This window comes from Aquarana catesbeiana, linkage group LG08 (genome assembly GCF_042186555.1).
Source record: "Aquarana catesbeiana isolate 2022-GZ linkage group LG08, ASM4218655v1, whole genome shotgun sequence".
Taxonomy (NCBI): domain Eukaryota; kingdom Metazoa; phylum Chordata; class Amphibia; order Anura; family Ranidae; genus Aquarana; species Aquarana catesbeiana.
This window is the reverse complement of record NC_133331.1, coordinates 261839270-261980303: the sequence shown is the minus strand read 5'-3', so window position 1 is coordinate 261980303 and position 141034 is coordinate 261839270. Positions and strand designations below refer to the sequence as shown.

General features: G+C 42.9%; 1 protein-coding gene across 1 annotated transcript; it reads left to right on the top strand.

Annotated features, from left to right (window-relative positions):
* The first annotated feature begins 21214 nt into the window (after positions 1 to 21214).
* Positions 21215 to 140220, top strand: LOC141105371 (membrane-spanning 4-domains subfamily A member 4A-like). Its single transcript, XM_073595238.1, has 7 exons — positions 21215 to 21263; positions 73863 to 73942; positions 83689 to 83799; positions 86340 to 86396; positions 113112 to 113243; positions 121161 to 121283; positions 140113 to 140220. Exons 2-7 carry the CDS (start codon positions 73871 to 73873, stop codon positions 140176 to 140178), a joined length of 561 nt encoding a protein of 186 aa, XP_073451339.1. The 5' UTR covers positions 21215 to 21263; positions 73863 to 73870; the 3' UTR covers positions 140179 to 140220.
* Positions 140221 to 141034: the final 814 nt, after the last annotated feature.

Genomic DNA, 141034 nt, shown 5'->3' with positions numbered 1-141034 from the left:
GTGGAGATATATTTAACCCCACTATACAAAACAGAAGTAGGTCCCTATCTAGGAACTCTAGACATTTACAACGCTCTCGGAAGAGTAGGACAGGCTTCTCTTCAGATAGTGACCTGGATAAAGATAATTCACAGAAATCAGTCACTTTTTTAGAAGAGCTTGAGGGCAAGACGGTTGTGGAGGACCCAAAACAATTAGTGGACAAGAGGTGTGTAAAGGAAGGAGGCAAAGGAAACACAGAAGGTAGAGGAAAACACAGGGACACGACTCAGAGTTGAAGGAGTGGGAGACTAAGGAGCCAGAGGAGGTGCTGAATGAGTGGTCCAGTGCTTCTTCTGTGGACCTTAGTATTGTCAGCTTAAAGACAACCACATTAAACTTCTAAAGAAAGGACTCTCTTTCTCTCCCACTTCTCCCATGATCGAGTTTGAAGTCTTTAAAGACATCAGCCTCTTTTTGAGGAAAGTTCTTTTCAAACTGTGGCACTCCAGAGGTCCAGACAACCAACTATCCCCAGAATCTAATCTAGATAGGGACGAAAGGGAGGCCATTGATAATCTCTTGTCTTTATTGGATGAGAACGAGGGCAGCGATTCTGAAGTGGAAACAAATTATCCACTTAGAAGGAAATCTAATCTTAAAATCAGATCTACAAAAATGCCAACCCTATCTAAACACAAATGGCTCCAATTGTTTTTGGATCAGGTTAAACAGGACCTGGGGAGGGTGAACTGGGATTGGATTGGACCTAATAATCTAACCAATGATGAGAGAAAGGCTCTATGGGAATTAGAACAGGCACCTAACTTTGTGATTAAAAAAAGTGATAAAGGTGGCAATGTGGTCTTATTAAATGAAAAACTTTATGAGGATGAAACACTAAGGTTACTTAGTGACAATTCTACCTACAAAAAACTCACTCAGACCCCATTTCTCACCTTTGTCAATATCTTAAACACCAAACTTAAGTTTGGTATGGAAGCAGGCCTTCTCACCAAAAAGGAGTACATTTTCTTAGAGCTGAGGACATCACTATTCCAACTTTTTACATAATACCCAAATTGCAAAAATCCCTAACACGCCCCCCCTGGAAGGCCGATTGTTTCTGCTATTAAAGGCTCTTTGGAGAAAGTTGGCAAAGATGTAGATTCAATGATTAAAGACCTGGTGAATACTCTGCTATCTTTTGTTCGTGACAGCAGAGATGTACTTTCTAAATTATCGCAATTCTCCCTCCCGTCTGATGCCCTACTTGTCGGGATTGATGTGGAAAGTTTTATATACATCGATCCCTCACCAGTGGGGTATCACCGCTACTAAGTTCTTTTTGGATGATCACTATCCCATGCTGGGGGCCCACAATGAATTTATTGTTGAGTTACTTTGAATTCATGTTAAACAATATTTTTTTCAATTCTTGGGCAAATATTACAAACAGGTGAGAGGCACCAGTATGGGTGCACCTTGGGCCCCTTCCTATGCGTGCCTTCACCTGGGCCTCTGGGAAGAGGAGGTTGTTTACAAGTCCTCAATGTACCTCAGCCACTGTTGTCTGTGGCTGAGGTACATCGATGATCTCCTCATGGTATGGGAGGGTTCAGCTGAACAACTTGTGGAATTTATGTCTCAACTGAATATCAATGAAAGAAACATACGACTGACCTTCTACTGATTTGCAGGTCAAGGAATAAAAGTGTGTTGACATGGCAGGAGATCTGGAAATAGGATCACAGCCAGTAGGGATGAGCCGAACACCCCCCTGTTCGGTTCGCACCAGAACATGCGAACAGGAAAAAAGTTCGTTCGAACATGCGAACACCGTTAAAGTCTATGGGACACGAACATGAATAATCAAAAGTGCTAATTTTAAAGGCTTATATGAAAGTTATTGTCATAAAAAGTGTTTGGGGACCTGGGTCCTGCCCCAGGGGACATGGATCAATGCAAAAAAAAGTTTTAAAAACGGCCGTTTTTTCAGGAGCAGTGATTTTAATAATGCTTAAAGTCAAACAATAAAAGTGTAATATCCCTTTAAATTTCGTACCTGGGGGGTGTCTATAGTATGCCTGTAAAGGGGCGCATGTTTCCTGTGTTTAGAACAGTCTGACAGCAAAATGACATTTTGAAGGAAAAAACTCATTTAAAACTACTCGCGGCTATTGCATTGCCGACAATACACATAGAAGTTCATTGATAAAAACGGCATGGGAATTCCCCAAAGGGAAACCCCGAACCAAAATTAAAAAAAAAAAATGACGTGGGAGTCCTCCTAAATTCCATACCAGGCCCTTCAGGTCTGGTATGGATATTAAGGGGAACCCCGCGCCAAAAAAAAAAAAAAAAAACGGCGTGGGGTCCCCCCAAAAATCCATACCAGACCCTTATCCGAGCACGCAACCTGGCAGGCCGCAGGAAAAGAGGGGGGGACGACAGTGCGGCCCCCCCTCCCTCCTGAACCGTACCAGGCCACATGCCCTCAACATTGGGAGGGTGCTTTGGGGTAGCCCCCCAAAACACCTTGTCCCCATGTTGATGAGGACAAGGGCCTCATCCCCACAACCCTGGCCGGTGGTTGTGGGGGTCTGCGGGCGGGGGGCTTATCGGAATCTGGAAGCCCCCTTTAACAAGGTGACCCCCAGATCCCGGCCCCCCCCCTGTGTGAAATGGTAAGGGGGTACATAAGTACCCCTACCATTTCACGAAGAAAGTGTTAAAAATGTTAAAAATGACAAGAGACAGTTTTTGACAATTCCTTTATTTAAATGCTTCTTCTTTCTTCTATCTTCCTTCATCTTCTGGTTCTTCTGGTTCTTCTGGCTCTTCTGGTTCTTCCTCCGGCGTTCTCGTCGAGCATCTCCTCCGCGGCGTCTTCTGTCTTCTTCTCCTCGGGCCGCTCCGCACCCATGGCATGGGGGGGAGGCTCCCGCTCTTCTCTTCTTCTTTTCTTCTCTTCTTCTCTTCTTCATTTTCTTCTCCGGGCCGCTCCGCAATCCATGCTGGCATGGAGGGAGGCTCCCGCTGTGTGACGGCGCTCCTCGTCTGACAGTTCTTAAATAACGGGGGGCGGGGCCACCCGGTGACCCCGCCCCCCTCTGACGCACGGTGACTTGACGGGACTTCCCTGTGGCATTCCCCGTGACGTCACAGGGAAGTCCCGTCAAGTCACCGTGCGTCAGAGGGGGGCGGGGTCACCGGGTGGCCCCGCCCCCGTTATTTAAGAACTGTCAGACGAGGAGCGCCGTCACACAGCGGGAGCCTCCCTCCATGCCAGCATGGATTGCGGAGCGGCCTGGAGAAGAAAAGAAGAAGAGAAGAAGAGAAGAAAAGAAGAAGAGAAGAGCGGGAGCCTCCCCCCCATGCCATGGGTGCGGAGCGGCCCGAGGAGAAGAAGATAGAAGACGCCGCGGAGGAGATGCTGGACGAGAACGCCGGAGGAAGAACCAGAAGAGCCAGAAGAACCAGAAGAACCAGAAGATGAAGGAAGATAGAAGAAAGAAGAAGCATTTAAATAAAGGAATTGTCAAAAACTGTCTCTTGTCATTTTTAACATTTTTGACACTTTCTTCGTGAAATGGTAGGGGTACTTATGTACCCCCTTACCATTTCACACAGGGGGGGGGCCGGGATCTGGGGGTCACCTTGTTAAAGGGGGCTTCCAGATTCCGATAAGCCCTCCGCCCGCAGACCCCCACAACCACCGGCCAGGGTTGTGGGGATGAGGCCCTTGTCCTCATCAACATGGGGACAAGGTGTTTTGGGGGGCTACCCCAAAGCACCCTCCCAATGTTGAGGGCATGTGGCCTGGTACGGTTCAGGAGGGAGTGGGGGCCGCACTCTCGTCCCCCCCTCTTTTCCTGCAGCCTGCCAGGTTGCGTGCTCGGATAAGGGTCTGGTATGGATTTTTGGGGGGACCCCACGCCGTTTTTTTTTTTTTTTTTTGGCGCGGGGTTCCCCTTAAAATCCATACCAGACCTGAAGGGCCTGGTATGGAATTTAGGGGGACTCCCAGGTCATTTTTTTTTTAAATTTTGGTTCGGGGTTCCCCTTTGGGGAATTCCCATGCCGTTTTTATCAATGAACTTCTATGTGTATTGTCGGCAATGCAATAGCCGCGAGTAGTTTTAAATGAGTTTTTTCCTTCAAAATGTCATTTTGCTGTCAGACTGTTCTAAACACAGGAAACATGCACACTATAGACACCCCCCAGGTACGAAATTTAAAGGGATATTACACTTTTATTGATTGACTTTAAGCATTATTAAAATCACTGCTCCTGAAAAAACGGCCGTTTTTAAAACTTTTTTTTGCATTGATCCATGTCCCCTGGGGCAGGACCCAGGTCCCCAAACACTTTTTATGACAATAACTTGCATATTAGCCTTTAAAATTTAGAGCAAAAGAAGTTCCCCTAGCGGACTTTAAAGGCACATTTTTTAAGAAAATATTTTAAAAAAAAGGGTATGTAAAGTAGATAACAGTTTATTAGTTACAAAAAATAATCAAGTGAATCACATAGTTACAAAGTTAAAAACAAGGAATGCATTTCCATAAATATAGAAGTTGATACCAATACATGTGCACCCGACGCGTTTCGGAGTTACTTATGCCTCCTTCTTCAGGGGTGATTGTAGGGTTTGCAACAAGAATTTTATTGGTATCTACGGATATAGGTTGTGCATTCCAGGACGAATTAAAAGAAACATAGATATGTTGACGTACTGCCCATCGGACACGCTCCCTGGTCGTGGTGTGTAGAACTTTAGTGAAGTATAGCAGGAGTATTCACATAGCCACTGTCAAGGTGGAAGTAGAGACGTATAAATATATAGGGTGGTTTTATTCTTCCTTCCAGTAGGAAGAAAGGCCCAAGGTTAGCGGGCATATGACAGTTTAGATCTGAGGTCACACTGGGGCCAAATGTGTATCCTGGTCCGCCTACAATAATGGGGGGCAGTAACTGGTGGTAAATATGGATCAGATGTGGTTCAGAAAGCAAGTGTCACAGCACCTCGCACCAAGAGCGTCCTGTCTGCAGCAGATTATTTTGTTTTAGCCTTTAAAATTAGCACTTTTGATTTCTCCCATAGACTTTTAAAGGGTGTTCCGCGGCATTCAAATTTGCCGCGAACACCCCAAATTGTTCGCTGTTCGGTGAACTTGCGAACAGCCAATGTTCGAGTCGAACATGAGTTCGACTCGAACTCGAAGCTCATCCCTAACAGCCAGTACTTTTCGCAAAGAGACAGCAGCGAATACACAGAGCCACCATCCTAAACCACTTATTAATGGGATACCCACAGGACAGTTTCTTAGAATAAAGCAGAATTTTTCTGAGGATGAGCAATTCCAAAAAGAAGCATGAGATATGTATCAGCGATTTAGACAGAGATGGTATTCACACCATTCTTTTAAAAAGGCTAAAACAAGGCATTAGAGAAGAAATGTGAAGATCTCCTCACCACACAGAAAAAGTCCTTGCAGCTGAAGAATCCTGAGCAGGAGTGAGAATTGGCTCACCAGATCAAACCCCCCCCCCCAGGTATGCATGCCTGTGGACATTGCAGTATCTGCAAGTATATACACCAAACCGATGTTCACCAATCCATGCGGAGGTAAAAATTAGAAAATCAAACAGTTTATTAACTGTTCAACTACATGGGTTATTTATATGCTTACCTACCCTTGCAATAAAATCTATATATGCAAAACTAAACGCCAACTCCACATTAGGATTGGCGAACACATCGGTAGCATTAAAAAGAAGGACGATGATCGCCCGATCCCCTTACACTTCGCCAGATTTCACAATGGTGACCCCAAAGGTCTGACAGTTAAGGGAATCTATATATTAAACCTGCCCCCTATAAGGGGTGATTTCGATACCATTCTTCTCCAGAAGGAGAAGATGTGGACATACTATCTGGATTCTATGGTGCCTAATGGGTTAAACACCGAATGTAGTTTACAGCCTTTCTTAGAAAAGTGATGAGTGGGGTATTTTAGTGTTTTTGCTATTGGTTCCTATTTACCCATCCTTGTCCACTTCATGCTTATTACAGTATTACATAATCTTTGTTGCTTGTAATCGTTTACTTTCTATTTTCACATGGATTAGATCCATTTTCTTTGCTTCATAGTATTATAACTCTCATTGTTGTTTATCAATTTTATCCACCTCTGCCGTCATTGCTAATAATTTTTTCTGTTAACATCATGTTAGTGCACTTTCTAAGTACTTTTTGCTGAATGTTCTGCATTGAGAGGTGACTCAGATGACATCTAGTAGTATGTGATAGGAATTACACCCTTAGCCTATTTAAACTTACTTCTCCGACTCCTCCCTGCTCTGAAGAAACCAGCGTCCATTGGCTGGTGAAACGCATCAGCAGCGTGACATCAGCACGTCACAGGGAACCGCGCGCTCTTTGACTTGACTTGAATGTCAGCACGGAACGAACAGCTGAAGGCCGTTCCTTTTTCCAGGTACACGTGGAATAAAAAGAGGCAACAACCACCCTGGCTGAATACAGCTACTTGCTAATGTGGAGCGGCGCTCTTGACTATAGTATTCCAGGGGTAGACCACTGTTTTTCTTATCCGGTAATAATGAACATTTATAGCCAAGCTGCCTATTCCATCTGCTGCATTGCCTGATCGCTAACTTATGCTGAGGGTCTGTGGTTCTATATTGGAATAACCCCGCTATATAGTTACCTTCATTTATACAGGATCAGCACACTCAGGTCATTTACCCGCTAAACCAGCATACCACTTATATGGCTTTTGTTTGATGAACTTTACTATTAGGAGCTTCTTTACAGGAACCTTGTGTTGACAAAGAACTTTCATGTCCATTTTTCTTCAATTAGCCAATTTACTCTAGTATCAGTGTTTGGAAGTGGTGATTATGTTGTGTTTGTGGGATGTGAAGCCACGGCTCCCTTTTTTTCCATGCCCCTACTCCCCAGAATGTCGCACAGCTCAGGTCCTACCTTGGCCTCCTAAATTACTACCACCGTTTCTTGCCGAACCTAGCACACCAGCTCTACCTGTTACTTCGCTTACTGGATGCAAGAGCTAAATGGATGCGGACTGACAAATTTAAAGAAGCTTTTCAGCTTTCTAAAGAGCTAATTCTGTCCTCTCAAGTTCTGGTCCACTATGATTTAAAGAAGCACGTCACCTTGGCTTGTGACGCCTCGCCTTATGGACTGGGTGCTGTGTTTTCCCATGTCATGCCAGATGGCATGGAGTGCCCCATTTCTTTTGCCTCTTGGTCTTTAACCTCAGCAGAACAAAACAACTCCCAGATAGACAAGAAGCTTTGGGATTGTATGGGCCACAAAAATATTTCACAGGTACATCCATGGTTGGGAGTTCACACTTATCACTGACCACAAACCTCTGTTGTCAATACTGAACCCTCAGAAAGGAATTTCTACAACAACCGCATCTCGCTTACAAAGGTATGCTTTATTCTTGGGAGTCTACACTTATTCTATCAGATACTGCTCCCATGAGGCCCATGGCAATGCAGATGCATTTTCCAGATTGCCAATTGGAGACCACCCACCTAGAGACATACGCATAGTGGAAGTACACAGGCCACGGTCCTGCCTATCCACCTCCCTAATTGCCAGACATACAGCCACAGATCCCTTCCTGTCTCAGATATTCTCGCATGTTCAGGCTGGATCGCCTGAGAAAGTCCCAGGTGAATTTCATCCGTACTTTGCCAGAAAACGTGAGCTTGTGACTAATGCTGGTTGCCTACAGTGGGGCAATAGAGTGATTATACCTCAGTATTTTCAACCCCAACCATGCTAAGGATACTGCATGAGTGCCATCCTGGTGTGGTGCACACAAAGCAGTGAGCCCGGAGCTATGTTTGGTGACCACAAATGGATACAGCAATTAAAGATTATGTGGCTCAATGTCCTAGGTGCTGTCAAGCTCAGCGACCCCAAAAGAAAGGAACCCTGCTACCTTGGCCATGGCCGTGGTTAAGACTCCATCTTGATTTGCTGGCCCAATCCAGGGTAAAATGTATTTGATCATGGTAGATGCACATTCAAAATGTCCGGAGGTATTTCAAATGCCTTCTATTACCTCAGCTGCTACCATTCTAGTCTTAAGGAAGCTCTTTGCTCAATATGGCTTGCCAACAGCCTCAATTTACATTGAATGAGTTTCAATCCTTCCTCAGTGGCTTGAGCATCCAACACTATAAAACAGCTCCTTATCACCCAGCCTTGAATGGGCTGGCAGAACGGTTTGTGCAGACCTTTAAGAAGCACTTACTATCCACTCTGGACTATGTCGGAATGTCAGAGGAGAAGCTGCTGGAGTTCTTGATCATGTACCGAAAACACAAAACACGCTACTACTGGGCTGTCCCCTGCTTTTCTTATGTTTGGCAGGCATCCCCGCACTAGACTTGATTTAGTCCATCCACAGGAACAGTCACCAACACCTCCTCCACCAGGCCGTCCTGGATTCTGTGCCAGTGATCTTGTATGGTTTCAGAATTACAGAGTTTTGCCTCAATGGCTTCCTGGCATTATTGATGGACCTCTTGGAAGAAGAATGTACCTTGTTCGCCTGGAGAATGACGCATATGTTCGACGACACCTTTCGCAATTGGGGAATCGCATTTGCCGACCACTAGAAACAAACCCGACCCCTCTTTCTAACCAACCACCAGAGTCTACTCAGGGCTCTACTGGTGACATATGGCATGGTGTCTGGCATGATCCCACAAGTTTACACCCAACCCCTGAAACGGTTGATGACCATATTCCTGGGGAGTCCGGACATGTGCCTGGAGTCGCAGAGACTGATTGGTCTGTTGGACACCCACTGACATCTCCAGAACCCTTGACCGACTCTATCCCATCCAGTCCTTTACCACCTCATAAGTCTGCTCACCAAAGACATCTAACTCCTTTTTGGCAAAGCACTAAAATCTTACGGGACACATCGGAGGTCAGGAAACAGAGACAGCATGTTATACAGCACAGTGCTTGTACTGTGTCATTTGGCTCCCTCTATCACCTAAACAAGCTGCCTGATCCTGCTTGGCTATGCCCTCCCCCTGTAAACTGACCACTGTATATCATGACTGTTGAGCCCTGACACCGTGGCCAGTTTATGTGCACCGTCATCCCCAGCCCTCCTGTCCTCCTTTGTCCTCTCCCCCTTCCTCCCTACCTGTCTGCTCCTGTGTCAGTACCTGCCCCCCTCCCTTCCTGCTGCTAAACTTACGTTTATTGTCTTATGTAATCCTGTTTGTTTCCTAATGACAGGTGATCCTGTGTGTATGTGTGTTTTATAAAAAAAATGCCAGCCATACCTTATTTCCGAGCGCAGATCATGTCACTGGCCGGCTTTCCCCTCCTCTCCTCCTCCCCTCCTGACTGACCTCAGTGGGGGAATCTCGGCCCCACCTGCTACAGCTGTCAGATGGGGAGAGAAGAGAGCTGGCCGTTCAAGATCACGCCCAGTGGCCCTTGGAAATAAAGTATGGCTGGCATTTTTTTTTTTTATAAAACACACACACAGGAGCACCTGTCATTAGGAAACAAACAGGATTATATAAAGTTATAAGAGCGGGTTAACAACCACTTTAAGGGGTAATTAATCACTGTAAGCGGAATGTATGCAAACATTAGATCATAAGTTTAAAACATCATGAGTTTAAGCATCTCCCCGTTCTTCCTCTCTGTGACACGATCGCGGGCACCCAGCGGACATCGAGTCCGTGGGACCCACGGACACCACGGCGGAGCGCTCGCGATACTGCTTCTTAAAGGGGATGTACCTGTACGCCCTTTTGCCTGCCAGCGCCATTCTGCCGACATACATCGGCGTGCGCTGGTCGGCAAGCGGTTAATTTGGCACAACTGGTGGAAGAATTTCCCAGGATACAAAGAAAAACCCACAGATGATGTGGAAATATTGAGCTTCATATTTATATCAAGGGGTTTCAAGGGAACCATTGTGAGGACTTTCTAATTAAATTACCATGCCCCATGTAGATGTATGTGTGTGTATGTATAGGTATATATAATATATATATATATATATATATATATATATATATATATATATATATATATAATGTATGTATATGTTTCAGGAGGATGATGTACATAATATATTTTGTGATATCATGATGAGATATAGGCCTGGCTTACAAGACTTCTTTTTTTATTTTCCTGTTTCTTAACCACTTCAGTACCCGCGTATAGTCATATGACGTCCACAGATGGGATCTCCCATCCTGGGTGGATGTCATATGACGTCCTGGGATTCCCGGCCATCTAGGGGGCGCACGCGCGCCCGCCGCGTTCCTCGGGACCCGGTGCGTGTGCCCGGCGGCCGCGATGTCCGCCGGGCACCCGCGATTGCCCGTTAACCGGGCCGGCATGTGGATCTGTGTGTGTAAACACACAGATCCACAGCCTGTCAGCTCTGAGGAGAGCGATCTGTGTTCCCAGAACGGAGGAACACTGATCGGTCTCCTCCCCTAGTGCGTCCCCTCCCCCTTCAGTTAGAATCATTCCCTAGGAAACATACTTAACCCCTCCCCGCCCCCTAGTGGTTAACCCCTTTACTGCCTGTCACATTTACACAGTAATCAATGCAATTTTATAGCATTGATCGCTGTATAAATGTGATTGGTCCCAAAAATGTGTCAAAAGTGTCCGATGTGTCCGCCATAATGTCGCAGTCGCCGCAATCGCGATCGCCGCTAAAAAAATTAAAAAATTTTTTTTTTTTAAAAATGCCATAAATCTATCCTGTATTTTGTAGACGCTATAACTTTTGCACAAACCAATCAATATACGCTTATTGCGATTTTTTTTACCAAAAATATGTAGAAGAATAGGTATCGGCCAAAACTGAGAAAAAAATGTGTTTTTTTTTAAAAAAATTGGGATATTTATTATAGCAAAAAGTAAAAAATATTGTGTTTTTTTCAAAATTGTCGCTCTTCTTTTGTTTATAGCGCAAAAAATAAAAACCGCAGAGGCGATCAAATACCACCAAAAAAAAGCTCTATTTGTGGTGAAAAAAGGACGTCAATTTTTTTTGGGTACAACGTCACACGAGCGCACAATTGACGTTTAAAGTGCGACAGCGCTGAAAACTAAAAATTGGCCTGGGAAGGAAGGGGGTGAAATTGCCCTGTATTGAACCGGTTAAAGCTATTTGATGTCTTCAATAGGCAGGTGATAACGAAGTTGCCCTTTGGTTTGTAGAGAGCCATATCAGACTTTGTGTCACCAGCTGGTCAGGGGGCCTTGACATGCTAATGTCGGAACTGGTTATGCTAGGATCAAAGAGGGTTGCTTAGCTAACCACCATAATGCTTATGTGAGAAGCTTGATGGCCAACTAGGATTGAATTTCAGCCAATCGGGATTCAATGCCACTTTTGAACCAATGAAAGTAGTCCAGGGGTGTGATTGGTAGGGATGGGTAGAGAGGAAACATAAAAATCAAAGTGCCCATTGATGCGGCCTGTCTCTTAGCCTCATGGAAGACAAAGCATGGTAATGTAAGATCTGTTTATCCTAATTTTTATTACTGTATTATTTTATGTCTCTTTTCTTTTCTGTAACTTGTCCTGTCCTATGATTTGTCTTAATACATTGATAGCATTTGTAGGTCCATTATAGCAATATTCCTATTTGTATTACTTTGTATCATTGGTAACATCTTTGTTTTAATGTTGTATCCTCTACGTTATATTTGGTAATATCGGATTAATAAAATTTTCTTTTCTGTACAATAGTAAGTTTAAATAAATTAGATTGTTATCCTTTTTTGCAAGTTATCATTCGTTACTGATTTTATTGGTTTTAGCTGCAACCGCATTGGTTGATTCTTATATAGACAAAAGGTTTTAATCACTTACTGTATGTATCATTAATGTAATGTTAATGTATCATTAATGATTTAAGTGAGGTACAAACATTGCCTACACTTCCCGTGTGAGGAAGTTTAACGTTTGGGTGAATGTTATTTCTTGTATGGAAGACAGAGCTTGTCTATACAGTCCTAACTCCAGAAACGCTAAGCGTTTTTTTATGTCTTTTGTTTTCACCTGTCTCCCATCTGAATGCCCAGACTAACAAACTTCTCAGAACTTTCCTTTTTACCTTTTGGTCTATACTAATACTTTGATGAGACTGATTTTCAATAATATGTATAAAATGAAATTGTAAGTACGAATGATAAGGGCTCCATTTGGAATCTTGGAGGCAGTAGAAAAGGTTATGTGCCCCTCTGCCAAAAAGCAATTTCAGTTGACCCTTTGAATGAGTTTAGGCCATTCTTTGTGCTTGAAATGAACCTGTGGGCTACGTGTCTACTGGTACAACTCCAAGGTTGCACGATTGAGAGTGTGACTGAGGTGCAACTTTAGTGCGACTGTAATCCAAATTTACACTCTGTGTCAGAGTCGCATCCGGAGTTGCATCAGGGTGGTGCAGGTACCTTTTCAGAATCGCTGCAGCTTTGAGTCGCATAGATTGGAACCGGTGCTATTGAAATCAATCAGCTGCGACTTGTAATGCGTGTGTCATATTATCCTTCTTCTGTTTTTGGGTGGGTTTTTACCATATATGACTGTGCACTTGTCTAGGGTGTCCTTCAGGGTGTTGGTTCCTTTCTTCTCCATTCCTCACACATACCCTCCCCTCCTTTCTCCCTGACCCAACCCGACCCTCCCGTTTTCCCCCCCTTCTTCCTTCTCTTTCCCTCTCCCCTCTCTTTTTTTCCCGCCCCTTCCCCCCTTCTGCCCCCCCTTTTTCCTCCCCTTCCTCCTTCTCCCATTTTTTCCCCCCTTTCCTCTTTTCCCTTTCCCCTCCCCCTTTTCTTCCCTTTTATTTTTTTCCCTTTTCTCCCCCCCCCCCCTTTGGCATCCCTCTTTCCCTCCTTCTTTTCTTTTCCCCCCCCTTCCTTTTCACTCCCCCCCCCCTTCTCTCTCACTGTTCTTCTCTCCCCCCCCCCCTTCCCCCATTCCCCTATTCCCCTCCCTGTCCTCTTCCCTCCCTATTCCTCCTTGTGTCACAGTGAATGCTCAAACCCAAACGATACTAATCCTAATTTTAAATTTTGTTTACTCTTAGTCCGTCCTAATAGCCCCCCGTGTCCACCCCCAGGGGGAGTACCCACATTGGGTGTCTCAGAATTGCCGTTTGTTGCCCATTTGGGCAGTTTTTGGTGAGTTTTGCTACACATTGCTTAAATACTCCAACATTATTATGCCTTCGGCAATATGATTGTATTTTATTAAAGTGTTACTGTAATTTTGATTATATGTTTTCTAGATGTTATGATTTGACGCCTACTGAGGAAGTGGCATTGGCCACAAAACTGTTGAGGTCAACGTCCCTTTTCACATCAAAAGTGCCTCCACTTATCCATGGGGGTTTATTTGCAATGTCAATTTTAAATGTCTTTGTTTACCTTGTAACAACTATTAAGTTGTTTTTGTCGTAGTTTGTATATTTTGCAACCTCAATAAATTTTAATTTTTTTATCTCTGTTATTATCTGTTTTACCGTATATTTGGGTACCGCAATAGTCCAATTTTTCCTGGTGATTTAGGGCATTTTTGGAGTAGCCCTTGCATATTCTCCTCCTCTTCTCCACTTTATGTGTCCAAAGTCGCTCGATAAATTGCATCAGTGGAAACGGAGACTAAATCCCACTGAATGATCTTGGGTATGAATCTTTCTTCTTTGCAATTACTAACTTGGGATTGTAAGCTTTATAATTAGACCTGGGAACACTGCAATATGATCTGTATCAGTTACAGTATAGCCAAATAAGTGTGCCTCAGTTGTCTGCCTTCTATACTCCAAGCATGCATATATTTTCGTGATTATCCAAGTTTGCTCTAATCATATCCAAGTTTGCTCTAATCATTCTTGAGATAACAAAAGTAATAGCCCTACTCTAAGCCATTTTTTGGAACACTTCGGAAAAGTCCACGGGGGAGATTGAACTAAAGAGTTTGGGAAAATCTCCAGGCTGACTTGAAGGACTATCATCACGAACAGGGAAAATATTGTTCTGACAAGTAGTGAAAAGCAGCAACAGTGACAGGGACAGTACCTGTCAACCCAATCACTGGCCAGAGGGTCACTACCTCTGGAGGAGCAACCTAGAAGGTTGTAAAATCAGGTCAGGGTTCAAGCGTTCGTAAGGGTGGGTAATAGAGTCACTTCAAAGAGGGGGTCTGAGTGTGGTGAACCTTACCAACTGACCCCAAGGGAAGAGATGATAGATAAATATGGGCCCTAGGTGGTAAAATATATTCGTACTTGGGATTGTTGGACGGGGAAGAGGTTTTCTAAGAAAGGTACATTTAAACTTCAAGTATGGGAAAATCTGTACCGGTTTCACCACAAAAAGATGACACGACCATATGAAAAAAGATACTTGGAATATATGGATGCTTGAATCAGTGAATAAAATGAAGGAAATGGATGTTTTTACTATGGGATTTAAGGAGAAATCATTCCAAAAAAAGAAACAAACTTGGGATGATCAGGGAGACAAGGAGCAATTGTCAGGACTTGGGCCTTATGCAGTTGCCCAGTCCTTGTCAGTAAAGTGCTCAGGGGCTGACATGAACTAAGAAAAAGGGAGAAGCTTCTATGTCAAATTCTGAGGCCATCCACCAGCAATTAGTACTAGAAAACCAAAGATTACAGGACCTTCACCAGCTGGGAAAAAGACTGAAGGATGCAGAAAGTGAAACCATTATCTGTCAGCTGCCAGGAGCCGTTTGCTCAGTTCTCAGAGTGGATAATAAAGCAATGGATTTTGGGTATGTCTGAACTCAGGGGGACATCCTCCACACCTAAGGTATGTACCAGCAAGAATAAATCCCTGGAAGGTAAGAGATCTTTAAAAACTGCCTTTATATCTTGTAAACAGCCAGCTACTAATCCAGTTGTAGCCATCAAATTTTCTCAGTCGTCTAAAAAAAAAAAGCAGTTTGTTAAGAGATGCTGTGCCACTTTAGATAAGATAAAATGTCACTTATGTGGGGTATTTGGTCACATATCTAAATTCTGTCTATCCAGTCCCATTGAAAAAGTCGGTAAATATAATCCATATAGGACCACAAGACGTGAAGTGTACTCTGCACGCTTCGCCACGTGGCCTAGGTGTAAGAAGTATAGACCACCTAGGTCATGAGTCCCATTCCAAAATCCTGAGAATGCATCCATACAGGCTGAGAAGGGGCTAATAAAATGGGATGGATCTCTGAAAGAATTTCAACCTTACAAACAGATGTTATGGGTTTAAGAAGAAGTACAGGTCATTATAGAAAACATGCTGATATGTGTGATGTCTGGAGTTCGTCTTTAACCTAGCTAATTGTGTGAGTGTGTGGAATATGAAATATAACTCTGAGGACTGTTGTCTCAACTGCTGAGAACCCTCCCAAATTACCCCCCCCCCTTTCTGACCAAGTTGGTGAGAGTAAGTAATTAAAGTTGAGCTCAACAATTTTTGGTATTTTAAAAAACAAAACAAATAAGAAAGACTTTCTTTATGGAATGGAATGGAATGTATACTTGTGTTTCATATGCTAATGTCTTGTTACAGGTATACAACCATTGGTTTATTTTGTTTCTAGGAGGAAAAATTGAATGTTCATTACTAAACTTTATTGGCGTTTTATCCCTCAGATTCGATAATTGGGTTTCATGGCTGAAGTCTATTACCAGTGACAATATGACTGGTCATCTCCAGTCTCACTTAGTTTTTTAAATGAGAAGTTGATTAAGACAGCAGTGGTTATAAACCTCTGTCAATGTTACTGCGTTTTTTGGTAACAGTTGGTATTATCCAGAGTTTGAATTGGATCTGTAATAGATCTGTTACATATCTGTTTCCTATTCCCAAAGATCAGCAATGCTGATACTTGCAGTTCCATGGCTTTAAAGGGTAAAGGTCTGATGTTACTTTTGTGTAGACTTATATTTAAGACTGCCTAACCCCCCTGCTGTTATTGTAATTAGCAGCCATGCCTGGCTATTCAAGTTCCGCTCATTGCCTCAGGCTAAGGTATGTTAATGTCCCTAGCAGTCTATTGCCCTGTACACACGGTCGGACATTGATCGGACATTCCGACAACAAAATCCTAGGATTTTTTCCGACGGATGTTGGCTCAAACTTGTCTTGCATACACACGGTCACACAAAGTTGTCGGAAAATCCGATCATTCTGAACGCGGTGACGTAAAACACGTACGTCTGGACTATAAACGGGGCAGTAGCCAATAGCTTTCATCTCTTTATTTATTCTGAGCATGCGTGGCACTTTGTGCGTCGGATTTGTGTACACGCGATCGGAAATTCCGACAACGGATTTTGTGGTGAGAAAATTTTATAGCCTGCTCTCAAACTTTGTGTGTCGGAAAATCCGATGGAAAATGTGTGATGGAGCATACACACGGTCGGAATTTCTGACAACAAGGTCCTATCACACATTTTCCGTCGGAAAATCCGACCGTGTGTACGGGGCATATCTGTGTGTCCCCAAGTGTATTTCAAGCCTGTTTCCTGCCCAGTGTCACCATGCAACTCTATTTGCTCCTAGAGTTTCCTGTTTGTCTGTTTTTACGTGGCTATTTGTTACCAATTGTCTAATGTGTCTTTGGCGTATCTGTCACTAATATCTGTGTGGTTTAAGGCACACCGGTCATCTTGAATTGTACCCCCTACTGTTCAGTGATCCCAGCGCCTCATTGCTCTAAGGGATTTTTCTTTGTCTGTTGGCCAGTTGTGTCTGGTAGCAGCAGTTCCTCGAGCTGGATACACATTATACAATTTTTGTTGTTCAGCTTCCTTTAGATTTACCTTCAGATGTGTAGTATGAGGGCCTGCCTGATTACATACAAGTTGAGAGTGTATAGATCTGGCCTTGTATTGTATGGTTTTGGGTGAATCTGGAGAAGAGTTGTGCAGGAAGATTGTGTGGGGTGTTACCAGCTCTTGGCTGTTCCAAGGGCCCTCACTTTTGTTATATGTGTGGGCATGCTGTATTCTCCTCAGTTAATACCCATAGGTGTCCTTCCTGTCCTAGACTCCTTGTGTACCCTAACTAGTTGTCTGTGTCCTGCATGCCAGGAAGACCAACGCCCCAGTGTTGCATTATGTCCCTGTCATTCATGTGAATCCTGTCTGAAGAGTGTAGGAAGTTTATTTTGTATGGGTGAAGGATAGCCTTGTCTGATTACCAAATTGATAAAGGAGGGAAAAGGGGTGCAGCCTCTATAAAGAATCGAGTGTACCTGTTGGCAGGTGGTTTTCAATCTGGGTATTCAGACTATTTCCCATACTTAGGATAAAGAGAGGCTTAATAGAGAATGCTTTTGGAGCTGGAGGTGGGGCACTGGGTACCTTAAAACACTATGGAGCTGTAGATACTTAGGATCACATTGGGAGGTCTTGTTCTATATATTAGGGAAAGGATTAGGAAATCCAACTTGCTCTGTCCAACATCCAGGACCTTAGAGAAGTGACTGACTCTTTCTCAGTGGGACAATTTTCACTTTGCAAGGAAAGGCAGGTGGGGGTAGTATCCATGTTGCCTATGAGTCGTAATAGATTAGTAATAGATCAGTTCCAGGATGGTCAAAATCTAACTTGAACTATTCTCTTCCCTAATGGCAGGGACGGAACATTGTGCATATATCACGGTCAATTTGGGTACTATCCTATCAGACTCTACTGGGTTACACCCTGGAGTCCATCTTGTTCTGATGGTTTGAGTCCGGACAGCCTCCAATGACTGGTACTGATGAGTACTGGAGAAAGGAAGGAGTTGTGCTATGGGAAAAGGAAAGAATCATGAGACTGCAATGCTGGCAGAGGAAGGGGCTGTGTCTAATGGATGCCAGGGTAGTGTCCCAACTGGTCCTAAACAAAGTTAAAAATACTGGAGACCTGAGACCAGGGTACTGGTGCTGTTATCACATGTCTAATGATGCACTACTTTCAGCATCAGGTTAAATTGTACTCAGCAGGGTACACTACCTCTGGGAGTCTATTATACATCTCCTCTTACCCTTGAGATGGATATAGCAGGAACACCGGGTTGTACCCCGATTACCCCTGAAGAAAGGTTTTATAGCAAACCTAACACCCCCTTAAACCTACTGAAACTTCCGTTGGGATTCAGGGAGGAGTTAAAAGTTGGGTAGTTAGACTTTGGGGAACAGGATTTAAATAGTGCCAACAGTTTGTGCAGGGCATGAATAGAAAGGCCCTGCTCTAGGGGTTTATAATCTAAGGGGAGGAAGTGGTACAAAAAGCAATAGCTGCGGGGAATTATCTGATGAAGCTGGCTGAGGTAACGTTTTAGGTGGCAGTGGAGTAGGCTTTCCTGAATAAATTTGCTTTCAGGGAACACCTAGTGGTGGACAGGGTAGGAGCTGGCTGGACATATTGGGGTTGGGAGTTCCAGAGGTTCTGGAGCAGTCCTGGTGACGAGCATGGGAGGAGGTAACAAGGGAGCTGTAAATCAGGATGTCTTAGGAGGAGCTGAGTGGACGATTTGGGTGATCTCAAGATCAAAAGAGGTTAATCCAAATATCTCAAACTAAGGTTTCTTAATGGGAACAGTTAATTCAGGTACAGTCTTAGGGCCACAGCTTTAATAAACTCCACCCTGTTGCTTTCCTGATGTGGGTATCTATTAAGAGACCAATGTAAAGTATTGTGAGCATTTAAAAGAGGTCCCTAGAACTATATTTTTCTTTTTGTTGTTTTGGGGAGAAGCCTATAACAATTTGAAACTTTTAGAATTTAGGTAAACCTGACTGGACTTTTTTATTCAATCATTTTTTTCTCTCTCTTTGTTAATATCTGTGTACCTGACCTGCAAATATACTGCTAATTACTATTATGGGAGAGGAGTCGCCCTTTCTGTTAAAGAACTGTATATATATATATATATATATATATATATATATATATATATATATATATATATATATATATATATTTGTTTTTTGTTTTTAGTAGTCAGCAATAGTTTTTAGGGCAACTAATGTATTAGTTTTTTTTACTACAGATTCAATGCTCTTTAACAGTCTAAAATAGAATGTAAACTAAAAATCTTGGTTGGAGCAGCATTAAATCTGTTGTTTTTTTTTCTCTTTTCATTAATATTTTTACTATTCTTCTTGTTCATTTTCATTACTTACCTCTCTTTCGTTCCTTTTCCTTGTCTAATATTATGCTCTCTGAGTTTTTATTCTTTTGGTTTCTTTCAACTATCTCCTTAAAATAATGTAACTAAGACATCAGTCATACAATTTTTTTGTTTTTGCTAAATATGAGATGTTGGCATTCCTGCCTGCCAGTACCATATTTCACACACATTGAAACCAAAGTATCTCTGGACATCCAGGTCTTATTGTCTCATTGTAATTCTACATCTCCCAGTCTGTCTACTGCTTTAACATGAGCCCCGTGAGCAGGTGTGGTGTACCAAGGGACCTGGCAATAGCAGGCAGCATTGACTATCCCTACCATCAAGGGCCATGGATGATACTGGCTGTTGCTTGGACTCTGTACCCTGTAGGGATCCCATTTTACTTGTCCACATTACACCCCTTATAAGTATTTAGTCTTTAAGGCCAACCCGCTGCTCCTGTCGGACATTCCTCCAATAACTGTACACTGACATTCTCAGTTTTTTGTATTCATGCACAACTGTCCGAAGGCCCGCCTGACCACCACCTGAAGAAGCAATGACAACCAAGTCATTTCTTGAGACAAATGTGCAACGAATAAGACTCTCTTGAACTTTACTTCACCATCCTGAAAAGTGCTGTCTTGCGGTCTGATCCAATCGTTACAATCATTACACCATATTCCCAAGTTACAGGACTAGCTATGCCAGGATCCCAACATCGATGCTGGAGTTCTGCTCTTCCAAGGCAAAGGAGCGTGGAAACATCACAGCATGGGCACTCATGATCCGGATGTGGAGTTTCAAAGGCACCAGGATTTTTCTTGCTGTCTCAAGTCTACCTTGATGGGTTTCGGTGTGTTCAAGAAAGGAAGAGGAGGCCTCAGTGGTGGTGGGGAAGAGTCGGGGCTTCTGGGCTGTTTTGCGTGGGTACAAAATCATTGAGGGAGGGCATAAGTTCAAGAATGAACTTCAGGGGCAACTGATGTGGAAATATTGAGCTTCATATTTATATCAAGGGGTTTCAAGGGAATCATTGTGAGAACTTTCTAATTAAATTAAATTGTAATTTTTTTTTTTTTTTTACCAGATTGATAATATGAATCTAAAGAAACATAGGATGTGAAATTGTATAAAATGCAGTGAACTTACCCCACCTTGTGAGCCTAAGGCCGCGTACACACGGGCGGACTTTTCGACCGGACTGGTCCGACAGACTTTCCAGCGGACTTTTGACGGACTTCCGACGGACTTTTTAACAAACGGACTTGCCTACACACGATCACACCAAAGTCCGACGGATTTGTACGTGATGATGTACACCGGACTATAATAAGGAAGTTGATAGCCAGTAGCCAATAGCTGCCCTAGCGTCGGTTTTTGTCCGTCGGACTAGCATACAGATGAGCAGATTTCTGGGTCCTGCGGAGTTACGATGTAAAGATTTGAAGCATGTTCCAAATCTAAAGTCCGTCAGATTTGTGACTAGAAAAGTCCGCTGAAGGTCCGGTGAAGCCCACACACGATCGGATTGTCCGCTGGATTTGGTCCCTCGGACAAGTCCGGTTGAAAAGTCCGACTGTGTGTACGCTGCATAACTCACATTTTTTGATAGGGTCACCTATTTGGCTGGAATTAGAGTGAATTTGAATCTACTATTTATATAGTCCTTTGAATATTGCAGAAACACTTTCCACTTTCGCTCGATTACCAGTGGATTTCCTGGTGGCCCTCAGGACAGGAAGGGGGAGCTTTTACAAAATATAGATGGCCAGAAATAAAAACCTGACAGCATTTCTAATCCCCCCTAACTCTTATCTGGAAATAAAAACTACACACCTTCCCTATAGTTTAACTTTATTTACTGAGTTTTTGTATGTTTGTAAAGAGAATGGGATGCAATGGCATGTGAGTATTTGTAATGTGAGAAGTCCATAAAACGGTGACAGAAATAGTTAGCAAACATCAGTCATATAAACAGAAATTTCACTCCTGCACAGAATTCAGACATTCAGCGTGACAAGCTTCTAGGTGAGTAGATTGCTGTTATCAATAAGATAAAGGATTGCAATCAGCAATATCAAATACATTAGTCAGCTCTTTTTGGACAGTCAATCATAGACCACTTTTTTATTTGACAACCATTTCACAAACGATTGACAATTATAGCATTAAAAGAGCTAAAACACCCACAGGCAACCAATCAACAGAAGAGATAGCAATTAAAATTACTTCTATGAAGTTGGAAAATATTTCTCTGTTCATGATCTTTTTCAGAAAAAAAATACCAGGTGAAATGTTTACAGGTTACAGTAAGTCAAATGTCTATATGTACAGTATCTCACAAAAGTACAGTTACAAAAACACACCTCCAAGACGACCACTGCCTTGCTAAAGAAGCTGAGGGTAAAGGTGATAGACTGGCCAAGCATGTCTCTAGACCTAAACCCTATTAAGCATCTGCGGGGCATCCTCAAATGGAAGGTGGAGGAGCGCAAGGTCTCTAACATCCACCAGCTCCGTGATGTCGTCATGGAGGAGTGGAACAGGACCCCAGTGGCAAACTGTGAAGCTCTGGTGAACTTCATGCCCAAGAGGGTTAAGGCAGTGCTGGAAAATAATGGTGGCCACGCAAAACATTGACACTGGGCCCAATTTGGAAATTTTCACTTAGGGGTGTACTCACTTTTGTTTAGATATTAATGGCTGTGTGTTGAGTTATTTTGAGGGGACAGCAAATTTACACTGTTATACAAGCTGTACACTGCTACAATGTAAAGTAGTGAAAGTGTCATGTCTTCAGTGTTGTCACATGAAAAGATATAATAAAATATTTACAAAAATGTGAGGGGTGTACTCACTTTTGTGAGATATTGTTGTATATAAAATATTTTATATATATATAATATACACATATATACATATATACATATTAGACATGTGCAGGATGAAAAAATTTGTTTCGTTTCGTTTCGATCCGTTATTTAACTAAATTTGTTTAGTTAAATTAGTTGCATTTGTTACATTCATTTGTGGGATTTGTTTAGTTTCGTATTCGAATTCGAAAAAAATTCTACCGCATTCGAAAATATTTGACCAAATTTGAAAAAGTAAACTATATATAACCATTTTGTGAAATTCGATTTTCATATAGAATTAAATCGAATTCCAATAGAAAAGATTAAAATAGAAAATAAGAATAGCATAGAAAAACAATAGAACAGAATAGAAAAAAATATAATATATTCTATTCTAATCTTTTCTATTCAAATTCGAATTCATTCTGTACCAAATTCCAATTCCGTAAGATGTTTACATAAATATATATAGATAGATAGATATATATATCTATAGCTATATTCTGTATATATATATATATATATATATATATATATATATATATATAATTTTATTTTTTTTTAGAAAAGAATAGACTAGAAAAACAATAGAACAGAATAGAATAAAACAAAATATATATATATATATTATATATTATTCTATTCTGTTCTATTTTTTTCTAGTCTATTTTCTATTCTAATCTTTTCTATTCAAATTCAAATTCATTCTATATGGAAGCTATCTTCCGAAATTCAAATTTCGTCTAGAATTAATTCAAATTTGAATAGAAAAGTTTAGAATAGAATAGAAAAGAATAGCATAGAAAAACAATGGAACAGAATAGAAAAAAAATATTATATATATATATATATATATATATATATATATATATATATATATATGGATTGAAGTGTAGAGGAGAACCACACACAGCTTTCAATCTAGTGTCAGCAAACAGGTCCTCCCACCGACCTTGTATATATAAAAATAAATTTCAGATGTGTTCTGACTGATCTAAGGAAGGGCGCGAACAAAATCAGCCTGAAACGTAATCTTTGTCTGATTGTAACAATTTTGTTTGGAATGACTCTACTTGCTTTGTAATCTTTTTCTAAAGATTTGATGGAATAAAGCAACAAATTTTTAAGTGCAGCAACCTTTGGAACCTATATATATATATATATATATATATATATATATATATATATATATATATATATATATATATATATATATATATATATATATATATTTATATTATTCTATTGTTTTTCTAGTCTATTCTTTTCTATTATTTTCTTCTATTCTAATTCGATTTCATTCTATATGAAATTAGAATTTCTGAAAATGGTTTTATATATATATATATATATATATATATATATAAACGTTTTCAAATTTCGTATACAATGATTTTGAATTTGAATAGAAAAGATTAGAATAGAAAATAATAGAAAATAATAGAATAGAAAAACTATAGCACAGAATAGAATAAAATACAATATATGTTTTTTTCTAGGCTATTCTTTTCTATTATTTTCTATTCAAATCTTTTCTATTCTAATTCAAATTCATTCTATACGAAATTCAATTTTCAGAAGCCATGTTCCGAAATTCAAATTTCTTATAGAATTAATTCGAATTGGAATAGAAAAGACTATTATAGAATAGAAAATAATAGAAAAACAATAAAACAGAATAAAAAAAAATATTATATATATGTATTCTATTGCTTTGTGATTTTATATTCTATTCTATTGTATTTTTTATAAAATCAATTTCTACTCTTTTCAAATTCGATTCAAATTTGTTTTCAAATTCAAATATGTTTTCAAATTCGATTCAAATTCGTTCGCTTTTTTTCGGATTTGTTTAAATTCATTACTTTTGTAATTCGGATGCATCTGAATTTCCGAATAATGAAAAATTTGTCCGAATTTCATTTCGGAACAAAACGGAATGCACATGTCTAATACATATACACACACACACACACACAGTGCCTTGCAAAAGTATTCACCCCCTTGGCATTTTTCATGTTTTGTTGCCTCACAACCTGGAATTAACAGATTGTTTGAGGATTTGCATCATTTAATTAACAGAACATGCCCACAACTTTGAAGATGTTTTTTTTGGGGGGGTGAAGAACAACAAATAGGACAAAATAACAGAAAAGGTAAATGTTCATAACTATTCACCCCCTAAAGAGTTACCTTTTGCGGCTATCACAGCTCCAAGTCACTTTGGATAAGTCTTTATGAGCTTGCTACATCTTACCACTGGGACTTTTGCCCATTCCTCCTTGCAAAACTACTCCAGCTCCTTCAAGCTGCATGGTTTGCACTTGTGAACAGCAATCTTTAAGTCTGACCACAGACTTTCTATTGGATTGAGGTCTGGGCTTTGACTAGGCTATTCCCACACATTTACATGTTTCCCTTAAACCACTCAAGTTTTGCTTTAGCAGGGTGTTTGGGGTCATTGCCCTGCTGGAAGGTGATCCTCCGTCCTAGCCTCAAATCACACACAAAGTGGTACAGGTTTTGCTCAAGAATATCCCTGTATTTAGCACCATCCAACTTTTACTCAACTCTTTCAGCAGTCGGGACTGGGAAACTTGTCAAACATCCCCACAGCATGATGCACCATGTTTCACTGTGGGGACGATGTTCTTTGGGTGATGTGATGTGTTGGGTTTGCGCCAGACATAGCGTTTTCTTTGATGGCCAAAAAGTTCAATTTTACTCTCATCAGACCAGAGCACCTTCCTCCATACATTTTGGGAGTCTCCCACATGCCTTTTCGCAAATGTGCCAATTTGTTTTTTGCTGAAAGTAATGGCTTTCTTCTGGCCACTCTGCCATAAAGCCCAACTCTATGGAGCATACAGCTTATTGTCGTCCTATGTACAGATACTCCAGGCTCTGCTGTGGAACTCTGCAGCACCTCCAGGGTTACCTTAGGTCTCTGTGCTGCCTCTCTGATTAATACCCTCCTTGCCCGGTCCATGAGTTTTGGTGTGCGGCCGTCTCTTGGCAGGTTTGCTGTTGTGCCATGTTCTTTCCATTTGGTTATGATAGATTTGATGGTGCTCCTAGAGTTCATCAAAGATTTGGATATTTTTTTATAACCTAACCCTGACTTGTACTTTCCAACAACATTGTCCCTTACTTGTTTGGAGAGTTCCTTGGTCTTCATGGCAGTGTTTGGTTAGTGGTGACTCTTGCTTAGGCGTTGCAGCCTCTGGGGTATTTCAAAAAGGTGTGTATATTATTATTATTATACAGGATTTATATAGCGTCGACAGTTTACGCAGCGCTTTACAAAATTAGGGCAGACAGTACAATTACAATACAATTCAATACAGGAGGAATCAGAGAGCCCTGCTCGTTAGAGCTTACAATCTAGGAGGGAGGGTCAAGTTATACAAAAGGGTAATAGCTGTGGGGGATGAGCTAATGGAGAAAATAGTGCAGTTGTTAGATGGAGGCAGGATAGGCTTCTCTGAAGAGGAAAGTTTTCAGGGATTGCCTAAGAGTGGATAAGTTTGGAGACATTCTGACAGATTGGGGTAGGGAATTCCAGAGGATGGACGAGGCTCGGGAGAAGTCCTGGAGGCGGATATGGGAGCAGGTGATGAGGGAGCTAGAGAGCAGGAGGTCTTGGGAGGAACGAAGAGAGCGATTAGGTTGGTATTTTGAGACTAGGCTAGTGATGTAGCTGGGGGCATAGTTGTGGATGGCTTTGTAACTTTGTGGTTTCATTGGTTAGAAAGGGACGTAGTTTAGAGATGTTGCGGAGGTTGAGGCGGCAAGCTTTGGAGAGTGATTGGATGTGGGGCCGAAAGGAGAGTTCAGAGTCCAGGATAACACCTAGCACGCTGACATGTGGGGATGGGTGGATGGTTGTGCCATTGCTCTTGACAGATAAGTCAGGGGAAGAGGCAAGTGGGGGAGGAAATATTATAAGCTCAGTTTTGGACAAGTTGAGTTTGAGGAAGTGGTGTGACATCCATACAGATATGTCTGTTAGTAAGTTACTGATGCGTGAGGAGACTGATGGAATGAGTTGAGGGGTGGAGAGATAGATTTGTGTGTCGTCAGCGTAGAAATGATATTGAAAGCCATGAAAGGCTATCAGCTGATCCAGGGAAGAGGTTTAGATTGAAAATAAAAGAGGTCCAAGAACAGAACCTTGGGGGACCCCGACGGAGAAGGGAAGAGGAGTGGAGGAAGTAGAATTGTAAGTGACACTGAAGGTGCGTTGGGATAGGTAGGATGAGAGCCACTGAAGAACACAGTCACGGAGACCGAGGGAGTAAAGTTTTTTTTTTGAGGAGGGGGTGGTCAACCATGTTAAAGGCAGCTGAATGGTCCAGAAGTAGGAGTACAGAATAGTGTCCGTCAGGGCTTTTTTTCAGCCAGAACTCACCGGAACTGCGTTCCGGAACCTCTGCCAGCCCTCTCCTCTCCTCCCCCGGGAGTGACATGTCTGCTGTCATGCATCTGATGATCGTGCAGACTCCCGTCCCTGCAGTTGCCTGTCTCACTCACACACAGCAGAACGAAGCTGTCTCCTTCCCCTCCTCCTTCTCATTCAGCTCTGTATACACACACAAGAGGAGGGGGAGCAGGAACACGTGCTGACTTCAGGTCTGTACAAACTTTTCTATGCTTTATAGATAGACAGGGAGGAGGGGGGGAGAGTGGCTGGGATTGGGAAGCAGGAAACAAAAAACGATGTACACTTGGTGGAGTGATTGGGGGGTTAGGAGGATATGTGCTTTGGTATGAGAGGACATATGCCAGAAATCGGTGTGGGATTAATTTGAAACCTGACATCCCCTTCCAGCACTAGCTCCTCTCTCCCCCCAGCACATTTCCAACCCCCCCTTCCAGCACTAGCCCCCCTCTCCTCCCAGCACATTTACAACCCCCCTCCAGCACTAGCTCCCCTCTCCCCCAGCACATTTCCAACCCCCCCTCCAGCACTAGCTCACCTCTCCCCCAGCACATTTCCACCCCCCCTCCTTCCAGCACTAGCCCCCCTCTCCCCCCAGCACATTACTAGCCCCCCTCTCCCCCAGCACATTTCCATCCCCCCTCCTTCCAGCACTAGCCCCCTCTCCCCCCAGCACATTTCCAACCCCCCCTTCGAACACTAGCCCCCTCTCCCCCCAGCACATTTACAACCCCCCTTCCAGCACTAGCTCACCTCTCCCCCCAGCACATTTCCACCCCCCTTCCAGCACTAGATCCCCTCTCCCCCCAGCACATTTCCACCCCCTCCTCCCAGCACATTTCCAACCCCCCCTTCCAGCACTAGCCCCCCTCTCTCCCCAGCACATTTCAAACCTCCCCCTTCCAGCACTAGCCCCCCCTCCTTCCAGCACTAACCCCCCCTCTCCCCCCAGCACATTTCCACCCCCCCTCCTTCCAGCACTAGCCCCCCTCTCCCCCCAGCACATTTCCAACCCCCCCTTCTAGCACTAGCCCCCCTCTCCCCTCAGCACATTACTAGCCCCCCTCTCCTCCCAGCACATTTCCAACCCCCCCCTTCTAGCACTAACCCCCCTCTCCCCCAGCACATTTCCACCCCCCCTCTCCCCCAGCACATTTCCAACCCCCCTTCCAGCCCTCTCTCCCTCCCCCTTCCAGCACTAGCCCTCTCTCCCTCCCCCTTCCAGCACTAACCCTCTCCCCCCACCCCCTTTCAGCACTAGCCCCCCCTTCCAGCACTAGCCTGCTCCCTCTCCCCCCTCTCCCTTCCAGCACTAGCCCCTCCCGCTTCCAGCACTAGCCCCTCCCCTTCCAGCACTAGCCCTCTCCCCTTTCCAGCACTAGCCCTCTTCCCCTTCCAGCACTAGCCCTCTTCCCCTTCCAGCACTAGCCCTCTTTCCCTTCCAGCACTAGCCCTCTTTCCCTTCCAGCACTAGCCCTCTCCCCCTTCCAGCACTAGCCCTCCAACCCCTCCCAGCACTAGACCTCCCCCCTTCCAGCACCAGCCCTCTCCCCCCTTCCAGCACCAGCCCTCTCCCCCCCTTTCAGCACTAGCCCTCTCTCCCCCCCCTTCCAGCACTAGCCCTCCCCCTCCAGTACTAGCCCCCCCTTCCAGCACTAGCCCTCTCTCCCCCCCTTCCAGCACTAGCCCTCTCTCCCCCAGCACATTTCCACCCCCCATCCAGCACTAGCTCCCCTCTCCCCCCAGCACATTTCCAACCCCCCCTTTCAGCACTAGCTCCCCTCTCCTCCCAGCACATTTCCACCCCCCTCCTTCCAGCACTAGCCCCCTCTCCCCCCAGCACATTTCCAACCCCCCCCTTCCAACACTAGCCCCCCTTCCAGGACTAGCTCACCTCTCCCCCCAGCACATTTCCACCCCCTTCCAGCAATAGCTCCCCTCTCCTCCCAGCACATTTCCAATCTCCTGCTTCCAGCACTAGCCCCCCTCTCTCCCCAGCACATTTCCAACCCCCCCCTTCCAGCACTAGCCCCCCCTCCTTCCAGCACTAGCCCCCTCTCCCCCCCAGCACATTACTAGCCCCCCTCTCCCCCCAGCACATTTCCACCCCCCCTTCTTCCAGCACTAACCCCCCTCTCCCCCCAGCACATTTCCAACCCCCCCTTCTAGCACTAGCCCCCCTCTCCCCCCAGCACATTACTAGCCCCCCTCTTCCCCCAGCACATTTCCAACCCCCACTTCTAGCACTAGCCCCCCTCTCCCCCCAGCACATTTCCACCCCCCTCTCCCACAGCACATTTCCAACCCCCCTTCCAGCCCTCTCTCCCTCCCCGTTCCAGCACTAGCCCTCTCTCCCTCCTCCTACCAGTACTAGCCCTCTCCCCCACCCCCATTTCAGCACTAGCCCTCTCTCCCTCCCCCTTCCAGTACTAGCCCTCTTCCCCCCACCCCCCTTTCAGCACTAGCCCTCTCCCTCCTCCCCCTTCCAGCACTCCCCCTCTCCCCCTCCCCCTTCCGGCACTAGCCCTCTCCCCCTTACGGCACTAGCCCTCTCCCCCTTACAGCACTAGCCCTCTCCACCTTCCAGCACTAGCCCTCCCCCCTTCCAGCACTAGCCCTCTCCCCCCTTCCAGCACTAGCCCTCTTTCCCCCTCTTCCAGCACTAGCCCCCCCTTCCAGCACTAGCCCTCTCTCCCCCCCTTCCAGCACTAGCTCACCTCTCCCCCCAGCACATTTCCACCCCCCCTTCCAGCACTAGCCCCTCCTCTCCCCCCAGCACATTTCCACCCCCCTCCTTCCAGCACTAGCCCTCTCCCCCCCTTCCAGCACTAGCCCTCTCTCCCCCCCTTCCAGCACTAGCCCTCTCCCCCCCTTCCAGCACTAGCCCTCTCTCTCCCTCCCTTCCAGCACTAGCCCTCTCTCTCCCCCCTTCCAGCACTAGCCCTCTCTCCCCCCTTCCAGCACTAGCCCTCTCTCCCCCCCTTCCAGCACTAACCCTCTCCCCCCTCCCCCTTCCAGCACTAACCCTCTCCCCCTCCCCCTTCCAGCACTAACCCTCTCCCCCCTCCCCTTCCAGCACTAGCCCCCTTCCAGCACTATCCCTCTCCCCCCTTCCAGCACTAGCCCTCCCCCTTCCAGCACTAGCCCTCTCTCCCCCCCTTCCAGCACTAGCTCACCTCTCCCCCCAGCACATTTCTAACCCCCCTTCCAGCACTAGCCCCTCCTCTCCCCCCAGCACATTTCCACCCCCCTCCTTCCAGCACTAGCCCTCTCTCTCCCCCCTTCCAGCACTAGCCCTCTCTCCCCCCCCTTCCAGCACTAGCCCTCTCTCTCCCCCCCCTTCCAGCACTAGCCCTCTCTCTCCCCCCCTTCCAGCACTAGCCCTCTCTCTCCCCCCCTTCCAGCACTAGCCCTCTCTCTCCCCCCCTTCCAGCACTAGCCCTCTCTCTCCCCCCCTTCCAGCACTAGCCCTCTCTCTCCCCCCCTTCCAGCACTAGCCCTCTCTCTCCCCCCCTTCCAGCACTAGCCCTCTCTCTCCCCCCCTTCCAGCACTAGCCCTCTCTCTCCCCCCCTTCCAGCACTAGCCCTCTCTCTCCCCCCCTTCCAGCACTAGCCCTCTCTCTCCCCCCTTCCACCACTAGCTCTCTCTCTCCCCCCTTCCAGCACTAGCCCTCTCCCCCCCTTCCAGCACTAACCCTCTCCCCCCTCCCCCTTCCAGCGCTAGCCCCCTTCCCCCTTCCAGCACTATCCCTCTCCCTCCCAGATATTCTCCTTCTCACAGAGGGCATGATCATGTCATCTGGGACCCCAAGAGATGGAGGACATTTACCTTGGAGGCCCACACAAGCTCCTGCTTGACAAGTTAGTGGAGCCTAGTGCCAGAACTTGTTTCAGCACTGGGCTCTAGGACTCAGCCCGGATTCATGGGATGCTGGGATTTTGTTTAAATCTCAGGAAAGGCCCATTAAAACTGGGACAGTATGGAGGTTTGAATTTGGATTAGAAAGGGGGAAAGGATTTGTGTTTGTGGGGGAAAATTTGTACTGGCAGGGGGGATTTAGGTGGGAAGATATGTGATGGAACTGGGGAGAGGACTTGTGTAGGAGGGGCTTGGAGGAATGAGGACAAGGGGAGAGGAATTGTTCCAGGATGGGGAACATGTTGTGCTGGAAGGGGAGATTTGGGGGAGAGAATTTGTACTGGGAGGAGGATTTATGCTTGGGGGGGGGTATTTTTGCTGGGACGAGGAGCTGTGCTGGGATATGGATTTGTGGGGTGGAAGGAGATTTGTGCTGGGAAGGGGGATTTTTTTTTAGGGAGAGCTTTGCAGAGACTGCGTTCATTCAGAGAGGATTGCACTGTGAAAGTGTGTGGGGGAGGGGGAATATGTGCAGAGAGGTAAAGTTTGTGTGCATTTAGCAGAGGGGAGAGCATTGTACACAGAGGATAGCTTGGGGGAACTTGTAATGAAAGGGGAGCTGAGAAAGTATGTGTGTGGAGGAGGAGGGTGAGGTCAGCAGAGAGGAGAGCTGGGGGGCTTTGTGATGAGAGGAGAGCTAGGAGGGGATTTGTGATGAGAGGAGAGCTAGGAGGGGATTTGTGATGAGAGGAGAGCTAGGAGGGGATTTGTGATAAGAGGAGAGCTAGGAGGGGATTTGTGATGAGCGGAGAACTAGGAGGGGGTTTGTGATGAGCGGAGAACTAGGAGGGGATTTGTGATGAGAGGAGAACTAGGAGGGGATTTGTGATGAGAGGAGAACTAGGAAGGGATTTGTGATGAGAGGAGAGCTAGGAGGGGATGTGTGATGAGAGGAGAGCTGGGAAGGGATTTGTGATGAGAGGAGAGCTGGGAAGGGATTTGTGATGAGAGGAGAGCTGGGAGGGGATTTGTGATGAGAGGAGAACTAGGAGGAATTTGTGATGAGGAGAGCTGGGGGGGATTTGGGGGGATTTGCCTTATGTGATACACAGTTCTAAGCCTTAACTCATTATAATTTTTTGGCACCACTGTGAATCTCTCCTTTAAGGAAGGTGTGGCTGGGGGCGGGGTTTGGACGTGGTTGGAGCGGAGAGTTGGACAGAGAGGGTGAGTTCCTGCACCTTTTCTCTGAGAAAAAAAGCCCTGGTGTCCGTTGGTTTTTGCAGTTAGTAGGTCATTTGTGAGTTTTAAAATTGCAGTTTCTGTGGAGTGTTGAGGGCGAAATTCAGATTGAAGGGGATCAAGAAGGTTATTCTTAATGAGGTGGTCACTCAGTTGGTTGTAAAACAGGCGTTCAAGGAGTTTAGAGGAAAAGGGGAGCAAGGAGATAGGGCGTAGGTCGTTAAGATTGGTAGGGTCCAAGGACGGCTTTTTAAGTATGGGGGTGACCAGTGCATGTATATGTAATGACAAATCATGTGACACTTAGATTGCACACAGGTGGACATCATTTCACTAATTATGTGACTTCTGAAGGTAATTGGTTGCACCAGAGCTTTTTATGGGCTTCATAACAAAGGGGGTGAATACATACTGTAATGATCTGGGGTGTTTATGCTCAAGTGGTGTATGCCTTTTCAGTAACACCGGTCAGTCCAGACTATATTTTTTAAGGGGGCGTGGCAGCCCAATTTTATTTAACTGAAACAAACTTCACAGAAAGTCTTCCCTCGCGGGGGTTCCACCATCTTTGTATAACAGAAAAACTTCAGCCTCCTGGCTCACTCACTCTTAGTCAAACACCCTCCTGTAGCTTACTTGCTCAGCTGCCTGCTGCTTGGTCGTGGGCCACATCTGCCTCCTGTAGACATACGTGCTCAGACTCCTAGAGACCGCCTGTCTCTCTTTCATAGAGCTGTCTCCAACTGAAAGCCCTCCCAACTCCTATACCAGGCCACCTGCCTGTAGGGTGGAGCTGTTCCCAAGTGTGAGCCCTGAGCGCTCTTCCTGAGGGGAATATAAACCCAGCCCACAGGTGTGCAATCATCATGCCTGTCTTTGCAAAAACCAGGCTGAAAGTTCTAATTTACACTGTGTCCTGGGGTTGCCTCTCCACAATACGCACATGCCAATTATCAGCTTTTTATTTCTGAAAAATAGTTTTATGTATATATTTTTCTAATTTTACCTCACCAACTTAGACTATTGTGCACTGGTCCATCAAATATATTTTTTTTTTTATAATTTATTTTTCTTTTATATAACTGGAGAAAAATGAACAATCCTTCTGTATATTACTTTCCATTTCTGCACATACAGCCAGACAAGAAATAAAAAAACAAAACAAAAACATGATAATAACTTGTTACATTCCATTCCATCTACTCCTGTCTGTTTCTAATATATTATCCAATAAAGATGAATAAAAGAATGAACCCAAATAAACATAAAGAAGTCACAAAAGAGGCAAAGAAGACAAAGAAATAAGAAGAGTAATCTTCCTCTCTCATTTCCGCCCTCCATGTTGTTACTCCCTGCCGCGTCAGGAGGGGGCGTTTCCCCCAGACCCGGGCATAATACTCCAACTACCTCTCAGTATTCCGACTGCAGTTCCCCAAAAAACAAAAAACCCATTTAACTCCCACCCCCCCCACACTACCCCCCTCATCTTTAATTTGTATCAATTCGTTTTTTCCCTTCCTCTGAGGAAATAAAACAGTTCCATTGCAACCACGGTTTTAAATAAATTTCCCTTTTTTTTCTAGCTGTCCAGACTAGATCTTCCATCCCGTTTACTTCCTCTGCTTTCCTAAGCCACATACTCACTGCAGGGGTTTGTGCCTGTTTCCACTTGAGCGGGATGCATGCTTTAGCTGCATTCACCAAATGACACAAAATAGAGTTCCTATATATTTTCCCCGGAATCTCTGACAGATGCAAAAGGAAAAAAGCTGGGTCTTTCTGTATTTCCACATCGCTAAATTTTTTAATTATCTCCCGGACCTCCTCCAAAATGTCCTCACTCTGGGACAAGACCAAAAAACATGTATCAAGTCCCCTGTTCTATCTGGCTTCGCCAGCATCTATCTGATGCATTCGGGAAACATTTTTGAAGTTTATCTGGGGTTCTGTACTATTGTGAAATGATTTTATAATTAGTTTCCTGTATTTTGGTACATATTGCTGTCTTAACCCTTTCATGACTAAGCCTATTTTTGAAATTTGGTGTTTACAAGTTAAAATCCATATTTTTTGCTAGAAAATTACTTAGAACCCCCAAACATTATATATATTTTTTTAGCAAAGAATCTAGAGAATAAAATGACGATTGTTGCAATATTTTTTATCACACGGTATTTGTGCAGCGGTGTTTTAAACGCAAATTTTTGGAAAAGTGACACTTTCATGAATTTTAAAAAATCCAAACAGTAAAGTTACCCCAATTTTTTTGTATAATGTGAAAGATGATGTTACGCCGAGTAAATAGATACCAAACATGTCACCCTTTATAATTGCACGCACTCGTGGAATGGCGACGAACTACGGTACCTTTGAATTTCCATAGGCGACGCTTTAAAAATTTTTTACGGTTACCAGGTTTGAGCTACAGAGGAGGTCTAGGGCTAGAATTATTGCTCTCGCTCTGACGATCGCGGCGATACCTCACATGTGTGGTTTGAACACCGTTTACATATGCGGGCGCGACTTCCGTATGCGTTTTCTTCGCTGCGCGAGCTCGCGGGGACAGGGGCACTTTAAAAATTTTTTTTTTTTTTTTTTATTTAATTTATTTATTTTTGTACTTTATAAATTGTGTTTAAATTTTTTTTTTTTTTTTTTACTTTTATTGCTGTCACAAGCAATGTAAACATCCCTTGTGACAGTAATATGTGGTGACAGGTACTCTTTATGGAGGGATGGGGGGTCTAAAAGACCCCCCATCCCTCCTTTACACTTCAAAGTATTCAGATCGCCGAAAACGGCGATTCTGAATACTGTGTACTTTTTTAAATTCGGCGCCATTGGCAGCCGAGTAAACGGGAAGTGACGTCATGACGTCGCTTCCGCATTTACAAGAAGAAGGCTGGAACGAAGCCGCTCGCAGCTTCGTTCCAGTCCGCCCCCAGCCGCCGAAGGCAGCGGACCGGACACCGGGCCTCCCGATCGCACGGGAGGCCCGGTAACAGCGGCGGGAGGCGGCGGGAGGGGGGGGATGTCCCCTCCCGCTCCTCCGGTATAACAACCGAGCGGCTTTTAGCCGCATCGGTTGTTATATTCGGGTAGCCGATCGCCCGCTGAAAACAACGGTACCGGGATGATGCCTGCAGCTGCGGGCATCATCCCGGTATAACCCCGGAAAGCCGAGGACGCATATATGCGTTCGGTCGGCGGGAAGGGGTTAAATATTGAATGTATCATATTAGTTTTTTGTTCCTCCGAAAAGGTCCTCCCCAAATCTGTTTCCCATTTCCGGAGGAAAGGTAACTGATAGTTCTCCGATGGTTTAATCAACAATGCATACATTCTGGAGACAGCATGCTTTATTGGTTCAGTCTCCATACAATATTTTTCGAGTGGTAACAGATTCCGATCCAGAGGACTTGGTGGTACCCTAGTACATAGATTTTTGGTCGGCGGCACAACTACGACATTATCTAATTGGAAGGGGCCATTTCTGTCTACCAATTTCTGCACTGTTGGCCATCTACCTGATCTCAAAAAATGCGATGCCTGATACAGTCCCCGTTTGATCAGGACGTCAAAAGGTCCTTTTTGTGTTCCTAATATGAATTGCGGATTCCCCAATATAGGTACTAAGGTTGATCCCTTTGTAGATAACTTACCCTTAAATAAGAGGTTATAACAAACACACAGTGTAGGTCCTATTGTTGGGTGTGTCTTAGTTTTAGATGTCAAGTCCTTGAAACACCAAGGGGCCCTATACAGTAACTCCCCACTCTGCGCTTGCTCCAATCTTGGCCAGATTTTAAGTTCTCCGTGTCGGCACCAATCCAACAGGCAGCCCAGATGTACTGCCTGGTAATATTTATATATATCTGGGACCGCCAGCCCCCCCGTTTTGTTTTGGTAGGGACAACAGAGTCCTCCTGATCCTAGGATGTTTGTGTGCCCAGATGAATTTTGTAAATAATATTTGTATATTTCTAAAGAACTTCCTAGGGATTGCAATTGGGACTGTCTGAAGGAGGTACAGAATTTTTGGTTGCATATTCATCTTAATTATATTGCTTCTTCCAAACCAGGAATGTAATCCCTTATGCCATCTCTCCAATATACCTCGCACCTTTTTTAACGCTGGCGGGAAATTAAGCTCATATGTTTTAGAAGGGTCCACTGCTATACAAGTCCCTAGGTACTTCAGGAATTGATCTGCCCATTTAAATTTATAATTTGCTTTTAATGACATCATCATTTCTTTCGGGACAGCTACCGCCAATGCCTCTGATTTAGAGTAATTTATCTTGAAAAAGGATAGTGTACTGTATGTCTCAATTTCTCTAAATAAGTTTGGGAGCGAAATTATGGGATTGGTCATTGGGAAGAGCATATCATCTGCATATGCTGCAACTTTATGTTGGATTCCTCCTACCGTTATTCCCCAAATATCCTTATTAAGCCGAATTCTACATAACAGAGGTTCCAGTATCAGTGCAAACAATAAAGGGGACAATGGGCATCCCTGCCTTGTCCCATTCCTTATCGCAAATGGGGGGGAGACTACTCAGTTTACCTTCACTTGACCTTTAGGTTCTTTATACATGCCTGAAATCCTTCTGCAATCCTTCTAATCATTTTCCCTCCCATTCTCATTCCATCCCACCCTATCAAATGCCTTCTCAGCGTCTGTTCCTAGGAACACACATGGAGTCTTAGTTGAGTTTGCTATATGCATCAGATTCAGGGTTTTGATGGTATTATCCCTTGCTTCTCTTGCTGGAACAAACCCTACCTGATCCTGATGGATCAGGAAGAGTAATTGCTGTTGTAGTCTTAAGGCTATAATCTTACTGAATATCTTTAGATCCGCATTCAATAAGGATATTGGCCTATAACTTCTACATTGCTTTGGATCCTTTCCTTCCTTGGAATCACCGCTATCATAGCTCTTAATGTCTCTGGATGGAAAGAGGCTCCCTCCCCCAGCTCATTAAACATTTTAACCAGTTAGGGTCCCAATATTGATGAGAATAACTTATAGTACTGAGCCTAGAGACCATCTGGTCTTGGTGCATTTCCCATTTTTGCTAATCTTATTCCTCTCTGTACCTCTTCTAAAGTAATTGGCCAAGTCCAACTCCTCCTGCACACTAGTTGTCAGGCACGGCATTCCACTTGCTTTTAGATACTCCTCCATCACTGTTTGATCTTGTGCGTCTATATTAAAATTGTAAAGTGAAGAGTAGAACTCGCCAAACACCTCGGCTATCAGTCCAGGCATCCCAGCCACCTCCCCATCTCTTTTCCTCACTGGAGGGAATAAACGTCCTTGCATGCATTTCACGTAATGCGCCTGCAAGTTGTCTGCCACATTTATTGCCCGACTCGTAGCTACATTTACGTCCTATTTGTAATGCCATTTTGTCTCTATATTGTAATAGGTCTGTTACTTGTCTACGGGCATTTAATAATTCTCGTTCCACTTCTGCAGTCTGTTTATGTTGTGCCTCTATGCCTTGGATTTTGGACAGTAGCATAGTTAATTTGGCTTCCCTCTCCTTCTTTATTCTTGCTCCGTGTTTTATCAGTACTCCCCGTATTACTGCTTTATGTGTTTCCAAGATTACTCCCGGGGGGCTATCTGAATTATCGCTCATCTTGAAAAAACATTCTTTTTCCCTCTTGACGTCCTCCCTTACTATGGGATCCTGAAGAAGGCTTTCATTAAGTTTCCATAGCCTCCTGGATGTATGGTGTCTGTCTGTCAAGTTGTATTTTAAAAAGATTGGTGCATGATCTGACCATGTGATTAAACCAATAGAGGCCTCACTTACTGAGTGTAATTGTTTGTGTGGTACAAAAAAAAAAAATCAATACGTGAGTATACTCTATGGGGGTTGGAAAAGAAAGTATAATCTTTTTCCCTTGGATGGAATAATCGCCACACATCAAATATAATTCAGATTAAAAAAACATTGAACTAAAGGCTGCAATGTAACAAAATAGGTAAAAAGCCAAGGGGGGTGAATACTTTTGCAAGGCACTGTGTATATATATATATATATATATATATATATATATATATATATATACACATACACACACACACAGTATCTCACAAAAGTGAGTACACCCCTCACATTTTTGTAAATATTTTATTATATCTTTTCATGTGACATCACTGAAGAAATTACACGTTGCTACAATGTAAAGTAGTGAGTGTCCCCTCAAAATAACTCAACACACAGCCATTATTGTTTAAACCGCTGGCAACAAAAGTGAGTATACCCCTAAGTGAAAATGTCCAAATTGGGCCCAAAGTCTCAATATTTTGTGTGGCCACCATTATTTTCCAGCACTGCCTTAACCCTCTTGGCCATGGAGTTCACCAGAGCTTCACAGTTTGCCACTGGAGTCCTCTTCCACTCCTCCATGATGACATCACGGAGCTGGTGGATGTTAGAGACCTTGCGTTCCTCCACCTTCTGATTGAGGATGCCTCATAGATGTTCAGTAGGGTTTAGGTCTGGATACATGCTTGACCAGTCCATCACCTTTACCCTCAGCTTCATTTTGGAGGTGTGTTTGGTGTCGTTATCATGTTGGAATACTGCCCTGCGGCCCAGTCTCCGAAGGGAGGGGATCATGCTCTGCTTCAGTATGTCACAGTACATGTTGGAATTCATGGTTCCCTCAATGAACTGTAGCTCCCCAGTGCCGGCAAAACTCATGCAGCCCCAGACCATGACACTCCCACTATCATGCTTGACTGTAGGCAAGACACTTGTCTTTGTATTCCTTACCTGGTTGCCACCACAGACGCTTGACATGATCTGAACAAAATAAGTTTATCTTGGCCTCATCAGACCACAGGACATGGTTCCAGTAATCCATGTCCTTAGTCTGCTTGTCTTCAGCAAACTGTTTGTGGGCTTTCTTGTGCATCATCTTTAGAAGAGGCTTCCTTTTGGGAACCATGCAGACCAATTTGATGCAATGTGCGGCGTATGGTCCGAGCACTGACAGTCTGACCCCCCACCCCTTCAACCTCTGCAGCAATGCCGGCAGCACTCATATGTCTATTTCCCAAAGACAACCTCTGGATATGACGCTTAGCACGTGCACTCAACTTCTTTGGTCGACCATGGCAAGGCCTGCTCTGAGTGGAAACTGTTCTGTTAATCCACTGTATGGTCTTGGCCACCGTGCTGCAGCTCACTTTCAGGGTCTTGGCAATCTTCTTATAGCCTAGGCCATCTTGATGTAGAGCAATAATTCTTTTTTTTCAGATCCTCAGAGAGTTCTTTGTCATGAGGTGCCATGTTGAACTTCCAGTGACCAGTATGAGAGAGTGAGAGCAATAACACCATTCACACCTGAGACCTTGTAACACTAACGAGTCACATGACACTGGGAGGGAAAATGGCTAATTGGGCCCAATTTGGACATTTTCACTTAGGGGTGTACTCACTTTTGTTGCCAGAAGTTTAGACATTAATGGCTGTGTGTTGAGTTATTTGAGGGGACAGCAAATTTACACTGTTAGCTGTACACTCCTAACTTTACATTGTAGTAAAGTGTCATTTATTCAGTGTTGTCACATGAAAAGATATAAAATATTTACTAAAATGTAAGGGGTGTACTCACTTTTGTGTTTTTGTATTTTTCATGAATGCCAACAAAGTAACTAGTAGCAGACTTTTTAGCTGTGGTGCAAACCTGAATGTTTGAACAGGCCACAATTCATGAGAAATTGAGCTGACATTTAGCAATAAAAAATAAAAAATATTCGTGCCATCTTTGAACACAAATGATGGAAATAGCATACTGGTTTGCACCACAGCTAAATCAGCCTGCTTAAAATACTTGACAAAATACAATATCTGAGAACTTAAGCAAGCATTTAGCATCCTTTAAAAAAATATTGACAGTTGGCCATTGATGATAAAAATAACATACAGGTTTGCACCTGAGCCCAGGATGCAATTTCTGAAAATTTGAGCAGGCATTTAGCGTCCATAAAAATATATTTATAAGTGTCTTTTTATTTTTTTTACATCGACAACGGAAATATCAGACAGGTTTGCACATAGGAAGCAATTTGAAGAGGCTGCAATTTCTGAGAGATTTTTCAAGGATGCTAAATGCCTGCTCAGAGAAATGTTAGTGCCTTTTTGGACAGGTTTGCACCACAGCCAAAAAAGCTGAATTGGATAGGCCACGATATCTGAGAGACTGAACAGTCATTTAATATCAGGAAATAAACAATGGTTTTATCGCACACTGAGGATAGAGCAATTTCAGAGGGAAGGCATTTTACACCAAAAAATTGTAAATAGATGGCTTTGTTTTGACACTGAATATAGAAGCAGCATACATATTTACCTCATAAATAGTTGTCTGAAAAATTAAGGCTTGAAAGTTGTGATGCAAAGAGTAATCACATTTTAATTTATAAAAATGGGCTTCCTTTTTTATAGAGTGAGGAAGGACACACTTGATGCACACCTTTTTAAGCCTTCTCAAACTGCCGTTATTTATGGGAGCAAGAGAACAAGCAGATTACACCTCACAATTATTTTTTTTTTCAATGCAGCAGATTGAAAAAGGGGAAGTTCCGCTTGCTTGCTTGTCGACGACAGGTCCCAGAAGACTGTGGGACCATTCACAAAGCTGTTATGAATGAAGGGACAGGACTGAAAAAGGTCTGCCGATCGGCTTCTGATTAGCACTCTCAGCCAATAGCTGGGAGCGCTGACTGAAGTGTTCTGGTGGGGGCTGTCCCCCTGTCAGAACACAATAGAACAGCGGAGGAGATCGATGTATTAAAGTCAGATTGAAATTTACAGTGCAAAACAAGATGACCCTAAAAGTCTAAAACAACATGGCACCTGTCTGTACACTGTCTTAGCATGTAGTGAACTCATTTTAGTAAAAAATGCTTTAGTTTGGTCTCCTACCCATGGGAGAACTCCCTTTAGCATTTTTCGCTTAATTGTAGAGGCAAGACTCTCAAGACATGGAAAACCAGTCGAAGAAAAGAGGAAATTATAGATGTCTTTATCTAAGCAAATATTCTGAAATTAAAAAGCCATTCCCAGAAAGCCATAACTTTTAAAAGGCTATTCAAAACAAGAATTCACAGTGTAATAAAGATTATTGCCAAAGTTAAAGACCAGTTAAAGTCCCACATCTTTTTATCCCTTATATTCCCTTTCCTCCTTATGGTATGATTCTTTTCAAAAAGTGGTCATGAAACAACTTAAAATGTACCTTTCTTTGAGTGAAAAGGCTGTTTTGGATTCAAAAATACTGTTCTCTTAGATTGGTACTTTAAAATTTTTAATTACTTTTACTGGAACAACAATAATAAAGATTACAGTATCAATCCAAATTAAATAATATTTACATAGGCTTACATCCATAACAATAATGTCTTAGAGCATACATAGAATTTCTTCCACAAATGTTTCTGACCATTAGTGGAACAAATTCTATGTATGCTCCAAGAAACTGTTTATTTTTTATATTTTATGAAAGAAGAATCCAAAGCCTCCTTATGCGATGTAGGAGGTCCATATTACAAAACATAGTTCCATACCATCCTTCACAATATGTAGTACAAAACAGAAGAAAATAACAACCCCCATAGTTCCTGCTTTCTTAGGAGATCTTGATGGTCAAGACAAATTGTATTACATAAGCAAGCATAACCTGAATCTGAAGATTATTCCTTTTCCAGCGTAAGCATTTTATAAGCAACATAGAAGTATGGAATGGAAATAAGTGTTGGGAAATAGCAAAGTGATACTATAGATTTGGGGGAGCAGTAATAGGAGAGAGGATGAAGGGGAAGGATAAAATTAATGGAAAATAAAAAAGAGGGTGTGGGGTGGGTGAGAGAATTGAGGAAGGATTGACGATAGATGCAAAGCTGAAGAAAGTGAGGAAGAGACACATTAGGCTCCCCCAACTGCCTTCAGTCCTCTGGCAGCAGGTGCTTCTGTGCAGGGTGTGTAGACTCTTCATGTATGAGTGTTCTGTACTCAAGAGTATTGGTAAGCTCAGTACCCCTACTGGTAGAGATAAGATCTTCCATTTGTCTGTTATTGATTATAGCAATCCACATGGCCATGGAGGGTGAATGATTCTGTTTCTAGTAGTCTGCAATGCAGCTGGCCAATTTAATCAAATGTAGTAGTGCTGCGTTTTTCTTTTAGATTTTCATAGGAATGCTGTAGCATTGTTAACAGGAAGAAACGCTGGGTCATTTGGCAGTAGCATGTCTGTAAACTTTTTTGCATTCGTTTGAACCTTCAATCAAAAGGGTAGCCCAAAGAACATGTTGGATATCCCCACCTTTCAACACGTCGGGAATGTTGGGATTTTTAAGTGTGCCTAGAAGGTTTGTACCATCTTCTGAGAAAATTAAAATGGGATTCCTGAAATCTTGTACTAACTGATATTTTGTCTATAAATAAAGAAGTGTATCTCATTGGTCAGGTGTGAATTTTATTTGTAAGTCACTGCAAAAAATTGTTGGATGTGCAGTCCTTGGAGGGTGAGTCAATTAGGTTGTACATTAGGAGATGGTGTGTCTAATGCCGTGTACACACGAGCGGAATGTCCAACAGAAAAAGTCAGACGGAGCTTTTCATCGTATATTCCGATCGTGTGTAAGCCCCATCGGACTCTTTACGTCGAAAATTATGACGGACCTATAAAGAGAACATGTTCTAAATTTTTCAGATGGAACCAATTCCTATCGGGAAAACCGTTCGTCTGTATGCTGTTCCGACGTACCAAAAACAACGCATGCTCTGAAGCTAGTACGAGACGGAAGCTATTGGCTACTGGCTATTGAACTTCCGTTTTCTAGTCCCGTCGTACTTGTTGTACGTCACCACGTTCTGGAGGGTCGGAATTTGGTGTGGGTGTGTGAATGCAAGACAGCTTGAGCGGAATTTCATCGGAACTCCATCGGAAGAACCTTCACAGTTTATTCCGACGGGAAAACCGGTCGTGTGTACAGGGCATTAGGGTTTCTTTCATTTTCGCAATCGCTATCAAATTGGGTGAGTGGTCTGATAAAGTCAGGTGCTAGTTGTAGAGATCTTAGAAAGTGAGAGTTGTGCCTTACAACAGAAAAAACAACTACATAAAAAGGAGTCTACTTCTCAAGTGTAGGCCATTATTGATTATTAACATTATGTGCTAGGCTCTATGGAGACGAAGGTTGACTAAATCTGTGAAACTGGGGTTTTCCGTTTCTAGTAAGGTTGGGTTTCCTATAGTTTAGAAAATGAGAAATGGCAATAGGGAGATGTCCCCTCTCAGAAAGAGTTTGCTGTAGATGGCCCACATGGTACCAGTTATTAGATAGTTGTTGATAGATGCCAGTATTTTATACTGACACCATGATAGAAACAAAAGGGGACTTCGGAGGAGGCCTGTTCTATTTCCAACCATTGTTTAGAATTAGAATGTCTGCACCAATCTATTCCTTGTGTCAAGTGGCATGCAGTTTCATAGTGTGAAATATCAAGTAGAAGCAATACCACCTTGTGTTTTATTCAAGAGGATGATGAACGGTTTTAACTTAGGAAGCCTCTGGAAGCACACAAATTGAAGAAATATTGTGTTCACAGTTTTTAAGTAAGAAGATGTTATACGAACAGGTAGGGCTTGAAAAATATATAGAAGAATGTTTATTTATATGTTACATCACCCAAACCAAGAATAAAGGACCGTATGCCAGTGTGTTGTCATTTTCAGTCTTCTATAGTAGAGAAGGAATGTTCGTCACATAAGTATTGGAGAAGTTTACAGTGTCTAGGTATTTAAAAGCTGAATCTGACCACTTGATAGGGAAACAGATGTAGGCCTGCAATAGTCCTAGCAAATATTTATATATGTTAAAAGTTTCAGACATTCGTTAATTCATTGTAAAGTTGGAATTTAACGCTTTGGTTCCTTATCTATTTGTCAATTAGGGTGTGAAATAGTCAGTGTAACGACACCCCGAGTATGAAAGGGGTTAAAGTCGTTTAGGACATTCCATACCCAAACACAAAGGCAGCTACCGAACACTTCCATCAGCCAAACAAGGAACCCATACAAATAATTCTCCCCCAAATACGAGACAAGGCTCTTTCTTGAGGTTCAAGCAGGAATGATTCTTTTTCAAATACATTATACAGATCCCACTTCAAAACACTTCCCCCCACCCTTGGAAAACAGGGCGGGTTAAACTATCCAATGACAATGGACACACAGGTCAGGCGTGTATAACTTCTCATCAGTAAACAGGCTTATCATCAGGGAGAGCTGTTGGAGGAATCCCCCCTCCCTCCATAGAGATACACATCCTGTGATCCAAGGCACAGACACTGTGAAGCAGTCACTATCTATAATATGGCACATACGGGGTTCCCAGAGTTTTGTGTTTTGGGGGGGGACATGGACTTGAATCCAAAGTAACATTTCTTCCAGGGTCCCCAGGCATACAGCTCACAACGAGCACCGTTCCCCCAAATGCCAGGGCCCATAATCGGTCGGCAAGAGACTGGCATTCAGTCCCCTCCAAAAGCCTCTGTCCCGTCTAGGTCTGTCACAGTCAGGTTTGTTAAGATCAATAACAAGTCATTGGTGCAAGCTGTTGCTCTTTGGAGTACCACTGTTCCTGGACCCCAATAATGTTGTCTTGGGTTTCCCTGGTAGGCATAAAGCCCACCTGATCCAGATGCATGACACTTTTAATATAACCAACAATCTCATGGCAAAAAGTTTAGTAAAAAGCTTAAAAATCAATGATTAATAAGAATATTGGTCTGTAACTAGGGTATTGAAATAGGTCTTTACCTTTCCTTGGGGATCAGAGTAATGTCTATTCTTAGGCCTCATGCACACAATGCATTTTTACAGCTGCTTTTACCAGGATCAGACTTTTTTTTTCAGCTTTAAAACGCCACTCTCCATGTTATTCTCTGGCCTCATGCACACAGGCTTTTAAGAGCTGTAGGTGGCATAGGCGTTTTCAAGGTGCAAAAAAAAACAGGGCCAGCACGTTCTGAAGACCAGCATTAGGCCAGGTTCACACTGCTCCGAAATGGAAATCAGACAACTTTTGCTCCGACTTTGCCCTACGACTTCATGTCTGACTTCCATGCAACTTCAAAGAATGGGATCCGACAATAACAGGCCCTTTGAGTCTGATATGAATCTTGAGGGGGGAACCACGCCAAAATGAAAAAAGAAGAAAAAGACATACCCTTCGGTCTGGTATAGATTTTGAGGTAAAACCCCACGCCATAAAAAAAAACAGCATAGAGTCCCCCCCCAAAAATCTATAACAGACCTTTATCCGAGCATGCAGCCCAGCAAGTCAAAAATGGGGTGGGGGGACGAGCAAGCACCCCACCCCCTTGTGGATAATACCAGTCCACATGCCCTCAACATAGGGGGGGTGGGTGCTTCGGGGCAGGGGGGGCTCTGTGCCCCCCATGCTAAAGCACTTTGTCCCCATGTTGATGGGGACAAGGGCCTCTTACCAACAACCCTGGGCAGTGGTTATGGGAGTCTGCCGGCAGAGGGCTTATTGGATTCTGGAGGCCCCCCTTTAACAAGGGGGACCCCAGATCCCACCCCCCCATGTTAATGAGTATGGGGTACATTGTACCCCTATCCCTTCACCCCAAAAAAAGACAGTGTAGTGTAAATAAAAACAAGTCCTTTATTAAAAATCTCCCTCCAGTCTTATTCCTATGGTGTTCTTCCCCAGTCTTTTCCGCCACTGCTGTCTTCTCCGCTGCTGACCCGTTCCTCCTCCAATGCTGTCTCCCGTCATTGTGCCAGCTCCGCTCTCTGACGGTTCTTATATAACCATGGGGTGTGGCCATCCGGTGGCGTTACAGGGGAAGGTGTCTCATAGTGATGCCACCAGATGGCCACGCCAAATGGCTATTTAAGAACCATCATAGAGCGGAGCTGGCACAACGATGGGAGACAGCGTTGGAGGAGGACTGGTTTGACAACAGAGGCTGAGAAGACCGGAGGAAGAATACCGAAGGAAGAAGACAGGAAAGAGAAGAATGGAGGAAGATTTTAAAAAAAGGACTTGTCAAAACCGTCTTTTTTTTTATTTACACTACACTGCCTTTATTTTGGGGTGAATGGGTAGGGGTACTATGTACTCCATACTCATTCACATAGGGAGGGGGCCGGGATCTGGGGGCGCACATGTTAAAGGGGACTTCTAGATTCAGATAAGCCCCCTGCCCACAGACCCCCTACAACCAAAGCCCACGGTTGTCCGGAAGAGGCCCTTGCCAACATGGGGACAAGGTTCTTTGGGGTGGGGACAAAGAGCCCCCCTGCCCAAAAGCACCCACCCATCCCCCCCTTTCCTGACCTGCCGGGCTGCATGCTCAGATAAGGGTCTGGTATGGATTTTGGGGGTGCTCTCGCCGGTTTTTTTGTTTTTTTGGTGTGGGGTTCCCTTTCAAGATCCATACCAGACTCAAAGGGCCTGGTATGGATCTGGGGGGGACCCATGTCATCTTTTTTTTCATATCTTCGCGTGGGATTTCCCTTCAAGATCCTCAGATCCTCATGATGATGTGACTTCTATTCAAATCAATGGGCTGAAAGTTGGATCAGTTAAGACGGCTCTCAAAGGGAACCATTGATTTTGAATAGAGGCAGAGAAACACTGCTAAAAGTTAACACGGCTAAAAACACATTAACACCAATGCAAAAGGCTACTAAAATTGCATTTTTACAACCACTTTTTCCTGGTGTTGGTAGTGGCTTTGCAGCTTGTTTTTTATACTGTCCTGTATGCACGAGACCTTAAGGTATTCTGTGGAAGTTTTGATCCCTTTCCCAGTATGTTAAAAACTTTCACAAAGTAGGAGTGAGCAAAGAAGCTTGTGACTGCCAAATGAACTGCTGACAGGGTCTGTCCTTGCAATCACACTGGAAAATATATCATTAAAGATCCAGTTCACTTCTGGGGTATCCACATTGTTTTTTTTTTTTCATAAATTTTTATTGAAGCAAATAAGAGAATAAACATGAAAGGCACATGTGGCACATGTTAAACAGTTATGTATCAAAGTGAATAGATTACAAAATGTTGTAGGAAAAGACAAAATACACTTGTAAGATAAAACAGAGTTATATGATTTCCATTTTTCTTTGAGTTACGTATTATAGGATGTGGATCACAGGTGAGAAAGAAAAACAACCCTATAGAGGTATTAGAAATAATATATATTTTAAAGTTTTTTATTCATTGTATACCTATATAGAGTGCTATAATGCCGTGTACACACGGTCGGACTTTTCGCCTACAAAAGTCCGACGGACGCCGAAGGACTAAAGCTGGCTGACAATCCGATCGTGTGTGGGCTTCCCCGGACTTTCAGCGGACTTTCTGCTGACTTTTCCAGCCTCAAATCTGACGGACTTTAGATTTGAAACATGCTTCAAATCTTTACGTCGTAACTACGCCGGACCCAGAAATCCGCTCGTCTGTGTGCTAGTCCGACGGACAAAAACCCACGCTAGGGCAGCTATTGGCTACTGGCTATCAACTTCCTTATTTTAGTCCAGTGTACGTCATCACGTACGAATCCGTCGGACTTTTGTGTGATCGTATGTAGGCAAGTCTGTTCGTAAGAAAGTCTGCCACAAGTCCACCAAAAGTCAGTCGAAAGTCTGTCGGACAGGCTGTCGGACTTTTGTAGACGAAAAGTCCGACCGTGTGTATGCGACATTAGTGTCTATGACGAGGGAAAAAAGAGTTGGAAGAGGGATGTTGGGTAGGAAGGCAAAGGAAATCAGAGAGAAAAAAAAAAGGGAGAGGGAAAATGGGGGGGGGGGCGTTGGGGACGCCCACATCCCCTTTCTCCCCGCACATAGAGCTTATTGGAGTAATTGGTTTATTTTGCTTATAAGGTTTAGTGTAACAGGTCATCGTATTCTTGGAGGAAAATGGAAGGAGGGGAAAGTGGGTGTATAGAAGGCATATAGATGTACAATGTTCTTCTCTCATATTCTGAGTAATTATGTGTTCTTTTAAAGCGTTGCCAGCAGTGCCAAGTTTGAGAGAATTTAGAGATCTTTTCTTGTGAGATGCTGATAAGCTCATCTATTTTTTCCATATTATTTAGTCCGTGAACCCATTCCTTTTTCATTGGTATAATTGTTGAACGCCAGTGGTTAGGTACGTAATGTTTGGCATCATTGATCATAAACATTGCTAGTGACTTAAGATAATATTTCTTTGGGATGAAGGTATGATGAAGCAGGTATTGAGTGGGAGAGAATTCAATGTTATTCGATGTAACTTGTAGTATAGTATCATGTACTATTTTTCAGAATAATTGGATTTTGGGGCAAGACCACCAAATGTGGAGCATTGTCCCATCAGGAGCATCACAACGTCAACATTTATTCGGAATTGAGTTTGAGATTTTGTTTAGGTGGGCGGGGGTTCTGTACCATCTAGTGAGAACTTTAAAACCACATTCTTGAGTGGCGACATTTATGGATCCCTTGTGTATATAGGTGCAAATGGATTCCCATTCAGATGCTGATAAACTTATGTTTGGGTCATTTTCCCATGCTGTGAATGAGTGAGAGGAGAAGGCTAAGCCCTCCTCAAAGAGAGAGGGGTAGAAGCATGATATAAGATGCCTTTGGGGTGACTTTTTGGAATATAGCGTCTCCAGTGTCATTAGTGGCTTTTTCCAATGGTGAGCAATATCCCATCTGGACAGGAAGTGTTTCACCTGCATATATGTCCAGAAGGGGATAGAATGTGGTGCTAGTTGTGCGTTGAGAGCCGCCCAGGATAAGAGAGATCCTCCCTGGTAATAGTGAGTTGCTAAGACATCTCTTTATGGCCAGATCTTCTGCAGAAAGTTATCAATTGTGCCAGGGGAAAATTCTGGATTTGAGCGCAGAGGGATAAGTGGACTAAACCAGGGAGTTGGGTTTGAGATCATGTTTGTGCATTTGAAGACTTCCAAGAAAGAGCCGATGAGCGGGTGAAGTTTGATCTTGGGGGGAATGTGCTGTGGGTAAACCCATGGTAGGGCTCTCAGACAGAGCGGGGTCATTGTGTGTTCTAATGTGACCCAGTCTTTGACTTTATGGTGAATATTTCAATCCACTATTTGGGTGAGGTGTGTGGCTCAATAATATTGGCGTAAGTCTGGAAGAGCTATTCCTCCTTTATTTTTTTGTGGAGTTAGTCGATCAAATTTAATTCTGGGGGGTTTGCCTCTCCATATAAAGGTTGTGCAAGCTTGGCGAAAGGCATTACAAAAAGGAATTTGGAAGTCGAATAGGTATTGTCTGCATTGCATAAAGGAAGCGGGGAAGAATTGTCATTTTAAGTAGAGAAGCTCTGCCAAACCATGAGACGTTGAGAGAGTTCCAGCGTTTCAGGTCCTCTCTAGTTTGCTTTAGTCTAGGGGTAAAATTGTGTTGGTAAAGATCTAGTAGAGATTTTGGGATTTTAATTTCCAGATATGTTATTGTCTCCTTGGCCCAGGAGAAGGATAAATTTGTTTTGCATAGAGAGACCATGTCGAGGGATAGAGATATGTTAAGGGCATTTGATTTTGAATGGTTTATTTCTAGATTGGAGAGCAACTGGAATTGTTCTAGGTCTTTAAGTAAGTTGGACAGGGAAAAGTGTGGTTCCGATAAAAAGAGAAGAAGGTCATCAGCAAAAGCAGCAAGTTTAAATAGTTGGTCTCTATTTAGTAATGGTTCCCGGGTGAGGACAAATAGTAATGGGGATAAAGGGCATTCTTGTGTAATTCCATTGTGTAAATAAAAAGGCGTTTGATAGGTGGCCGTTAATGCGAAACCTAGCTGTAGGGTTAGAAGATAGGGCTTTTATATATGCTCTCATTGAGGCAGGAAGTCCAAAGGATGAGAGGAAAGCCTCCATATAATCCCAGGCCACTCTGTCGAACACCTTTTTGGCCTCTAGGGATAGGAAGAAGCCTTGTTTTGCATTAGAGGTAAGCCAGTGATGGATGTTAAGGGCTTTTATTGTGTTATGCTTACCCTCCTTACCCAGGGTAAAGCCAACTTGGTCCAGCGAGATTAGGGAAGGGAGAAGTGGAAGAAGTCTTTTTGCTAGCATTTTAGCATAGATTTTGACATCTATGTTTATCAGAGATATTGGGTGGTAATTTGTGACGAGTGTGTTGTCTTTTCCCTCTTTTGGGATCACAGCAATGTGTGCTTCTAGGAGTTGGGAAGAGGGTAATGTGTTGGATTAGAATGTACGAAAAGCTGAAAGAAATCTGTGTTTTAACACATCTGTAAATGTTTTATAATATTGTAATGGTAAGCCATCTGGGCCTGGGGCTCTACCAACTTTCATATCTGCTTTTTCAAATTCTTCTTCTGAGAGAGGTGAGTTGAGTTTTTGGACTGCTTCTGGTGAAACCGGCGAAGGGATTATTTGGGATTGGAGGAAATGTTGTAAAGAGAATGGTAGTATTGTACAAACTGGGTAGCTATGTCTTCGTTAGAGGAGTGTGTTGTGCCATGTTTGTCCTTTTATATTGTGTACTGTGGCATTGTTTTTATTGTTCTGTATTGCTTTTGCAAGAAGTTTCCCACTTTTGTTCCCCTGTTCATAAAAGATTTTATGTCTTAAAATGTATTGTCTTTTTGTTTTCAGGTTTAGTTCCTCTTGGAGGAGTTGCCTGGTGTGGATCAGTTCCTGATATGTAGTAGAGGCCATTGTTCATTTATGTGTTGCTTCTAGTGGTTAGATACGAGACAAAAGTGTTGATATTTCATTTTGTCTTCCTTTTTTTGATTTTTAGAGGCAGTTTTTATAAAGTCACCTCGAATGACACATTTATGGGCTTCCCACTGTGTAAGTGGAGAGGTTTCAGAATTGTCATTTAAAGAGAAATATTCCTAAATTCATGCTTTAAAATATTGGGTGTCAACATGGTTTTAAAGTAGGGAGGTATTAAGCTTCCAGGTTTTGGTTCTAGAGGTGGTTTCTGGAAACACCAAGTTGAGGGTTCTATTGTGGCCTTATGTAGGAAGGTTAGGTCAAGTTGGGATAGAAAAAAATAATCGATTCAGGAATATTTTTGATGTAGGGGAGAGAAGAATGTGTAATCTTTCTCTTGGGGATATAGAGTTCTCCAGGCATCGTGAAGCGAGAGGTTTTGAAGTTGGAGTTTGATTTGTTTAAGAGCCCTGTATGGCAGAGCAGAGGTGCCCGAGGACATGTCTAGAAGTGGATTTAGTGGGACGTTGAAGTCACCCCCAAGGATAAGGATCCCAGCTGAAAAGGAAATTAATAAATCTCCTATTTGGCGGAAAAAGGATACTTGCTTAGTGTTTGGAGAATAAATGTTTGCGATTGTGATGGGGCCTGAGACAATTTTTCTTTTGAGAAAAATATATCTACCTGCTTTATCAACCATAGAGTCAATCAGTTCAAAAGGAGTGTGTTTAAAAATTAGGATGGAGACACCCTTAGTTTTAGAATCTGCATTAGATGCATGTTAAGCATTTGGATTATTCTTTATCAGTGAGTTTAGGAATTTTGCCTGTCAGGAAGTGAGTCTCCTGTATGCATACAATGTCAGCTTTAAGCTTGTGGAATTGTTTGAGATATTGAGATTGTTTCTCAGGAATGTTTAGGCCATTGGCGTTGACGGATACTAATTTTAAAGAAATAGGAGAGGTAGAAGGGTTCTGGTAGGCCATAGTGCAATTTTTGAAGTATGACCTATCGGGTAAATGGAGGAAGAGGCAGAGTATAGGACTGTGTTGATGGGTGAGCAGGTGTAAAGGTAAGTATTTTATTGTGCTGGGAGAAAAGGAGGGCAGGATGGGATAAAGAGAAAAAAAAGAGGGGGGAGAGGGAGGTAGGAGGAGGGAAGGGTAAGAGAGCAGTAGAAGTTATGAGAAGTAGGGGGTGAATTACCAGAGGTAGAAATAGGCCTGCTAGTCTATCTAGGGGTGGAATCCGGTAAGTGTCAGGAGGAAGAAGGTGTTTCCTTCTGTGTGGGAGTGGTTTCTAGGTGGGTCAAATAAGTAAGCGAATCTGCTAGTTTGGGGCTTGGCATATGAATCTAAGTTGGGACAATCAGTGGGGTATGTTAAGAATAGTTGGTGAGGGAGTATTGTATGCTCCAATCCTGATACCCTGAGTATTAGAGGGGAAGTGAATGGCAGCTAGTCGGTAGGATGTGATCTTCCTAAGTAACAGGGTGTGGATATGTTGTGAGACTGGTAGTGTGGTTGTTTTGTTTGTTATTATTTATTTATTTTTTTTCTATTGCTGTTTAGTAGGAGTTAGATAAGATGGGGTGTGCTAGATCCCATAATTAGTTAAACTCTATTGAGAAACCAGATAAACAGTATACATTAGGGATGGGCTGACTGTTCGACTCGAACATCGGCTGTTCGATCGTTCGCCGAAGATTGAGCATTATGGGCCATTCGCACCAAATTCGAACGTCGTGTCACGGCCCATAATGCACTGTGTTATCGCAGTTGTTTGCTGGCTGATGATTGGCCAAGCATGCACTATGACTCGCATGCTTTGGCCAATCACACCGCCGTAAGCAAACAGAGCCATAATTGGCCAAAGGCAGGCTGCCTTTGGCCAATAATGGCTCAGGGGGTTAAGTACATGCCCCATACTATATAAGGCCACCTGAACGTCAGCCCTGTGTAGTTTGTTGCTGGCGTGATAGAGAAAGAGAGAGTGTGTCATTTAATTTACTTTGAGCAGGTAGTTTATTCAGTTAGCTAGATCTCACTGCAGACCGTTCCTGATGTATCATTTCTAATCTACTTCAGGCAGGCAGTTGATTCAGTTAGCTGCAGTGTATTTCATATATATACACATACATACATATACATACACACAGTCAGACTGCTATATATACAGTATATATCCACTGTATCCAGTTTAGCTAGATTTCACTGCAGACCGTTCCTGCTGTACTAATATACTTCAGGCAGTCAGTTGATTCAGTTAGCTGCAGTGTATTCCATATATATATATATATATATATATATATATATCCACTGTATCCAGTTTAGCTAGATCGTCCTGCTGTACTGTTTCTTTTTCTAATATATTTCAGGCAGCCAGTTGATTCAGTTAGCTGCAGTGTATTTCATTATATATATATACTGGCTTGTGAATATATATATTCTAGCCAAGCCTTTACCTGACTGTAGGCCATTCCTGGAGTACGTGTTCAAAGATACTTTCAGGCAGGTGACTCAGTGACGTGCAGTTCATAAAATATATATCCACTGCATTGTAGTCCAGCCAAGTCTATACCTGACAGTAGGCCATCCCTGGAGTACGTGTTCAAAGACACTTTCAGGCAGGTGACTTATTAAGCTGCAGTTCATTCAATATAAATATAAATATATATATATATATATATATATATATATATATATATATATTTGTATATATAGTCTAACCAAGCCTATACCTGACTGTAGGCCATTCCTGGAGTACGCATTCAAAGACACTTTCAGGCAGGTGACTCATTGAGCTGCAGTTCATTCAATATATATATATATATATATATATATATATATATATATATATATATATATATATATATATATAGGCTTGTATATATATAGTCTAGCCAAGCCTATACCTGACTGTAGGCCATTCCTGTTGTACTGTTTTTAATAAACTTCAGGCGTTGTTTTGCTAATCTAATTGTACTGTATGTCTGGAAGGCCACCAAGGAGAGACAGACGCTCACAGGCCTCTAAAAGAGGGCAAGCAGGCTCTGTGTCTACAGCCAACAGTGCTGGTCATGGACACGGTGCATCCTCAGCACGTGGCTGTGGGGCACGCTTGTCCTTTTTTTCGGCAGCTGGCCATGTTAAGCCACAATATGCAGAAGAGTTGGTAGAGTGGATCATCCAAGCCGTCCTCATCCTCCTCATCCTCTGTCACCCAGGCTCAGGGTACTTTGCCTGCCAATGCAGCTGCCAAAGCGGCCTCTTCCATTTGCTCAATGTTATCAGTTACTCCTTCCCTAGCCCCACCATCATGCCCTGAGTCCCCTGAACTGTTCGACCACATTGTAGGGTACATGCTGCTGGAGGATGCACAGCATTTTGAGGGCTCTGATGATGGTACCCAGGTTGAGGATGAAGGCATTAACGTGAGCCCAGAGAGAGGGGGTGCTCAAGAAGGACAAGAAACTGGCAGTCATTTTCCCCCAGCTGCAGCATACTGCCAGGTTTGCTCCAGTGGCGAGGGAGGGAGGGGATGATGTGGTCACTGACTCTACGTGGGTGCCAGATAGAAGAGAGGAGGAGGAGGAAAAGAAGCACATCTCCAAAGAGGCAGGATACCCTCCAGGGGTCAGCTTAAGGGCAGGCAACCAACTGCATAACACCACAGAGCTCCGCATGCGCAGGACGCTGCTGACGCGCATTTTTCCAAAAGTTCTTTGGTGTGGGCCTTTTTTGAGACGTGTGCAGCAGATCCCACCGTTGCTGTTTACAACATATGTCTGAAGTGTATCAAGCATGGCCAAAACAGCAGCCGCTTGGGCACCACATGCTTGACCAGACATATGTCGAGCTCCCATGCGGTCCGTTGGCAACAATACTTAAAAGACCCACACCAAAGAACAAGGCAGACCTCTCCTTGCTCCTCATCAGCTGGGATCTCCAACCCCACTATAACTTCAGTCCTCTCAGAGACCTGCACTGAGAGGAATGAAGGTGTAGAATTAGGTGTCAGAAGCACTTGCGGGCAATCTGCTAGCGGTACACCAGCATCCGATTGTAGCAGGCAACTTTCCCTACCCCAGTTGCTATACCGGCGAAAGAAATTTGGTTCCAGCCATCCACATGCTCAGCGGCTGAATGCTAGTTTGGCTAAATTGCTAGCACTGCAACTGCTGCCTTTTCAGCTGGTAGACTCTGCCCCCTTTCTTGAATTTGTGGAATGTGCGGTACCTCAGTGGCAGGTTCCCAAACGCCATTTCTTTTCACGGAAGGCCATTCCAGCTCTCTACCAGCATGTGGAAGGCAATGTCTTGGCCTCGTTGAACAGGGCGGTCAGCAGTAAGGTGCATATTACCGCTGACTCATTGTCCAGCAGGCATGGACAGGTACGTTACCTTTCTTTCACGGTGCACTGGGTACCTCTGCTGGCAGCTGGGAAGGATGCAGGACAGGGTTCAGTATCCTTGGAGCTTGTTCCGCCACCACGCCTCCAAAATGCTAGTAGTGGTGATTCTGCCACAGCTCTCTCCTCCACCCCCTCCTCATTCTTCTTCTTCTATGGCTTCTTCCTCTGTATATTTCTCTTCGGAATCAGTGGTGCTCCGTAGGCGTTCAATGGGCTATGCAAGCACTCAGACAAAAAGATGTCATGCGGTGCTTGAGTCGGTCTGCTTAGGGGACAGGAGCCACACTGGGGCAGAAATTCTGGCAGCTCTGCAGGGGCAGGCTCAGAGGTGGTTAACGCCAAGCCAGCTTCAGCCAGGAATGGTTGTATGCGACAATGGCACCAACCTCCTCTCTGCCCTCCAACGGGGACACTTGACCCATGTTCCCTGTTTGGCTCACCTCCTGAATTTGGTGGTGCAGCAGTTCTTAAGCAGGTACCCGGATTTACAGGATCTCCTGAGGCAGGTCAGGAAAGTCTGTGGTCATTTCCGCCGGTCATATAATGCCAGTGCTCGGCTGGCTGACATTCAAAGAGAATGCAACCTGCCCAAGAACTGCCTCATTTTTGACATACCCACCAGGTGGAACTCAACATTGGCAATGCTGCAGCAGCTGCAGATGCAGCAGAGGGCCATTAATGAGTATCTGTGTGATTATGGCACCAGGACAGAGTCAGGGGAGCTTGGCTTTTTTTCGCCATGCCAGTGGCTACTGATCAAGGATGCATGCACTGTCCTGTCACCATTTGAGGAGGACAGGAGGATGGTGAGCAGTGACAGTGCATGTATCAGTGATACTGTCCCTCTTTCAGTCCCCAGAAACCCATGGAGTTGTACAATCAGATCCATAAATATTGGAACATTGACACAATTCTAATCTTTTTGGCTCTATACACCACCACAATGGATTTGAAATGAAACAAACAAGATGTGCTTTAACTGCAGACTTTCAGCTTTAATTTGAGAGTATTTACATCCAAATCAGGTGAACGGTGTAGGAATTACAAGAGTTTGTATATGTGCCTCCCACTTTTTAAAGGGACCAAAAGTAATGGGACAATTGGCTGCTCAGCGGTTCCATGGCCAGGTGTTTGGACCTTTTATCTGCTCCTTGTAAATGGGATAATGAGGGAATAACAGAGTTCATTTTCAAGTGTGCTATTTGCATTTGGAATCTGTTGCTGTCAACTCTCAATATGAGATTCAAAGAGCTGTCACTATCAGTGAGAAAGCCATCATTAGGCTAAAAAAACAAAACAAACCCATCAGAGAGATAGCAAAAACATTAGGTGTGGCCAAATTAACTGTTTGGAACATCCTTAAAAAGAAAGAACGCACCGGTGAGCTCAGCAACACCAAAAGACCCGGAACACCACAGAAAACAACTGTGGTGGATGACCAAAGATTTCTTTGCCTGGTGAAGAAAACACTCTTTATAACAGTTGGCCAGATCAAGAACACTCTCCAGGAGGTAGGTGTATGTGTGTCAAAGTCAAAAATCAAGAGAAGACTTCACCAGAGTGAATACAGAGGGTTCACCACAAGATGTAAACAATTGGTGAGCCTCAAAAACAGGAAGATTAAAGTTTGCCAAACAACATCTAAAAAAGCCTTCACAGTTCTGGAACAAAATCCTATGGACAGATGAGACCAAGATCAACTTGTACCAGAGTGATGGGAAGAGAAGAGTATGGAGAAGGAAAGGAAATGCTCATGATCCAAAGCATACCACCTCATCAGTGAAGCATGGTGGTGGTAGTGTCATGGCGTGGGCATGTATGGTTGCCAACGAAACTGGTTCTCTTGTATTTATTGATGATGTGACTGCTGACAAAAGCAGCAGGATGAATTCTGAAGTGTTTCGGACAATATTATCTGCTCATATTCAGCAAAATGCTTCAGAACTCATTGGACGGCGCAGATAGACAATGACCTGAAGCATACTGCGAAAGCAACCAAAGAGTTTTTTAAGGGAAAGTAGTGGCATGTTATGCAATGGCCAAGTCACCTAACCTGAATCCAATTGAGCATGAATTTCACTTGCTGAAGACAAAACTGAAGGGAAAATGCCCCAAGAACAAGCAGGAACTGAAGACAGTTGCAGTAGAGGCCTGGCAGAGCATCACCAGGGATGAAACCCAGCGTCTGGTGATGTCTATGCGTTCCAGACTTCAGGCTGTAATTGACTGCAAAGGATTTGCAACCAAGTTTTAAAAAGTGAAAGTTTGATGGACGATTGTTAATCTGTCCCATTACTTTTGGTCTCTTAAAAAGTGGGAGGCACATATACAAACTGTTGTAATTCCTACACCGTTCACCTGATTTGGATGTAAATACCCTCAAATTAAAGCTGAAAGTCTGCAGTTAAAGCACATCTTGTTTGTTTCATTTAAATCCATTGTGGTGGTGTATAGAGCCAAAAAGATTAGAATTGTGTCAATATTGTGTCAATATATTAATGGACCTGACTGTACGTGGCTGGGAGGAGGTGGTTGAGGATCATGTTATCCTTAGTGACCCAGAGGACTCAGGATTGAATGCCTCTGCAAACTTACGCTGCATGGCCCCCCTGATCCTGCAAAGCCTGCAAAAGGACCCTAGGATTTGTGATATCAAGGAGAGGCATCATTACTGGCTGGCAACCCTTCTTGATTCACGTTACAAGGGTAAGGTTGCAGAACTTATCCAGCCTTCGCAGGGGGATCAGAGGATGAAACATCTTTGAGAGGCCTTGCAGAAAGGTTTGTGCAATGCGTTTCCAGAGCCTGGGAAGTTAAAATTTCCTGGTTCTGGACAACGTGTTGCTAAGGCTTTGTTCAGTCACAGAAAGAGCGGTGGAGAAGGTGGCCGGCTGACTGATGCCTTCAGACAATTCTTCAGTCCTCAGCGCCAAGGTCTGATCAGTACCAGCAACCATCGCCAGCGTCTGAATTACATGGTGCAGGAATATCTAGGGGCAAGATCAGACTTGGAAACCTTTCCAACAGAACATCCACTAAGTTACTGGGTCTTGAACATGGACCACTGGCCAGAGCTTGCTCAATATGCAATTGAGCTACTGGCCTGTCCTGCATCCAGCGTTCCTTCTGAACACACATTCAGTGCTGCTGGAGGCTTTTTAACTGATCACAGAGTGCGCCTGTCCACAGACTCTGTTGATCGGCTCACATTCATAAAAATGAATCAGTCTTGGATCACCAGCTGCCAAGCACCTGATACTGATGTAACTGATTGATTTTTCTATGAATGTGGGATCCCTTAAAGACTGCATATGCTGAGTGACTATCCTATTCCTCCTCAATCTTCATGATGATAGCTTTCAAGAATATTTTTGGTTCAGGGCACCACCACCACTGCCCGAGGCCCAATTTGTCTGCCCCTGTTTAACAGGGGCATGTAATTGCAATTTTTGACCAAATATTTAACAGTAGGGCTCGTTCCTGCGCTCAACAAGAGTATCTGTGAGGGGTTGCAGTGTTGTGGCACCACCACCACCGCCTAAGGCCCAATTTTTCTGCCCCTGTTTAACAGGGGCATGTAATTACAATTTTTGCTCTAATATTTCACAGCAGGGCCCATTCCTGCGCTCAACAAGAGTATCTGTGAGGCTTTACAGTGTTGTGCCACCACCGCCTATGGCCCAATTTTTCTGCCCCTGTTTAACAGGGGCATGTAATTACAATTCTTGATATAATATTTGATATAATATTTCACAACAGGGCCCATTCCAGCGCCCACCAAGAGTATGTGTGAGGGCTTACAGTGTTCTGGTACCACCAACACCTAAGGCCCAATTTTCCGCAGAGTGTATAGGGCAGGCCGTATAGTATATACAGGCGGTTCCCTATTTTCAAAACATACGACTTACAAACGACCCCTACTTACAAACGGAGGGAGACAACAGGAAAGGGGAGGAAATCTACCCCTAGGAAGGGAACATTTTCTCCTGTAAGAGTTAATATGGGGAAAAAAGTGTCTCCACTGATGCTTTATCACCAATCCTTGTTTCCCTAATAACCCCAAATTTTCAAAATCCAATTGTCATTGGGACAGAAAGTGAAGTGAAATTGTCTGAACAGGGGCACAGACAGCAAAACAAATGTTACAGGGGCGATAACCCTTTCCTATGTTATCCAAAAAGCTTAAAAATAGATTTTTTGGCTGGAGCTACACTTTAAAAATGTACATGCTCTAAATTACAAACAGATTCAACTTAAGAACAAACCTACAGTCCCTATCTTGTTTGTAACCCGGGGACCGCCTATATACTGTTGTTCAGAGTATATAGGGCCTTTTTTTGTAATTTGGGTGCGGGGTTCCCCTTAATATCCATACCAGACCCAAAGGGCCTGGTAATGGGCTGGGGGGGAGGTACCCATGCCGTTTTTCTCAATGATTTTCATCTATATGGCCGGGACCCGACATTACATTACAGCCAGGGACTGTTCTAAACACGGGAAAATGCGCCACTTTACAGGCATACTATAGTCAACCCCCAGGCACGATATTTAAAGGAATATTTCACTTTTATTGTTTCACTTTAAGCATTAATAAAATCGCTGCTCCCAAAAAAACGGCCATTTTTAAAACTTTTTTTTGCATTGATACATGTCCCCTGGGGCGGGACCCGGGTCCCCAAACACTTTTTATGACAATAACTTGCATATTAGCCTTTAAAAGTAGCACGTTCGAGTCCCATAGACTTTAACGGTGTTCGTGTGTTCACACAAATTTTTTGCCTGTTCGCATGTTCTGCCACGAACCGAACCTGGGGGTTGTTCGGCTCATCCCTAGCTAAGAGTTTGTGCAGCGGGCACAGGCAGACTCTCACCCCCCCTCTGTGAGGATACAGCCTTGCTTACCGAGCATGGCGGCTCTGTCCCAGAGGCCACGTGTCCTTCTCCTGCTGCCATTGGGAACATCGCCAGTATGTTACCCGCTGATTGCGGGTGTTGGTCTTTAGGGCTGCGGATTGTCAGGGCTTCCCCACCATTCTTCCCCATGGTCTGGCAGCGTGTAGTGTCCCTGAAACACTGATTAAAGTCCCTTGAAGCAGGAGAGCTCAGTTCAAGTGGCCATCTCTGACCAGCGCTAGACCACGCCCTCCCACATTGTTGTCAATCAAGCCTTGATAAAGGCGGTACTCTTAGACCCCCGAAATGTGTTGGCTACTTTTTTTATTGCCCCCCTGACTTTATTGGAATAAAGTTGTAACTGGACATCTTAACAGTGGTGTGGCGCTTCAATTTCCATTTTCGTTCCAAATCTAAGGGAGTTAGCATATTAGTTTGTAGAGAAGAAGGTGCTTCTAAGTGCAGTAATAAAACACTTTCTTGACAAGGAAGGATTAAAAACACTTACAAGATTAAAATGAAAAACAGGAATATCAGTGAGTCTATAATATCCAACGGGTGCCTCCTGGGAGTAAAGACAGACGACCAGCGGTGGGAAGCAAAGCGTCTCTGATCCAAGAAGCAGAGCCATGCTGTCAGAGCCAGCTTGGAATGCAGGCTACCGGAAGTGAAGGCAGAGTGGGCGGGAAGTATTTGAGCATGCCCAGTCGCTCCTTCTTCAAATCGAAGATTTGAATTAATTTGTGAAGATGTCCCATGAAGACTAACTGTCACAGGGAACCAGCCAAAAGGCAGGGCTAACTTTGGGAGATATAAATTGTCAAATGTACAGACCTGCTGCCCTATATTTCCCTTACCAAACAACAACCACATTGTATCCCTATAATAGTTCTCTTTTGAATTTATTTTAGATTACTATTTTTTTGAATACTGATTGTGTTGTAAAGGGTTTATTTTTCCATATAAAAGTTTGTACCAGCACCATTCCTGAGGAGGTGGCAGTAAGATACTAACAAGGGAAAATGATGGTATACTTAATGTAATGATAAAAATGGATGCCTATATTTGTTTGGAATACAGTCTGAACAGTTGGACTGTTGGACATACTTTAACCTTGTGGTAAACAGTTGTTTTCCTAGCACACACAACCCAGCCCAAGACCATGACTATATAAATTGGGGCACCAAGGAAAATCAAGGAATCCCTGTAGCCTAGGAAGTTAGCCAACAATGGAAAGGTCTGAGTAGATATATATTTATTATTTTATTATTTGAATTTATTACTACTACGCTGAGGATGGTCTCTCCTCTATCCAACCCCTCATAAACGCATTGGTCACTCTTTTCCTCCATTTTTGGAGAAATTTCTACAACAATCCTCATCATATGTTTGCTAAATTGTATTAGTAGAAAAACAGAGTAGCATCTGAATGTTTCAGTGCTGGACAATCAGTGTGTGAAGGAGCTGTGTGTTGCCTAATATCAGTTGTATATTACAAACCATGAGTGTCGATTCACACCAGCATGCTCTGTGAGATCGCATGTGATTCGCATCGCACTACAGTGAAAATCACAAGTGATGTCCATGCAATGCGATTTCAGGCAGACAGATTGTACGGCTGATATCGCATTGCATTCGGACCAAACTCGCACAGGACCCTTTTTCTGATCCGCACCAGAATCAGATTGCATGGGTGTTCACACCCATGAGATCCGTTTCATGTCCGAACTGTCAGTTATCAGTGTGATATGTGAGCTCAAATGGGGGGTGTCATAAACAATGTAGTGACACTCTCGGCAGTTCCCATATGGCAGTGTGAACTGCTGTGTGAGTCGGGTGGGATGCGAGAACCCGCAGTGGACTTGCAGGGTTCCTGCATCGCACAAGTGTGAACTGAGCCTAAATGCTTTTAGGACATCGAGAACACTTTTAATTTTCACAAGCAGTGAAAGTAAGCAGTGTATGGGACTATGCCACAGCAGGAGGATGTCCCTAAACCTCATCTCATGTAAATGGACCTTTAAGTACCAGAGGGCCCTTATAGAGCTGTACAAATTTGGGTGGGGCAGTGTTTATCTTTCACAAACAACTGGGTAACTTGTTAGCCAGCAATGACAAGGTAGCACTTACATGATTACAGGCCGCTGCACTTTAGAGCTCCGCTTGCCTGATCTAGAGATTAATTCAAAATGTATTGATCCCTCAATGACCACCTGGGGTGACCTCATGGTGGATCCCCAGTATTTTGGGAACTATTTGGCTTCCATAGTTTAAGTTGAAGAAGTTTTTAGACCAGGCTTTACAGGGGGAGTATGGTTAATTTAAGGCATAGGAGGATAGACAGCATCCATGCTCCAATCGACAGAAAGTTATATCCATGGTGCTGGCTCAGTTGACTAATGCCATGTACACATGATCGGAAATGCCGCCAGCAAAAGACCGATGAGAGCTATTTGTCGGAAAATGCGACCGTGTGTATGCTCCATTGGCCTTTTGCTGGCGGAATTCCAGGCAGCAAAAGATTGAGAGCATGTTTTCAATTTTTTGGGAAAATTTCCTATGCGAAAATGCGATCGTCTGTATGCAATTCTGACGTGCCAAAAAAAATCACGCATGCTCAGAAGCAAGTACGAGATGGAAGCGCTCGGTATGGTAAAACTACCATTCGTAATGAAGATGGCACATTCGTCACGCTGAAATATTTTAAATAGTTTAACGCAGCTCATTTTCTTCTTCTTTATAATGCTAGAAAAATGAAGTTGTTTTTCTGCTCATATTCACACAGAGTTCTCACAAACTAATTTCTTTATTATTTTCTCGTGATCTCATGAATAATCTTTTTTGTTTTTAAAGCCAGATCGCCATAATAATGTTTTGATTTTTTTATAGTAATTTTTATTTTATTTTTTTAATCACGATCTCCTGTTGTTTTTTTTTTTTTTATTTTAAATTATTTTATAGTGATCTCCATATTTTTTTTTTATTTTGTATGTCACGTTTCCACAACAACATTATTATCTTGTATTTGTAAACCTCAAGGAGGTTGCTTGGTGTCCCTTGTTAATTAGACATTGTGAGTAGGCAGGTACATTTAAAAAATACAAACAAATTGTCCTATGTGAAGAAAAACACATAGGCATGTATTTTCATATAAAAAAATCTCCATTTATTCTGGCTCATAATAACAAAATGAAGAGGGAAGGCAACGCTGGAGAAACTGCTGGAATGTGCGAAGCCTTTGGCCCCCAGGTGAGACATCAACTCTGTGGCAAAAAAAATTGGTAGCTTGAGAAGTCTATATATAAGGGAGCACAATCTGGTCCAGGACTCCCAGAGATCAGGAATAGCAGCAGATGACATGTATGTCCCCAGGCTGTGGTACTACAACAGTCTGCGTCTTCTGTTAGACCAGACTGAATCCAGGCAATCATTTTCTTCTCTTCGCTGCAGCCTTCCCTGCAGGCTGTGGCTCTGGAGGTGGACTTGTGGCAGGAGGAGGAGGAGGATGGGCGAGCGTACATAAGTGGACATCATTGGTCATTTGCCCCCTCAACCCCTTGTGAATGGTCTCAAAAAAATTTTTTCACAGTTGAGGCGTTGGCCCTCCTCCATTTGGTGCAAATTTGAGGCTATATAGTAGCCATAGGCCTCTCCACAGTCAAGGGGGGCTTTCAGGCCTCATTAATGAGGACAAGTGCAGCCTCCTCCACATTCCTCCCCTTCCTGGGCCTTTTGGTTGGAAGGCGGAGGGGAGGGACCTGGGATTGGGTGAGGCTGGGCCCTGTCACCTCCTGTCTGACACTAACCCCCACCTCCTGGATGACAGTTCCCCCAGCCTCCTCCTGTGTGCCACATTCCAGAGCCTCATCCTGGCTATGAAAAAGGGACATAGTTTTAGTTTTTGGTTCATCAATCACACATTTTCAACTCATGAATGTTGCAAATTGAATGTTAATAAATAGAAAAAGACTATCATTCTGAGCCCAGCATTTTTCATTCTTGTCCCAATCATTTTTGGCCCCTACTGTCTATTGATATGTAAAACACTTTTTGATGAATCATTCATTTGTTAGCAATAATAACATCTAGTTAACATTTTAACAACACTAATTTTACAAAAAAAAATATGTTTAAAAATAATATACCTGGCTCCAGCTGGGCTCCTCAATTTCTTCCTGGATGGAAGGTCCAGGTTGGTCCTCGGAAGCCTCAGCTGGAGTTGAGGGAGGGTGGATGGAAGGGGGGATGGAAGAGTCGAAAGTGATTCCCTGGCTTCCATCTGGTCTTCCAGAAACTGCATCTTCCTGTAGTACTACAGACTGGGTACATACACATCTTCTGCTGCTGCTCCTGACCTAATGGACCTATGGACCTTCTGAGGCTCCTTCCTATACGTGCTTCTCAAGCTACCAATTTTCCTCTCCACGAGTCAATGTCAGCGTTGGGGACCTGCATCTTCACAAATTTCAGCAGTTTCTCCAGCGATGCCTTCCTAGCTGGTTTATTTCTATATAAGAGGTTTTTAACATCCCACAGATTGCGCATATCCCTGTACTTATCAATGAACTGGCCCATGAATTCCGGGTCTTTAAATTGTTTCATTTTTGCTGCTAGACCAAACAAAATACAAAAATACTAATATCAGGCTAAATGCTCCTCCCCTATAGGCCTCAATCTGGAATCAGTATAGGCCACTCATGTCCCAAGTTAAAATGTTACCTTCATTATTACGTTCGTCGCTTCCGTTCCTCCTTCTTCCGCACACAGAGCTTAGGTACGACACACGTGTGTTAGCTTTATATACACTACACATGCGTGAAACTCCGCACGCATCGCCCGCCCTTGACGTTCTTTCTAGAATATTCCCCGCCCCTTCTCTTTCGGCGTGCAGTGGGAGATGAACATGGCAGAGACACAGCAGGCGCATAATAGCAGTAATGAGGAGGAAAGCCCGGAGCAAGAAACATCCCGATCCAGGAGGAGGAGATTTAGGGCCTCAAATATGTCCTTTGTAGGGATGGTGGAGATGATCGACGTATTGAAGAGGGCCGACTATGATGGAAAGTATGGACTGTACACCAACCCTAATCTGAGAAAGGCCAAGATCATGACTAAAGTTGTGAAGAGTCTGCACAGGAATTTTGGGGTACGACGATCCAAGGAGCAACTGAGGAAACGCTGGTCAGACCTGAAACTGAGGGAGCAGGATCAGTATAGAAGGATCAAGAAAGTTCTTCTAAAAAGTAAGTAGTTGTCGTGTGTTACGATTATTATTACTACTTGCATGCTGCTCCGTGTGCTTTTCTTTACTATTGGACAGTTTAAATTGGCGACTTTCATGTTCATGGGCATAGTAATCGGTCATAGGAAACATTGTATTTAATTGGTAAACGAACAATGTTTTTGCCAGATACAGGGTTAACTACATTTGGTCATGATAATGTGTATTAAAAGAAGTTTGTTGTCTAGATGTGTTTGCAATTCCTTCTAGTTTCAAACTTGATTCAGTGTAATGTAAGAAGAGGACACTCAGCAGCTGTTTACACATCTTGACTCAGAGGCACTAGTGTGGGACACAAGAACAAACTTTTTAGGGTGTTTAGGAACTCTGCCCAAACAGACAATTTTACCCCACTTCCAAGCAATGTTTAATATTACTATTTCTGGCCTCAAATATCTGTGTGCTAAGTATACCTTTTGTTTCATTCTCATAGGGGAGAAAAGACTCAGGACGTCTGAGGACTCCAGGAACCCCCCCCCCCACCCCACCTCCTGAAGAAGGGGACCAGGAAACAACACAAGCTGAGGATGTGGAGGAAGGAGAGGTGGTGAAAATTGTCACCACAACAGGTGAGTGTCTGACACCACAGATTCAGGTAATAAATGTATGCCAGCATATTTATAGTATATGGTGTGTATTTTTTCTTTTAGGTGATGTGCATGTTGTTGAAGAACAAGCTCCTCATTTCACCACTGACAGTGTCCAAAGGCTTATCCAGGACCATGTATTGCAGTCAGGATTTAGACTTTATAAAGCAAAAAACACATGAGATTGAAGTCAAACTGAAGAATATAATTGATGTCCTAGGAAGAATATAAATACCCAAAAAAAGACACCTTTTTTTTGTTTTTAACAATTTTTTATGCATTTTAAAAGCCAAATTTTGAAGATGCACACAGTGTGTCAGCATGTGCTATCTGTCATGAGGGGATATCAATGTATGCGTTTTGTGGCTGCAACCCCTTCCTCGCAACTCAAGTAGCTGAGAGGAAGTGGTTGCACCCCCAAAACACGTCCATTGATCCCCCATGATGGGAGATAGCACATGTTGACATTAGGTATGGAATTAGGAGGAAAATCTCCAGTTTGACTCCCAATTTGTGTGCATCTTCAAAATTTGGCTTTTACAGGGGTGACATTACTCCATATGGCAATATCAACACATTTTGGACACTGAAAAACTGAAGGCAAAATCAGACATTATAATGTTGAACTTTGTAAGTTCCTGAGTTGTGTATGTTATGTTTTGAAACATGCCTGTTCATGTACCCTAAAAAAAAATCAAAGGTAAAACTTTAAGAAACCCATATTTTTTTTTTTCTTTTTTAAAAAGTTTTACAATGCACATGTTCATGTGCACGGATTAAAAGTTTTTATACTCAACAATGTGTGGCTTCTTCTTTCAATGCTCAATACCAGTTTTTGTATTAAGTTGGTGTTTAAAGTGACAATGGGTGCTATTTAATAATGGAAAAACCACTTGGCACTACAAGTGCACTAGGAGAACCTAGGAGACAGAAAAAAGAAACGCAAGCAGTAAATCTATCTGATAAAATGGAAATTTTATTAAAAATTGGCTGGCAAAGCAATGGCCCCTCTACCCGTAAAATATTGATAAAAAAAGCAGTGCAGCGCTCAGATGAAACTACTACTAAAACACAGAACCACAGAAAGTCTTATGCCCTGTACACACGGTCGGATTTTCCAATGGAAAATGTGTGATAGGACCTTGTTGTCGGAAATTCCGACCGTGTGTGGGCTCCATCACACATTTTCCATCGGAATTTCCGACACACAAAGTTTGAGAGCAGGCTATAAAATTTTCTGACAACAAAATCCGTTGTCGGAAATTCCGATCGTGTGTACACAAATCCGACGCACAAAGTGCCACGCATGCTCAGAATAAATTAAGAAACTAAAGCTACTGGCTACTGCCCCATTTATAGTCCCAAAGTACGTGTTTTATGTCACCGCGTTCAGAACGATCGGATTTTCCGACAACTTTGTGTGACCGTGTGTATGCAAGACAAGTTTGAGTCAACATCCGTCGGAAAAAATCCATGGATTTTGTTGTCGGAATGTCCGATCAATGTCAGACCGTGTGTACAGGGCATTAGAGTGTGAAGTTTCTTGAAGCAGAAAGGTGTCATCAGCTGATAAACCAACAGGAAGAAAGAAGACTCCTTGATAGTGAACAGGGTGCTTGAAAACTGTGCATCCACTTCAGTGTTGTCCACCACCAAAGGTACAGGCCGCTCACCTTAATGAATGGACCTCTGAACTAACAGATAGGTCATTCATGCAACCCCTTAACAAGGGTAATAGTAACAATTGAGAGGGCTGACTTCCTGTATGGTCCTTCAGTCGATCTCCACATTCGTTCGATAACCAAAAGTCACACTCTTAGGCATGCATTGTTCATGTAAAATTCAAATAAAAGAAATATAGTGCTCTCCGTTTGTATAAAAAACACTAATTTAATGAAGAAAAATATTACTCACAAACATGGCACTAAGTCCCAGTGCTTGGATACAAGACATGTAAAGTGCATATAGAACCAGGTAGGTGGCTGTACTGACATCACGTAGTCCCCAGCACGCGAGAGAATTAGTCACACTGGAGTAACCAATTCTTGGTTCATGAACTCCTCCCCACCCTGTTCATGGACTGGGCATGGGTCACAGTAAGAACCCCAACACCAAGCCCTCGCACAGCACGAACTCTACAACGAGGATGTACCCGCAACATGGCTTCAAAACGGTCGGCTGGTCAGAACGAACCAAACAGAAAGCACTGAAAAACAGCAAGGCCTGAAAGAACAAGCTGAAAATCAGAAACGAGCGGACAAGAACGCACTGATAATCAAATACGGTACTATAAATAGCACGCACTGACAAACAAATGCAAATCGGAAAGCACGAGTCTAAAAAGCGCGAATCGTCTCTCACCAAACTTCTACTAACCCGAGATAAACACAAGATTAGCAGAAGGAGCCCAAAGGGTGGCGCACTTGGTATTGAACTTCTCTTCTCTAGTCGTACGTGTTGTACCTCACCGCGTTCTTGGAGGTCGGAATTTGGTGTGACCGTGTGTATGTAAGACAAGCTTGAGCGGAATCCTGTCGGAAAAACCATCCAAGGCTTTTCTGACGAGAATTCCGATCGCGTGTACGTGGCATAACAGAGGAAAGAGCCAGTTTAAGAGAGGAGCAAAGGAAGGAGGCAGAGTGGAATGACTTTTCTCACACACTTTTATTGCCACTTTCTTTTTCATCCCATAAACACATTCATAGAATAAATTGGCACCTAAATAGAGTGTACACAAATGTTTATAGCAAATTAAAATTTCTTGTTGACGGAAGGACAGGAAAAAAAAAGTCCCTTTGTTAAGCAACTGTTCGTTAACTGTAAGATATCTTTATATTTAAATGTAAATTGTTTACTGTATGTTATATTTACATTTAACTTGTGCAAAAGTGTATAAAATGTCCCAGTTTATGGTATGCAGCACTCACTCAAAAAAAAAAGCTTTGTCTTGTTAAAAGCTTATTTACATACATTTTCTAAAGTCTCCCTAGTTGTACAAACCACTAATGACTGCTGAGAAGCATATTTTTTTCAGTATCTCATGACAAAGGTAGCCTTACTCAATAATAAAACAGAAAGTAGTTAAACTGCAATAAGGACAAAGCCATGACTTTATGAAAAAGTGTAGTATCTCATAGGACAATGATGGCGAACCTTGGCACCCCAGATGTTTTGGAACTACATTTCCCATGATGCTCAACTACACTGCAGAGTGCATGAGCATCATGGAAAATGTAGTTCCAAAACATCTGGGGTGCCAAGGTTCGCCATCACTGTCGTAGAAGTCTGTATAAGTCACGTATTGTATACATTGTGTAAAGGGGTCTTTAACCACTTCAGTATAGGGCATTTTAACCCCCTTCCCGCCCAAGCCAATTTTCAGTTTTCAATTTTTTAGTTTTCAGCGCTGTCGCACTTTGAATGACAATTGAGCGGTCATACAACACTGTACCCAAATGATCACCTCTGCGGTTTTTATTTTTTGCCCTATAAACAAAAGAAGGACAAGTTTGAAAAAAAAAACAAAAAAAAAACAATATTTTTTACTTTTTGCCATAATAAATATCCTAATTTAAAAAAAAAAAATTTCCTTAGTTTAGGCCAATATGTATTCTTCTACATATTTTTGGTAAAAAAATACAAATCACAATAAGCGTATATTTATTGGTTTGCGCAAAAGTTATAGCTTCTACAAAATAGGGGATAGTTTTATGGCATTTTTATTTATTTATTTATTTATTTTACTAGTAATGGCGGTGATCTGCAATTTTTATCTTGACGGTGTCAAAAGTGTCCGATCTGTCCGCCGCAATGTCACAATTTTGGGACCATTGGCATTTATATTGATTACTGTATAAATGTCACTGGCAGGGAAGGGGTTAACACTAGGGGGCGATCAAAGGGTTAACTGTGTGTCCTAGGGAGTGATTCTAACTGTAGGGGGCGGGGACTCACAAGGGGAGGAGACAGATCGGTGTTCCTCTGTACTGGGTACACATGATCGGTCTCCTCTCACCTGACAGGACGTGGATCTGTGTGTTTACACACACGGATCCACGGTCCTGCTCTGTTAACAGGCAATCGTGGATGCCCAGCGGACATTGCAGCCGCCAGGCATGCGCACCTGGTCCAGAGTGACGCGGCGGGGGCACCCCCCAGACGGCCGGGAAGCCCAGGACGTCATATGATGCCCACCCAGGATGGGCAATCCCTCCTGCGGACGTCATATGTCTATGTGCGGGATGTGAAGTGGTTAAGGGGGGTGTTATAAGTCTCCCGTAAGGAGTTAAAGTACATATATGGCCTGTGCTCTCTGGGATTGATGGATTTTCCTGATCCAGAGAGACCAAATTTATGTGCATTACATGGCGCAGCATGTTGTGGGCAACTGGAGATTGTCAAGTGGTGTCTTCTGTTTCTCATAAGTAGTCGATGGATTAAGATTTGACAAGAAGATGAGTTCTGGAAATCCTGGAAAAATTGGGTTTTGGCCCCAACTTCCTAGGAATTAGGGATGAGCCGAACACCCCCCTGTTCGGTTCGCAGAACATGCAAACAGGAAAAAAGTTTGCTCGAACACGCGAACACCGTTAAAGTCTATGGGACACGAACATGAATAATCAAAAGTGCTAATTTTAAAGGCTTATATGCAAGTTATTGTCATAAAAAGTGTTTGGGGACCCGGGTCCTGCCCCAGGGGACATGGATCAATGCAAAAAAAAGTTTTAAAAACGGCCGTTTTTTCAGGAGCAGTGATTTTAATAATACTTAAAGTCAAACAATAAAAGTGTAATATCCTTTAAATTTCGTAGCTGGGGGGTGTCTATAGTATGTCTGTAAAGGGGAGCATGTTTCCCGTGTTTAGAACAGTCTGACAGCAAAATGACATTTCGAAGGAAAAATTCCATTTAAAACTACCAGCGGCTATTGCATTGCCGACAATGCACATAGAAGTTCATTGATAAAAACGGCATGGGAATTCAACACAGGGAAACCCCGAACCAAAATTTAAAAAAAAAAATGACGTGGGAGTCCCCCTAAATTCCATACCAGGCCCTTTAGGTCTGGTATGGATATTAAGGGGAACCCCGGCCAACATTTTAAAAAAAAAATGACGTGGGGTTCCCCCTAAATTCCATACCAGACCCTGACCCTTTTGCTACGCCTTCTATATCTTTTCCGGTCCTTGTCTATCCCACTCAAGAAAACCCATCTACTCAAATTCCAATCTTAAGTAATGTGCTTTGTCTTGGGGGGGGGGGGGGGAAGACACCGTTGCTCTAAAGACATACTCTACCGGCTGTAGAGCCATGGAGGCCTTGCTCTCCCCAATTTATGGTGGTATTACCAAGCAGCGCAGTTAGTTCAAAATTCCATAGTCTACTCCTGAGGCCCAGAGCTGGACTGGGTTCTAATGGAGAGACAAGCAGTTCCTCATCACACTATTGACTGCCTACTTCTGGAGCCCTCCCAAACCCCCCGTCCTGGCGCCTACCCTTTCTCACTCCTTAGCTTTATGTGATCTCTTATACAAACATTCCTCTCTAGCCTCCAACACCCATCCACTAACACACTTATTTTATAATCCTAACCTTCCCCCAGGCACGAATATTAAAGCTTTAAAGGCCTCTTCAGAACAGGTCACTTTTTTAACTCCATGGGTCCCGATTCGACAGAGTATTGTGTAAGCAAACTCGACATGCGCTCAGAGAAATTTAGATTATCCCAAATTTCAAACTTCTTACACACTATCTGGCCCAACAAACCAGATCCCCTGAGACTTACAGCCTATGAACAATGGTGCTAAAATATCAAGGATCAGAGGGGTGTGGGGGATTTCATAATTTACTCTTCTCTGGCGGGAGCTCTGGACAAACTTTCCTACGCTCGGAGCTGGGAACCTGACTTTGAAGAAGAGTGGGACCCAGATACGTGGTTTCAATGTTTTCAACGTTCTAATGCCGCGTACACACGAGCGGACTTTCTATCCTACTTGGTCCGGCACACTTTCCGACGGACTTTGTCCGCCAGGTGCGCCGGACTTTAAAACGAACGGACTTGCCCACACACGCCGGGATTTTCCGGCGGGCTAAGTCCGCCCGTCTTTCCGACGGACTTTCGCCGGAGTTCCGGCGGACTTTCAGAATGAACGGACTTGCCCACACACGGACAAGTCCGTTCATTTTGAACGTGACTCAGGTGCGACGGGACTAGAAAAGGATGTCAATCTTGCCGCTTTTATCGGCTAGATTGACACCTTGCGAGCCCCGTCGCGGGGCATACCAGGCCCTTAGGTCTGGTATGGATTATAAAGGGGAACCCCGCTACGCCGAAAAAACGGCGTGGGGTCCCCCTAAAATCCATACCAGACCCCGATCCGAGCACGCAGCCTGGCCGGTCAGGAAAGGGGGTGGGGACGAGCGAGCGCCCCCCCCCCTCCTGAACCGTACCAGGCCGCATGCCCTCAACATGGGGGGTGGGTGCTTTGGGGGAGGGGGGCGCCCTGCGCCCCCCCCCCCAAAGCACCTTGTCCCCATGTTGATGAGGACAAGGGCCTCTTCCCGACAACCCTGGCCGTTGGTTGTCGGGGTCTGCGGGCGGGGGCTTATCGGAATCTGGGAGCCCCCTTTAATAAGTTTTTTCGGCGTAGCGGGGTTCCCCTTTATAATCCATACCAGACCTAAGGGCCTGGTATGCCCCGCGCTCGCCGCAATAGGAAGATTTGTTTTTCCTATTGCAGCGAGCGCGAGATGCAATACCATCCCCTCGTGTCGTATTTGGTCTGTCGGACCAGCCTACACACGAGCGGGCTTTCCGTCGGACCAGCACACACACGAGCGGACTTTCCGCCCGAAACTGAGTCCGACGGAAAGATTTCAAACATGTTTGAAATCTAGGTCCGGCGGGCTTTTGGGAAGAAGTCCGCCGGAAAAGTCCGCCGCCGCCCACACACGGGCGGATTGTCCGGCACACTCTGGTCCGCCGGACCAAGTATGCCGGAAAGTCCGACCGTGTGTACGCGGCATAAGAAAAGCATCATGAACATTTCTTTGATAGAGGCAAATGTTAAAATCTTTACTAGATGGTATCGGGTTCTCACTAGACTAGTAAGAATTTTCCCAGATTCTTCTTCCTTGTGTTTCTGAGGTTGTAACCACCTAAGCTCAATGTTTCACGCATAGTGGGCTTGTCCCCATATTAGGAGTTTCTGGAATAAATTTTTTCAATGGGATAAGGCTCACTCACAGAAAACCACTTTGTGCCATCCAGTACATGGCGCTCACTCACATCGGCCAGAGGAGCATCGCCTCTCACGCCTGCAGCTGTAGATCCCGTGTCCCAAGAAGCCCCAGCTTTTTGGATTACATGTCCCACAATCCCCTGCTTTCAGTAGTGGTCTCTCTCTGCAATCAGGAAGTCATGTCATAATCCCCATGCTGGGCACTAGAGGGAACAATGCTCAATGCAATCTTCATTAAGTAATGTGCCATGATGGCAAAAGCGATATAGCCAGAACTTAGCTACATCAGTGAACAGCTGTGTTATGGGGGGGGTGTCAGGACAAGTCTGATCTTTGAAGGAAAGTGGACAGAGTTTCCATCACATAGAGAACTGACCGTGGTGTATTCTCCAGCTTAGTGTGGTCAGTTGTTTTTAATAGAAAAACAGGGGGCCTGACAGGAACATCAGGGATTTCACACAAAGAAAGCAATACAAAGAACAGGAGACTTCTTCACACAAGTGCGTGGTACAGCAGACACATAAAGAATATGTAAATTCAACATTTCAAATTCTTGATAAGAGAGAATGTGATGGGAATATACAAATCTTTCAAGGCTGACTGTAGTATCGAAAGGAACTAATGGATTTGGATGAGAAGTAGTTTATCCTTTAACAGTAAAGAACCCCTTTACGTAGTTTGAGTAGTAAAGATGTGGAACTCCCTACCACAGTGTGTGGTGTCAGCAGGGAGTGTAGATAAATATAAAAAAACTATTCGATGTGTTTCTTAGTGAACACAACATACAAGGATATGAGGATTTGTAGCAAAAAACAAAACCACACACATTGAACTGGATGGATCGGTGTCATTATTCATCCTCATCAACTATGTAGGATGACAAGCTTCTGCTAGGGCAGATGATTGGAACACTTTTTTTAAATTGAATAATCTGAACATATTAATGCGAGAACACAAATACTGTTATAATGCAGCATTTTCACTCTTAGAAATCTGTCAACCTATTTCATTAGTTCTCTTTATGGTTTCCTTTCCTCCTAGGTTTCACCATGAATACCTCAATGCACAGTTCACTGCTTTTTCACCAAACGTTCCTAAAAGGCAAACCAAAAGCTCTTGGGGTAAGTGCAATTTCAGGTAAGGTTAACGTGTTTACAAAGATATTTGTTATTAACAAAAAAACGTGCTATACTGCTCTGTGCAATGGTTTTGCAGAAAGCAGCCCCGATCTTCCTCTTCTTGGGTCCTCCACCAGCGCTCTGCCCCCCCCCCCCGCGTGCCCCCATAGCAAGCGGCTTGCTATGGGCATACTCTTGCGTGCTTGCTCCTAAACCTCATTCTCTGTGTCCATAAGCCCTGTCCCAGAGCCCCACTCTCTGTGCCCATAAGTCCGGCTCCCTCCTCACTGGCTGTAATTGCCTGCAGCATGATCCAATGACTCCTGTGGCTGCATCTCAGCCAACGAGGAGGGAGAGACCCGGGAGAGCCGCTGCTCTCATGCACATCCCTGGATCAACATTGGGCTTAGGTAAATATTTGGGGGGGCTAAGCTGCACATTAAATGTAGCCCCCCCCCCCCCATTAAAGGTAGAATGCATAAAGGTAAAAAAACCTTCTGCCTTTAGAACTACTTTAATATATATGGTCACCCTAACGATTTCAGATCATAATGCACGGCACAGTTACTATGTGTTATTGCAGCATATGTCAACACGTTACACCCTAATGCAGCACAATCCACTTGAGTTGTCTGCTTGTTGTTGTGCACTATATAAAATACATGCCAAAGCCAGAGTAAACCTATTTGAAGAGACCTTGCTTTGTGCACTGGTCCAAATCATTTGGTGGAGGGGAGATTATGATGTAGGGTTGTTTTTCAGTGGTTGGGCTTGGCCCCCTAGTGCCAGTGAAGGGAACTCTTAATGCAGAGTTCCAACTGTTAAATTTTTTTTTTTGATGAATATCTTTTTTTTTTTTAATCTTATTAATAGCACTCACATTTCTTTGATGAATCGCTGCTCGATTGCCGATTTAATAGAGGAAGATATGTTATATTGCTCGTTATTGGCAATTTCCATCTTGCTTGTGGGCATGTGAAGCCCACAAGCACTATCTTCCAGGATCAGGTGCAGCTGAGCGACCAGCATGCACCGCCCGTTCTCGCGCATGTGCGGTATGTACGGCTCACAGCGCCGCACACTTCTGACGTTTCCATCACAACGGGCGCCATCGTCTGAAGTGCCCACCCCATTGTGATGGCAATGAAGCCCTCGGCTTCGGGAAGTGAGGTCAGGTGCCAAGGAGAGGAAGAGGCAGATTACAAGACAACCCTTAGCAACAGACAAAACATTTGGAAAAAAAAATTTTTTTTATTCACGTTTTTGTTTCTTAGGTCTAATGCTGCTGAATAATGCAAAGTTAATTTAATGGGTGGAACTCCGCTTTAAGGCATCAGTAATCCAAGACATTTTAGACAATTTCATGCTCCCAACTTTGTGGGAATATTTTGGGGATGGCCCCTTCTTGTTCCAACATGACTGCGCACCAGTGCACAAATCAAGGTCCATAAAGACACAGATGAGCGAGTTTGGGCTGGAGGAACTTGACTGGCCTGAACAGAGTTCTGATCTCAAGCCATTAGAACACCTTTGGGATGAATCAGAGTGGAGATCGTGAGCCAGGCCTTCTCGGTCACATTAGTGCCTGATCTCACAAATGCGCTTCTGGAAGAATGGTCAAACATTCCCATAGACATACTCGTAAACCTTGTGGACAGCCTTCTCAAAAGAGTAGAAGCTGTTATAGCTGTAAAGGGTGGACCAACTCAATATTGAACCCTATGGACTAAGACTGGGATGCCATTAAAGTGCATGTGTGTGTAAAGGCAAGCGTAGCAATACTTTTGACAATATAGTGTATGTACCTATTGGACTATTGTCTGTGTATTTCTTTTGTAGCCTCTTTTTTCAATAAAAAATTTGAACAAATCCCCCCCCCCCCCCAAAAAAAAAATAAAAATAAAATAAATGTACAGAATAGAATTGCTCAGCGAAAGGCATGATATAGAAATGGACAATACCCGTAATGCAATGTAATACATGTGTAATATTTGCTGAGTTGCTGGCACATTCGTAAAACACAGTATAAATGTTTCTCACGGTGCTATATGTATATGTAAACAAAGGAAATCAATAAAAAAAAGCTGTGCTCTGTAATGTGTTCCCACACCCAATTGAAAATAAACAAATTAAAAGTGGAGCACTCCCTTTCTTGCAATATACAGTGCATCCGGAAAGTTTTCACAGTGCTTCACTTTTTCCACATTTTAAATCCTTGCAAATGTATTAAAAAAAGTATTCATGGTCATTGCCATGACACTCAAAATTATACTCAGGTGCATCCTGTTTCCACTGTTCATCCTTGAGATGCTTCTACAACTTGATTGAAGTCCACTTGCGGTAAATTCAGTTGATTGGACATGATTTGGAAAGACACACAACTGTCTATATAAGGTCCCACAGTTAACATTGAATGTCAGAGCACAAACCAAGCCATGAAGTCCAAGGAATTGTCTGTAAAACTCAGAGACAGGATTGTATCAAGGCACAGATCTGGGGAAGGGTTCAGAAAAATTTCTGCAGCATGGAAGGTCCCAATAAGCACAGTGGCCTCCATCATCTGTAAATGGAAGACGTTTGGAACCACCAGGACACTTCCTAGAGTGGGCCTCCAGGCCAAACAGAGTGATTGGACCTTGGTCAGGGAGGTGACCGAGAACACGATGGTCACTCTGACAGAGCTCCAGCATTTCTCTGTGGAGAGAAGAGAACTTTCCAGAAGAACAACCATCTCTGTAGCACTCCATCATTCAGGCCTGTATGGTAGAGTGGCCAGAAGGAAGCCACTCCTCAGTTAAAGGCACATGACAGCCCGCCTGGAGTTTGCCAAAAGGCACCTGAAGGACTTTAAGACCATGAGAAACAAAATTCTCTGGTTGGGTGAAACAAAAATTGAACTATTTGGCCTGAATGGCAAGAATCATGTCCGGAGGAAACCAGTCACCGCTCATCACCTGGCCAATACCATCCCTATAGTGAAGCATGGTGGTGGCAGCATCATGCTGTGGGGATGTCTTTTAGCGGCAGGACCTGTGATACTAGTCAGGATCTAAGGAAAGATAAATGCAGCACTGTACAGAGACATCCTTGATGAAAACCTGCTCCAGAGCGCTCTGGACCTCAGACTGGGGCAAAGGCTCATTTTCCAACAGGACATCGACCCCAAGCATACAGCCAAGATAACAAAGGAGTGGCTATGGCCTGAGTGGCCCAGCCAGAGACCAGACTTGAACTCCAATGATCATCTCTGTAGAGATCTGAAAATTACTGTGCATCAACGCTCCCCATCCAACCTGATGGAGCCTGACAGGTCCTGCAAATAAATTCTTCTTTGAGGAAAAACTGCCCAAAAAAAGGAGTGCCAAGCTTGTAGCATCATACTCAAAAGGACTTGAGGGTGTAATTGGTGCCAAAGGTGCTTCAACAAAGTATTGAGCAAAGGCTGTGAAAACTTCTGTACATGTGAATTTTTTCCTTTGAAATCTTTGCAAATGTATTAAAAATATAAAAACAAACTTCTTTCACGTTATCATTATGGGGTATTGTATATAGGCAATAATGAATCAATTAAATTAGATAAATATATAAATACACAATTATAAATATATAAATATATAAAGTGTCTCTTCAGTATTGCAGCAGCGCTGTGCACGCCAATTAAAGAGGGTCTCTTTCTTAATCTATTTCAGAAAGTTCAAACACGGATCTGATAGCCAGAGTCCCACCAATAAATAATCAAGATGTATTCTGTGAGGGTAGAAATCCTTTCACCAGCCGCACATACACCGTTAGAATATTGTACTAAGCGCAGAGCATTGTTGTTTTTTTGGGACGGGCATATACAACATACATTCATTATGGGGTATTGTTTGTGGAATTTTGAGTGAAAATAAATAATTTAACTGATTTTGGAAAAAGGCTGTAATATAACAAATTGTGGAAAAAGTCAGGGCTTTTTTTCTCAAACAATAGGTGCTGGAACTCAACCACGACCCCCCAAAACCCTTCCCCCCACACACCCTCCAAATGACATCAAATAGTGGGTATGGTCATATTTCACAAACAGTAAAAGGGTCTTAAAGGGGGATTAAATATCAGGATTGCATTACATACAGAGTGTAAAGTTCATGGGGGTTACACACAGAGTGCAGAGCTGTCACTTGTAAACAAAGAAGTCTGGTTTCTGTGTTTACAAGTGATTGTGGTGAGCAGGCACCAAAGGGTCTGAGCCAGAGGTGGTGGAACTGAGTTCCACCAAGTTCCCCCTGAAAAAAAGCCCTGGAAAAAGTAAAGAGCTATGAATACTTTCAAGATGCATTGTATAAGCAATGGTGTAACCCTTTACTGATGTATTAGCAAACTATAGGAAATCTAAAAGAAAATCACAAGTGACTATGCAAACCTACAGTAAAAGCCAAAATTGCATAGAAAAACCTGTATGTAAATATGACACTGTGCAGGTAACGCCAAGGCATCAGAATACAATAAAAAAAATATTAGCAAAGATCAAATATGTATTAAACCACTTGCCGACTGGCTCACGCTAATATAAGTCGGCAAAGTGGCACGGGTGCACAAAACGACGTATCCATACGTTGCGGCGATGTCCGCCGGTGGCCCGCGATCGTGGCATGGAGAGACAGAATGGGGAGATTCCTATGTAAACAAGGCATTTCCCTGTTCTGCCTAGCAACATGACAGGGATCTACTGCTCCCAGTGATGGGGACCAGTGATCTCTGTCATGTTCTAGTGAGCCCATCCCCCCTACAGTTAGAACATGCTGAGGGAACACAGTTAACCCCTTGACCGTCCCCTAGTGTTTAACCCCTTTCCCTGCCAGTGACATTTACACAGTAATCAGTCCATTTTTATAGCACTGATCGCTGAATAAATGCCAGTGGTCCCAAAATAGTGTCAAAAGTGTCCGATCTGTCCGCCGCATTGTCGCAGTCACAATAAAAATTGCAGATCGCCACCATTACTAATTATGAAAAATGTAAAAAAAAAATAAAAATGCCATAAATCTATTCCCTATTTTGTAGACGCGATAACTTTTGCGCAAACCAATCAGTATATGATTATTGCGATTTTTTACCAAAAATATGTAGAATACATATTGGCCTAAACTGTGGAAGAAATTCTTTTTTTATATATTTTTTGGGGGTATTTATTATAGGAAAAAGTAAAAAATATAGCTTTTTTTTTTCAAAATTGTCGTTCTTTTTTTGTTTATAGAGCAAAAAATAAAAAATGCAGAGGTGATCAAATACCACTAAAAGAAAGCTCTATTTGTGGGAAAAAATGACATCAATTTTGTTTGGGTACAATGTCGCACGACCGTGCAATTGTCAGTTAAAGCGACGCAGTGCCTTATGGTCAGGAAGGGGGTAAATCCTTCCGGGGCTGAAGTGGTTAATTGCAAATACCCTATAGTGAAATCATAAAATCGAAGTTCCATAGAATAAGTGAATAGACAAACATCCAATATATATATATATATATATATATATATATATATATATATATATATATATATATATATATATACTGTACACATACAATTTGGGCTATATGTGAATTAGTGGTGGAAACCCTTGCATGAAAGCTTTCAAAGTCTTTATCCTTTTAATATATACATTCCATCAATCTCTTTGTGATAGTCTGTATGAGCAATAAAATCTCTTAACACTTGTATCCTACTGTGTTTCATGTCTTAAGACCACATGAACTGCCACTAATCTACATATGCACTCATCTTCCACTTAGACCTGTGCAACTATGCACTTTGTATTGAAAACTTGTTATTGGGTGAATGCTCCTCAGCGATCAGGAGTATGGTCACAGGTGATTATAAGTAAGCCATCATAGTGCTTAATGGTATTAAAACCTCAAATGTTATTAAAAATGATAAAACTACACTCACATGTAAGAATGCACAATAATCTGTGGACATAGATAAAAGACTTGCCAAGGTTTGGGTGCATTGTCCCCTTAAGACCATCCAAATATTAGCATCACACTATATCAGGCTATTGGAGCTTCATTCCCTGTCTGGCATGATGACGTCACAGACTACCCCCCCCCAAATAGGGAAGTGCTTCACTTTTTTTTTTTTTTTTTTTATATTTTATATTTTGGTGTGATGTTGACTGAATGACACTGCGCACTGCTATTTTTATTTTTAGAAAAAAAATATTGTTTTGAAGCTGCAGGCATCATCCCAGTATCAAAACTTTCAGCCGGTGATTCCCTTTAATTTAGAAGTAATTTGAGTGGCTATAGAGCCACTGGATCACTTTTACAGGTGGCAGAAGGGGGTCCCCCCTCCGCCACCGCCACTGCCTTTCCCGGGCTTTCCTGTCCGATCAGCGGCATCCTGTGGAATGAACGGAGAGAGAAGAACTGATGTTGTTCCTTCCTCATCGCTTCTGATTTCTGATCTCAGAGAGAGGATTTTTTAATTTCTGGTTTTGGTTTAATGTTTACAAGCCATTCCTGCTTCAAGTTTGGTTTGATTAGATGCTTTATAGACCAGAGGAGACATCTGAGGTCTAATAGACCCCAGATGCCTCCATAAATAAATATTTGAAAAGTGTGGTGTGCATTTGTATTCAGCCCCCTTTACTCTGTTACCCTAACTAAAATCTAGTTGAACCAATTTCCTTCAGAAGTCACCTAATTAGTAAATAGAGTCCACCTGTGTGTAATTTATTCTCAGTATAAATACAGCTCTTCTGTGAAGCCCTCAGAGGATTGTTAGAGAATCTTAGTGAACAAATGGCATCATGAAGGCCAAGGAACACACCAGACAGGTCAGGGATAAAGTTGTGGAGAAGCGTTATCAGGATTAGGTTATAAAAAAAATATCCCAAGCTTTGAACATCTCACGAAGCACTGTTCAATCCACCATCAGAAAATGGAAAGAGGATAGCACAACTGCAAACCTACCAAGACTTGGCCATCCACCTAAACTGACAGGCTGGACAAGGAGAACATTAATCAGAGAAGCAGCCAAGAGGCCCATGGTAACTCTGAAGAAACTGCAGAGATCCACAGCTCAGGTGGGAAAATCTGTCCACAGGACAACTATTAGTCATGCACTCCACAAATCTGGCCTTTATGGAAGAGTGGCAAGAAGAAAGCCATTGTTGAAAGAAAGCCAAACATATGGAAGAAGGTGCAATGGTCAGATGAGACCAGAATTTTACTGTTTGGCCTAAAAGCAAAATGCTATGTGTGACGGAAAACTAACACTGCACATCACCCTGAACACACCATCCCCACAGTGAAACATGGTGGTGGCAGCATCATGTTGTGGGGATGCTTTTCTTCAGCAGGGACAGGGAAGCTGGTCAGAGTTGATGGGAAGATGGATGGGGCCAAATACAGGGCAATCTTAGAAGAAAACCTGTAATGCCCTGTATACACGATAGGATTTTCCGACAACAAAACAGTGGATTTTTTTCCGAAGGATGTTGGCTCAAACTTGTCTTGCATACACACGGTCACACAAATGTTGTCGGAAATTCCGAACGTCAAGAACGCGGTGACATACAACACATACAACAAGCCAAGAAAAATGAAGTTCAGTAGCCAGTGCTGCTCTTCTGCTTGATCCTGAGCATGCGTGGAACTTTTGTGCGTCGGAATTGTGTACACACGCTCAGAATTTCCGACAAAATGATAAACATTTGTTGGCGGAAATTCCGACAGCAAATGTCCGATGGAGCATACACATGGTCGGACTTTCGGACAACAAACAAGCTCACATCGAACATTTCCCGTCGGAAATTCTGACCGTGTGTACGCGGCATTAGAGTCTGCAAAAGACTTGCGACTAGGGCGGAGGTTCACCTTCCAGCAGGACAACGACCCTAAACATACAGCCAGAGCTACAATGGAATTGTTTAGATCACAGCATATTCATGTGTTAGAATGGCTCAGTCAAAGTCCAGACCTAAATCCAATGGAAAATCTTTGACAAGACTTGAAAATTGAGTCCCGATCATCTTCAAGTTTCTTCAGAGACTCCAAACGGAAGCGGTCGAAGTGGTGGTGATAGCCACTTACTGGCCGAACAGGTCATGATTTCCCCTCCTGATCCAGCTCAGCTTCCGAGACCCAGTGCCTCTCCCTCCCAGGCCTGACCTTCTCTATCAGGGAGCAGTTCTGCACCCTTGTCCGGCGATATTGAGACTGATGGTCTGGTTCTTAAAAGGGAGAGGCTGGAATCCCTCGGATGCGCTTCAGGAGTGATTTCCAGCCTCATGAACTTGAGGAAGGCGAGCACCACTAAGATTTATGGAAGAATATGGGCCAAATGCGTAGGATTCACATCCTCTACGGGTAGTTCGTTCAGAGATCCAGGAGTGCAGGATATTCTGCGTTTCCTCCAGTCCGGCCTAGATCTGTCTCTGTCCATCAGCTCCCTAAGGGTCCAGGTCTCATCCTTGTCGGCCTTCTCCGGAACATCATGGGTAGCTCTAATCTCGCAGTTCTTCCATGGGGCGTCAAGACTTAGGCCCCAAAGAAGACTAAGATTCCCTAAATGGTATCTTCCCCTTGTTCTTGACTCACTGTCTGACTCCAGTACCTCAGATTCCACTCCGCTTTCTGTCAACGACCTTTCTGCAAAAGTGGCCTTCCTATTTGCGATCACTTTGGTCAAAAGGGTTTCTGAGATTGGGTCCTTGTGTCATGAAGAACCATTTCTGACTTTCTTGCCGGACCGTGTGGTTCCTTATCCCCATGCTCGGCTCAAACCCAAAAGTCACTTCAGTGTTCCATGAAAACTGAGAAATTGTCCTACCCACATTTAGGGCCCAGGGGTCCACCAAAGCTCATCCTCTGGATGTAGGCGAATCACTGAGGGAATACCTGCAAGTTACTTCCCCCCTTAGACGCTTCAACTACCTGTTTATCTTGCACTCTGGTGTTAACAAAGGAAAGTGAGCTTCGACCAGAATGATTGCAGCCTGGATTGTCCAGTCTATTCAGCAAGCTTATAGGGCTAAGGGCTTGGCTCCTCCAGAGGTAAGTATTTGATAATAAATTTTCAGTTTTAAACAGTAATCAGTGCATTTTTATGTGTCAAAAGTGTCCGATGTGTCTGCCATAATGTCGCAGTCTCGCTAAAAATTGCAGATCGCCGCCATTACTAGTAAAAAAAAATAATAATAAAAATGCCATAAATCTATCTATCTTGTAGAGGCTATAACTTTTGCGCAAACCAATCAATGTATGCTTTTTGCGATTTTTATTATCACAAATATGTAGAAGAATACATACTGGCCTAAACTGAGGAAAAAAATTGCTTTTTAAAAAAAAAAATTGGGGCTATTTATTACAGCAAAAAGTACAAAATATTGTGTATTTTTCAACATTGATCATCTCTGCAATTTTTATTTTTTGCTCTATAAACAAAAAAAGAGCGACAAATACCACCAAAAGAAACTCTATTTGTGGGGAAAAAAGGACATCAATTTTGTTTGGGTACAGCGTTGCACGACCGCGCAATTGTCAGTTAAAGCGACGCAGTGCCGTATCGCAAAGAATTGCCTGGTCATTGAGCAGCCAATTGGTTGAAGTGGTTAAAGTCAGTAAATGAGACTTGCCATGAGAAGCTGTCACTGTTGACCTCTTTACTTACCTAGTTTTAGTCACTTTACTGCATTCTCAATGAATTACACGAGATAGCACCAAGGATAATTATGGCCCGTCATCCATATTATTATTTTTTTTCCTGCAGATTGTGCTGATTGTTTCTGGTATCTTGGAAATTGTTCTGGGTATAGTATCGATATACACAGGAGCTCTCTATTCCTTGTTCAGTGGAATCGATTTTTGGGGAGCAGTAGCTGTAAGTAAAAATATTCTCTGATATTATTTTACTGAGACACAGAAAATTCTAGTTACATTACTGAGACACAGAATATAGGTAATTCTAGTTACCCATTGCTCAAGCATTTGTTAAAGCAGAACTACAGGATTGGCAAAAAATACCCCGTTAATATACCCCGCAAAACACTAAACAGTTATTATATTTGTGAAATTCCTTACCATTAAAGAGAAAAGTCTAATTGAATTTTCAGGAAGTCCTCTCTGTAATTCAAAAAATGCAGCATGTATTCTGCCAAGGAGGAGCTGTTAGATCAGAGATTACATCATATCATCTCCTCTCTCTCTACAGGAAAAGGAACTACATTTCCCATGAATCTTTGGGAATTACAGTGAATGTGGGTACACTAGGCCTGTACATGTTAAATGTGAACAAGCCCACTTCAACATAAATCACGCCCCTCATTCTGCAGTCAGTCTCATCAGTGCCGATCAGTGCGGTCTCATCAGTGCTGCCTCAGTGCCCCCTCAGTGCAGCTTATCAGTGCCCATCAGTGCAGCATATCAGTGCTGCCTTATCAGTGCATCCTCATCAGTGCAGCTTATCAGTGCCCATAAGTTCAGCCTCATCAGTGCCGCCACAGTGCAGCTTATCAGTGCCCATAAGATCAGCCTCATCAGTGCCGCCACAGTGCAGCTTATCAGTGCCCATAAGTTCAGCCTCATCAGTGCCGCCACAGTGCAGCTTATCAGTGGCCATAAGTGCAGCCTCATCAGTGCTGCCTCAGTGCCCATCAGTACAGCTTATCTGTGCCCATCAGTGCTGCCTCATCAGTGCCACCCTATTATAGCCTCTTCAGTGCAGCTTATCAGTGCCCTTCAGTGCAGCCTGTGCCCAACAGTGCGGTCTCATCTGTGCCTACCAGTGCAGCCTATCTGTGCCCTTTAGTGTCCATATGTGCAGCAGGGATCCTTACCAGACCTTAGTTCAGTATGTAGTGAGAGTATACAGCAGGTTAGTTCAGTATGTAGTGAGAGTATACGGCAGGTTAGTTCAGTATGTAGTGAGAGTATACGGCAGGTTAGTTGAGTATGTAGTGAGAGTATACGGCAGGTTAGTTCAGTATGTAGTGAGAGTATACGGCAGGTTAGTTCAATATGTAGTGAGAGTATACGGCAGGTTAGTTCAGTATGTAGTGACAGTATACGGCAGGTTAGTTCAGTATGTAGTGACAGTATACAGCAGGTTAGGGCAGTATGTAGTGACAGTTTATGGCAGGTTAGGGCAGTACAGTGAAAGTATACGGCAGGTTAGTTCAGCATGTAGTGAGAGTATACAGCAGGTTAGTTCAGTATGTAGTGAGAGTATACGGCAGGTTAGTTCAGTATGTAGTGAGAGTATACAGCAGGTTAGTTCAGTATGTAGTGACAGTATACGGCAGGTTAGTTCACTATATAGTGAAAGTATACAGCAGGTTAGGGCAGTATGTAGTGACAGTTTATGGCAGGTTAGGGCAGTACAGTGAAAGTATACGGCAGGTTAGTTCAGCATGTAATGACAGTATACAGCAGGTTAGGGCAGTATGTAGTGACAGTGTATATGGCAGGTTAGGCCAGTACAGTGACAGTATACGGCAGGTTAGGGCAGTACAGTGACAGTATACGGCAGGTTAGGGCAGTATATAGTGACAGTATACGGCAGGTTAGGGCATTATGTAGTGACAGTATAGGGCAGGTTAGGGCAGTACAGTGACAGTATATGGCAGGCTAGTTCAGTATGTAGCGACAGTATACAGCAGGTTAGGGCAGTATATAGTGACAGTATACAGCAGGTTAGGGCAGTGTAGGGTGAATAGTGACAGGTTAGGTCTGTGTGTAGTGACAGTGCTCAGTCACTTATAGCATGTCAGGTGATGGAGATTCCCAGGCTACTGTGCTCTCTCCTCCTCTTTCTTCTTTAGCTGCAGGATCAGCCTGAGGGGAGGAGTTTGTAGGAGGCGTAGAGGAGGCAGCCACACCCCGACCCCACCCACCAACTCCAGCTGCCTCTGGAGTCAGTGAACATCTCCGAGGGACAGCCTAAACTGATTTGTAACACTCCCCTGTTGTCTGACAGCCTCCCCTACACCACTACAAAAATATAATGGTTAATGAGCACTAGATTTGCAGCTTGGATCATAAACATAAGAAATTTAGGCATAATTCGAAAACCTAGATTTTTTTTATTACCCGGAGCAGTGATTTTCGCTGTATGACCATGCATAGTGTAGCACAGCCTTTTCACCAAAAGTGTGCTTTCATGCGCCTCAGCCTCATTCATTCTTATGGGTAAGCCGAGCTCTGGAGTAGGAATGAATATGGCCATGGATCAAGGATGGTAAGCTTTTGTCCAGGTGGGCAGCACTGAGGGAAGTAGGGGAAACTGATTATTGAAATATTGTACCAAAGGCACAGCTGTCCCCCAAAGTAAAACTCACCCCAAACCACTATGTCATCTGATTACTTTATATTATGATATTATACTTTAGAATAACATAACCTTCTTCTTCAATTTTTTATTAGTACATCATTGCCGGTGCCCTGACCATGGTGGCTGGTACTAATCCCAACATCTGCATGGTGAGTTTATATTATATAGATATTGTACACTGTATGACCCAATGACATTCACCAAACATTCACTGTACACAATGTAATATTCCATGTCCAGCCTGTGGTACACTGTGTCATACTGTATGTTGCTGCTGTACATTGTTATACACTCTCTATACCCCATACTGCTGTATGCTGTATTATACACTATATACCTCAAACTGCTGTACATGCTCTCATGTAGATGTACTACCCACCACCATACACTCCGCACTCCTCTCTTGTACATACTACCCATGCCAGACACTCTGCACTCCTCACCTACACATACTACCCACCACTATACACTCCGCACTCTTCTCCTGCACATACTACCCACCGCCATACACTCCGCACTCCTATCCTGTACATACTCCCCACCGCCATACACTTTGCACTTACATGCATATATTGTGCTGCGTCATACTGTATTTACATCTGTACATTGTGCGGCATCACACAGCACTCACACCAATACATTGTACTGCATCGCTGTACACTATGCCACATTGCACAGTCCTGCCTGCACTCCTGCACTATATAGAACATTACATACTTCTCACCAAAGTGTTCATTGTCTTAACAGTATCTGGTTAGTAAGCAGTCCCTGACTATTTTAACTAAAGCCTCATATACACGATCGGACTTCAAACAAACTTTTCCGTGGATTTCTGTCCAAAGGGCATTGGCCGTGAACTTGGTATGCATACACACAGCAGGACTTTTTCAGCCAACTTTCACCAAATCACGTGGTTTTTCAGCTCTTTACCGCCACCCTTTGGTCAACTTCTGTATTGTTGTCTGATCTTTTGCATTGGTTTTGAGCATGCATGTTTGTACTTTGGACTAAAGTCCTATGGACTTGTGTACACATGATAGGATTTTGCACCATAGGACTTTTGTTGCCGGAAAGTTTGTCTGTTCGCACAGCCAACATTTGTCCGATGAAAACCGAAAAAATTTGTCCGATGGAACGTACACACGGTCGGATGTTGCCTTAAAACAGGTAATTTGCATGTTTGTTGTCAAAAAGTCCGTTCGTGTGTATGGGCCTTTAGGTTGTCTTTAAAGTAGCCTCAAAAAAAAGTTAGCTCTTTGACTATTTTCAGTGTAAGCAAAATCATATGTACTAAAAGAGTGTGTGTTTTGTTTTTTTTTTTTTTGTTTTTTTTTAGGATTGTGCTGAGGTTTATACGTGTCTGTGAGACACTTACTTGTGGCACAACAATCTAAAATTATTTTATGGAGACAAGAATACTTTTGTGTTATTTAACCAAGCCCCTTCCACTGTTAATACAAGTTGGCCATACCCACTCTTCACCGCTGCGCGCGCCACATTACTACTCCCTTTGGGGCACCCAAAGCTGTCCCAGATCTTTTACAATCAGTCATGAACCTTGGAATACTGGATTGTCATGAAGCTTGGAATACTGAAGTATTTCTCCTTTGATTCTATTACACAGTGGGGGGTTGTCTGCCCTGTCTTAAGGCTAACCCCCTCCAGACGGCTCCATGGTCTGGAAGGAAAGCATTGTTCTGTGTTTGACCATTTGTTTATGTACTTTAATTATCCCCTGGGGCTTCTCTGTGTCATTACACATATCAGTCCACCAATTCAAGCTATCGGACCACTCTCTGCTGACCTTGTTTCAAGTCCTCATTTGCATGGACAAGAGGACCTGAGTGAAGACTAAAGTGTACTTTATAATTGACCAATAGGAAAGTGGTTGTTGGGGGCGGGGTGTTCAAACTGCTGTGTATAAAAGTGTGTTGTGTGCATCCAATAAAAGTGAGATTCCTGTTTGAACTTACATACAGCCTGCCTGGTGTTTGTTCTGAGCCATCACAACTGGATTAGAACGGCACATAGCTGTAGTTCTAGTCCCGGAGCATCGGATGACTGAACCATCAGACGTTGCGATCTGCAATCTGATTCTATAGCCACAGAGGAGTGTCAGGAGAGTGGAACCGAGCGAGCAGGGGCTCGTTACACAATCCTATAGTGTATTCTACAAAAAAAAAATCCTGTGCGCTGCTAAAGTGTTCGGGTTTTGCTTGGAAAAAAGGTGGCAACCCTATACCCCATACTACTGTACACTGTGTTCTACACTATATACCCCATACTACTGTACACTGTGTTCTACACTATATACTCCATACTGCTGTACACTGTGTTCTACACTATATACTCCATACTGCTGTACACTGTGTTCTACACTATATACCTAATACTGCTGTACACTGTGTTATACACTATATACTCCATACTGCTGTACACTGTGTTATACACTATATACTCCATACTGCTGTACACTGTGTTCTACACTATATACCTAATACTGCTGTACACTGTGTTATACACTATATACTCCATACTGCTGTACACTGTGTTATACACTATATACCCCATACTACTGTACACTGTGTTCTACACTATATACCTAATACTGCTGTACACTGTGTTCTACACTATATACTCCATACTGCTGTACACTGTGTTATACACTATATACCCAATACTGCTGTACACTGTGTTCTACACTATATACCTAATACTGCTGTACACTGTGTTCTACACTATATACCCCATACTGCTGTACACTGTGTTCTACACTATATACTCCATACTGCTGTACACTGTGTTATACACTATATACTCCATACTGCTGTACACTGTGTTCTACACTATATACCCCATACTGCTGTACACTGTGTTATACACTATATACCCCATACTTCAGTACATTATGTTATATATCATGTACTGCAAATATACCTTAAACCACTGTATGCTTTTCATAATCCAGAGCCCTGTACACAGCGTTATACATTCCACAATAGTAGTGGAAGGTCGTGCCCTTTTGAAGTGCTGCTATGCTACATTAGGATATCTACTACAATGAAAACATATACAGTGTAAACACTTAGAAAAAAAAAACACATAAGGTATTCAATATACAGTAATACATCATATTGTGAGTAACGCGGTTAACGAGCGTTTCCCATTATGAGCTCTTATTTTTTTTTAAATCCTGACTCGGTTTGCGAGCGTTGTCTCGCAAAACGAGCAGGATTCAAGCCTCTGCCGTTTGCAGTACCACATTTGGCCAGAGGTGCGGGGGCTCCAGTGACACTCAGAGAGGCTCGGAAACACTCAGGAACCAAGTGTTTCCGAGTGCATCCGATCGGCTCCGAGTGTTTCCGGCGCCCCCCATCTCTGGCAACATGCAGTACTGCATACAATAGAAGTCACTGTGAAACAAATTATCTGAGTTTCCATTGACTTCTATGCGGAAACTTGCTTTGATATACAAGTGCTTTGTATTACAAGCATTCTTCTAGAACGAATTATGCTCGTAATCCAAGGTTCCACTGTACAAATAAGCTTTGCGGTAATCCAAACATATACAGTATATATAAAAGAACAATCAATGAATCAATGGAAGTAACGTCACAATGCCACTTGCGGTTTACTCAGCTGCCATTGGCATCAATTTTAAATACTTTGAAGTCTTTTGGACCCCTGATCCCTCCATAAAGAGAACCTGTCACTGCCTATTACTGTTACAAGGAATGTTTACATTCCTTGTGACAGCAATAAAAGTGATCAGATTTATTTTTAAAAATAAAAAAATAAATTTAAAAAATAATTAAAGTGCCCCGTTCCCGCGTACCAAAGAAAATGCATACTTAAGACACAGTAAACAGTGTTCAAATCGCACATGTGAGGTTTCACTGCGATCATTAGACCCCGTTCACATTGGGGCGCCTCTCCATTCATTCCAATGTGTATTTTCCCACTGGGGCGGTGCGTTGCAGGATGTTCCAAAAAGTCCTGCAAGCAGTATCTTTGAGGCGGGTTGGGAGCGCTGTATTTAGTGCCCATTGGAGTGAATTGGGAGCGCTTTCAAAGCGCTTTGAAAGCACCACAAAACGGGAGTTTTAACCCTTTTTTGGAAAAGTGCCGCTTAAACAGCGCTAAAACGAGCTGCACTTTAGCGCAAATGGATGGGTGGCTCAGTGTGAAAGGGGTCTTAGAGCAAGAATTCTAGCTCTAGACCTTCTCTGTAACTCTAAACAGGTAACCGTTAAAAAAATTGAAATGTCGCCTATGGAGATTTTTAAGTACTGTAGTTTGTCGCCATGAGTGCGTGCAATTTTAAAGCCTAACATGTTAGGTATCTATTTACTGTCACAATATAAAAAAAAAAATTGGGCTAACTTTACTGTTTTCTTATTTTTTTTATTCAAAAAAGTGTATTTTTTCCCAAAAAAAAATTGCGTTTGAAAGACCGCTGCACGAATACGTAAAATATTGCAACCACCGCCATTTTATATTTTACTCTCTAGGGTCTTTGCTAATATATATATATATTAGGGCTGGGGAAATTAAAGATTAATTCCTCCATTAATCGTAAATTTTTTTGATCAGCAGGCTGTCTGCCCTGGGGCCGCTTTGGGCCAAGCTGTGGCTGCAGCGCAGTGCTCCGCTCACTCCTCCTCCACTATATGTCATACACAGTCTGCGGGCATCATAGACGCAGTGTTCTGTCTATCACACGAGCTGATCTAGGAGGAGGGCGGGACTTTTGTCATAGCGCCGCCAAAGTTTTCACACTCAGCTCCGAGACACACAGCGGGAGATGCCCACAGACTGTGTAATCCAGGCACAGGCACTGACTACAGTGAGGCTGCGATTATGGGCACGGTGAGACTGCATTATGGGCACGGTGAGGCTGCGATTATGGGCACGGTGAGGCTGCGATTATGGGCACAGTAATACTGCATTATGGGAACGGTGAGGCTGCAATTATGGGCATGGCAAGTCTGAGATTATGGTCACGGTGAGACGGCATTATGGGCACAGTGAGGTGCGATTATGGGCACGGTGAGGCTGAGTTTATGATGTGTGAGGTCCTAGCCATTCCCCTCTATCTCTGGCTTCGGCTGTTGCCATAATCGTGCTAAATCAGCTAAAAGTAGTTGGATCTGTATGTGCATTATAATTAATCGAAATTAGTCGATTAATCGATTAAAATTTTCACGTTCGATGAATCGTTTTTTTTTTTTTTAATCAGTAACAGCCAAAATATATATAATATGTGTGTTTGGGGGTTCTAAGTAATTTTCTAGTAAAAAAATACTCATTTTAACTTGTAAGCAACAAGTGGCAAAAATAGGCGCGGTCCAGAAGTGGTTAAGTATTTCAAAATACCTGATCTGGCAATTACTAAATGAAGGGTGAGTAACCCTGTGCACTAAACGCCATTGGTATTATAACATAACTTTTAATCAAATTATATAAAACATCTCTATACTGTGTATATATATATATATATATAGTGTGTGTGAGTGTATGTACATAAAGGGAGGGTTTTTGTTTATTGGTTGGCCAGTAGTACTGGCAGTATAATAAAAAAAATTGAGGTAATTTCCGGTTCCTATTGACGTCACTTCCGGTATCATGGAACGCACACCATGAACGGCGCTTTTGTACTCATAGCTCCATGTTTTTTTATGCCTGGTTTTATCTTCTTCTTGTAAGTATTGATTTTTATGCGCAATAAATCCTTTACCAAAGCGGTACTTCACTATCAGTCCCTTCCTTTTATTTTGGGTACCTTTCATCCGAGCCAAGTATCCTTAATAAGTGAGGTTTACTTGATGATCTGATGTTCAAGCTGCCATTCCTGGCCACCACTATTAAGCCTGAGGTGACCCCTAGACTGAGAAGCTGGGGGACCATTCCATCTGGTGAGTTGGGGACACAGGAGGGGGTGTTGTGCTCCAATCCAACAAAAGTGTTCCAGAGTTTTCAAGGTGTACCACATCAGTCAGTCACTTTATATGGACTTTCACTTTTTTTAATGAATTGTTTTCATTTTCACTAATGTTGTGTCTGCTAGCGCTGTAATTCATATTTATTATATTTGGTGATTAGCACATTGTGTACAGCAGCTGCACCTGATATTTCATTTTATGTTTTGATATATTTTCTTACACTATTATTTACTACGCCATCAGCGCAAGTTTTTATATTTAGAATATATTTGTATATAGTAGTACTGGGAGTGATTAGTGTGCACAATACTAAGACCCCTTTCACACTGGGGCCGTGGCCAAGCGCTGCTCGTTTTAGCGGCCCTTTACAGCTGCTTTTGGCCACTAGCGGGGCGCTTTTAACCCCAATAAAAGGGTTAAAAACTCCAGTTTTGCCACGCTTTTCAGGCTTTTTGATTCATTCCAATGGGCAGGGCGTTTTGGGAGCACTAACAACCCACCCCAAGGATGCTGCTTGTAGGACTTTTCAGAATGTCCCACAAGCGCACTGTCCCAGTGTGAAGAGGCACACTGGAATAAATCCGAGGTGGTTTTCAGGAGCTTAGCAAAGGCTATTTCTAGCGCTGAAGCGCCCCAGTGTGAAAGGGGTCTTAGTAGTCTGGGCGGAGAAGAAAAAAATAAAAGATGGAGAGAAGAAGGGTAGGAAAAACCTCCTAGCTGTTGTGTAGCCTACAGGTCAATCATCTCCCAACTCTCAGGAGCTACATGAGGATCCTAAATAAACCTCCACTTATAGTGATAAGTGCAGCTACCTATGATGTATATTCCTCCTCAATCCAAGTCCTGAATGGCTCCCAGACTGACTGTATCTGGCAAATTCCAAATAATTCTCCCTGACAGAGCACAATTTAATGCCTCCCTCTGCAGGTTTATAATCTAAAAGGGACTTGAATTCCTACAGAGGCAAATAATCTTCTCAAGACTGGTTAGCTACTGGTATCAATCACACCCATCTCCCCTGAAAGGACTGGGAATTGATTGCATTTTCTCTGCCACACCCATATCCTAGGGAGTCCTGATTAACCCCTCAATGAATATATTGTAATACATGTTCCTATCAGGATACTGCAGGTGCAACTCTACTATATTGTTCACTTAAATATACAACCTACCCTGACAAGGTCTACTTCCAAAGTTAACCACTTCCGGACTGCCCACCGTCATTTTACGTGATGACTTTGAAAGAGGATATCGTTGTTATGGCAGCAGATAGCTGCCATAACCCCGGTACCCTCTTCTTCAGCGGGCGGTCCGCTACAAGATAAAAGTGGTCTCTGCGGCAGATTTGCCGCAAGATCACTTTTATTGGTGGCGGGAGAGGGCCCCCCCCCTTCCGCCGCAATCCGGTGCCCTCCACCACTTACCGGAGCCGTCGGCAGCGGCGATTGCCTGGGTATGGAGACGAGTGAGGGGAAGATGACCCCCACCCGTCTCCATATCACTGCACTGCTAAAAAAAAATGGCCCTTTAAGAGCTATGGGCAGAAGTGACGTTTTGACTTTGCTTCCGCCCATAGCTCCTAAAGGGCCATTTTTTTTTTTTTTTAAATGACAATTTTTTTTTTATTGCATTTTAATGTAAATATGAGATCTGAGGTCTTTTTTGACCCCAGATCTCATATTTAAGAGGTCCTGTCATGCTTCTTTTCTATTACAAGGGATGTTTCCATTCCTTGTAATAGCAATAAAAGTGACAATTTTTTTTTTTTTTAAACGGTGTAAAAATGTAAAATGAAAGGTAAAATAAAAGGTAAAATAAATAAGACAAAAAAAATTTATTAAACGCGCCCTGTCCCGACGAGCTTGCGTGCAGAAGCGAACGCATACGTGAGTAGCGCCCGCATATGAAAACGGTGTTCAAACCACACATGTGAGGTATCGCCACCATCGAGAGCGAGAGCAATAATTCTAGCGCTAGACCTCCTCTGTAACGTAAAACATGCAACCTGTAGAATTTTTTTAAACGTCGCCTATGGAGATTTTTAAGGGTAAAAGTTTGTCGCCATTCCACGAGCGGGCGCAATTTTGAAGTGTGATATGCTGGGTATCAATTTACTCAGCGTAACATTATCTTTCACATTATAAAAAAAAATTGGCTAACTTTACTGTTGTCTTATTTTTAATTCAAAAAAGTGTATTTTTTCCCCAAAAAAGTGTGCTTGTAAGACCGCTGCGCAAATACGGTGTGACATAAAGTATTGCAACGACCGCCATTTTTTTCTCTAGGGTGTTAGTTTTTTTGCTATAAAATTACTTAAAAACATAAAAAAAATTATAATGTTTGGGTGTTCTAACTAAACAACAAATATCAGAAAGAGGCTCGGTCTTTAAGCGGTTAAACAGAATATCTACCTCAGCAAAAAACAAACCTGCATGTACTTGGTTAAGCTGCCTCATATAAAGCCAAGTACTACCAAAGTCTAACAATTGGTTATCCTAAACACAGATACTGCCTCAAAAGCTGGAGACACTAATCAAACCTGTCTCATATAAACTATAGACATATATCTGCCAGCCAAATTCTGACCCCCACCCACCCTACAAAATCATGCTGTACCCCAAATTATAATAGTGCTCCCAAAACTCTACATGTTTTGCTTAATTGATCGGCTTCATCTGGTGTGAAAATTAAATGCACCAAATAAAAATGAATGAAAAAATAAAGAAATAAAATTGAGGGGACCAAACTATCCCCACATGGTCAGGATCAAAATGGCGGCCACCCCCTTCTTCACTCTATTTATAAGATTTCCCATGTGACTTCCACAATGTGAATAGCAAATATCGCCATCTAGTGGGGAAAAGTCAGAAGCCAGTCTCCCAGTTGGGAAAAAGACAAAACGTCAACTTGATACTAAGGTTATTCCTAACACTGAAGTAGGAAAATAATATTAGTGCCATTTCTACATTCTTCTGTTTGATTTTTCCTGTTCTGCTGCCATAAACGTCAATGGAGTTCGCTGTTCGGGGAATACAGCAATTTGAAGTATTTCAAAGACACAGATAGTTACAAAGACAAATGAAAATCTCACTTCAATGAGAATACCGCCATCTAGTGGGGAATAAGCCAGAAGACAGTCTCCCAATTGGGGAAAAAAGAGAAAACGTCAAATTAATTTTTAGGAATCTCCCAAATATCAAGTAGGAAAATAATATTAGTGACATTTCTACATTTTTGGAGGAAATATATATATTTCTACACATGCTCAAAATCTTTCTTTATTATTTTGAAGAACAATTCTGGACTGTAAAATGTTTTGAGAAGACAATTAACATAAATATTTTTAAAGGGGAACTCAGGGTGCACACAGATCCCCCTCCCCCCCATGTGAATGAGTATATGGTACCCTTACCCATTCAAAAAAAAAAGTGTACAAAAAATTAAATAAAAACAGGAGACATGTTTTTGACAAATCCTTTATTAAAAAATAGTGTCCCTCAATGTAAATCCATTAAACGGTTGTGGGGATGAGGCCCTTGTCCCCATCAACATGGGAACAAAGTACCCACAGCTCCATGTTGAGGGCATGTGGCCTTGTATGGTTCAGGAGGGGGGGTGGCGCTCACTCATCCCCCCCTTTCCTGACCTGCCAGGCTGCATGCCCGGATAAGGGTCTGGTATAGATTTTGGGGGGACACCATGCCATTTTGTTTTTACATTTTGGCACAGGGTTTCCCTTAAAATTCATGCCAGACCCGAAGGGCCTGGTATGGACTGGGGGGGACCCCACACTGTTTTTTTATTTTCTTCAATAGCCAGGTGCCCGCAATTGTAACAAGTCATTTAAATAGGATTTGACTTTTTTTCTTCTTTAGAAATGTCAATTTTGCTGCAGTGTGTTCTATACATGCTACAGATGTGCCACTTTACCGGCAGACTAAAGGGGCCCCCCATGCATCATATTTAAAGTAATTTTTCATTTTTATTGTTGCACTTTAAGCATAATTAAAATCACTGCTCCTGAAAAAACGATTAAAAAAAAATTGTTGCATTGATACTTGTTTCCCAGGGCAGTACCCGGACCCCGATACCCTTTTTATGGGCACTTGTGATTTTTCCTGTTTGGCTCCCATAAATTTCAGTGGGGTTCACTGTTCGGGAGTTCTGCTGCAAACCAAACGGGGGGGGCATCCTATCTCTAATTATAACAAGAAGGTACAGAAGAAATTAGAAGAAACCATCAGCCCAATACAGCAATGTGTAACTATCTGTATCTTTGAAATACTTCAAAGACAAAAGAAAATCTCACTTCAATGAGAATACAATTTAGAAAAATTAGTATATTAACAATCAGGAGAAATTAAGGACTGAGATGTATCCCAGGCCTATAAGAGGAGATCAGAATATCAATATTACAATCAAAGGGATTGATATCTGATAGATAGAGGGGGCATATTATAGGGTGATTGAATCCCATAGGGTCCAAACTCTGGTATGAATTTCCTGGGGGATCCCCTTAAAGGGGGGACCCCCTTAAAACTCATACCATACTCAAAGGGTCTGGTATGTACTTTGGGGGGGACTACGCAGTGTTTTTTTTTTTTTTTCATTCTTGTTGTAGAATTGCTATAGCAAAAATTAACTTCTGATATAGAGTAGTCATAATGCACACTGTAGTTATAAACACCATGGGACATATCCGCCACTGCTTGTCAAAAATCTCCTTAAAAAACATATATGTAAAGGAGGAAGAAACACGAGCCAATCCATACATGGATTAAAATCCGTCCGGTTCAGCGCGGTCTAGCCAAATCCATGTATGGCCAGCTTTAATCTTCAACTCCATTTACTGGTCTGCCATGGCTGCTTGCTCGGATAAGGGTCTGGTATGGATTTTGGGGCAATCCCCATGCCATTTTTTTTTTTAATTTGGGCGAGGGGTTCCCCTTAACCATTTCAATACACTGAGTTATATATACTACACTGACTGCATTTAGTGTAGACTAGATATTCAGTGTAGACTCTATATTCAGAGTATATATATATATATATACACACACACACACACACACACACACACTAGACTGTATATACAGTATATACTAGCGATATATATATATTAAATGCACTGCCACTAACTAACCTGCCTGCCTAATCTAGCTCAATCTATCTCAGTCCACAGTCACACACTATACATGGGCGCTATGTAAGTAGCCTTATATAGTGTGGGGCGTGGACTTAGTCCCCCTGAGCCATGATTGGTCAATTATGGCTCTTGCAGAAGAGCGCAATGAGAGGTCAGGTGCATGCTTTGGCCAATCATCACACATGAATGCACTGCAATCTCGCAGTGCATTATGGGGTGATCTGTAGCATTTGCCGCGAACGCCCCATAATATTCACTGTTTGGCGAATGGGGAAACACCCAATGTTCGAGTCGAACGTAAGCTTATCCCTAATCCTCATCCTCTGTCACCCAGGCTCATACTAGTTTGCCTTCTATTGCAGTTGCCAAAGTGGCCTGTTCCACAGGCTCCATAACCCCACCATAATTATTCGATCACAGTGCGGTTACATGCTGCTGGAGGATGCGTAGCAGTTTGAATGCTCCGATGTTGGTTCTCAGGTTGAAAAGGGAGTAACGTGAGCCTAGAGAGAGGGGGTGCCACAGAAGGACAAGAAACTAGAAGTCATGTTCCCCTTGCTGCAGCATACTGCCAAGTTTTCTCCAGTGATGAGGATGGAGGGGATGATGAGGTCACTGACTGTACTTGGGTGCCTGAGTGGAGTAAAGTAAGGAGGAGGAGGAGGCACAACTCCAATGAGGCAGGATGTCCTCCAAGCTTAAGGGCAGCCACCCTATTGCATTGCACTACAGAGTTCCACAGGTGCAGAGCGCTGCTGACTGCCCACTGACTTCCAAAAGTTCATTGGTGTAGCCTTTTTTTCAACACAAGTGCAGTAGATCGCACCGTTGCTGTTTGCAATCTCTTTCTAAAGTGGATCAAGCATGGGCAGAACAACACCCACTTGGGCATCACATGCTTGACAAGACATATGACGACCTGCCGTGTAGTCCGTTGGCAACAGCACCTGAAAGACCCACATCAAAACCTGCACTGAGAGGAATGATGGTATAGTAATGGGTGCCACAAGTACTTGCAGCAAATCTGCTAGCAGTACACCTCCTGTTGATTTCAGCAGGCAAATTTCGCTACCCCAGTTGCTGAATCTTAAAAAAAAAAAATACTGTCCCAGCCATCCACATGCTGAGCATCTAAATGCTATCTTGGCCAAATTGCTAGCACTATAACTGCTGCCTTTTCATCTGATAGACTCCTTTTGTGAATTTGTGGAATGTGCTATACCACAGTGGCAGGTTCCAAAAAGAAATGTATTTTCACGTGAGGCCATTCCAGCTTTCTACCATTATGTGGAAGGCAATGTTTTGGCCTCGTTGGACAGGGCGCTCAGCAGCAAGGTTCATATTACCGCTGACTCATGGTCCAGCAGGCATGGTCAGGGATGTTACCTTTCGTTCACGGTGCACTGGTTAACTCTGCTGGCAGCTGGGAAGGATGCAGGACAGGGTTCAGTGTTGGAGCTTGTTCCGCCACCACAACTCCAAAAAGCTAGTGGTGATTCTGCCACATCTCTCTGCTCCACCACCTCCACTTCTTCTTCCTCTATGGCCTCTTCTGCTGAATTTTCCTCTGAACCAGCAGTGCTCCCTAAGCATTCAAGGGACTATGCAAGCACTCAGGCTAAAAGATGCCATGCAGTGCTTTAGTTGGTCTGTCTATTGGACAGGAGCCACACTGGGGCAGAGATTCTGTCAGCTGTGCAGGGACAGACTCAGAGGTGGTTGACGCCATGACAGCTTGAGCCAGGAATGGTTGTATTTGACAATGGCACCAACCTTCTCTCTGCCCTCTGATAGGGACACTTGACACATGTTCCATGATTGGCACACATCCTGAATTTGGTGGTGCAGCGTTTCTTGAACAGATAGAACAGGCCAGAAAAGTCTGTGGCCATTTCTGATGGTTATACAATGCCAGTGCTCAGCTGGCTGACATTCAACAGCAGTTTAACCTGCCAACCAACCGCCTCATTTGTGACATGCCCACCAGGTGGAACTCAACAATGGCAATGCTGCAGAGGCTGCACATGCAGCAGAGGGCCATCAATGAGTACCTTTGTGAGTATGGCACAAGGACAGGCTCAGGGGAGCTTACCTTTATTTCGCCATACCTGTGGCTACTGATAAAAGATGGATGCGTGTCCTGTCACCATTTGAGGAGGCCACAAGGATGGTGAGCAGCGACAATGCATGCATCAGTGACACTGTCCCTCTAGTCTTCCTGCTGGAGCACACGCTTCATGGCATCATGGACAGGGCACTTGAGGCAGAAAGCGGGAGGAAGAGGAGGACTTCCTTACCTCTCAAGGCCCCCTTTATGCAGATACCATTCCTGTGGGGCCGCCAAACACACAGGAGGAAGAGGAGGAGAAGGAGGATTGTGTCAGCATGGATGTGGAGGATAACATACAGCAGTCTTCAAGGTATGGTTTTCAGTCCCCACAAACCCAAGGAGTTGTATGTGGCTGGGAGGAGGTAGTTCCTGACAATGTCATCCTTAGTGACCCAGAGGACTCAGAATCACATGCCTCTAAAAACTTATGCTGCATGAGCTGCCTGATTCTGTAAAGCCTGCCAAAGAACCTGAGGATTCGTAATATCAAGGAGAGGGATTATTACTGGCTTCTTGATTCACGTTACACGGGTAAAGTTGCAGAGCTCATCCTGTCTTTGCAGAGGGAGCAGAGGATGTAACATCTTCAAGACGCCTTGAAGAAAATTTTGTGTAATGCCTTTCTAGACCCTGGGAAGTTACCATTTCCTGGACAATGTGTTTCTGAGGCTTTGTTCAGTCAGAGGAAGAGCGGTGGCCGGCTGACCGATGTCTTTAAACAATTCTTTAGTCCTCAGAGCTCTTAGGTTTAAGCAACCATCGGCAGGATCTGCATTATATGATGCAGGTAAGAACAGACTTGGAAACATTTCCAACTGAGCATTCACTGGATTACTGGGTCTTGAGGATGGCCCACTGGCCAGAACTTGTTCAATATGCAATCAAGCTACTGGCCTGTCCTGCATCCAGCATGCTTTCTGAACGAACATTCAGTGCTGCTGGAGGGTTTGTGATGGATCAAAGAATGCGCCTGTCCACAGACTCCATTGATAGGCTGACATTTATCAAAATGAATCAGTCCTGGATCAGCAGCTATCAGGCCCCTGATGCTGATGTAACTGATTGAATTTGCTAGGGATCTGGGATCTCTTGAAGACTGCCTATCCTATTCCTGAATCTTGATTATGCTAGCTTACAACAATATTTTTGGTTTAGGGCATCACCAACATGCAATTTTTCAGCACCGGTTTGAAGGGGCATGTCATTTAAATTTTTTTACAAATTTTTAACAGCAGGGCCCATTCCTGCGCCCAACAAGAGTAACTGTGAGGGGTTACAGTGTTCAGGCACCACTTGGGATGGGCTAACGGTTTGGACCGCGCATAAGTTTGAACTGAACATAGCCCATTCGGGTATTTGCCTAACACCCAAACTTTCTGAGCACTTCTGGCGTGTTCGCCCACCGAGCGCACAGTTCCCCGCTGAGAGCTAAATTTAAAAAAAGATTGTACAAAAAAGAATGTAAATTTAAAATATATGGGGAAAAAATGGCGTGGGGGACCCTTTGAGTCTGGTTTGGATTTTAGCTATTTCTCCGCCATTGTAATGACGCCAGCAGGAACACTCCCTCCCTCCTGCAGCCCATCAGAGTGCCCGAGTCCCTATCTGTAGCCCATGCCTCATAAAATATACATTTGGGTGTTTTATTTCCAAAATGGGGCCATTTTGTAGGTAATTCCACTGTCCTGGTGCTCCAGGACCTTCAAAATTGTGATAGCTAGGAATAAAATTAAATGTGTAATTTATGCTCCTAGAACGCCTGGTGGTGCTCCCTGCATGTTGGGCCTCTCTATGTGGCCAGGCTGTGAAAAAGTCTCACACATGTGGTATCGAGATACTCAGGAGGAGTAGCAGAATGTATTTTTGGGTTTAATTGGAAGTATGCATATGCTGTGTGTGAGAAATAACTTGTTATTCTGACAATTTTGTGTAAAAAAAATAATACTTTCTTAATTTTCCCAAGAATCGTGGGAAAGAATTACAAGCTCAAAAACTCACTATGCCTTTTGCTAAATACCTTAGACTGTCTACTTTCCAAAAAGGGGTCATTTGTACCGTCCTGACATTTCAGGGCCTCAAGAAATGAGGCCGTTACTATATCAGGTGTGATCAAATTTTTATGATTTGCACCATAGCTTGTAGACGCTATAACGTTCACATAGACTAAATAATATCCACTAATTTGGGTTATTTTATTTTTACCAAAGATATGTGCCAGTATAAATTTTGGCACACATTTATGAACAAAAATTACTTATTTGCAACATCTTATAATAGAAAATAAAAAAGTGTTTTTTCTTCAAAATGTTTGCTCTTTTTTTAATATGTATCACAAAAAAGAAAAAATCCAGTGGTGATTAAATAGCACCAAAAGAAATCTCTATTTGTGTGAAAAAAAATGATAAACATTTTGTTTGAATGACAATTACTCAGTCATGCAACACTGTACCCAAAGTGTGAAAGCACTGAAAGATAAAAATTGGTCTGGGCAAGAAGGGCTGAACGTGCCCTGCATTGAAGTGGTAAAGGGGAACCCTATGACAGAATTAAGAAAATAAACGGCGTGAGGTCCCCCCCCCCCCAAATCCATACCAGGCCCTTTGGGTCTGGCATATATTTTAAGGGGAACTCCACACCAAAATGTAAAAAAATCCATACCAGACCCTTATCCGAGCATGCAGCCTGGCAGGCCCGTAAAGGGAGGGGGCGAGCAAGTGCCCTCTGTACCATACCAGGCCACTTGCCCTCAATATGGGCCCCCAAAGCACCTTGTTCCCATGTTGATGGGGACAAAGGCCTCTTCCTGACAACCCTGGCCGGTGGTTGTCAGGGTCTGCGGGCGGGGGGCTTATCAGAAGCTGGAAGCCCCCTTTAACAAGGGGGCCCCCAGATCCTGCCTCCCCTATGTGAATGGGTATCGGGTACATTGTACCCCTGCCCATTCACCAAAAAAAGTGTCGAAATTGACAATTCCTTTTCCTAAAAAAAGAAAAAAAAGTGTCCCACGATGTACATGCATCTTCAATAATACTGCCCGACAAACCCAAAAATAGAAACATTTTTTGTTTTCAAACGTTTTTATTGTAGGAAAATATAACATTTGGGTGTACAGGCACTGTAGTGACATGAATCATGATGGTACGAAAGCATTTAACAGATAAATGAAGTATCACACACAGTGCAGATCATAGCTCATACAAGCGTACAAAGTGAGCCCATAAAACAATAGTAGTAAAATAATAAAACAAAAAGGAAAATAAAAAGACATACGAGTAATGAAGAAATGGGAAAACCGAAATCATACAATTGTGATCTATGTATACTTCTAATAAAATAGGTTTACAGTCAGGGAGTAAGACACAATGTGCCTATTATTGTAAGGATCTAATATATTGTGAAGGCCCTGGGGTGTCCCTTTAGTGTGTTCTTAACAAATAAAGCTAACCCTCATTTTATAGAGGGTCAGCTGAAGCATCTGAGGGATCCTCCAGTCTGTTGCTCAATAGATGAGCTGTCCAGATGTTCCATTTTCGGTCAAATATAGGCATGGAATCTAGGAGAGTATGATGTATTCTCTCCATAGACCTGATAGACTCCATGCGAGAAATCACCTGTGACCAGGATACCTGGGGGCGTTTCCAGTTCAATGCTATTGCCCATTGAACTGCACTGAAGAGTGTGTGGATTAATTTTTGTAAGGGGTGGGGAACACCTGGAAGCTCCGCAAACAGTAAACACATCTGACATGTCAAGGTAAGTGATATTCCGGAGAGAAGTCTGATGAGGGATGTAGTTTTGTGCCAAACAGTGTCCAAGGCTTTACAACTCCAGAACGTATGCAACAGCGTTCCCCTGTCCTGGCATCCTCTGAAACATGTGCCAGCGACCAGGGGATATATTCTATGAAGACGCTCCGGAGTGTAGTACCATCTAGTGTGAAGCTTAAGCACTGTTTCCTTTATTGACATAGAACGTGTACATTTGTGCATGTTATCTAGCATGTTTTGCCAATCTCCATCAGGGATCTCTTGGGCCAACTCCATCTCCCAAGCCACCATCGCCAACGACTTTCGAGGGGCGTTGTGGTCATTGAGGTATCGATAAAGTACGGAGATTGTCCCCCTATCTCTCGCCGCCTCTCCACACAAATGTTCAAAAGGGGTTTTCGACATCTCCACCCCACCCCTCAAAAGAGTCGAGTAGAAGTGTCGAATTTGCAAGTATTGGTGGAACTCGGATCTACCCATCCCATAGGTCTGCTGCAAGTGGGTGTAGGAGCAGAAAGAGGCGTTCTGCAGCAGAGAAGCGAGGTCCACCAAGCCCAATGTAATCCATCTAAGATATGGCAGATTGGAGGAAAAAGCTGGGGGAAAAGAGGGTTCTCCCAAAAAAGAGGACAGGAGGGGGACGTCAGAATGCAACCTGAACTTTTTACGGTAAAGGGACCATAGATAAAGTGATTGACCAACAATATTGTTCAATGGGGTAATATCTTTAGGAGAGACTGAACGGGACCAGAGAAGGCCAGGGAGGTAGTATGGAATTATTGAGATCCGCTCAAATTGTAGCCATGGCACCGGGGTCGGGAAGGAATGCCACTGTGCCATTTGGGTAAGCCGAGATGCCAGGAAGTATTTCCATAGATCCGGGCAACCCAGACCCCCCCTCCCCTGGGCTCTATACACCAGTGCCCGCCCCACTCGCGGCTTTTTATTCTGCCATATAAATCTGAGCAGGTCTATCTGAACCCTCTGAAGAATTGATCGCGAGACATATAGAGGTAGGGATCTGAAGAGAAATAGGAGTTTAGGGAGGATATTCATTTTTACTGCTTGGATTCTCCCCAGGAATGATATGTGATAGGAGGACCATTGATTTAACAGGTATTTGACATTGGAAAAAGCTGGAGGGTAGTTCAATGAGTATAACTGTTTTAAAGAGGGGGCCAATTTAACTCCTAGGTATTGTAGAGAAATATGGTTCCATGAGAATTTAAATTTTTCTGTAAGGGTGGTCAATAGGGGTTGCGGAAGGTGAATTGGTAGAGCCGAACATTTGGAGGGGTTAACGCTCAGGCCTGATAGTTTATGGAAAGAGTCAAGGAAGGACATAAGGTTAGGGAGGGAAAGTAAGGGGTCTGAGATGAACAGTAGTACATCATCTGCGTACAGGCTAAGTTTAAATTCCTGATCTCCCTTACTGTAGCCCCTGATGTTTGGGTCATTAGAGATGGATCTAGACAGGGGCTCCATAGCCAACGCGAACAGAAGCGGGGATAAAGGACACCCCTGTCTAGTGCCACACCCCAGAGAGAAATAATCTGAGTAGCATCCTGGAAGTTTAATTCGGGTTTTTGGGTTATGGTAAAGGGCCTTAAAGCCATGTAAAAATGCCCCACTAAACCCAAATCTGGCCAACACTGTATCTAAATATGTCCAGAGGACACTATCAAATGCTTTGTTTATATCTAAACTTAAAAGCAATACTGAGTTAGAATTCATATGGGCGTCCTGCAAAATATTAGTGGCCAAACGTATATTATCTGTAATCTGTCTCGATGGGATAAATCCGGTTTGATCGGGCGATATCAAGGTTGTAATAACTTTGGCCAATCTGTCGGCCAGGATCCTCCCGAATATTTTGAGATCGTTATTAATAACCGAAATGGGGCGGAAATTTTGCGGTAGGGTATGATCTTTGCCAGGCTTGGGAATAAGGGACATGTTGGCCAATAGCATTTCTTCAGGGAAACATTGTCCTTTGAGTATTTGATTAAACATATTTGTGAGTGTGGGGAGTAGGGATTCAGCGAACTTTTTGTAATAAACAGGAGAGAAGCCATCCGGGCCTGGGGCTTTAGAGGGTTTGAGAGAGGAGATAATAGAGGCCACCTCCTCCGACGAGCAAGGGGCGTTTAGGATGTGCAATTGCTCCTCTGAAAGTCGAGGGAGCGAGAGGGAATCAAGCCATGATTGCACAGGGGGAGGGCGTGAGGGGTCTGGGCCAGAAAACAGTTTTTGGTAGAAGGTGGAGAAGATCTGCAGAACATGTTTTGGATGAGAGGTTAGGTTGCCATGGCAATCCTTTAGTTTATAGAGATGGGTCGGTTGGGTAGATTGTTTAAGCTTTCGCGCAAACAGCGTGGAAGCAGAGTTACTGTATAGAAGGAAGCGGGCTTTAGACCATCTAAGAGACTTTTCTATCTGATCTGACAGTATATCATCTAGAGCCCTTCTTTTTTCTGTGATTTGAAGGAGCAATTCCTGTGTAGGGGTCTGTATGTGTCTATGATAAAGTTGTTCCAGTTCTAAGGTAAGTTTGTGGGTGTCTTGTTGTTTCTGTCTTTTTTGGGTCGTGGAAATCTCTATTAGATGGCCCCTCATCACAGCCTTATGGGCTGCCCACAGAGAGGTAGGGGAAATGTTCTCTACATTATTGAGCCTGAAATATTCGTTAAGACGTTCCACCAACTGAGCCATAATCACAGGATCTGTGAGTAGTGTGTCATTGAGGCGCCAGGACCTGGCTATATGTGGGAGGCCCAAGCATGAGATATGGGTGGATACGAGGTGGTGATCCGACCATGGGCACACATGAATGTTAGCAGTAGTTGAGTTCATTGTCAGAGAGGGAGTGCCAAAAATATAATCTAAACGTGAGTAACTGTCATGGGGGTGGGAGTAGAACGTATATTCCCTAGAGCCGACATTGTGGGCTCTCCATATATCTATAAGTTGGGAGGATTTTAGGGAGTGTTGAAGGGATTTGGGAAAGGCCTGGGACGTTGGACATGTTCGGCTTCTATCAAGTCCCGAGTGGGCAACCAAATTAAAATCCCCTCCGATTAGTATATGAGGGGAGTGGAACTTATCTAATGTTAGGAAGAATTCCTTGAAAAATGTTGCCTGTGAGGTGTTTGGGGCGTACACTGAGGCTATAGTTAGAAGTTTGTTTTGGATGGTACCCTGAGCTATCACGAAACGACTGTTGGGATCTTTATAAATCTTTTGAGCCTGAAACATCACAGAATTTTTGATAAAGATGGCCGCCCCTCTAGACCTGGACCCATGAGTGGTGAAATAGCTTTGATTAAAAGATTTGTCAAAGTGTGATGGGTGATTATCTCTAGAGAAGTGAGTCTCTTGGAGCAAAATTATATCCGCCCCAAGAGATTTATACATTTTAAATGCTTTTCTTCTCTTCTGTGGGGTATTAAAACCTTTAACGTTATGGGAAATTATATTAATACCCATGGTTATTTATAGTAAATTCGCTAGGGTCAGTAAGGGGTCCAGGCCAAGAGGGAGCCATCATACAACAACCCGGCCTCCTCAGAGGCATTGCATAACTTAGACGTACAGTCCAATGAGGCTGCACGTATCGAACCCCTGAGTTGGTAGCACATACATCACTAAAGTAAAGCCAGTAGATTCGAAAAACATAAAAAGAAAATAAAAACATATAATCATAACCACAGAGAAATAGAAAAACTAGAGGCCTGAAAACTAGGCCCAAAAAAGGCCAAACAAAGCTCCGGGGGGTCATGGGGAAAAACATCCCATGGACCCAAAAAAAAATGTCCATTCGGACCATAAGGTCCGACACTCTGAGCGGTAATGTTCGTGTCATCCGTGCAGACATATATTCTGCTGAGGAATTTACCTGTGGGGAATCAACCAGCTTCGACATCACTAACCAGACGAGAAGCCAGTCAGTTCTCATTGATAAGGAGTGTGGGGACGATCATGCGGACGCATCCGGGAGTCCGTAATGAGCCGGGAGAGTCCAATGTTCTCTAAGCATGACGGGAGATGTTCCATTCTCGATACCCTGGTGGGAGAGAGACAAAGAGAAAAACAGGGGTAGGGGAAAAAGTAAAAAAAAAAAAAAAAAAGGAAAAAAAGTGTGCCTCGATGTCAGTCACGGCGTTGATCGCGGCGGTCTCTTCTAGGTGGAGGGGTCACCCAAATAGCTGAGTGACATGGAGTGGAGGGTAGTCTGGGCAAGGAAGCCGCATCCAGGAGGCCCAACTTCACAAGCAATTCCTTTCCCTCCATTGGTGAGGTTACGGTGTATGTTGTGCCGTTGTGGGGCACCTGGAGCTTGAATGGGAAACCCCAGCGATAGCGAATACTGGCAGCCTGGAGAACCGAAGTAACTTCCTTCATCCTTCTGCGCTTGTCCAGGGTGGTAGGGGAGATGTCAGGGTAGATTTGAATCTGGGTACCTTCCAGACGAATACTTGGGCTGTTCCGCGAGGCTCTAAGTATTTCCTCTTTGATCAGGAAGTCCTTAAGACAGAGTACTATGTCTCTTGGTGGTTTTTCTGGGGGGGGGGGGGGGCGAAGGGCCCTGTGGATCCTATCGCAGGAGAAGGCTGAAAGTGGGGAGTCTGGTAAGAGGGATTGGAAAATCTTTTGTATTGTGGGTAGTAGATCAGTGACAGACTCAGGCACTCCGCGTACCCTGAGATTGTTGCGGCGGTTTCTGTTGTCTAGGTCCTCAATGTGGGCTTGTAGCTGCAGGACCGTTTCAGATAGGGACTCATGTTCCTTCCTTAGGTCAGAATACACTAAGGAGAGCTCATCGTGTTTTGTCTCAAGTAAATCAGTTCTGCTACCCAGGGCCGCAATCTCCAGGGACAGCGTGTTGGTAGACTTGTGGAGCTCAGATTGAAATTTCTGGGCGATCTTGTCATACATTAGCGTCAGGCTCTCATCCAGATCAGCTTTAGTAAGTTGAAATGAGTACTCACTGTCTCCCTGGGAGTGCGGTGGTGAGGGAGCCGCTGCAGGAGAATGTGCCTGAGTCTGTGTCTTTCGGGCGCCATCTTGGGCCTGCATGCTTCTCTCCTTCTCTCTCAGCAAGTATGTCGTTAGGGATCTTTGGGCCGGTTTTTCACGGCGATTTCTGGTGCCCGTCATGCGCTGAGTGTTCCGCCGGGGGTGCGGGGGAAAGTTAGGTAGATTGTGTGTGTTGATCGCCCCGGGGAAGTGCCGTTAGTCTCCGCGGCTCACGGAGCTCTCAGCCCTTGCTTCCTCCTCGGTTCGCGCCGCGCATGCGCCCCAATAGAAACATTTTTAATCTGTCTCTTGGCTTTGACAGGTGTTATATAGGCATGGGCGGGGCCACCCCGTGACGTAACTGAGTGACCCCGCCCCCTTCTGATGTCATGTGATGTCAGAGGGGACGGGGTCACCCGGTTACGCCACCGGCTGGCCCCGCCCCTGCCTATATAAGAGCTGTCAAAGCGAAAAAACATCAGTCGCCGGGAGGCCTCCCATGGAGGCAGAGTTTTTTTTCGAGTTTTCTATTTTTCGGGTCTGTCGTGCAGCGTGATTGATGGTAGATTTACATCGCAGGGCACAGTTTTTGACAATTCCTTTATTTGATGTGATTTTTACTTTTTGACACCTGATACCCATTCACATAGGAGGGGAGCCAGGATCTGGGGTTTCCAGATTCCGATAAGCCCCCCGCCAGCAGACCCGGACAACCACCGGACAGGGTTGTTGGGAAGAGGCCCTTGCACCCCAAAGCACCCTCCCCATGTTGAGGGCATGTGGACTGGTATGGTTCAGCAGGAGGGGGGTGCTCACTCCCCCCCATCCTGACCTGCCAAGCTACATGCTCGGATAAGGGTCTGGTATGGATTTTGGGTGGAACCCCACGCCGTTTTTAAAAAAATGTTGGCGTGGAGTTCCCCTTTATATCCATACCAGACCTGCAGGGCCTGGTATGGACTGGGAGGACCCCACGCCATTTTCTTCATTGATTTTTCATCTGTATTGCCGGCTATACATCACAGCCGCAAGCATGTTTGGATGACATTTTTTCCTTTAGAAATGTCATTATTGCTGCGGCACTGTTCTACACATCGCACATATGCGTAACTTTACAGGCAGACTAAGGGGACCCCCCAGGCATGATATTTAAAGGAATATTTCATTTTTATTGTTTCACTTTAACCACTTAAGGACAGAAAGGATTTGCCCCCTTAATGACCAGGCCATTTTTTGCGATATGGCACTGTGTCGCTTTAACTGACAATTGCGTGGTCGCGAGACGTTGTACCCAAACAAAATTGATGTCCTTTATTCCCACAAATAGAGCTTTCTTTTGGTCGTATTTGATCACCTCTGCGTTTTTTATTTTTTGCGCTATAAACAAAAAAAGAGCGACAATTTTGAATAAAAAAAAACAATATTTTTTACTTTTTGCTATAATAAATATCCCCCAAAAAATGTAAAAAAAATAATTTCAATTTAGGCCGATATGTATTCTTCTACATATTTTTAGTAAAAAAAACCCCAAAAAAGCATATATTGATTGGTTTGCGCAAAAGTTATAGCGTCTACAAAATATGGGATAGATTTATGGCATTTTTATTATTTTTTTTTTTTTTTTTACTTGTAATGGTGGTGATCAGTGATTTTTAGCGGGACTGCAACAATGCAGCAGACAGATCAGACATTTTTGATACTTTTTTGGGACCAGTGACATTTATGCAGCGATCAGTGCTAAAAATAGCCACTGATTACTGTATAAATGTCACTGGCAGGGAAGGGGTTAACACTAGGGGGCGATCAAGGGGTTACGTGTTCCCTGGGAGGTGTTTCTAATGTGGGGCAGTGTAGTGACTGAAGCAGGAGAAAGATCGATGTTCCTAATCACCAGGGACAGCAGATCTGTCTCTCCTCCCCTGACAGAATTGAGATTGACAGATCCCCGTTCTGCCTCTCTCAGGAGCGATCGCGGGTGGGCGGTGGACATCTTAGTGGTCTTAAAGTGGCCTACATACAATGAAGGTAATTCTCCCAGGAGAGCCAACCTGCTGCAGTACAACTGCGGCGGCTGGTCTTTAACTGGTTAAGAATCATTAAAATCACTGCTCCTGAAAAAAATGATCATTTTAAAAACTTTTTTTTTGCATTAATACATGTCCCCTAGGGCAGTACCCGGGTCCCCGTACATTTTTTATGGCAATAACTTGCATATAAGCCTTTAAAATAAGGACTTTTGAGTTTTCATGTTCATGTCCCACAGACTTTAATAGGGTTCACATGTTCACTTAGAACTTTTTGCCCATTCGAGGTGTTCTGGCGCTGTCAATAGTTTTTGGTATTCTCTGTGTAAGTCCACAAATTTCTGGTCACAGCTATTTCTGACACTCACCCTGCAGCCCGCTTCAGCTCCAGGGCTGCCCATGCGAAAAGACCGCCCTGCTTACTGCTATAGGATGAAAACTGCCTCTCTACTGTGCCTCTGTGTTGTCACCCTGCCACGTGCATCCCTGGTGGAGATAAAAGAATCAGTTACACTAGGGTTGCCACCTGTCCGTGATTCACCCGGACAGTCCGGGTTTTGAAACACGTGTCTTTTATGTTTCTGCCAGCCTGAGACCCAGGCACATTATTCAGACACGCCGGTGGCTTACTGTGCCTGAGCCTAATCTGTGCCACCACGGCTGTGTCCCGAGTTTGGATCCGCTATGATATCCACTCCTACTGCCTCCCTATCTACCCCCTGCACTGTCAGTGGCTCGCCTCCATCTGCTCAGTGTGCTGCAGTCAAGCTGGCTGCAGACGGGACACCGAGGCGGAGCCTCCATGTTGCCGGGTGCTCTCCTCTGGCTGGCTGTAGAATGGACACAGAGGTGGGGTTGAAGGCGGAGCCTCCCCGTTCCCTGCTGCTCTGTTGAGAAGTGTGCAGAGATCACGCTGAGAGACTAGCTTGTAAAGTATGTTTTTGCCATGTTATTATTCCAGGATTTCAAAGTTTCCTCACCCCCCTCCCCCCCATACATCATACATACAGTCCTCACCACTTCCCCCCACCATACACTATCTATATATACAGTTCTGCCACCTCCTCATATACCATCCATCCATATAGTTCTGTCTCTCCTCCTCATACACCATCCATATATACAGTTTTCACCCCCCCCCCATATACCATCCATATATACAGTCCCCCCCATATACCATCCATATATACAGTCCCCCCCATATACCATCCATATATACAGTCCCCCCCATATACCATCCATATATACAGTTCCCCCCATATACCATCCATATATACAGTTCTCACTCCCCCCCATATACCATCCATATACACAGTTCTCACTCCCCCCCTCCATATAACATCCATATACACAGTTCTCACCCCCCATATACCATCCATATATAGTTCCCCCCATATATACAGTCCCTCCCCCCATATACCATCCATATATACAGTTCCCCCATATACCATCCATATATACAGTTCTCCAACCCCCCCACCCATACCACCCACTGTCATACCCTCCACACTCCTCACCTGTACATACCACCCACTGTCATACCCTCCACACTCCTTTCCTGTACATAGTGCCCACTGTCATACCCTCAGCACTTCTCTGCTGCATATACTGGTCAATGTTCCACCCTCCTCTCCTGAAAATACTACCTACCCTCTGCACACGTTTCCTGTACATAATGTCTTACACTTTGCACTCCTTTCCGGCACATACCATCATACGCTCCACACTCTTGTACATACTGCTGTAAATTCTGCACTCCTTTGCTGCACATACCGTAATACCCTCTGTATATAAAGAAAATGAAAAGGGGAACTAACGCCCCTGGTCTCCACTACACTTACCTCTGTAGTGATGGAAGTTTTATTTTTTTAAATGATTGTGCAGAGGTTTACACATGTCAGTGAGACTATTGCTTGTGGCACAGCAAAGTGAGCATATTATATGGGTACAAGAACGCTTTTGTTTTATTTAATCATGCCCCTTTAGGCTCCTCCCATTGTTAACACAATATGACCACACCCACCATATGCCATGCCGTGGCATGTTCGGGTTTGGCTTGAAGAAAAGGTGGCAACCCTAAGTTGCACTCACACATTGCGCAGGCATGACCCACTCTTGTCACTGTTAGGAAGCGACTTTAGGATAATAGTTTACAGCAAGTGTGCAGACTCAGAAACTTAGAGCTCAGAGCAGAGATCTTACCAAATAAGTACCAGAAAGAAAGAAAACAAGTCAGGGATTTTAACTATCTTGAATCCATAAAACATGAAAAAGTCAGTTTGGATCGACTGACCCATTGAATACATATTGTTCATATATGATTGCAGTGTCTTTTGAAATTTTAACTGAATTTTAGCTTTATCTTTTTTCCCCACACTTGTCTTAAGTCAATGCCCTACAAACCTCCACAATACAACCCTTACAAGCTGCAACAACTAGCAAGAACTCACCTTCGTTTCATTTGTGAAGGACTTCAATCATCATCGTTTCTCTCTCCTCCTCTCTCCTGATTTGTACTGTGGTTGCTTGCCTCCCAGAGCTATTAGTTTTTTGTGCCACCAGTCCTTTTGTTCTAAAGCATTATGTGAAAGGTATGCTGGAGATGTGTTCTTTCATGAACCACTCTTTAAAAAAAAGATCTGAGAGATGGTGCTGTGATGTTTACAGACAGCCCCTCCAAGCAAAGACCATCAGACAAACCAAACAATGACACCTCTTTGGAGAGCTAGTGATATTTTTTTAAAAACAAAATTATTTGGTAAAAAATTGTTATCATGTTGATTTGGAGGGCAAAACAAATGGTAAAAGGTAATATAAACAATATTAAATCTGTAACATATGCATATGTGTCTTTTCCAGATCAGGGGCTCTCTTGCTATGAACATCATTACAGCTATCTTCAGCTTCATTGCGTTCATATTGGTCTGTGCAGATCTGGCTCTATTGAATGCAGTAAATAACTACTATAGTGGCACCTTCAAGGAAAACATTGTAAGTTTTCACTTTCTTTATTTCTTAGACACTTATACTGTAGAGCAATTCCAGCCAATAAATAAGTCCAGTCAAAAGCTTCTTGAGGGTGCTCTTGTATGGTCATGTGATTGGCTCCCAGTGCTGGCTTCCGGGTAGAGGAGGGCCTGCTGACAGCAGATGCTCCATAATAAGTCTAATGGCGACGTCACCTCATAGGCATAGCAGTCGTTATCAAAGATTTCTCCTTTTCACTAAAGCTGACTGCTCTGGAGATCATGTGACTTGACCATTGCATCTAGGGATTGGGTGAGTATAAGCATCTTTCCTGTAGTTAATATAGGACTTAGAATGGGGTGGGAGCAGTTTTAAGTTTAGTTTTGGGGTGGGAACAGGTTTAAGTTTAGTTTTTGACTGGGCTGCTTTAATATTTAAGTAGGCGCAATACAGGTCCAGCAAATAGTAGGAAGAAACTGGGTAGTTTGCTTTAGACCAGGGGTCTCCAAACATTATAAACAAAAGGCCAGTTTATTGTCCTTCAAATTCTAGGGGGGCCTGACTGTGGCCAGTGGGAGTGGAAATTTGCTTAGCATCAGTGGGAGTAAACATCACCTCATTTGGTATTAGGAGGAGGAACAGCTAGGGTTGCCACCTCATCCCTTTAAACCCGAACACATATAAATTACACAGGTTCTGAGGCTAATTTAATGCAGATAAGGTACCAAGTGAGTTTAATTACCACCTTGACCAGCCTCAGAACCTGTGTAATTGGTATTTGTTCTGGTTTAAAGGGATAAGGTGGCAACTCTAATGCAGCGCAAACACGGTCTGACTTTTCGACCAAACTGGTCCGACGGACCAAATCCGGCAGACAATCCGATCGTGTGTGGGCTTCAACGGACCTTCAGTGGACTTTTCCAGTCGCAAATCTGACGGACTTTAGATTTGGAACATGCTTCAAATCTTTACGTCGTAACTCCGCCGGACCCAGAATTCCGCTCATCTGTATGCTAGTCCCACAGACAAAAACCGACACTAGGGCAGCTATTGGCTCCTGGCTATCAACTTCCTTATTTTGGTCCGGTGTACGTCATCACGTACAAATCTGTCAGACTTTTGTGTAATCGTTTGTAGGCAAGTCCGTTCATTAGAAAGTCAGTCGGAAGTCCACCAAAAGTCCGTCGAAAGTCTGTCGGACAGGCTGTCGGACTTTTGTTGCTGAAAAGAGGGGTTTCTTACAGATTAGACCCCTTTTTACACAAGAGGTGGGGACACATTTACGCACAAAAGTATTCTTGTTGAGCGCTCGCTCTCAGTTGCACATTTTAGCATAATTTACCACAATAGATACCCCATTAGAGGTAGCGCCACTTACCCCTACCCCACAAATTCTCTAAACTGCATCATAAACAAAGAACACACCACAGGTGTCAGGGATAAAGTTGTGGAAAAGTTTAAAGCAGGGTCAGATTATAAAAAATATCCCAAGCTTTGAACATCTCACGGAGCACTCTTGAATCAATCATCCAAAAATGGAAAGAGTATGGCCCAATTGCAAACCTAACATGACATGGCCGTCCACCTAAACTGACAGGCCGGGCAAGGAGAACATTAATCAGAGAATCAGCCAAAAGGCCCATGGTAACCCTGGAGGAGTTGCAGAGATCCACAGCTCAGGTGGGAGAATCTGTCCACAAGACAACTATTAGTTGTGCACTCCACAAATTAGGCATTTATGGAAGAGTGGCAAGAAGAAAGCCATTGTTGAAAGAAAGCCATAAGAAGTCCCATTTGCAGTTTGCAAGAAACCATGTTGGGGACACAGCAAACATATGGAAGAAGGTGCTCTGGTCAAATGAGACCAAAACTTAGCATTTTGCTTTTAGCCCAAAAAGTTATGTGTGGCGGAAAACTAACACTGCACATCACCCTGAACACACCATCCCCACCGTGAAACATGGTGATGGCAGCATCATGTTGTGGGGATGTTTTTCTTCAGCAGGGACAGGGAAGCTGGTCAGTGATGATGGAAAGATGGATGAAGCCAAATACAGGGCAATCTTAGAAGAAAACCTGTTAGAGTCTGGAAAAGACTTGAGACTTGGACGGAGGTTCACCTTCCAGCAGGACAACAACCCTAAACATACAGCCAGAGCTACAATGGAATAGTTTAGATCAAAGCATATTCATGTGTTAGAATGGCCCAATCAAAGTTCAGACCTAAATCCAATTGAGAATCTGTGGCAAGACTTGAAAATTGCTGTTGACAGCTGTTCTCTGCATCCAATCTGACAGAGCTTGAGCTATTTTGCAAAGGATGGGCAAAAATGTCACTCTCTAGATGTGCAAAGCTGGTCGAGACATCCCCAAAAAGACTCACAGCTGTAATTGCAGCGAAAGGTGGTTCTACAAAGTATTGACTCAGGGGGGCTGAATAAAAATGCACACCACACTTTTTACATATTTATTTGTAAAAAATTTGGAAAACCATTTATCATTTTCCTTGCACATCACAGTTTTGTGCCACTTTGTGTTGGTCTATCACATAAAATCCCAATAAAATACATTTACGTTTTTGGTTGTAACATGACAAAATGTTGAAAATTCCAAGTGGTATGAATACTTTTTCAAGGCACTGTAAATCTGTTGTGTTTTCACCACAAATTACAGGAACTTGTTATCCTCCACCCTGCAGCTGGCATACCGCACTACATAGCACAGTGGAGAAGAATACTCTCAAAGTTGCAATGATAACAATTGACCAGAAGCCTCAAGGACAATTTGACCTTTTTCAATCTTCTAAGAAAAAAAATCTCTGCTGCATTTTTTTCCCGCTAGAAAACAGTTATTTTGAAACAATGATAACTTCCTAGTGATATGCACACTCAGGAATTTCATCCACCCTTTCAATTTCCTCGCCACCTATTTGTGCACAAGGGAATGATTGATTTTTCCTGATCTACTATAATCCACAATTATTCTCTGTTTTTGCAATATTAAGCTTTCTTGTTATAATCTAGCATCCAAGTCCAACTAAAGTGGTGTCACCAGCAAACTTCACTATGATATTTGATATTTGAATATGTATAGATACAGTAAGTTTATTGTTAGAAGAAGTGTTAATCCAATGTGCTTAACACAATTACAAGGCAGTTGGTGTGGAGCCTCCACCCCCAACCAGGGTTCCTATAAAAGTTGCTAGGGGTTTCCTGAGCTGGGGCCAATTACCTCCCATCTGATGATGCCTTCATAGTTTTGGGTCTAACGCCAATTGACAGAACCAGAAGCAGGACGCCAATCTTTTTAGCTGCTGTAAGGGTGGCATTGTAATCACCACTCTAGGGGAAGCATTCTTCCCACTGACCATCATTGTGGGGGAAATTCTCCCTTTTGACCCTAATTATTTCATTTTAGCTGGGGTTTCCTGAGACCTGAAAAATTATTTCAAGGGTTCCTCTAGGGTATAAACTAGGGTTGTCCCGATACCACTTTTTCAGGACCGAGTACAAGTACCAATACTTTTTTTCAAGTACTCGCCGATACCGAATACCGATACTTTTTTTTTATGTCACGTGACAGTGTTTTTTTTTATTTTTTTTTTAACAGTGCTTTTTTTTTTTTTTTTTGTGTTGTGTTTTGTTTTTTTTTTAAATTTACAATTTTAATTTTTTACAATAATTTTTTTTTTATTCTTTATTGCAATATGTGTTTTTTTTTGTTTTTGTTTTTTTTTTTAATCAGCCCTGTTGGGGGGCTTTGGTGAGATATCAGGGGTCTTAACAGACCTCTGATATCTCCCCCTTGAGACAAAGAAAGAGACCGAGGATAGAGATTCCCCAGTCCCTTTCTCTGCAGCCTTAGCTGCACTGAGAATGAATGGAGAGAAGACAGCGGCTCCTCTCCATTCATAAACTGACACATAGTAATCACAAGAGATTACAATGTTTCAGTTATGTGAATGGACAGAGTCAGCTGACTCTATCCATACACAAAGGAAGGAGGAGGAGGACGGCGGAACGGAGGGGGAGAACGGAGGGGGACAGAGAAGGAGGGGGGAACGGAGGGGACAGCGGAGAGGCACAGGGAAGGAAAGAGGAACGGAGGGGGAGAACGGAGGGGGAGAACGGAGGGGGACAGAGAAGGAGGGGGAACGGAGGGGACAGCGGAGAGGCACAGGGAAGGAAAGAGGAACGGAGGGGGAGAACGGAGGGGGAGAACGGAGGGGGACAGAGAAGGAGGGGGAACGGAGGGGACAGCGGAGAGGCACAGGGAAGGAAAGAGGAACGGAGGGGGACAGCGGAGAGGCACAGAGGAGGAAAGAGGAACGGAGGGGACAGCGGAGAGGCACAGAGGAGGAAAGAGGAACGGAGGGGACAGCGGAGAGACACAGGGAAGGAAAGAGGAACGGAGGGGACAGCGGAGAGGCACAGAGGAGGAAAGAGGAACGGAGGGGACAGCGGAGGGGGACAGAAAAGGAGAGAAGAACGGAGGGGGACAGCGGAGAGGCACAGAGGAAAGGAGGGGGCATGGAGGAGGATGCAGTGACAGTCAGCGGTGAGCGATCACCGCTGTGTCACTAAAGCAGCTGAAAGCCGCTGGGGGAGAAGCTTGTATCTCCCCCATGCGCCGATCACAGCTGACTTTTAGGTATCGGGGAAGCATCGGGAGCATTTGCCCGAGTACAAGTACTTGGGCAAATGCTCGGTATCGGTGCCGATACCGATACTAGTATCGGTATCGGGATAACCCTAGTATAAACTTTTTATGTGAAATACTGTATACTTCACACCGACATTTCTATATCTTCCGCTCTACATGAGAATGCGGTAGTGTCACTGCAACATCATCATGTTGTGCAGAGCAGTTGTATTGAGAATTTACAACTCATGCACTATGGTCGCTGTCACAGCATGGGGTGTCTCCTGGTACTTTAGGCGCCAAGCAGTTTTGCCAACCTACTGGATTGAAATTTACCGACACAACACCCAAAATTTACTGGCCCAGCCAGGTTTTTACTGGAATTTCCAAAAGTTACAAAATTACAGTTTAAAAGAGGTTGTAAACCTCGGAAAACAAACAAACCCTGCAGGACAAAGGCATAATGAGCTAGTATGCATCACATACTAGCTCATTACAAAATACTTTCCTCAGAACGATGCCCTGAATCGGAGTCAGCACTCCAAGTACAGGGCCGACATCTTCCACTGGAGTTACTTCTGGGTTCACTGCTCTGGCGCTGTGATTGGCCAGAGGCGCAATGACGTCACTCCCGCACGGGAGCTGCAGGTCACGGTACAAGTCCTGAAGAAACGGCACCGTTTCTTCAGTGCGCATGCGCCAATGGCGTCGGCAGCAGAGTATATACTGAGTATCTCTTAAGCTGTGCAAATTTAGGAGATATTCACGGTACCTACAGGTAAGCCCTGTTATAGGCTTAGCCTGTAGGAAAAAGCGGTGTAACAGAGTTTACAACCACTTTGTAGCCTAAATACTGAAATTTGCACTTAATATCTACATTTAATCACGTTGCTAATTGCATATTGTAAATGTTTAAGGCAAAAAACATATTTCTTATTTTATTATCGATATAGTAAGTAGCTCAGGGACAGGACTCAGGAGAGCAAGAAATTCTGGGATTTTGGGAACACCTTCATGTACAGTAGTACAGCAATAGTCTCTAGTAAAATAATATTTGGAGCATTCAGAAGTGCTGCAGGAATTTTGCCACCCTGCTATGGGAAACAGTTTTTAATGCTCTTAGGCCCCATTGAAACTCATTCAAAACTGTGCAAGTGTTCATGCATACACGTAACACACAAAAATGCTTTTTTTTTCTCTTGCCAATCATTGTTAATGTCGCCACAAACATACTAGGCAAGAAGTGCATTCATGCGCAAACAATGCATGGTACTAAAAGTGTGACAATGTGCAAAATACATGCAGATGTGCAATGCTCGATGTCATGCTATGCTAGGGTAAATGGGCCTTAGCTGGCAGGATCAACAGGTACATTTATTGAAATACAGAAATACAATACATGACTATGCTCTACATAGATTTAGAAAGGTATAATATACACTATTTATAGAGTTTTTTGACAAGATTTACTTGCCCACCTTTTGCCATTGAGATTTGTCCGTTTTTTTTTTTTTTTTTTTAATGCTTTTTATTGAGTTTTCCTGTGAAAAAGAGGGTTACATAATAAAGCCTCTGGGCATACCCCAGCTTAAACAACATACATTGTAACAGTCCTATAAGATCAAATATATTCTATTGAAACAACTAAAAAGTTAAACTATTTGTGTCGTCAAATTGGAGGGATATGGGGAAGGATTGTATAATTCAGGTGACCACTTCAGGGAGAGGTGCTGAGGTTGAGGATAATGCATCTAGGTGTACCTTCAGATAACAGCAATATTAGGTCTTCACCTCTACAAGGCATTTAGTTAAAGAAAACAAACAAAGGCATCTGGATCCTATTGTGTTGCCTGCGTGATGTCTGATTCTAACCACACGTGCCAAATTTTGTCAAACTTAGCTGGGCAGCATCTGGCGAGATAGGCCACATTGTATAGTGGCACCGCTGAGTTGATCAACGATTTCCATGAATTCAAAGTGGGTACCTCTGGTTGTTTCCATTTTATGAGTAAAGCCTTCCTAGAATAAAATAATAGCAGTCCTATTAGAGTTCTGGTTGCTCGACGGCGGGCCAGGGAGCCCAGCAGACCCAGCAAGCAGATCGACACATTCGGGGGAACATGGATCATGATCAAAGTTTCAATGAAGTTTTTGACCTCCATCCAAAAGGCCTGGATCCTGGGACAGGACCATAACATATGGTTGAAGTCAGCATCTGCTTTACCACACTTTCAATAGTTGAAGGAGGAATTTGGGTACATTTTGGATAATCTTTGGGATGACAAATAAACCCTGTGAATCAGTTTAAATTGTATCAATCGATCTCTGATGGAGACAAGTTGTAGAAAAGGAAACTCCCAGGCGTCTTCCCAGTCTTCCAAATCCAGATCAGGGATCTCACCCTGCCACTTAGAGAACAAATCCTCCAGACCAAAGTGGACTGAGGGTAATAAAGCTTTGTAAGTGGTAGAGGTGGGTTTGACCAGAGGGAGGTTTGTCTGTTTTTAATGGGGTTGAGCACTCTCTATAAGTTTTTTCCGTTTCAACAACCAAAACCAATCAATGAGTTATGCCGCATACACACGACCAGACTTTCCGTCAGAATAGACTCCAACGGTCTTTCCGATGGAGTTCCGACAGAGTTCCGCTGAAACGGACTTGCCTACACACTATCACACCAAAGTCCGATCGTTTAGGACGCAATGCTGTACGACGGGACTAGAAAAAGGAAGTTCAATAGCCAGTAGCCAATAGCTGCCCTTGCGTCGTTTTTGGTCTGTCGGAATAGCATACAGATGGGCGTTTTTCCCGACAGAACATGTTTCAAATCTTTCCGATGGAATCAGTTCCTATTTCTAGGTCCATCAGAATTTTAGAAAGAAAAAGTCAGATGAAGCCCACACACGATCGGAATGTCTGATGGAATGATTCCATCTGACCTTTTCTGCCGGAAAGTCTGGTTGTATGTTAGCGGCATTAGGAACAGATCCCAGAAAACACTACAACTATCATAGAAGCAGAAATTATGGTTATGGAGTGGACTTTAAGGAAGAGCTAAAAAACACAAAGGTGGTAAGGAACACCCAAAGTTCTTAGGTGCACAAGGGTAGAGGGAGATCTCACCACTAGAGAATTCAGAGATTGGTACATCCCAACAGGTTCCACCTGTAAAATATCAGTTACGAGTGGACTGATCTTCTGAAATGCCCTCTTAAACCTGTGATATGTATAGTATATGATCATATAGCATAGTGTGGCATGATGCTGTATTAATCTTTGCTTACATCTTGGTTTTTACAGGCTGGCGCGATAGCAGTTCTTGCTATACTTCTGATCCTCAATCTCTTGCTGTTCTGTGTGTCTATTTCCTTGTCCGTGTTTGGATGCCAGGCTGTGGGTCATGAATCTAATACCCCTGCGCAGGTAAAGCTCAGAGCTCTTGAAAACAGATAGTTGCCTCTTCTGGTGAAGCTGTTAAATCATAAAAATAAAGGAACGTGGACTTTTGAGGCACCTCATTAAGGCAAAATATAACATAAAACAAAAACATTTTAGTTATACATCCATTAAAAATAGGTCATTTCCATAACCCACCCTGGATATCTTCAAAACTGATTTTTATAACAAACAACATTTTTTTTTTAGACAATTATCATTGTCCAGCTAGAATATTATGTTGACACAAATATTTAACCACTCCGGACCTCCTGCCCACAATGTACTGCAGATGGGCAGTCAATGCAGGCAAATCAACATAGTGGTACTGTATGTTGCTGCCTGCTTCCGGTTTTGATTGTACACAGCGGGAGTCTGTCAGCAAGTACAATGATTTATGGCTGAGACCTGCTGATCAGCTGTGTCCAGTCACAGCCTAGATCCTTGTGTTTTCATTTAACACAGGACTCTGTACAGAGGGAATGATCTCTCTGTCTTTTTTTCCTGCAAAGAGATGCGTTAGTAAAAGCAGCACATAAAACACACATTACATATTATTAGGCACACATTTAACCCCTTCCCTAGATGTTAACCTCTTCCCTGCCAGTGTCATTAATACAGTGACTGTATATTATTAGCACTGATCACTGTATTAGTGTCACTGGTGATGCCAGTGGCAGTCAGTCCCCCCCCCCCCCCCCCCCCCGTGTCAGATTTCCCACCATACTATCACAGTCTAATTATAAGTAACTGATCACCGGCATTAGTGGTGTAAAAATAAAAATATATATATATATATATTAGTACAGTACATACCATAGTTTTGTGGATGCTATACATTTCACACAAACCAATTAATATACACTTATTGGGATTTTTTTTTTTTTTTTACAAAACACTGGATTCATTTATTGGATATGTTTTATAGCAGAAAGTAAAAAATGTAATTTCCAAATTTTCAATCTTTTTTCATTTATATCGCAAAAAATTGATAACCACTGGGTTTTTCTAATACCACCAAAAGAAATCTCTAATTGTGTGAAAAAAATCATATACATTTTGTTTGGTTACAGCGTTGCATGACCGCACAATTACCAGTTAAAATAGCGCAGTGTCGAATAGCAAAAAATTAAGGGGGTAAAACTTTCTGGAGCTGAAGTGGCTAAATAACTGTCACTATATACAGTTTATCATAGCATATCCTAATGCTGGTTCCCACAGTGAAACGAGGGAAGCATTTTACAGTTATTCAATGCTTCTTCATCAAGAGTTTCATTGTCGATGCGATCTGCGATAAACCAAGGTGATGAATTTAAAAAATGCACATGTGTACAAAATATAGCTTTGTATTTATAGTTATTTATAGCTTTCACTGTGTGTCTTACTACAAGACTTGTATGTATACAATGGCTGTTTGTCCATTAAACCCGAAACACCCGGAACATTCAGAAACACCCCATCAAGAAGGGCATCCAAGGGACCAGGAAGCACATCTCAAATCAAAATATGGCACTTAAAATAATTAATAAATGAATCAAATTGCTAATAGGTTAGAACAGTAAAGACCAAAAAGAACAACAAATCCAGGAGTTGGGACTTCCTGCCAGATTGAACTTCTTGCCATGGGACCGAAGCCTACAAAATGAAATGTCACTTAAACATCTGCACAGCCCTATAGGCTTATACCGCCCTATGAAAAGTCATCCAGCCAGACCAAAATCCTACACTGACATTACCTCAAATCATTTTGGAAACTAAACATCCTCTCAGCTTTTTATACAGTGGCTAATAATTTTCTCCATGATATTTAAATGTCCATCCACATGTATTCTTATAAAAGGCATTAGAAAAACAGTCACTACATATACCACTACTGTACATTTCCACTACTGTATTGAGGGAAAGGTCAAAATTTAATTAGCAAAATTGGAAGGGCATATCATGAATGTGATATAATATATGCACATATAGGTTACAGCACACATTACATCTCACTGATTAGTTGCTAGAGGTTACAGCACCAGATTTCTGCTTATTTTGTGTCATTTTTCTTCTACATCGAACTTGTGGTCTCCTTTTCTTTCTTTTCACATTAGATATTTACCGTTGCTATCACTTTCTTTATGTGGTATTTTTGTTGGGTGAAGGGAGGAGGATTTTCTTCTCTCCTCTCCACCCAATGGTTAATTCCTGAACTTTAGGTGGCCACAGGTGCGTTTCTCATTGGGATCTAATGACACACGTGATTTACTCATTTGTTTAATGATATGTTTAATTATTTTGTTTGGTATATATATATATCTGTATGTATCTTTAGCACTATGTGTGTGTATATATATATATATATATATATATACACACACACACACACACACACACACGCATAGTGCCTTAAAAAAGGTATTCATACCCCTTGAAATTTCAATGTTACAACCAATAACGTAAATGTATTTAATTGGGATTTTATGTGATAGACCAACACAAAGTGGCACATAATTGTGAAATGGAAGGAAAATGATAAATGTTTATTTAATTTTTTTTTTACAAATCTGTAAAGTGTGGCGGGCATTTGTATTTACCCCCCTTTACTCTGATACCCCTAACTAAAATCTAGTGGAACCAATTGCCTTTAGAAGTCACCTAATTAGTAAACAGAGTCCACCTGTGTGTAATTTAATCTCAGTATAAATATAGCTGTTCTGTGAAGCCCTCAGATGTTTGTTAGAGAACCTTAGTGAACAAACAGCATCATGAAGGCCGAGGAACACACCAGACAGGTCAGGGATAAAGTTGTGGAGAAGTTTAAAGCAGGGTTAGGTTATAAAAAAAAATATTCCAAGCTTTGAACATCTCACAGGGTACTGTTCAATCCATCATCCGAAAATGGAAAGAGTATGGCACAACTTAAAACCTACCAAGACATGGCTGTCCACCTGAGCTAACAGGCCGAGCAAAGAGAGCATTAATCAGAGAAGCAGCCTATGAGGCCCATGGTAACTCTGGAGGAGCTGCAGAGATCCACAGCTCCACAGTGGGAGAATCTGTCGACAGGAAAACTATTAGTTGTGCACTCTGGCCTTTATGGAAGAGTGGCAAGAAGAAAGCCATTGTGGCAAGAAAGCCATAAGAAGTCCCATTTTAAGTTTGCAAGAAGCCATTTGGGGGACACAGCAAACATGTGGAAGAAGGTGCTCCAGTCAAATGTGACCAAAATTGAACTTTTTGGCCTAAAAAAAGCGAAACGCTATGTGACTGAAAACTAACACTGCACATCACCCTCAGCACACCATCCTCCCCGTGAAACATGGTGGTGGAAGCATCATGTTGTGGAGATGCTTTTCTTCAGCAGGGATAGGGAAGCTGGTCAGAGTTGATGGGAAGCTGGATGGAGCCAAATACAGGGCAATCTTAGAAGAAAACCTGTTAGACTCTGAAAAAGACTTGAGACTAAGGAGGAGGTTTACCTTCCTGCAGAACAATGACCCTAAACATGACTAAAGTTCCACTAATGAATACAAGATGATTTCATATAAGCATGCAGAGCTGTACGGTGCTGGGGTTTTTAGTGAACGGGTGGAAATATCCACTTTGAATCCAACGAGTAGGCAGTCACCTGGGAACACTCTTTCAAAACAGAGCCAATTTGTCATTCAGTCCACAACCTCTTTAAATATATACATATTTCCCATTGAAATATCACTCCTCCCTCCAAATCCAAATCACCGCAGCTTGCCAAGATAGAGTCTTATCTAGTATGCCAGTGTTCATTCACCACTACCTGAAGAAACCACCCAACAAAGCCACAAAGCCCCTCTGCCTTTAGCCAATTGCATATTCCTCTCCTCTAAATACCCCAGCTGCTCTTTCCACCCACAAAATAGCGATGGGTGACATCACATGCGACACAGATGCCTTAACCACACCTGAATAGACACACTATGTTGCCTGACTGCCAGGGGTAGAAAAAGCTCCACCTAGGGATCTGGCCCTTGGCACAGCTCCTATATTGGCTTGAGTGGAAGGGCTGGGGCTAAGATGTGTATACGATCACATGTAAGCAGTAGGGGTAATATGATTCTGCTCATTTACCACCATATAGGAAGGCCCTAAGCACACCCTCTACACCCAAAGAGGTATATAATATCTTGCAGTTGTCCTAGGCAAGAAGACAGACAGCCATTGTAAACCTCAAAATATATGACATCATTGTCAAAGACTACAACGAAGCCCAATTACATATGCAGTATAAATACGGATGACTTCTGCGCTACTATGTGTAATAAAGTGTGAACCGGTGTAAAAGTAAAGGAGGTGCTGCTCAACACAAGATGTGTTCCCACATAAATAACCAAAATGACAAAAAACTACTCACTGTAGGGTTAAAAATAGTGAATAAATATATCAGTGTAAAACAATATGCAATATCTCATAGAGATCACAGTATGCTATACAAAAAAATATGTAAACATAAGTCCATGAATTGATAGCAGCTTATACAGGTGGTAAACTTGATGTGGCAATTCATCAATTCAAATCAATAAGTGCTCTCTACTTAGTGCAAGTGTCTAGGTATCCAATAGTGACAATCCAAATAATAGTGAGTATACACACCACAGTGCCCTCCACCGGTCACTCTATGTGCTCACCTCCCAAAGAGACCCACAATAGGGTCCAATGGCACCTTTCCCCTTAGGGGCATCTATCCAGCAATCTGCCATTCCTCGATCTTTGAGAGATCGGGAGACCTTATAAATGGTGTTCCTCATAAGTAAGTATCATAAGGGTAGGAAAGAACTTGACATAGTGTTTAAAACACTAACTTTTAGTAAAACAACGGTAAACGGTAAACAACTCACATTTACAGATGCCAGGGCCGTCTTTAATATTGATTGGACCCTGGGCAAAAATTTTCTTGCCCCCCCTCATGCAATTTCACTCTCCACCTGCTCTGAGACATACAATAAATAGCAGCTAGACTCAAAATCAGTTTACTGTATCAGATCAGGCAGCGGTTGCTCGCCAGAGGTTACAGCATATAATTACTGCTTACTGACTGGTTGCTAGAGGTTACAGCACACATTACGGTTCACTGATTAGTTGCTAGAGGTTATAGCACAAGATTTCTGCTTATTTTTCTTCTACATCGCACTTGTGGTCTCCTTTTTTTTCTTTTCACATTAGATATTTACCATTGCTATCACTTTCTTTATCTGGTATTTTTGTTGGGTGAAGGGAGGAGGATTTTCTTCTCTCCTCTCCACCCAATGGTTAATTCCTGAACTTTAGGTGGTCACAGGTGCGTTTCTCATTCGGATCTAATGACACACATGATTTACTCATTTGTTTAAAGATATGGTTAATTATTTTGTTTGGTATATATATATATATATATATATATATATATATATATATATACCAATCTGTATGTATCTTTAGCACTCTAGCTATGACTAAGCAACATATCTGGTGTGAAACGCGTCAGCAGCTGTGCAGATATTCTGTATTGTTCTGTGATGCTTTGATATACATTTTTTTTAATAAAGGTGATGGTGGATATGACCTTAGGGGGGCATGATATACATATGAATGCCGCCTTTTTTTACATATCAATGCTGCAGGCCACCGCTATTTACATATCAATGCCAATTATTTACATGTAAACACAGGGTTTGCGGGCAAGTCATCTGTACACAACAATAGGGCAGAGCAGGGCAGCATTCACTTCACTTCACTGCACACTGAGATATTGGGACACAGCATAGGACTAAAACTTCAAGGGACAAGAGAATTTAAACCAGGATAGTTGTCAAGTATGAAGCAGCAGCTTTGGGCTCCACAGCAATGACAGGGCCCAGGGCAGCTGCCCCTTTTGCCCTGCTTTGAAGATGGTCCTGACAGATGCACTATTCCTGGTGCACACAGGTGAATCGCTTCTGTGGTTTAGGTAGGAAATCCCTGGATCACTAAAACATCCGCAGATCCTCGGTTCTGTGTCCACAATGGCTCGCTCTCTGCTTCCTGATTATGTGCGATGTCACAGGCTCCATGAATTGGAGAAAATTATTATTATTTGAGGGGAATTGGATTAATTACTCATAAAACAAAGATGATACTGGAATGGATTGATCCTTTTACAAAATATAGTTAATATAGATAACAGGTCAGATCAATATCAACATTGATACCTGCCGGAGTGAGTGTATTTAAATTATATATCCATTCCGTTTCATTTTTTTGAGACTCTCTGAACCATATTCCCTCCCCTCCAATCACCATCTAATCTGTCTATACCAAAAAATCTGGCTAAGCCAGGGTCCCTATCGTGATGGGTTTCAAAAGCACAACCTCCCTAACCACTTCAAAATCCATTTTTTACATTGGTGAGGTGTTCATTAATATGTGTACAGAGATTTCTTTTTGTACGTCCCAAGTACTGTAACCCACAAGGGCAAATAATAAGATATGTTACATGGGTGGATTTACATGAAATTAATTTATCAATCCTATACTCTTTTCCTGTGCTGAATGACGTAAAGTTTTCCACTTTTCTCACATTATCTCTAGTCAACGTGCAGGCCTCACACTTCTTACAATAAAAAAATCCCTTTACATCCAGGAAAGTACCCGCTTTCTTGGGGGGTTAAGTACATTGGGGGCTAGTTTTTTGTGCAGATTGGGTGCATGTCTATAGAATTTGGGGCGTTCAGGTAGTAATTTGGACAATGTTTTGTCTCTCAACAAAACTGGAAAATGCCGATTTGGACTCTCACCGCCGCGGCTTGATCCAAGTGTTGTAAAGATGAAGATGCTGTGACCTGCCTGGACACTGGGTGGACTTGTTTAAACCCTTGGTGCGGGATTGATCATTAGACCATCAATGCCATAGGTTGGGAGAAAAAAGGAATGTTCCCATAGTGAAGTATGTCAAAATATCAAAAATTTATTAAAAAATTGTACAAGCGATTGTAATGAAACCGATCATAATAAAAACAAAGTGAAAAAAAACGTATATGTTTGTGCAGACAGTCTTTACACACAAACGAACGCCTCTGATGTTCAGCCACATGGCTATGGCGAAAGTAACGTATTACGTTCGGTATACCCTACCGGTTTCGTCAGTACACTCAGGGGTCATACGAACGGATACGTCAACTCCATGTAAATACAACCGCCAATTAAGAATATCCAATCCAGTGCCATCTCTAATACTCACGAAGAGAGATATAATCACAAAGAACTGGATGGATATAAACTTTAAAAACTAATATATTAAAAAGTTATTATTCAGAAAAAACATTTCCTTGAGACATTTAGGATGATTGAGCAAGATATTAGGCTCATTAAAACTAAAAAAGTGAAAAAGAAAGGTAACATCCAAAAGGGAATAGAGGCACTTGAGAAAAGAAAGAATATTGCCATCCACCAAGCGGATAAAGGGGTGGGAATTGTAGTCTTAAGGAAAGATGACTACATGAAAGAACTCAATAGGCTGGTAGGTGATACTATGCCTTATAAAAAAAATTAAGGGTGATCCCACGAAAAAACTTAAAGCTCTTGTGAAAGATAGTATACATAAAGCAAAAGAAGTGGGAATTTTAAATAAGAAAGAGGCTAGATATCTTGTTCCTGATGCACCCAGACTTCCCGTAATTTATCAATTGCCCAAGATACACAAGAACCCTCAACTTCCACCTGGAAGACCCATTATTAGTGGTATTAATTCTATTTTTTCTAGACTGAGTGAATATGTTGATTATTTCTTACAGCCCATCGTTCAGTCTTATCCCTCCTATTTGAGAGACAATAAACATCTTATAAATTTACTCAAGGGTATCCCTGTTCAAGATGACACAATCATTGTAACGATTGATGTTGAATCCCTTTACACTAGTTTTGTACAAAAAGATGTTTTGAAAAACTACTAGGAGGGCCCTCGATTCTAAATCTAGTCTTAAAACAGAACAAAAAGAATTTCTGATTGAGATTCTAGAATTAGCCATGTCAAATAAGTATTACAATGACCGCCATTTTATTCTCTAGGGTGTTAGAAAAAAAACAATATATAATGTTTGGGGGTTCTAAGTAATTTCCCAGCAAAAAAAAAACAGTTTTAAACATGTAAACACTTAAATTCCAAAATGAGGCTGGTCCTTAAGTGGTTAACTAATTTTAATAGGGACTACAAAAGTGTAGAGAAAATGGTTTTTAAACATTGGCCAGTTTTGTTGAGAGACAAAACATTGTCCAAATTACTACCTGAATGCTCCAAATTCATCTATAGGCGTGCACCCAATCTGGGCAATAAACTAGCCCCCAATGTACTTAACCCCCCACAAGAAAGTGGGTACTTTCCTGGATGTAAAGGGTTTTTTTTTTATTGTAAGAAGTGTGAGGCCTGCAAGTTGACTAGAGATAATGTGAGAAAAGTGGAAAACTTTACGTCATTCAGCACAGGAAAAGAGTATAGTATTGATAAATTGATTTCATGAAAATCCACCCATGTAACATATCTTATTATTTGCCCATGTGGGTTACAGTACTTGGGACGTACAAAAAGAAATCTCTGTACAGGTATTAATGAACACCTCACTAACATAAAAAAATGGATTCTGAAGTGGTTAGAGAGGACCCTGGTTTAGCAAGATTTTTTGGTATAGACACATTAGATGGTGATTGGAGGGGAGGGAATATGGTTCAGAGAATCTCAAAAAAACGAGACAGAATGGATATATAAATAAAATACTCTCACTCCTACAGGTATAAACGTCGATATTGATCTGACCTGTTATCTGTCTAATTTTTTAACTATATTTTGTAAAAGGATCAATCCATTCCAGTATCATCTTTGAGGGGAATTGGATTAATTACGCATAAAACAAATAATAATAATTTTCTCCAATTCATTTTATTTAATTTTCTCAATTTACAATTAGCCACAAGATGGCAGTTTATATATTTTATTCAATTTTCTCAATTTATATTTTTTCATTGTAGTTGACAATTTCAGCCACAAGATGGCAGTTTAGGTACTTTTGCCATATAATTGCAAAAGTAGTTTGGCTTTTAGCCACATGGTGGCAGTCTATGTCAATATGAATTTGTCATTTGGTTGTGGTTGGACCTTTCAGCCACAAGATGGCAGTTTGGATGTGTTTGACACATTCGTCATGTAAATTTGGTTTAAATAATTTAAATTTTTTTTAATAATAACTTTTTAATATATTAGTTTTATATCCATCCAGTTCTTTGTGATTATATCTCTCTTCGTGAGTATTAGGGATGGCACTGGATTGGATATTCTTAATTGGCGGTTGTATTTATATGGAGGTGACGTATCCGTCGCATGACCCCTGATGACGTCACTGAGCGTACTGACGAAACCAGTAGGGTATACCGAACGTAATACGTTACTTCCGCCATAGCCGCGTGGCTGAACATCAGCAGCGTTCGTGTATGTGTAAAGACTGTCTGCATGAACGTATGCATTTTTTCCACTTTGTTTTTATTATGATCAGTTTTATTACGATCGTTTGTATTATGATTTTTTAATACATTTTTACTTGATTTGATTGTAGCCGTATTAGTGCAATTGTGACAGAGAAAAAGGAGTACTGTCCGTGATACTTTTTTTATTTGCACTAACATACAATTTTTCAGGACAAGCTTTCGGGGTATGTCCCCTTCTTCAAGGTCCAAGCAGTACTGATTCACAAATTTTTAAGCAGAATGTTAAAGAAGAAGAAGAAAAAAAAAAAAAAAAGAGAAAACCAAACACATACAAATCAATGGTAATAAAGATAGCAGCAGAGTTAGTGAGATAAGACAGAGGGAGATCTATAGAATGGAGGGGGGGGGATACTAGTCACAGAGCGGTCGTAAAACTTTAACATAATGTGTAAGGAAACCAATATCTAAAAATTCAGGCCATTATTCCTCGTGTCAAAAAGAAGTATCACTCTTAGTTCAAACGTTTTCCTTTCCTGGATAGTTCTGAAATTCCCTTTAAGAACTAAGACATTGAGGTCTTCTATAGTGTGGTCCGATTGTGAGAAATGATGTCCCACGGGTGTGCATAAACTGTCTTCTTTATAGTCTTTGATGGTATGTCTGTGCAAGTTCATCCTCGCTTGCAACTTCTGTCCTGTTTCACCAACATAAGATCCTTTGCTGCACCTTTTGCATTGGATGAGGTACACAACATTACTTGAGGTACAGCTGTAAGATCCCATGATATTGAAGGTCCCATTTGTGTGTGTGTAACACTTTTGGATAGATTTATCTGGTTGCATAGTTTGCAGCGTTTTTTATTGCAGGGTTTGCTACCATTATTTGTGACTTCATAATCAGAGTGAAGTTTCCTGCTGATTAGTTTGTGTCTGAGGTTGGGTGGTTGTCTGAAAGCCAATAATGGGGGTTGTTGGAATATTCCTTTCAGAGTTTCATCCTCTGTTATAATGGGCAACCCATTATAACAGAGGATGAAACTCTGAAAGGAATATTCCAGCAACCCCCATTATTGGCTTTCAGACAACCACCCAACCTCAGACACAAACTAATCAGCAGGAAACTTCACTCTGATTATGAAGTCACAAATAATGGTAGCAAACCCTGCAATAAAAAACGCTGCAAACTATGCAACCAGATAAATCTATCCAAAAGTGTTACACACACACACACACACACACACACAAATGGGACCTTCAATATCATGGGATCTTACAGCTGTACCTCAAGTAATGTTGTGTACCTCATCCAATGCAAAAGGTGCAGCAAAGGATCTTATGTAGGTGAAACAGGACAGAAGTTGCAAGCGAGGATGAACTTGCACAGACATACCATCAAAGACTATAAAGAAGACAGTTTATGCACACCCGTGGGACATCATTTCTCACAATCTGACCACACTATAGAAGACCTCAATGTCTTAGTTCTTAAAGGGAATTTCAGAACTATCCAGGAAAGGAAAACGTTTGAACTAAGAATGATACTTCTTTTTGACACGAGGAATAATGGCCTGAATTTTTAGATATTGGTTTCCTTACACATTATGCTAAAGTTTTACGACCGCTCTGTGACTAGTATCCCCCCCTGCATTCCCCCCTAGCTCTCCCTCTGTCTTATCTCACTAACTCTGCTGCTATCTTTATTACCATTGATTTGTATGTGTTTGGTTTTCTCTTTTTTTTTTTTTTTTTTTTTCCTTCTCCTTCTTTAACATTCTGCTTAAAAATTTGTGAATCAGTACTGCTTGGACCTTGAAGAAGGGGACATACCCCGAAAGCTTGTCCTGAAAAATTGTATGTTAGTGCAAATAAAAAAAAGTATCACGGACAGTACTCATTTTTCTTTAATACATTTTTGATATTTTGACATAGTTCACTATGGGAACATTCCTTTTTTCTCCCAACTTATGGCATTGATGGTCTAATGATCAATCCTGCACTGAGGGTTTAAACAAGTCCACCCAGTGTCCAGGCAGGTCACAGCATCTTCATCTTCACAACACTTGGATCAAGCCGCGGCGGTGAGAGCCCAAATCGGCATTTTCCATACAAGCGTGCTCAACTCCTATGATGCGAGTCACTACTTTCTGGTGAGTAGACTGTTTGACCGGTGTTGGTGGTAGAAGATTAACCCTTGTGATGATCGTCGAATATTAGGAAGACCTCATCCAGAAACCATTCAGATTTTGTCTGTCAAGCTTGAATAACACTTTATTTGAACACAATAATATTTACATTTTGAACTTTAGTTTAAAAAGCACTTATGGTGTCAGACATTGTTGGCATTTTTATAATTTTTGGTGTTAACTATTTGGTTGTTTTTGCACTTGCACTTTGCAGAGAGCGCGGTTTTAACTGTGGTGTGCATACTCACTATTGTTTTGATTGTCACTATTGGATACCTAGGAGAAAGCACAAGCACCAATCTAAGTGTAGCAATAAAATTGTTTGATAAATCATGCAGAGAAGTACTCACAAAGGTGAAGTAAAAATCAGCATGTGGCACTACAAGTGTCCCCATCCAAGGAGCAGTGCTAGCAAGTCCCCCTATGTGACTGTGTGCTCTGGTGGACACCACCGGTGGATTCCGGCACTTCCTGGAGCCGTGGAACACAAGAGGGACCAAATCTGATGGCATTTCCTTATGATCAGGTAGCAGGATCAGGCTGGTCACCTCTTCTAGTCATCCTAAAGATGCAGCTGCTGTGTGATCACGTAAGATATAGGTGCCCTTGCATTCCATGGCTCCATGAAGTGCCGGAATCCACCGGTGGTGTGTTCTCCAAGGCACACAGCACCGCTTCTTGGATGGGGACACTTGTAGTGCCATATGCTGATTTTCACTTCACCTTTGTGAGTACCTGTCTGTATGATTTATTAAACAATTTTATTGCTACACTTAGATTGGTGCTTGTGCTTTCTCCTAGCCCTCTTCAAGTTGCTTCTTTCGTGTACAGTCAACGGATCCTTCTAAAGGATTTTTATGGACCTTTTGGACATACCTCCGGTTTTTAATTTGTTTTCCATTTGTTTTTATATTGCCCATACAAGCCTTTAATAATTTTCAGTACCCCTGTGATACGCTGGTTTTTACCTTTGCGGAAATCCTCTACCTCTATTGGATACCTAAACACTTGCACCAAGAAGAGAGCACTTATTAATTTGAATTGATGAATTGCCACATCAAGTTTACCACCTGTATCAACTGCTATTAATTCATGGACTTATGTTTTAGCATACTGTGATCTCTATGGGATATTGCATATTATTTTACACAGTTTTATTTATTCATTATTTTGAACCCTACAGGGAGTAGTTGGGTGAGGTAGCACTATAATTTTGTCATATTACATATACAGTATATAGCAGTGGTCATAAACTCCTGTCTTCAGGGCCCACTAACAGGCCAGGTTTGCAAGATAACTGAAATACATCACAGGTGATATAATTTGCTGCTCAGTGATTTGCAGTATTCTAGTCTGCATCTCCCCAAGGTAATAAATAAAACCTGGCCAGTTAGTGGGCCCTGAGGACAGGGTTGATGACCACTGGTATATAACTTTCCATCATCATAGCATTATAATTAGACTTTTTACACTAAATTCTACATAGTCTTGCATAATTTTTGCATGAATTTACCATCATTGTATATAGATCAACCATACACTCATGTCCTAACTCTAAGAAATTTTGTACCGAAGGCTTGCAGAACTTTGTGGGAAATACAGCATACTTTCACACTAGATGTTTAACTGTCTAGCAAATACAGTCACCCCCTACTGTATCTATTTTGGAAGAATTGTAGGTCTTTACATATACCCCCCCTTAAAACATTGTATCATCATGGCTTTTCAGCTACAGAAAGGCTTGTAGCTTAAAGCCTAATTTACCCTATGGGATTTGTGGCCTTAAGATAGTGAATTCATTATGTTTCATGTTGTAAACTTTGTTTGTCAAAGTCCCCTCCCTAGTGGTCCTGATGTATTTGAAACAATGCTACAAAAGATATAAATGTCATATTTGTTGGGCTTAAAGTGTAAGTTCACCTTCAGCAAGATTTTCACAGAATCCCCCTATGCCACTCTATGAGCTCTGGATAGTACACTACAGTTTTACACCCCTCTGCAGCCGCTAGGTTGGGGTGCTATCCCCTTCTCCAGATGCTCCAGACTGTTCAAACTGTGCCCACAAGTAGTACGCTCACTCCTTCTTCTGAGCTCAGCTAGAGAAGGAGAGAGTGCACTGCTCACATTCACAGTTTGGATGGTCTGGAGTGGCTGCTGGGGGGCTCACAATTCTAACGTCTAGTCTGTCCTACAAATAGCAGGACTGAGGGGTCTTTATGGGACATTTGTAATGAGAGGACATGCATTGTTTAAAACAGGAGGACCACTGGTATGTACCATTCATTGGAGGATTTGGGGGAAAATCTTGCTGAGGTGAACTAACACTTTAAAGCGGTATTAAACCCAAAACCAAAAAATGTAATACTGTATATTGGAGCTTGTCAATGAGAGAATTCCATGAGACTTACAAAAGTTTGGCCCGTCTTGCCCGCAACTTCCTGGGACATGCCACATGTTCTAGGAGGCTGCGAGTCCAATCTGAGAGCACAGTGCAATCCTACACATGCATAGTAGGGAGCCAGCTGTGAAACTGTAGGAAGTCAAAATCTGCTTCCACAGCCAAGATGGTGGCACAGGGGATCTGAAGACTGCTGAAGAACTGGCCCGGGTGAAGACTGGACTCCTGGACTGTTGAGTGTTTCTTAAAAATCTGCAGCCACAGTAATTGTAGCTGCTGAATTAAATTGTGTTTTAAAAAACAAGTCTAGTTCCTCTTCAAGGTACCACGTCAATTACTGCATAATGCAAACAATTCTAGAATTCATAATTTTGTAAAATCACTATACTTTAATAGTAAAAACACTCGTTTTTTGCTAGCAATTCCATTCACATAGATGATTAATTTTTCTATGCATAAAAATATTCTTAAAACTTTACAAATGTGATATGTTGATTTTCTGAGATATTTCCAAAACCCAAAGACTATTTCTGTAAGTGTTTCATGAACATTCTTCACTTCTTCATGAGAGGACTTCCTATAGATCTAAAATGTACAACACCAAACAAGTTACAATATGAGAATAACAACTAACTAATTCTAGGAATTGACAAAATATAATACATGAAATAGGCATGACATTGAATTTATAAATGTTGAATGCTTTGCTTTCTTTTCCCCACCTGCCCCATTTGGGACTGGCTGGATAATAATGCAAAGGATGTTGAAAAGGAAACCCAAGAACTCACAGAGGATTTACCACAAGGACAACTGGTCCCCCTAGGTTCTGATTGGTTCCTACAAGATATGGAATACCCTAATGAATGGCTGATGAGGAAAAAGTCCCAAGAAAATTCCAAAAAAAAAATTAAATCGGATGAGGTGGATGGTGACATCACACTCTCCACCTCGTCCAATCTGAAAACGCTTTGCGTTCATTTAGGGGATGCAAAGCACGATCTGAATGGTGTTCATGCCAAGCAGCTGACTTCCTGTGTTCATAAGGCTAGAAGCTTCATTTGAAGTAATGTCAATGTAGGATTTTGGTTTGATTGAATTACTTTTCATAGAGTAGTATAGGCCTAAAGGGCTATGCAAATGTATAAGTTACTTTTCTTTGTGTAGCCTTAGTCCCATTGTAGGAAGTTCCATCCATGAAATCTTTGCTTGTTGTTCTTTATGGTCGTAATAAATTCTGACCATTCACCAAAATTAGAAGGTAACATTATCACCTCAAGTTTTATAGTTCTGAATCTGTAATCTTTATTATTCCAGCCCATTAGAAACAGGATTCATTTATTTATTAATATAGGTGCTATTTCAATCTATTGTGTGCCTCCTGGTTCCCTGGATGCCCCTAGTCCGCCTTCTCCTTAGGGTGGTTTCCAGCCATTGTGGGAGCTTTAGGCTTATTGGACAGCCAGCCATTGCATACATACAAATCTTGTGGTAAGATATGAAGTGAATGCTAAATAAAGATACACAGCTAAATTTTGTACATATGTAAGCTATTTATTTATTTTTATAATGTAGCTTCTTAATTTAAGACCTTACCTCCAACTATACTTCTAATGAAGCAGCATTGAATACATTTGAAACATATTGCCTTTTCCACATGGGGAATCAGCATTAGGATATTTATATAAAATATATATCCTAATACATATATATATATATATATATATATATATATATATATATATATATATAGTGATGGTTTCATATATATGAGTCAGCGTAATATGCTAGCTGGACAGTAATAATTGGGGAGGCGTAAAAAAGTCCACATTTCTTCTTTTTTATGATTTCCACTTATTATGGGATTTGGCATCTTACACCACTATATAAAGCAGGGCTCAAAATTTCAAGTCCTGAGCTACTAGCCAGGCCTTAAGAGTTACTCGCTACCAGTTGCCCCACCCAGCCCCTACCTTGCCCTCCATCTACTTCCGCCCCTAAACAGGCCCTCACATATTATCTCATGAAATGACACTGTTAAATGTTTATGGGGAATTCATTCCTAAAAAAAATATATATAAAAAACAACAAATTTATCAGTGCCCATCAATGTGTTCTATCAGTGCCCATCAGCGCAGCCCATCAAAGCCCATCAATGTAGCCTCATCAGTGCCCATCAATGCAATCTTTTAGTGTCCATCAGTGCAGCCTATCAAAGCCCATCAATGCAGCCTCATCAGTGCCTATCAGTTAAACCTCATCAGTGCATCCTCATCAGTGCCCATCATTGCAGTCTATCAGTGTCCATCAGCGCAGCCTATCAGAATTCAGTACCCATCAGTGCAGCCTATCAGTACCCATTAGTGCAGCCTATCAGAGCCCATCAATGCAGCCTGTCAGTGCCTATCAGTGCCCATTAATGCAGCCTATCACTGCATAAGAGAGGAATCGGGAGGAGAGCTGGCCAAATCATACAGCTTCGATCTGAAACGCTGGCTGCTCTCAAACAAAGTCCCACCTCCTGGACCGGCTCCTATGATAAACGTCACATTACTTCAACTTCCAGGCATTGGACCGGTCCAGGAGGCGGGGCTTTAACAATGGCTGGTGCTTACAGATCCAAGCTGTGTCACAGTGGGATATCCCCACTCTGTGTGATCCGGCCAGACCTCTCTCTCTTCCTCACAGTCCCCCCCCCATGCAACTTCACACTTACCCTCACCTTATTTTCACTCGTCAAATGAGAGCAGGCGAGTGAAAATTTTGAGGGCTAATATAAAGTAAGTATAAGAGGATATATCTGATTGAGCTGTGTTTTAGCTCAGTTTATCAGTGGTGCTGTTTAGCTGCATTCCACTTAAGACCAAGTTATAAGGCCACAACAGGTGGGTTAAAGGTTGGAGGTGGGACGGACTTCTTGATCCTGTGACCATAATGATTCGCTGTCACAGTGGTCACATGATTTGCTCCCAAATATAGCTAGAGATTGGGAGCTGCCTGTGAAAGCTTAGTCACTATGCTGTGAGCTCTCAGCACAGAAACTCCAGTTACCAGGAACGCAAATGTACAGTGCGTAGGCGTTAAGGCCCACCATCCTTCCTGTTGCATTATATATATTACGTATATGCATTACGTGGTCAGGGAGAGGTTATGTTTGATCACCTTTCAGATCCCAACCCCCTTTTCAAAATAACATATGCTGGTCATTGAAGAATTTATTTTCTGCTCCTTCTCAGTGGTGGTGCAGTGTATAAGGGTCTTTTCCCACTTGCTTTAGTTTTCTGGAGCTAATCAGACCATGTTTGTGTTTTCACACCACCCCTCACAATGTGCAGAGCACCAGTGGTGGATTTGAGGAGCACTGTGGCCAATCAGAATGAAAGAAGGGCACCTCATATAGAACCACATTGTTTAGCGACCCTAAGCAAAAACATGCCCCTGACACACCCCCAGGAAAAGACAAGCCCCTGACACTTCCCAATAATCTCGGAAGAGAGATGGCTCAGACACAAGGGAAACCCTGAATACATCAGACCCATAGGCAGAGGTGTAGATAGCAAATGAGCACATAAAGATTGATATATGTGATGTCATGCAGTGTGGTGTGATTACAATTCTATACAGAAAGCAATCAAAAGTTTAATATATCAAAGTCTTTAATGCTTAGTAAGTACAAGTTTTTGTATATGTAATGAAAAAAAAAATCTTTAAATCAACACAACAACATAACCAACACTCAAAGTAACATAGCTATGTCTCTGAATCCTGTCTGTGTTCTCATTTCTTGTCCTAGAAACACCACAGGAGGCAAGATAAAAACTCTCCAAATATAGAAAAAATCCCACTTTCATTATTTCCCTTGACAATGTGTACTTGTTAGGAGAACTCTCTCTACCTATCCCCCTACAGACTTGGGAGAATCCCTTGGACTCTGCAGTCAAAACGTAAAAAATTGGCTTGGATCTTCAGATTCATAGGATAGAATTGAACTACATTAGGGGCTTGTTTTATTTTTGCCCTCATGTATGCCAAGGCTCTGTCCAAACTAGGTTTGGCTTTATATCTGTTGGCTCTCCAGGGCTCATCTTTAAAATAGTTAAAAAAACGCCTCCTCAAAAACAGAAAGGAATCATTATAGGGTATATAATGCAGTGGCCCAGGTCCGCTGTTAGAAATCATGGGGCCCCATACAGGCTTCATGATAGGGCCTCCCAACTCTGCCTACACCCCACCCACCCCCCATGGTGCAGTAAACAGCGGCAGTGACTTTATCTGCCTACATCCCAAAAATTAAAAAAGTTCCTCCTTTGCTTCCACCTCCTAGGCCCCTCTGTTAACCGGATGGGGCCCAGAAAATGTAATTTAAGCACTGGTAAGCAAGTAGGAGCAGGGGTGTGGTCTAGTAAAAATCCATTTTTTTTTGGCAAAAATAAAGGATAAAGCTGCCTCAGACCCCCCTGTTTAGCAGATGAGACCTGGGCCCAGTACTACAGGACCAGTTGTACTGCCTTATTAGCGTCCTTCCAGTGGCCTACCCTACTGGTATCACATAAAAGTATATCCCCACACACACACACATTGAAAGACTATAGCTCAGTCTTGGCAATTACTGAGAAAGTCTGCATACCCTAAAAAATTGAGAGTAACAGAATAATCAGTATTTATTGGGCAAACTAGATGCCAATGATAGAAGCAAACTTTTTCCAGCATGGTGAAATGGTATAAAGCTCCTTTCACCGTAGTTTGTTCAGTTCAGCTATTTATTGAAACTGATTTGTTGTCTTGTTTCACAGGTGTTTGTGGTACAGAATACTGTTGTGTCTGGAATGCATCAACCACCAGCTTACCCAATTTCATGAAAGATGTCCTTTGTGGAATTATAAAATTCCTAATTCACAGGCTTCTGTTTATTCAATTTTTTAAAATGATTTAAAATAATCTGTATCAAATAAAAATAAATATCTGTATGTTTCTTTCTCACTTATATGTAGTAAAAAAAGAACTCATTCACATTTTGGGGAAAATTATGGTCCTTGGATGGAAAATAACATTAGTACTTCTGAGGAATAAAATATTTTGGTTACAAGGGGTTGTTGGTAGTTTTTCACCAATGCAACACATTATCCCATTTGTTAAGGTGCATTTAGAGTAAACTGTCAACACCCCTAAAAATGCACAAATAAACAGAGGTGACACAGGGATCCACAATTTATGCCAAGCATTGCTTGTTAATGTAATAGTGCTCTTCAAAATAATGGCACCGCACCACCGTTCATGCGTTAGCATGCGGTGCAGTAAAACAAGTCATTTTGTGTATGTTACTGTCACAGGAAAATGTAAATGGACCTTGAATCTCCTGTGATGGTCTATATTATACATTTTTGTTTGTGCTGACCTTTTTACTTGGAAACCCTGGGGAGTGATACGATTAAGAGCGAAAGCAGGCCTCCCCCTTAAAATGTGATTCTACAGCAATTTCGCTGAGATACCCAAGATGTATGTCACATGCAATCACAACACAAGGCAAATAGTAGCTTTGCAGCTTTACTTTTATACAGTGGGCCATGTGTGGTGGGGTGGAGAAGAGGGACATACTGAGAAATGATCAGGGTTCCTGTTTTACCAAAACATGCACAGGTGATATATACAGATACTTGGGAAAAATAAGATCTTTCGTATGTTAATCTTTTTATTAAAGTCCTTTGAGGAACACAA

What these genes read in the sequence shown, in the direction of transcription:
- LOC141105371 (XM_073595238.1), top strand. Translation starts at nt 73,871, where the DNA reads ATGAATACCTCAATGCACAGTTCACTGCTTTTTCACCAAACGTTCCTA. An exon ending in ATTTTTGGGGAGCAGTAGCT is followed by an intron (nt 83,800 to 86,339) that starts GTAAGTAAAAAT and finishes ATTTTTTATTAG; the next exon opens with TACATCATTGCCGGTGCCCT. An exon ending in GCACCTTCAAGGAAAACATT is followed by an intron (nt 113,244 to 121,160) that starts GTAAGTTTTCAC and finishes TGGTTTTTACAG; the next exon opens with GCTGGCGCGATAGCAGTTCT.